General features: G+C 37.2%; 3 protein-coding genes across 3 annotated transcripts; 2 read left to right on the top strand and 1 right to left on the bottom strand.

Annotated features, from left to right (window-relative positions):
• The first annotated feature begins 28,725 nt into the window (after nucleotides 1-28,725).
• Nucleotides 28,726-78,181, top strand: LOC139128751 (tripartite motif-containing protein 2-like). The gene is made up of 3 exons (XM_070694480.1): nucleotides 28,726-28,809; nucleotides 34,139-35,236; nucleotides 78,064-78,181. Exons 2-3 carry the CDS (start codon nucleotides 34,151-34,153, stop codon nucleotides 78,166-78,168), a joined length of 1,191 nt encoding a protein of 396 aa, XP_070550581.1. The 5' UTR covers nucleotides 28,726-28,809; nucleotides 34,139-34,150; the 3' UTR covers nucleotides 78,169-78,181.
• Nucleotides 67,361-70,812, bottom strand: LOC139128762 (uncharacterized). Its single transcript, XM_070694488.1, has 4 exons — nucleotides 70,665-70,812; nucleotides 69,896-70,165; nucleotides 69,400-69,465; nucleotides 67,361-67,816 (listed from the first exon to the last, which is right to left on the bottom strand). Exons 2-4 carry the CDS (start codon nucleotides 70,012-70,014, stop codon nucleotides 67,618-67,620), a joined length of 384 nt encoding a protein of 127 aa, XP_070550589.1. The 5' UTR covers nucleotides 70,015-70,165; nucleotides 70,665-70,812; the 3' UTR covers nucleotides 67,361-67,617.
• A 10,778-nt stretch (nucleotides 78,182-88,959) lies between the features above and the next one.
• LOC139128759 (uncharacterized) lies at nucleotides 88,960-106,502 on the top strand. Its single transcript, XM_070694486.1, has 4 exons — nucleotides 88,960-90,749; nucleotides 96,486-97,192; nucleotides 98,182-98,399; nucleotides 105,756-106,502. The coding sequence occupies exons 1-4, from the start codon at nucleotides 89,600-89,602 to the stop codon at nucleotides 105,823-105,825; spliced, it is 2,145 nt and encodes a 714-aa protein (XP_070550587.1). The 5' UTR covers nucleotides 88,960-89,599; the 3' UTR covers nucleotides 105,826-106,502.
• The last annotated feature ends 16,046 nt before the right edge of the window (nucleotides 106,503-122,548 follow it).

Here is a 122,548-nt window from a genome sequence, read left to right on the forward strand (position 1 = left end):
TACAGTTAAACATTCTCTGTTTCCAGTGTGAATTTGATGCACTTTGTGGTGCCTTCCTTTTAAAATGGCATTTCTTTATAAGTAGCTGCTGAAGCAGTCTCAAGCAATTTTCAGATTGACCACAGCTGGTTGGGAATTAGACCCTGCTGCCTTAACTTAGACCTTGTCAAGTATCAGTATGCTTCCACAACCTAGTACCTTGTGGACTGTACCATTATATTTTAGGATGTGAGGGGTTGAATAAGTGTGCTAATGGGATTCTATTTCAGAGGGAAGGACAAAGGGGCGGTTAATTTCATGACAATACACCGGAGAATAAGAGGGACTTTTTCTGTACCGACAAATGAAATTTAAGAGAGGCTATTGACAACTTTTCCAGTTGCCGACAAATGCCACAAAAAACTTTCCTGTACCTCCTGTCACATGGGAATGAGATATCTATAGCCGTTAGACGACGCATTTGCCAAAGCTACTATATTTGACTTTATTCCCGACTAAGGCATTGCGAGAAGATAAACTTTGCATGGAGTGAATATGTCTTTCACATCTTCAGAAATAAATATGGCAATTTTTTTCAATAGGTAGTTACTAGTCTCTTGCCGTTCAACGATATTGGTATTCCTGCAGTAATTGAAAAGAAGCAAACTGTCCTTTGTGAACACACCACCGCTAGTTGAGGAAAGACAGGAGGGTTTATTGCAAAAGGAGAATGTAAACGCCAACAAAGTATAGAATAAAGCACAAGATGAAACGGCAAATATAAAGCAGTAAAGGGCATAGAACTAGTGCCCTTGCAGATCTCAAACTAAATACTATCAAAACTTACAATACAAAACAGTCAAATAGAAGTAGCAAACTATCCTACAATAAAATATGAGCAAAATATATGGGAGAGGGCCCCTTCAGTCAAGCAACCGAGCAACGGTCATTGGTGACCTTGGGGTCAAGGTCTGAATGACCTTGATGATGAATCCATCCTGAGAGGCCGCAATGTGGGAAAGGAGTGGAATTCCCAAGAAATGGGGGTCAGGATGGAATCCAAAGCCCGGACACTTGAAAGAAAGGGAAAAGAGAGGAGGAGACAGGGGATGGTGGTGGGATAGGCTGAGCTGGTATGGCATGGACCCAGCGGCTGAATGAATGAATGAATGAATGAATGGGAGCAATGAGACAAAGGCTTGATTATGTAGTGTCGTGTGCAAACGTGGCTGATTGGCTTGGAAGGAGGATTGATAACAGTCATGGGTAGAAAGAGCCGATTGGCTAAGGGGATGACAGTGAAGATGTAAGGAAGGCAGATAGCTAGGTGTAATCACAAAACACATCTGTGATAAAACACAGATTCCACTTTGTGAACACACCACCGCTAAGTTGAGGAAAGACAGGAGGGTTTATTGCAAAAAGGAGAATGTAAACGCCAACAAAGTATAGAATAAAGCACAAGATGAAACGGCAAATATAAAGCAGTAAAGGGCATAGAACTAGTGCCCTCGCAGATCTCAAACTAAATACTATCAAAACTTACAATACAAAACAGTCAAAATAGAAGTAGCAAACTATCCTACAATAAAATATGAGCAAAATATATGGGAGAGGGCCCCTTCAGTCAAGCAACCGAGCAACGGTCATTGGTGACCTTGGGGTCAAGGTCTGAATGACCTTGATGATGAATCCATCCTGAGAGGCCGCAATGTGGGAAAGGAGTGGAATTCCTGAGAAATGGGGGTCAGGATGGAATCCAAAGCCCAAACGAAGGAAGTATGACTGAAGTGACCCAAAAGGAGGGAAGAATTGAGAATGATGTTAGTAAAGAGGTTCCGCGCCAAGGGGAACACCGCGGTGGTGATACGGCCTGGGGGGAGGGGGTCCTGGGGGACAGGTAAACTGTACGAGCCCAGGTGGAAACATGATGAAACGGAGACGAGGTTCTCGCACCCAAGGGATCACCGCGGTGGTGATACGGCTTGGGGGGAGGGGGTCCCCTTACGAAAATGTCCTATAGGACCCAAGTGGGATTGACCAAGGTCCAATAGGAGTACCACAGGAACGGTGTAGGACCAGGCTGGTCCTATAGGAATGATGATTTAAAGTCCTATTGGACAATCCCATTGTAAATGAAATTCCAATAGGAACTATGTGGGACCATTCTTGTCCTATGGGAACAATTCCTGAATGTCCTACAGGACAATCCTTTTGTAAATGACATTCAAATAGGATTTATTCAATTCTGTCAGAATCATTAGCTTTTGCTATTGCTCTGACAAAATTATTCTTACCATTCTCAGAGAGCAAAATATTTTGCAAATTAATTTGCAATTAATCTTTGGACTGGTACTGAAGGAAACATGGTTTGTAAAAATATTGCATTTTGCTATTTCTAGAATTAAATGAAAAAAAATATACAAGCAAGCAAAATACATAAATAAATAAAAAAAACACTTAAATCAATAAAATAAATCAATAAATAGGCCCAGCAATCAAGTTTACATGCTGGCTCATGCATACATACGGTATGAGTAACACATTATAGTTACAATATCATTAAGTTTCCACAGACTGAAGACTATTACAACTACCAGCACTTCAAATTCATAAATGAGAATCAATATCACCTCATTATCTTAGCTATAATGTCTGATCAACACATATTTTGTACACCTTTTTAAGTCCTATTAGACTGTCCTATTGGAAAACCTAAGCCCAGAATGCATTTGGGTGGCTGCAGTGCATTATGGGCTAGCATCATCAAAACAAGATGGCCGCCTGCAGAACAGACAAAAGGGTCAGTTGTAGCTCTGAAAAAGGACTGTGTGGCAGCATAACGGGTGTTTTACAGCTTTTATATCACTGTAGTACAGCAAAGTTAGGTAGGAAAGATTATTATATGTCAGTGTTTTCCTTTGAAGACTGAATAGTTACAGAAATAACCAGGTTTACAATAGTCCTTTGTCTACTTGCCCAGCTCATGATCCAGTGTATACCCATTGTGTGACTTATAGCTTGTTGACTAGGCATTTCAGTCCACACAAAGAATATAAACATATAAACAGGAGTGAAGTTTGAAGCCAAGGTAGTAATGTAGTTAGTGATTGGATACATATGGTCAAAATGCATTGATATTTATGTGAGACAAAGGGCAATGGAACAACGGGGTTGGACCCCCTGTTACATAACAAACAGGAAGTTGATATCTCAACGATTTCTACTCATGTATTGCATCATGAAACCTGAATTCTTTCTATGCTAATAGAGCTCATTTGGCTTTTGAATTATTAAAATTATGATACTGAAAATTAAATGTTTTGTGTAACTTTTGGATACATTACATAGCAGCATCAAATTAACTTATCACCTAAAACAAGAGCCAGCCATATAAAGCTGCAACTCAAAAATTTCATGAAGGAAGACCTTAATTTCTATGTGGATATGCTTCTGTAGTCTCAGCTATAATAGTTTAATTAGATAATTGTTACATACAGCTTTGTATAATATTTTATACTTCTCTTCAATTCCTGTCATTCTTTCTGATTATAGAAATAAAGTTTCTTTGTTCAAAAGTATATCCATTGCAAGTTCTTCTTTGCTCCCTAATGAACGTGAAATACCCGCTATATAGTTTGTCTTCTTAGCGTCTGTATGTGTTAAATGCAAATGTTATTGTTTACATTTTAATTCTAGTCCAGACTAGAATTCATTCCTCAACAATAACAATGTCTACACACGTACAGGCTTAGTTCAAGGAAACGTTCTAATGTTCAAATTGGATTACCATAGGACTGTCTAATAGGACATATTATTATTAGACTACCATAGGACTGTCTAATAGGACATGTCTAATGTTCCTATTGGACTACTATGGGACAGTCTCGTAGGACAGGTGTCGCATTCCTATTGGACTACTATGGGACTGTCTCATAGGACAGGTGTCGCATTCCTATTGGACTACTATGGGACTGTCTAATAGGATATTGTCTCAAAATACTATTGGACAATCCTATCAGACTGATTCCTATTGGAGTCCAATAGGACTTTTTTGTAAGGGTCCCGGGGACAGGTAAACTGTGCAAGCCCGGGTGGAAACATGGAACGAAGACGAGGTTCTCGCGCCTAAGGGATCACCGTGGTGATGATACGGCTTGGGGGAGGGGGTCCTGGGGGACAGGTAAACTGTTCGAGCCCAGGTGGAAACGTGGATTGAACAAGACAAGGTTTTCGCACCCAAGGGATCACCGCGGTGGTGATACGGCTTGGGGGGAGGGGGTCCCGGGGGACAGGTAAAATGTGCGAGCCCGGGTGGAAACATGGAACGAAGACGAGGTTCTCGTGCCCAAGGGATCACCGTGGTGATGATACGGCTCGGGGGTCCTGGGGGACAGGTAAACTGTGCGAGCCCAGATGGAAACAACGTACATGTAGGAACGTTAGGTGACAGAACACAGACGTGAGACACGACGAGACATGTAACGTGTGAGTCATAATGCAATGGAATGAGGCTGACTTGCAATGACGAATAGGCAGCCGTTAAAAGTGTTGTAGTGTGCACCCAGTGAGTCCAGATGGCAAAACGCAGACATGAAACACAACAAGACGTGTAAACGTGTGAGTCTGTTGATGCGGTGAAATAAGGCAGACTTGAAGTGACGACATAGACCGCAGTAGATAAGTGTTTGAGTGTTCACACAGTAAGGAGGCTAGCCGTTGAAAAGCGTGACGCAAATTTCTGATGTTCTTATGTACATGTAAAGTCGGTAGCAGTTGCTAGACCGTCTACCTAAAAGGTGGTCTGCTAGCCGTTGAAAAATGTGACGCAGGGAAAATTTCTGATGTTCTTATGTACATGTAAATCGGTGGCAGTTGCTAGACCATCTACCTAAAAGGTGGTCTGGGATTTCCATGTAGAGCAGTGAACGGATCAGGCAAAGCGGAACGTCGCTGTTAACTGGAAAAATGTCCGAGCATGCGAAGCAAAGCCTCTACAATGGCATGTTGCTGGTCGAACGAAGTGTGAAGTCCATGACAGCGTTAGATGTCAATTCTTTCGATATGAGGAAACTGATGTGGGATAAAAGTGGCATTTATGAGACATTACTAAAAACTGTAATACTGCTAAATGGCACAGGATGAAGTATGTAGTTCCTTTGCTTTGAAAGTGAAAGTGTTCTGAAAGAAAGCATGTTACCCCAGTCACACTGATGTGAACTGTACAATCCACAAAGTCAAAGTGCTGATGTGATGCCGTAATGCGGTTTGTGAAGGTATCCATGGGTCTAGCAAATGTTTTTGTTTCGTATGTTGTTTTCGCTGGGATGCTTGTGAGATTGCCGACAAGTGCAGCTGCAGGGTTTAGCTTCCAGGGAGTGACACAGTAGTTTGAAACGGTGCATCTAAAATGAAAGGAAAAAAGAAACGTGAAAGACATCGCTACGCTGTATGAAGAGCAAATTGCGTGGGCCGCATTTAAGGCCAGACTGCAGACTGCGCAAAACATGCAAAGCTGGGAAAACGCTTGTGCAGGATGGCTAAATCAACATGCTGAAAAAGGGGAGCACGATAATGCGTGCAAACCGAAGAGAGCCAGGTAACATGGGCTGCAAACAGGTAAATAAACGAGCGACAATTAGGTTAATGCTAGCAAAACTGAACTACTAATAAGTAGTAATTTCAACGCAAAAGGTAAGTCATGGCCTATCGCAGCATAAGAGAAAAAACGAAGGCGGCAAGATTCATTGCCAAGTCCACCCCAGCAGACAGAACATGCCAACGAGATGGCAAACATCAGTCTGAAAGGCGATATAGAATGACCGGTCGTTCTCGATCTCCAGCTGTAGTTTGTTGGTTCTTTCTTGTGGCACCGCAGCGTAATCCAAGGTAGAAGTAAGGAGAGATCATCGGGTGACATCCAGCAGCTGCGCTTGGTGACACATTAACTGACAGGTGAAACTGGTCTGTAACATCCAATAGGTAGCTGGGAGCAGGTTACGTCCGATTGGTGAGACGACAGTTAAGTAGGCCACCGATACGATGCTTTACAGCGAGTTAGCCTTCAGCTTCCGCATATGTATGCTCTGAATTTATTTGCTAGTCAGACTTGATTGTCCGCAAACGCAGGAGTGTCATGTTGATACGCATCTAACTCTTCGCTTAACAGTCTGAAAGTTCATCAGGTAGGGCTAGCCTTGAGCTGCCGCATATTTACATGCTCGGAGAAAATGCTAGTCATTGTTGGTTGACCGCGTAAACAGAGTCTTGACTCAATTGAGTCTTGAATTGAAACTGTACCTTGTTTGGCTTTCAGTCAAACAGGAATTGCTAGTCAAACAGGAAGTGAGGCCGTGTGTAGATCGCTGTGAACTGCTGGTCGGAAGGACTCGTTAGTATGCTTGAAATCATGCAGATGTTACTTAAATGGTCGCCTGTGATCTTTGTTCGACATAAAGTTGAGTGACGCTGCGGCAACTTGACACTATGGGCGCCGCCATCTTTGGTCTTAAGACTGAGTTTGTTCTGACGTCACAGGGTCAAGGTCCGTTGTTTTCCCTGTGCAGCAAGCTGTCCTATGACGGGCTACGCACGACTAATCTGAAACGGAAACTGATAAGTCGTCGGTCAGTCAACTGATCCTCTTGTCGATTCTTGCTGGACGTGATACGATGTACGTGATAGGAACTGATGACATCAGGTTTGATGAGGTTTCTGGCCCCGCCACCAAAACAGGCAGGTCGACCGAGTCTGGAGTCAATGTGGTATACACTATGGCCGTCGTTACGTTCGCTTCTTGACGGCGTCTGGCTGTTGTGTCCTGTTGATTCGCAGTCATCTGAATAATGCTTATGAAATTCTTGCGGGGCTGGCGCTGGATTGGTACGATGGGTCGGATTGAGCGGTCGGACGTGACAGAAAAACCGGGCTCGACATAGGCCAGGAAAACATCGCCATGGGCGGTATATGGCCAAGCAAAGTCAGTTACTCCATGGAGATAGCTCTATGGTTACTCGTATTCAGCCTGCAACTTGTCCAATGTACAGACGAGCTAGAAATGTCGGAAATAGGCAGAGTAATAAAGAGTCCGATGCCTTATGGTTGAACTCGAAGATGTGCCAAAGTCTCACGTCTTTGGTCAGTAGTCGGCCTGCAGCTTGTTCCGACGTGCGGTAGTACGTTTCAAATTAGTAAAAACGCTAGACGAGCTGGAAGATGCCAGATATTTATAGCAAAGTAATGAGTCCGGTGACTTATGGTTTGAACGAGGCGTGCCATGTTTGAACACGAGGACGTGCCCATGTCGATGGAGCCTTCGTGAGCGTCGTCTTTGCCTGGCATGGCATGTATGTTATTCATTCATGTACGCATGGAAATATGCAGGTCGTCGGCTTGAAAGTGTGGATAAGCAGCAGAAGTCCGTCGCTTGAACCATAGCCGGGAATGAGCAGGAAAGATTCCCATCCTTTCCTGCCAGGATATCGCGACGAATCGCTGGAGACACCATTCCGATATGTGGTAGGCTTTCTGAAGGCGTTCCGCGGGTCCGTAGCAAGGTGTTGGATGACGATGAGGAGGGGATGACATCGACGTTGTTGGAACGTAGGGCGCCGCCATCTTGGATTGTGTTGTTTACGTTCCGGAGTGGAACTTCGGGAAGTGACGTCAGAGAGTTCATAGGTGACTTAGTGGCCGCTTGTCGAAGTTGCTGTTGCAGGATATTGGATATCGTGTTGACCGAGTCTTGCAGCTACGTTTATGGAAGTGTTACATAACTATCTTCTGGTAATGTTGGCTTGGGACGCTGCCCGCCAAAATGCTGGCAGAAGGAACCATTGCAGACAATGGAACTTCGGAGGAGACCTGGTTCTGAACTCGGTTTGAATGCCAGGACTGTCATTCGCCTGAGGCCGATCAGAAGGATTGTGAGTAATAATACGTTAGTACCGCGGGCGTGCTCCGTATTCGCAGCTAGATCCAACGTACACAGGCAGCGGAGCGGGACAAAGGTCAGTGGCCGGTCTTGTGTAGGGCTGAGCACGGGGTCTCGAAGGAGGCTGAGCATTCGGACACTCAGATTTCTTGGCTGTCTTTGGACGTCCTTTGGCCGGCATGGTTGTTCGAAGGAAGGGATCGTAAACGATTCCGGACGTAGTGTAATAGGCTGAGCTGGTATGGCATGGACCCAGCGGCTGAATGAATGAATGAATGAATGAATGGGAGCAATGAGACAAAGGCTTGATTATGTAGTGTCGTGTGCAAACGTGGCTGATTGGCTGGGAAGGAGGATGATAACAGTCATGGGTAGAAAGAGCCGATTGGCTAAGGGGACGACAGTGAAGATGTAAGGAAGGCAGATAGCTAGGTGTAATCACAAAACACATCTGTGATAAAACACAGATTCCACTATGACTTATTTTTCAATCCTCAAAAAGGAGATATACCATTGAAACAACAACAACTACTGCCACTAGCGCGCTATACTGCAAGTCCCATCCTTCCATTAGTGTGCTTATTTCGCCCCTCACACCCGTCGGCCATCTCTAAAGAATAACTTTTCAGTCCGCTAGGTAATTCCATGGTAGCATACTTGACAGCATCCCTGAACTTCCCTGAAGCTTCAGAATGTCACAATATACCAATTGCTTCCATATTTAGTCAAGATCCCTGGGCATGACTTTAGCTGATCTCAAGAAATCAGCTAGCTGATAAAAAACAGTGCTAAGGCAAGTTATGATGGTAGAGACTGACTGTTCCTCCCAGAGCAAACCGGGGTAGAAAGTTTCTTCCAGGTTTTTTGTGCTTTCAGCTATTATTATGCAATATTCATGCAAGGGTATAAATATTTGAGGCAATTAGAGAAGTGAACTGATTAAGCAGTTCACAAAAACGAACAGAGAATCAATGGATTTTTAATGTTTTAGGTCACATGAAGCAGTCTCTCTGTGATTTATCTTGTTCTTTGTTGTTGACAATGTATTACCTGAAATAGCAAAGGTCCTAATAAAATAAACAAGCACAAGAAACTGAGAATTCTGATAATGGTTATGTAAGTTTTTAACGTTTGAAACTGTAAAAACCAGACCATTTTGTCAAAAACCTTCCCCATATGTGCTCCCCATAACCTTAACTTTAAAATGAACACATTGAATTATTAGGTTTAGGTTAAACTTCAATGGAAAAAAATGGAACCATGAAAAATGGAACCATGAGCTGATGAGCATGTTACATAAAATATGCCATATGTTTTTAAAGTGTAGTATGCAAAGACGGAAACAAAAACATGGAAAAATGGCAAAGGGCTACCAGTCTTTACCTCTGAGCTACCAGCTTTAAAACACAGTAGCCCACTTGGACTACCAAGGAAAAAAATGAATTTTGAGCCCTAATATGAAATGCATTGCCAAATAAGATTTTATTACAAAGCTTATACATGAGGTCCAAACTTTCTGTAACAGTGTATGTTCAGCAATGCATGGTGAGAGTTGTAATTGAACTTGATTTTTTGGGGACAGACTGTAAAATGTTTAACTGACTGTTTAATCATGTCTTGCTGCAAGCAGAGTTTAGAATGTATACAGTTGACCAGTATTTCAGCATTTTCAAGAAGTCAAACTGCACACAAAATACTTTTCATATAAAAAACATTCATGAAAAAAGCTAAAAAAGAGCGATGTTGTTCCTTTATTTGGAACCAGGAATAAGAGCTTTTAAAGCTCATTCCAGATTGTGATAAGTTAATCTAATAATAATATAAATATTTGTGTGATAACACAAATCTAGTTTGTAAGTCCACAGAGCTAGACCGCCTTGCAGAACACAGCTGTCCTGAAGGAACTTATGCAATGCTGATGTAGACGTCTTGGTATGCATCATCTAGCTGCCCATCTTTCTTGCACACGGCACTTGACCTCAACAACCCTGTTTCAGGCCCCTTGTCCAGGTTCATATTTTCTAGGCCATTCAGACCATCCGCCATGCAAGCAACTTACGCAGTGCTGATGTAGACGTCTTGGTATGCGTCATCTAGCTGCCCATCTTTCTTGCACATGGCACTTAACCTCACCAGCCCTCTTTCAGGCCCCTTGTCCAGGTTCATTTATTCTAGGCCTTCAGACCGTCTGCCATGCTATCCCTCCACTAACCCCATCTCCTCCTTGGCTCCATCAGTCTGCTTCCCTTCTGTGGGCTGTCCATTACATTCACCCCCACTCAAGAAGGTGGTCACCACCGGCCAGGTGGAACCACTTTCACTTTCGGCTTTCAAAAGGTCTGCAAACCCAAGTTTGCAACCCAAACCTTTGCCCCGGAAGCAGACTGGCGGAGACCCCTCGCCCAATCTTTGAGTTGTTTTTGTTTACTTAGTTTTGATGTAGTACTTTTATTTAGTTTTAACTTTCTTAGTTTTTCGACATTGCGCTTATCTGTTGTCAGCTTATTACTGCTAGTTTAATTCCCTTTATTTGTGCAATTGCTTTGCTTGACTCCATATCATGTGTAGCGGGGTGTGCTTACAAACTGATATCAGTGTACTACTAAAACTCACCCTTCCTGTAAGTCATGAGCAACATGACAATATACCTTGCATTTCCCAAGTAATATTTACACAATTGGTTTCCATTCAAGAGATTTTGCTGTGTTTCTTTAAATGAACTATATATCTTCATGTACTTCAGTTATGTGTTGTAATAAGTTGTTCCTAGGTTCAGCAACTGTAAAGAATGCAGGTATTAATTTTGGTATGTGATAAGTTGGTTAAACTAAGGTCATTTTAGGATATCATACATGTGTGCACTCTTGATAATGTTGTAGGGTATTTTGTCAGACCACATTCAAGTAATGCCATTTAGTTTAAGATTATCTTTAGGTGAATAATCCTTGACTTAAAAGAATATTTTCTATTGCAGTTATGGTTACCAGATCCTAATTACCTAAAGAGAGTCAAAGAAGAATTGGCTGATAAAGGAGTGAAATAATGACTTCTGAAAGAAGAGGACAGAAGTCTGCATTTGAAATGATATTACCAGATGTTTATTATAGGGAAAAAGAAGCTTCCTACTTGTTTCAGTGGTATTGCGATTTGTTGAGAGTCGCTCACATGATCTAAATAAAGTATAACATGGCTGAAAGATATAGCCTGCCACTGCTGGTATATTGCACATATTTCTGCAAATAACAGATTGTAGTTTACTTGTTTCATATTTGCTTTATACTAAGCCCCAATATCAAGTATACACTCTGTTTGTTACTTCTTTTTAGGCAAAGTATTGGACAAAGCAGAGTTTGGTTAATTAATTAAATCAACAAGACATGATAGCAAGGGCATGATTACAATTTGTGGCCTGCCCAAGGGATCATGGTTTATTGTCTGTGTGTGATATGGTGAAGATGAGAATTTGCTCAAATGAATATTTCAGCATCAAAATATGGACATGAACATCTCAGACATATTAGGTTGTTATTTTAATACTTTAAATGAATTTGTTCATTTATGTAGCGACATCCGCAATTTTGCATTTTGGTGAATTGTATTTTCATTTCTATTAGTTGTGTAAAAAATCTCAGAAACCATTGGCTGAAATGCAGTGAGATTCTATTTATCCCGGTCCCTCGTTGGCGTGTATCAGTGTACATGACCAAATTGTAATAGAATGGGTGACCGCCAAAAGAAGAATTATTATCAAGTTAAGTAAAAAAGTACTTTTTTCAATGACCATTTGCCTTTCATTTTTGAAATACTCAATATTACATATTTCATTAGATAATGATCATTTTGGGTAATTTTATTTTGAGCATTTGATGATAATCTTTTAAGCATTTAATGTAATATGTTGTGTGTTTGTGAAAATTCATAAGAAAACTTATTTTCATCTCCCTTCAAATATAGTCCATACCTTAACCAATACATTTAATAATAATAATGGTTTATTTGCCTCAAAAATGGTGACCTAAAGGTCAAATTATAAGAGGTACAATTCTAAGATTTATAAAAATACAGAGTCGTACTCTAGCAAAAAATAAACGCATCATCAACAACGACAAACAACAATTGATAAAACGCATTCAATTACGTAATAAATTAACACTATAAACAACTGGGCTGGAATCTTTACGCTTGGTTTTTGATTGAAAACTTCTAATTAAACACAGTTTTGAATAATTTCAATATTTTGCATGTTCAGCTATCTGAGGAAGGTATATCTCTTGAGGGAAATTTGGCTGCTGGAGTTGTGATGAAATGTTAACCAAGCAGTTATTCTCTTGTCATCATTATATATAAGTTGTACTTTACAAATTCATTGCATAATTAAGGTCAAAAAGAGAACACCTTTGACTGAAAGAAGAAAAGGGAATGGCTTTATGATTCTGCACTATTTGTAAAATTTATCGATTACATCAAACACCCCTCCAACAAAACTGTCATGTGTAAAAAAAAATATTAATCTTGTGCTATAACTTTACAGTGTGTGTTCTGAACATGACTTTGGTGAATTCCAGACAGACTGACATCAAGGTATAATTAGATGTTTGATAGAAATGGCTGTTGAATAGAGCAATAAACATGTAAACTTAAGTATAAGCAAGATATGGAGATGGGTAGTTAGGCACAAATTTATAAAAAAACACTTGAAACTTGATCATTGCCCTATTCCAAGTATTGATGTACGTAAGCTTCACCTTCAGTGAATTAAAATGAATTGGACTAACTACCATAATTTAGCCACATCGAAGGCATTGCCTACATGTATACAATGAAATTAGGCTGGACAGAAGATATTCTACTTCATGAAAGTAACATTAATTTTTGTATGAAGCTTGTTGAATGTTCTCAAAGGCATGTAATATGATCACAACTGGGGAATAATCGTGAACAATATGCTTTGACTATGTTCAAAGTTGAATTCAGCTCTCTTCAAGATTTTCTTCCATTTCAATCCCCGTTCGTTATATTTGTACGGCATATGGAGAAATGTAGGCCTGTATGCCTTCTAAATGCCTATAACAAGTAAGTGTAATAGTGATATGTACATGTACCAGTATACAATTCATGAAAACTATATTGAACAAAAATACATCAAAAGTGTGTAATACTTCTATAAAGTGCACAGTAGTGTGAAATATTTTATCCCCAGATTCACTAATTTGACAGAATAGTACCATAGCTTTTATAGAGCATTTATTGGTATCAGACTTTGCATTATATTATGTGGCAGGGCAAACCAGCTTGAAATACCATCAAGGTATTGAGTACCTTGATGTTGAGAATTTACACAGAGACGTGAAACCTTTTGCTTCCAAAATCAAAAAAAAATGAGCTGTGACCATGTAAATTTTATATACTCCACAAGCTTCAAAATAAGTTTACATGAGCAACATATCAGCAAAGTACGGTAAAAATTGAGGAATCCAAATATTTGTTCTGAAAGGTACATTCTAGTTTTATTTGTATAATGAACATGAATATTTCTTCAACATTGCAAGTTTGTATTTCAAAGAGTGCCTATGGAAACATTGAATGCTTCAGTACACACATGTTAGCTCTATGGGGAAAAGTAAAAATTTTGCTCTTAAAAAAAACTAACATGGTGAAAATTTTCTTTATTCCAAGAGCTTTCAACTGAGCTCCAAGATGTGGTAGACCAAGAAAGAATTGTAAAATATTGAGAGTGTATGCCCAAGACGCATTCTACCTGAAAATTCGATTTGATGTCTCTATACTGTATGAAGTGCTACTTTTATAAATGTGCTGTTGCCTGCAAATGTATTTTTATTCCATAGTGTTGTACAAATCATAATGATTTACACCTATATTTTAACTTCTTATTTTTGGAAATTCATGCGCTATAATGAATGAATCAAGCTATGAGCTAAGATGTTTTGATAGCATGCTGTAAAAATGAGTGGTTATTTATGTGTGTTTTCCATATATTCAGGCTTATGATTTTCATCATATGCAATTGCATTACTCTAGTTTTGAATCATTCAAATGTCACAGTAGAAACAGGTAGTATGGAACTTTGATGAAATCCACCTCTGTTAGTGTTATGTTAATTAGTGCATTCCGTGTGTCAACTGTGTATGTACAATAAACAGTAGTTAGGTATAGAAATGCAAATGGTGTGTCTACTTTTTTGCCATTGAAAACATAAAGGAACCTTTTGATTTGGATTAATAGAAATTCATTAGTCAGCAAAATGCAGTAAAATAGCATAAGTAGGCACTGTAAGGAATCTGTAAGGAATCTACCATATACTGATATTTAAAGATCTTGTTTCTTGTATCAAGATATATGTAAATGGAATATCGCTTCATAGATTTGACATCTCATAGAGGTTAGATTACGAGAGGTTTTTTCTTCAACTTTTTTCAAGCTGTGTCAATGATTTGGTGAATAAATGACTTTAATATTCCACTGGTGTGTGACCTCATTTCATTGTGATGAAATTTCCACCTACCTGAAAATTAAACAGACTTGTCAATAGATTGTAAGCCTATTACAAGATTCGTGTAGAGGACAAATGATGATAAAGTCATCTGAACTTCATTATGGATTTAAGAAATGTTGGACAAGGGAATATAAATTTTACTTTTCTTTATTGAAGCACAACATTGATGCTGTTTCAAAGGACAAATATTAAGCTGTACTTTGAAATGGTGTTTGTGTCTCTTGTTTCATCTGAGCGTCCGATCCCATTACCTTAATCTTGTAAGATGATAGTAAGAATGCCATGCAGTTATCTCAGATTTATGAAATATTTTCTCTGCTACCATGTATATTCAAAGTGATTGACATAAAACTCGTATCTTTTAGTAAGTTCAGCATTCCAGCACTCACTCATAAATACAAATGGGTTACACAATAGGGCTGGGTCTATAAGCTCCCACAGAGTAAGATTGGCAATGCAATTTTGATTGAAAATGACATTTCAATGTTCATAGTATTTTATTTGATAAAAAATATTTGTTTTTAGGATACTCTTCTTCATCATAGGAGGCATTGATGGCCAGGCTTGCTACACGTACAGTAGGGACAACTGTGCAGCAAAGCAAAAAGCCCCATTATTTGGTAAGGAATAAGTTTATGCATGCTCTAGGTTCACATTCAGGCTCATACAGCAGCTTGCTGAGCCTGGAAACCAGCATACATGCTAACCTGGTGACTCTTGACACACAAGTCATGATTGTTGCACCCTATATATCAATTGGATTTTATTTTCAAATTTTAAAGTTGTCTTAGTACCTTAGTAAATTTTTCGATTTCAAATCTTGATCAAAGTAAAAATTATTAATGCTGTGGCTGTGACAAGCAATGACACACCTACAAGCATTGTGGGATTGCAATGTTGGTGACTTTACTGTCAAGAAATGAATTCCTACCATCATGCAGTGTAGTAATTGGATATCAGTGAGCCCCATAGTGGCCGCTGCATGAGCTAGTAAGGTCAACAATTTGCAGGATATTATTCCAAACAAGTGACGTAAGTAGCTGTCATACCCCCTTCTTGTAACTTTCACTGATAAATAGAATTGCTGCAAAGCACCCCAAAAGAATCATATCATGACAAACATTGAGATATCCCAAGGACTCAACAGACAAAACGTAGCCCAAAATACTAATAATTGCTTTATTAAAGGGAAAGGTAAGTCATATAAGCAAAAAAATTACTGATGTTGATTTGTTGCATTTAATATCAAGAGTATTCCTGAGTAGAAATAGCAAATGCAAAATCTATCATAGAAAGAGTTTTCCTGACCGAAATTTACAAAATGTGCATTATTTAAAATTGTCATCATGTGAGCAAAACTGAATGAGATTATTCCTCGAAGGCAGTGCAAACCAAATATGATTGCTATCAGACTAACAGTTCGAGAGAAGATTTTGAAGGAAATTAACCAAATAAATTTTCAAAACTCTGCTTTGTGCAATTATTGTGTGAATTTTAAAGTCATCCCTTAGAAGTTATGTATAGCATTACCAAGATGTAAGACCAATTGGCAGAAACTGTGTTTTGACACATTTGAGCATTGTAGTTCCAAACTTTTCAATGAAAATTGCATAATCATTTGAATTTACTGAATGAGTCAGAGAGCAAAATATGGCCAAGAACTTTAATCAAATTTACTTATACAAATGTTATGCTAATTTCATCAAACCCAAGTATCTGCATATACATTTTGAAAGCTGTAAGACCAGCACTATCAAATCAGAAAGCTAGTTTAAAGAATATGCATAATGTTCAATTTCCTCATTATTTGAACAAAACCAAGTTATGCCTTTCAGAGTGACTTCCAGTAAAATCTGAAAGTTTCTGGGCTGCACTTTTAAGAATGAAATGAGAAGTTGACAGAGGACACAACATGCCAGTCAACCTACATGTTAAGATCTGCTGCACTTACAGCAAAGCTAAAATTCTAATAACAAAACTTTAAAGGTTTCATGAAGCACTGTCAGTAAGAGTTAATAAAATGATCACATCATGTATTTTTGGTTCAAGTGAAGATTGTCCTGTCAAGCTGGGTTCACTTTTAATAAATTGCCTAATGTATGCTGATAATCTTCGATTGATTTCTGAAACAAAAGCTGGATAGCAAAGCTGTCTTGATAAACTGCGTGGGTTTTATTCTGATTGAAAATTATCTGTTAACACAAAGAAAACTAAAGTTATTGTGTTTAATAAAAGTAACCATCTTATGGAAGGAGTTATGCTCAACTAGTACCTAAAATGGAGTGGTTCTTGATTTGATTTGGTGAGAGAGTACAGTTACCTGGGGTTTTTCATCACTCCAAATGATAAAATCAAAGCAATTTTCGTGACCTTAAAGGCAATGAAAGCTCCTTAGTAGCATTAGTCCCTGTTGATAGCTTAATTTCACATATAGATGTGAAATATGGAGAGACAATATGAACAACAAATGTTACCCTCTTAATGATGTTATTATATCCTTTTATATATTTATCTTTGGAGTTTCTAAGTATGTCCCATTATAAAACCCATGCTACAGCATTGGCAAAGACTATGTTTGACTGAAAACAATTTACTAAGGTAATCACAAGGTTGAATTCATATTGGTCTGATTAAATAAATAGCATATTGAGCTAACGCAGCGCTACTTCTGTTCGTGATAATTTACGTAAGAAATATCTTAAATAGTGTATAAACAGTCTTGTGAAATACAGAGGAATAAGCTCAGAACATATGGACTATTTAACACTGATATTGAATTTGAAAATTATCTGCTAGTAACCAAAACTTTTAACTCTTTTTTAACTCCTTTAAAATGGCAGACAAAATTTAGAATTTCTGATCACATCTTAAAAATAGAATTAGGTAGAAGGTCATCAATTCCGAAAAACCTGCAAATGAAACGTTTGGAAGTATTGTAAATTCTCAGTTGAGGATGAATTCCAACATACAGCAATCATTATGAAAATCTTGTTCTTCAGCAGCACATGCAACTTCTGTGTAACTTTGAGCTTTGTAATTTTCATTACGTCACTGCACTCCCTGAGTGTGCTATTGAGCAATAAAGTAGAACAGTACTACATATTATCATAACGGCCGAGACGATTTGGCTCACTTTATCATCATTAATTGATTACTACGTACCGCAACAGTAGTTATGTAAATTATGGAGCATCAATAAATAGAATGCGGAAGGAAATAGTTCGTTTCAAAAAGTGTACTGTTCGAAAGTGATCTCCGCGCTAATCACTATTTGAAAGGTGATGTCTGTTGTTCTATTCATAGTTTCTCAAAGCTGCACGTTAATGAGCTAATAAGTCAAATTTACATTAAAAACTAGCGGTCGAATAGGGTTTGTAATTAACGTAATGATCAGACAATATTATGATTACTTATTCAGACAAGGAGAAATTCTGCTTGCATTTGTGATTGACTGTCTTAACGATTGACTATCACACTATAGCTTTAATATCGTAATTGAGTAAATACGCAACCAAGCGCCTGCTTTAATTTGTAATTTGACTGACAAGTTTGATCCACGTCTGTTATAAAGGCGCGTAGAGGTGTTTAAGATGTGTCTGTCACTTTGTGTTCAATTTGATTTCTAGATATTTAAAGCTTTCGAACGCATGTACAAGCATTCATTTTGCTTAATGTTTAAGCACTTTCAAACTTTAGAACTATAAATTTTGCTCATGAGTTCGATTAATCCGAATTCTGATTCGAAGAATATACCCTTTTTGGGGTCTTAGACTTTCTCGAAGATCCACATTTGAGCCCGCTGCCTGGAAAGAAGCCAGCTCGCGGCCTCAGGACTACAATTATGGCCGCTTACAACAAATGAGACATAGGAGATACGATACAGCAATAATGATAAATTGGCATAGTTGTTATACATATAGTCATAGCTTTTTGAATGAAAAAAGAAAGGCATTAAGTATAGGATAAAGCCCGAGTACGAGTGCTCTTCTGGTATATAAAGTCCAACCCATACAATGTCGAGGCCGCAGGCCGAGACATTTTATCGTAGGGTTGGACTTTATATACCAGAAGAGCCCGAGTACGGGGGTTTTATCCGACTTAAAAACTATCGCCCCTAACTGATACATTTTTGTTTTCAATGTGTTTACGTCACCGTCCCCTTTGTCAATGTAACATGTTAGGATATGAATTAAAACTTTTATTTGTGAAATAGCCTTCCAATGTAATGGAACATCCTATAAATGCCCTAGGACACATTATGTACTAAAATGCCCTAGGGCACAGCAGATTTTGTAACACACCTCATCCGCAGTCTGTATTCTAATTCGCCAATTTATAGTCACGTGGGATGCATTCTTTTTGTGCTGATCCACGTAAACGACGTCATCAGGCATCATTTGTTTGAACTGTTGCCTGCCAGGCATCAGTTCCGAAAAATGATGCCCGCTGACGTCAAACGCGACATTGACGCGAACGCGGACCGGAATGTAAACAAAGATGTCGTCTGCGGCCGATCGAAACGGTAGTCGAGAAATTTCTTGGTTTATCCTACTTTCTGAAGGAGAATTGAATGCTTTGGTTTCCAACATGGACTCGATGCGGACAAAAACTATAATAATCAACGGTGTATTGAACGTTTTGCAGATTCTTTTGGGAAAAACTTTTTCTTAGAACCACTCTAACATATTACATCGTAGGCCTACATGCGACAAGTTTTATGTATAGTACGTTCTTATGCATGGCTATGGAGGAGGTGTGTTACAAAACACATATTGACTGGCCATGGGGGCAACAGCATACGTCTTTAACCCCTCGGGCCTGTGAGTCACCCCCAAAAATAGACTGTTTCCCGAGGCCTACGGCCTCGGCCTACGGCCTCGGGAAACAGTCTATTTTTGGGGGTGACTCACAGTCCCTCGGGGTACAGACGTATGCTGTTTCCCTCATGGCCAGTCAATATGTGTATATTGTGTTGCAGCTGGTTTCCGCTGTGTTACCAAATTTGAATATTAAAACGTACCAGATGTCTACAGAATATGACATGTTCACTTTGATTGGACAGTACTTTACTACGGCGCTGTCATTCGTTTCTGGAATTTGGTGACCAAGGCTTTACGAGTAGATAAAACACCCTGAATTGAGCACTCTGATTGGTCAATCAACAGTAGATAGTTTTTAAAAGAAAAACACAAACCATTGTCACTGATCGAACTCATCTACTTCACTGCAAGGTTACATGTTCCAATAACTTAAGGGAGACGTTATACCGCCAAGACGCTTGGACGGTTCATTTTCGAGCGTTTAAATATTATTGTCTACATATTAAACTCATTTAAATTTCAAATTGTTGTAAATTTTCTCTCGACATTGTGAGAAGATTTTGGTGAATACTTGATGAATCTAAGGGCAAAGTTCTGTACACAGAGATGTACAATGAAGTACTTGAATTGAAAAATTAGCAAAACTAATATTGTAAAACATATTGTGTCCATTAAAAAGAAGTATTCTAGAAGTATTTAGATCGATGATATCCATTTTACGGTGTTCATGGTCGATCGAACTTGCATGACCCATGAGTGTTTCTGGCGCACAATGATGGAACAATCAGAGTCACCGTAATATAAAAGCAGTTAATTAGTAATTTGAAATTTGCAGTCTTCTTGCTCGTAAATTCTATGCACTGATAATAACTTCCAATTATAAATTTACGCATTACTCTTACAATCAATCACGAAGATAAGGCCAAAAAAAATAAATTATGCCCTTCCGATAATATGGTTTTCAAAAATAGGGTGGGTAGGTCGGCAGGAATTTTTTCCAAAATATTTTTATTTTTAAATATGCATTTTTCAGGGGTTCAGGGCGGTCAAACACTGGCCACAACATTTCCAGAAAAATGTATCATACATATAAAAGGCAAAAAACATAAGTCATCCTCGTTCAAGCATAAATCAAATGCCAAGTAACGAACGCGTGATTTTACGTTTTTTTTCTTTCCATTTTTTACTTCCGTGTTTATGTAGCTCTAAACTGTTTACGGTCGGCAGGTAAAAATAGGGTTGGTCGGGTTATCGGAACAGCACAATTTCTTTTGTTCGGCCTAAGCAAATAAGTATCCATCGTCAACCCATTTTTCACGTCCGTCTAACATTATGCGCTATCCGCTTACTTTCAGCCTCCTAATTTCAGCCTCGTCAGATGCCATCTTCATGCTGTAGTCTTCTCAGCCGTGCACCGTTACTGAATAAGTTTTGACACCAGGGAAAGATGTCCAGGAAAAAAGCGTGCAAAAGGAAGCAAACTTTATCCAAACATACAAGATTGCAACTTAGTGTACAGTTGAAGCCGTTAATTGGCATCAAACTTGGAGTGCTCGCAGAGCAGCAAAGGATGATCACTCATTCTAGCTTTTTGCATTTGCTCACGAACGCACATTTTGAGTATACAGGTTTCGTGGTATCCTGTCCTTTGTTCGCTTTACTCAAAATAAATGAATCGGCATTCTGTGTAATCCTACCTACATTATCATTTTCCATTGCACAAGGTACCAACTCGACCTTTGTTGTCGTCCGTTTATTTTTCAGCGAATGCGAAACGAATGGTAAAAATATGCCGGAGAAGAATGTTAGAAGATAGTCGTGTCATTTAGACCCTGATAAAACTGCAGGCGTATGACATGAGTAAATGGAAGATAAAATTCGATTGAAATGTATTCGATTTAAAATAATGATCGTGTTAAAAAGAAAGCTTTGAAAGGTGAACATCATGATTTGAAACTAAACGGATCCGAAGACGTAAATGTTAAGAAATGACAACAAAGGTATATCAGTTTGTATGCGAACCATGTCTGGAAACTCAACATGAAAAGTAATAAACTCTTAAACAAGAAACCCACATTTTTAACACTGGTTATAATAATCGTCCCTACACATATCCAAAACGAAACAAACACTATTGTGACACAAACAATTGGATAATAATGTGGGGGATCCTATTTCACACACATCCGAAAAGAAAAAAAACACCAATGCAACACAAACTTTTGGATACTAAGGTGAGGAGCCCCTTTCATATATTTCGATTTAAAGTAATTGTTAGCTTTCAAAACTACATCCTTCTCGAAACACAACTATTTAAAGAACATTGACGGGTGTGAAAAGAAAGCTTACAGCGCTAGCCTTCATAATAATTGAAGCTCGCCGATGAGTCTCAAATTAGTAAGCTCGTGATATGACTATAAGTAAGCAAAATTAAGGTTTAAGTTTTCAAGTATTTCACAGCCCGTAAAGAAGACAAATATCGTATTTAAGTTGCACATTCATGTAAATTGTTATTAACAAGGTACACATACTCATCATAATTGTATTTTACTTCTTTTTAGAATAACTATACGGAATGTCAGCAATGCTACTCTGACCTTAAAAAGTTACCTACTTTGAAGGGATATGCAATTATCGATGTAATACTCGAAAAAAGTTAAATATAAATAAAGATACAATACAAAGTATCCAACGCTCATACGATGCATGATTTGGGAAAACAGCCGACCAATATCAAAATGTGGCAACTCTATTTTTAACACTGAAGTGACTTTGCCGACACTGCGGCAGCCCGAGAGCCCCAAGAGACGAACAGACAGCCACAGTATCTGATAGAAGGCGCTTATGACTCCTCGTCACACGAAAGGGGTTTTTACTTATTCAATTTGATGATGCTGTTCATAGAATTTTTTTGCACTTGCACCTAGAATTTGAAACTTGCGAAGTACAATATGTTTAGTAAAAATGTATGAGCATAAGAACAAATACAAAAGATGAAAGACGTTCTATCACCTTAGATCTTACATGTAAAGTAGTACTCAATGCACAGCTGGTGACAGGCAAAGCAGAGTATTCCAGAGCTAGTGACTGCCTCTCTGCTGTGATTGAAATTGTTTGATCGCATTCGAAGTAGTATTTCCAAACGATTTCTTGATGATGTCAGCATCAAAAGCTAAAATAAGTTTTCTCATATTCAGTTTTGTGTGACTACAAATCCATATATCCATATATATATATATATATATATATAATATATATATATATATATATATATATATATATATATATATATATATATATATATATATATAAAAGCTGTTTTCAATGAGTAAGATGGAGGGATTGTTTAGCTATCAATACAACCTATATGGGTATACTTAGCATTGTTGTTGTTATCTAATGCTTGAAAATTTAGTTTTAAGTGTAGAAATCCATTTTTAGCTCACGTGTCCGCACCATGGGCTAATGTCGCAGCGATGTCTGTGTGTCTGTCTGTGTGCTCGATGTCTCAAAAACGTCTCATCAGATCAGAGTCAAATCTGATACACAGATTCACTTTGCAAATGGCAAGAATTGGTTAATTTTCTGTGGGTTAGGCTTGCTCACTTTTTGCTCATTTGCATAATTAATGATTTTAGAAAAAAAATGATAAACATTGAGAACGACTGCACACAATTGGATGAGATTTGCTACAAATGTTGATCACACCAAGATATATCAGCCTTGGAAAGATATTAAGGGGTATAATGAAAGATAATTGCTAATTTGCATATTTAATGAATTTTTCTAATCAGGGAGATATATATCTGAATTGACTCGATCAAAATTGACTAAACTTGTATGTATAATGAGGATACTATGATTTAACATTATTGAAAGTCATTAGGCATTTTTATTTCAGCAAATTCCTTATTTGCATATTAGATGAACTTTTCTAATTGGGGATATTATCTGGATTTACAAGACCAAAGTTGACAAAACTTGCCATGTGCATTAAAGATATAATAATACATCATTAGTGAAAGTCATTTAACATTTTTACTTCAACCAATTTCTAATTTGCATATTTAGTGAACTTTCCTAATCAGAGATACATATACTTGGATTTACGTGATCGAAGTTGGCAAAACATACTATGTACATTGATGATTATACCAGGTTATAACAATATTGAAACTCATCGCATTTTCATGTCAGTTAATTTATAATTTGCATATCGAATGAGCTTTTACAGTTTGGCATATATAGCTTGAAGGACTTGACCAAAGGGAATTACACTTGCTATGTAAAGTGGTGATACAATGACAGCAGTAAAAGAAATATTTTATTTCAGCTAATAATGTATTTGAATACTTAATGACCTTTATAATTAATATTTGGTGAATATTGTTCATTATGTTTATCATAACTCTTTCAATCAAGTTGCAAACATGTGGCAAAGGTTCAAATTTACACATAACTGCAATATATAATGAAACACGTGAGCATTTTCATTTCACTTCATATCTGGTAACCAATGGTCATTGCCTCTATATATCCTTATTGATGAACAAAATAAGTAGGTCAAGAAACAATCTGATTAAAATCAGATGTAGGAAATGGTGATGTGTATTTTGACAACACCTCAGAATACACGTCGCCGTTCCCTACATGTGATTTTAATCAGATTGGTCAAGAAGCTGTATTAGATACAAAGAAGCAAGATACTTAAAGGTTATGTTTTGAAAACTTGTCTGATACCCTAGTGTTTATACTTTCTAGTCTTGTTTCAGTATGTACATTTTTCTTTCATTTTTATCACAACAAAACGGTCTAAAAGTACACAGCTTTTTAGATTCCTTGAGTGTACCATGCATGTGAATGCGATTTGGTTTTTATTTTATATGTAAATGATATTCTATAGTCTTTTTTATCTTTGATAAAAGTCACACAGGTCTTAATACAGCTGACAAACTCAAGAAAACCTTTGTAGCCCCATTTACCTGTATGCCACCGTTTGATCTGTCCCATATGAGTACAACTCAAGAAAAATCACCAAAAGGCATGTTTCATTTTCAGGTAAATAGTTATTTGTATTGTTACCATTACTTCAACATTTTACACAGAGTTTTATTTACATATAATTCTATAGTTATACTTTATATTCTAGTTATATAAAAGGATGATAGAGAAACCTTATTATTGTTAAAACATGTATCACGGGCAAGGCCTTATTTATTAATTAATTTATTTATTATTTATTTTATTTCTAATTTTTTTTTGGTGTTTTAAATGCTGTGTAGAAGTTATAACTATGCACACTTCTTTCATATGTACCATAAAATAAAACTTGTATTGAAAGAAATGCTTGATGTTGTTGTGATGTGAAATAAAAAAAACCATCTAAATATATTGATATGGTTGATAGGACAGGTTTACCTTTTACACACTGTCTGTCTGATTTGTTATCTGACGAGTCATAACGTGACTTTGAAATACATCCACATTAAAGCAAGTCTGTCTGTCACTACATTTTAAAGATTCAGATTGCTTTACACATTCAGCACAAACAATTTTGGTGAGTGGTGTGGCCACGTGTCTGATACTGAGACATGGGCTTGCCATGAATCACCTTAGAGAAAACCATTTATGTTCAACTGTTAATTTTTTGAAAAATACAGTGACCCCTCCCCCTAAATGTTTCTAAAAATAAGGCGACCCTCCTTTTTCGATTCCGAAATTTAAGTGACCCCTCTGATTGCCTCTCCCAGACCGTAAAAACTGAACAGTCCCTTAGTTCACTAATCATACAGATATCAATCAGCGCCTTTTGGCCTTTGTAACAGTGTGGGACATTGTCATCGTCCATTGGATTTTCACATGCAAGGGCCATAACTTCCTTCCTGAATAAATGGACTTTCAGATCCTCATAGACGGGGTCAAACAATTTGAAATGCAAGCGAAAACTTGAGTTGGAAATCTAAACAATTGTTTGAGTGACGCTAAATAAAAAAGTCCATAATTAAAGGGTAATAGATTATATTTACACTTGGTAAATATTTGAAATTGAAAATAATTCTAATGGCTGAAAATAATCGTTTTTAGAACAATGATGTAAATATTCTGTAATAGGTGAGCAGTTTGCAGTATTGATAACGTTCCTCAGTTGACATTATTGGACACCAGCCATGGGGCAGTTTACCTGTCCCCACGGTTGAGGACTGGGGAGGGGTGTCTTGATCTGTGCACAGGGATTTTGTTGTATTGACGTAGCCCTGCGTACAGGTCTGTGTGTTCCCGGCGTTATACGGCCTCCACCACAGCCCTGCAAGGGTCCATAGAGATAACTGGCGAGATTCAAAATGGCGATCTCCATGGTAAACAACTTGTCGAGTACGTATATGTTTCAGAAAACGAGCGGTTTTGGACTTTAGGAGAAGTTAATCGCATCTTTTCTGGGGTCGGTTAGGAGGTAATGGTAGTCAGGGAAAGGATTTTGCCCCGATAGAGCAGAATTTCGGCCAAAAAGAGTCTTTTCGTTGCGGTCCAGATCTGGACCGCATTGTCGCCAGTCATCTCCATGAACCGTTGCAGGGCTGTGGTGGAGGCCGTATAACGCCGGGAACACACAGACCTGTACGCAGGGCTAGTATTGAGTCGTTGTTATTTCCTGCCAATAAAGATGTACACGGCCAACCTTTTGGTGTCTCGGTCATATGTTATTTAGCACTAGTTTTGCAAAGATTCATTTTCTCCACAGTTCACTGTGTGTCGTGTATGGTCTGTTGACGAACTTATGCAAAATTTTATCACTGTATTGCGTCTATTATCACAGGGAACTCGATCTGACTGAATAACAGTAAACAAATAAACGAAAAAGAAAAAAAGAAAGAAACAATAAAGTAAACAAAACCAAACAATCAAGCAAACAAACACGAATGACGGAGAAAAATAGTCAGAATAAACAAATACAAATAAGTAAACAAAAACAAATAAGTAAACAGGCGAATAAACAAACGACTGACGGATCAACTGTGAGACTTCCACGGAACAGACTAGATTCACCTTGCTGTTGGCATGTCCTCATCGTTTGTTTCCTTGTTTACTTGTTTGTTTTTGCTCACTTATTTTTTTTTGACTGTTATTTCTATTGTTTCCAATTTTTCATGTCTTGTTTACTGTTATTCAGTCAGAGTTCCCTGTGCTATAATCTCCTGCGTTGATTGCCTAATGCGCCAACGCAAGCAAGGAAGTGTAAGCATAGACTCTCGAGAAAATCGGTTTTTCTCGAGGGTCTATTTTTTAGGTGTAAGTTATTAATCTGAGGACGCTGTCGCCAGATTATCGCCGGATTAACTTTGACAAAGTCAACAACGAACCCACCAGCAAGGGTATAACCGTTATGACAGACAAGTAGTAAGGGGAACACCATTGATTTCTGGGGGGAGGGGTATGGAGGATTTGAGAAAAAAAAATTTGTCGCCAGGTGAGATAGAAGAAAAAAAAATTGATCCTGTCATGGCCTGAGAAAAAAAAAATTGTCACAATGCACCAGAAATTAGCAAAATTTGGAAACCCTATTCTCATATATTCTTTGCCGGCGCGCCGCCATAGGCGGCGCAAATGTTTTTACCACAAGCAATTCTTATGTTTTTTTCCCAGCACTTATGATATAAGCATGCACTACATAGGTCTACTTTACACCTCAGTACACTCAATGTTTTCCTTCCCTTTTCTGACCCAAGAAATCATATTTCAGGATTTCTGTTGCAATATCTCAATGGCATAGGCACTATCTAAAGGGGACTTTTGACTTCTGTAAATTGTGAAAATTTTAAAACACAAGACCGGAGTCAATAAACTAGTGTTAAAATCAATATATTATTCTCTCAATATAAATATATTAGGAAGATGTACAAGTTGACCATGAAAAATTGAGGAACAACAAATATAATGAAATACAAGGGAGGGGGTCACTAAAAAAATTGAAAACTTCAGGGGGCGTTACTCAAAATGTGGAGAGGAAGAAGGGGGCGGGGTTACTCAATTTTTTTTGGCGAAATAAATTGAAACACATCTCAGATTGCACCATTGCACACATCCATTTCTCAAAATTTTCAATGCGAGAGGGGCACCCCCTCTTGTGCTCTCCCCCTTGGCTCTTTTAACAGTGTTACTGGTAAAAGACAAATTTAAAATACCTATCGGATTGCACTACACTGCACCGTGGCGCACATCAATTTCTCAAAATTTTCACAGGATCTAGGACAAAACTGAACTGTTGTGAATTCATCCTTTATTATCACAGAAACATGTTTTCATTTACCTCAGTTCAATGACCATTTTGACAGTTAAACATACCATATTCATGCTTTTCATTAGAAGCTGGCAGCTGGAGAAATGACACAAGAAGGTCACAGATTTTCCATTCCTGTATATTTATTTATCTTCAGTCTCTGGCAAACAGAACTGTTTTTCACAAATTGTATTGTCATTGTTTGTTGTTGAATATTGTGACACAACACTGATCATGCATAAAGTGTAAAAAAATATTGCAGTGTTCAATGTCATTTTCAAACAGTTTTACCGAGTGCAAAATAACCTGAAACTCCTCTCAGATTGCACCATTAAACACATCAATTTCCCAAAATTTCCAATACGAGAGGGGGAAACCCCCTCTCGTGCTCTTCCCCTTGGGATGTTATAACAGTTTCACATAGTAAAAAAATTAAAAAACACCTCTCAGATTGCACCAGACTGCACCATTGCACACATCAATATCTTAAAAAATTTCCATGCAAGATAGGGGAAAGCCCCTGTGACACTTTCCCCCTAAGCCTCTCGCGTGTTCTCCCCCTGTACTTTCAAATTCTGCCCGGTCAGATATCCTAGTGAAAACCCTGTCATAATACCCATCCAAATTAAACAATATATTATATGGTTAGATACCGCGTGAGCTTTTATATCTTTATTTTATTGTGACTTGCAATTTCATTTTGATGGGTTCACCTTTTTTGAACCATCATGAGATAACTGATGATAGTCTAGCAGAGTACATCAGGATTTCAAAGGTCTTTACTGTTGCTGTATTTTGTAAATTTTATAAATACAGGTATTTGTATTTAACTTTTCTAAGTGGGCGGGATCAGTCAAAATTTCAGAGTTAGAGAGGGGAGTTACTCAAATTCATCATGGTTGACGGGGGGTGTCACTCGAAATTTCTGAGTTTCAGGCCGTAAATAATGACAACGCATCACAAACTTGATGACAAAGAAAAAAAATTTGCATTGCTACTCCATTTGAAAAAAAAAATTGACGCAGCTCTGACAGTAGAAAAAAAAATTGCTGTCACTGTGACAGGAAAAAAAATTTGCTCCCATACCCATTTCCTCCATACCCCCCCCCCCCCCCCCCCAAAAAAAATAAAATGGTTCTCCCCTAAACTGCCCTATGCACAAGCCGACATTTCGGATTTACGCGCATGCTCATTACTACTATCTTGTGCACCATCCAAGTTCAGCGCAGCTTCCACGCTGCGGCCATCAGTGCGGTGGTGAACGATTCCAAGCAAAGAGATAGTGAAGGTTAGTTTACTCTGAGAATCAGTTCAATAATCTGATTTATACATTAATCCATGTTTTTATATAAAAAATGCTACAAGGAAAACACGCAGTATTGATGGACGTGCATGGAAACAATATAGCAAAGTGAGATTCAGGGCGGTTTTCGCCTTACCCCACAGCACGTCGAAATATCGGAAATATTGGAAATGTATCTGAAATGCAATTTGTAAGAGTAGTTGACTGCAGTTTCAATATCAAATCGTTAAGTACGTGCCTTGCCCCTTGTAATTTTTGGCAGCTGTATCCGGGTTGACTATAAACTCTGTCCGTCCCGTGTACGCGACCAACATTCCAGGTAACACTAACATACCTATTAGTGACCATTTAGTCCGAAGTCCAGAGCAGCTACGCGTAGATTGTATTCATATTAACTTCGCTGTATATTCGTGGTAGGCCCGGGATCGAAGTGTAAGGGAGTCGTCATAATTTACGGATTGGAGAGGGTGGTGCAGCCATGGTGAAGGAATTTCCTTGAATCCAAAAATTTCGAGTAACGCCCTCAACTGAATTCAAAGTCACAACAAAATATAGATACACTCAGATACAGCAGTATAAAAGCTCACATTATAACTGAATCCAACCATATAAGCTTAGTATTGTTTAATTTGGATGGTATCATATATCATATGATATTGGTAGGGTTTTCGCTCTGATATCTGACAGGAGAGAATTTGAAAGTAGGAGAGAGGTTGAGGGGGAGTGTGTCAGAGGGGTGCCGTGTCTTGTGCTGAAAATTTTGAGAAATTGATGTGTACAATTATGGTGCAGTCTGGTGCAATCTGAGAGGTGAACTTCAATTTGTTTTTACTAGGTATAAAAGCTTGGGAAAATGACATAGGACAATCCTGGTCCAAAGGGGAAGGCATGAGAGGGCTCATATAGAAAGTTTTGAGAAATTGATGTGTGCAATTGTGCAATCTGAGAGGTGTTTGAATTTATTTTGCACAAGGTAAAACTGTTTGAAAATGACATTAAACACTGATATTTTAATAGCACTTTGCATGATCAGTGTTTCAAACAATGAAACAATGACAACTCATTTTGTAGCTGTGTAAAAGCAATCCTCAGTGTGCATGATATAGCAGATCAATGAATAAGCAGGAGATGGCAAATCTACAATTTTATTGTCTTGTGCAAAATTTCACATGTATATACATGATATTAGTTGACCAAAGAGCCAGAGACAATATTTTTCTTAATTAGCTATTTATTTGTTTGCCAGTTTGAGATTTTATATCCGTAAAAATGACTTTACTAGCTGTACAATTTCTCCAGCTGCCGGTTTCTAATGAAATTTCTGTTAATATTAATATGGTATGACTATATCAAAATGGTTATTGAGCTTGAGTCAATAAAAATATTTGTTTCTGTCATAACAAAGGATGAATTCACAAATTCAGTTTTGTGCACTTATAATGGTATCTGCTGAGAGCAGTCCTCTATGACGTCTTTATATTTAACATTTATAAGAGTGAACCATGCTTATCAGGTAATCATTTGTATGCATAGAATGCATGTAATGGATTTTATTAGTCCCCCAGACTTATGGTTTGGGTTCCATCCGTCCGTCCGTCCGTCCACGCAGATATCTCAGATATGTCTGAGCCAATTTCTTTCAAACTTGGCACAAGGATAATACACTATGGCATACATATGCACGCCCATTTTTTTAAGGTGTGGCATACATAATAAGTGCTAATTTGCATAGTTAGTCATTTTTGAAAAAGAGCTCTGTTTCTTAAGGGACTGCACCAAGTTTTATGAAACTTTGTACACATGTTGGTCACACACAGCTCTAATAGCACATAAAGACATTTGTCAGTATTTAGTCAATTAATTGCTAATTTGCATAAATTATGGATTTTCATAATTCTGCTAATATTTCAATATATACTGACTCAAATTTAATGAAACTTCTTGCAGATGTACATACCAGAGCTTAACTTTTGGCAGGCATTTGGCAGGATCATGTCAATTAATAGCTAATTTGCATATTTGATGATGTCAAGAAATACCAACTCAAAGTTGAAACATGGTACAGATGTTGATATAGTACCCAGCTGTAACAGTATGCAAAGACAGTTAGCAGGATCATGTCATTTAATTGCTTATTTGCATATTTAATGAATTTCATAATTCCGATTATATGTCAAGAAGTACTGATTCAGATTTGATGAAACTTAGTATGGATATTCATATACCAAAGGTAACTGTGTGCAAAATCTTTTGCAGGATCATGTCATGAAATTGCTAATTTGCATATTTTATGAATTTCTGTAATTCAGGATTACCCTGGCTCAAGAACTGCATGAGATAAAATCCCACATGAAAAAAAAACAGTGGGAGAATTTCAAAGTCTGTGGAAACCTAACTTTCCCTGATTTTCTGCATATTGGTTAATTTGCATAACAATACACTCACTGTGACAATTTTTGGACGACCTCAGTTTTTTGGACATTTAATGACATGCTCTTTGTTGTACTCACTTCGCTCCGTATTGATAGCGTTTTACAAGCCATGTTACCGCATATTAAGTCAGGTGACGCTGCCCTCCCCTTTTGGATAGTTTTTTTTTTTTTCGGTAGAAGCTATTTCGGGCTACAAACTTGGCGAAGTTATATAGCCACACCGTATGATACAAGGTGTCGAACGCAACACACAGAGACAGCCCGTGTCTGATACTAAGCGCTACGCACGTCGAAATATAGTTGTGTCGTCCATGCCAGCTTTCTGACTTACTCGGGCACCACTGCCTTGGAGCGCGGTGGAGGTTCACCATGCTGAGTGTAGCTCGAGAGTGTCCAAACGTCTGTGATACCCAGTAATATTATAGTTACTGACTGGTTGTCCACCTATGCGTGAAGTCTAGACGGCTGCTGGTACGGGAAAGGTCGGTTCTAAAAGCTTCATTATTTTGTAAATGGCGTGTAGGTCCGTAAATCGCTACCACCACGCCAGTGAGGAGACAACCCCCGTTTAACCATCAGGTCAAGACCACAACCAGACACAGGATGTCGGAGATAAACGTCGAACTTTATTACGACTGGTACAAGACTAACACAACTACAACATGGTGATGCGGAGAGAGAGAGGGAGACGCATGCGCATAACAACTAAGTAAAGAGTAAAGAGCCGACGCGAGAGGGCAACATAACAATGCAACAACACATAGTGGCGCATGGATTAAACACAATTTTTTTCAATTTTTTATTTTTATTTTTGGTGGAATTTGTAGTCTTGGTGCAATTTTTGCCACGAAATATTTCCATGTAGTTTTCTAAACACATCGAAATTGAAAAGCGAGGAGTTTGTAGTCTTGGTGCAATTTTTGCCATTTTGGTCAAAAAATGTGTCTCCCAAAAACTACTCGTCTGATGCCTTTGGTATTTGGTATACAGGTTTCTAGGCGGTTGCCTTAGTGTGGTATATTGAAATTTGATGAAATCTTCAATTTTTGTATTTTTGGGTCAATTTTTGCCATTTTGGTCAAAATATTTGTTTCTCAAAATAACTCATCTGATACATTGTAGCTTTGATATTTGGTATATAGGTTCCTAGGCTTTATCTTAATGTAATATATTGAAATTATGATGAAATCTTCAATTTTGTATTTTTGCAGCTAATTTTGCCATTTTTGGTCAGGCCATCCTGAAATGAGCTATCAAAGATATCCACCTTCTTCATCAATACATGTGTCACAAAAAGTTATTCTCCACATAACACAGCGGAGCTCTGTCGACTGTTGGGTCGCTTGTTTTTTCAAAACCGCTGGTCAGACAGCTTTAATATTTGGTTTACAGGTCCCTAGGATTTTACGATTAGGGATTTTAGGATTAAGAAATAGTACATGCGTTTGTCACATCAAGACTTGATTACTGTAATAGTTTAATGTTTGGCCTTCCGAATTATCAAATCAGGAAGTTACAACTTATACAAAATTCAGCTGCACGTCTTGTATTGAAAATAAAGAAAGCAGATTCTATTCAACCAGTACTACGTAGTTTACACTGGCTACCTATTTATAAGCGAACAGAGTTTAAAATTTATGCTTAACGTTCCGGGTTTTAAACGACACGGCCCCGAGATACATAAAAGAGCTCATACGCGTTCGTAATCTGGGGCGATCTCTTCGGTCGACTGCTGATGGTGCAGCGATCAGTTTACACCAGCCGATCGCTAACACTGTGTTTTACGGAGACCAGTCTTTTTCTGTTTGTGCTCTGCGGCTGTGGAACAGGCTACTATCAAAACTCCGATGTGTTGATAATTTAACGTTTTTAAGTCTCATTTAAAAACTTACCTTTTTAAAGAGAGTTACTTGTGTGATTTTTAACCATTTTCATTGCTCTATTTTTTATAACTGAAATGTAATGCGCCTTGAGATGTCTTTTACATGGAAGGCGTTTTTAAAGCAATAAATATTATTATTATTATTATCATTATTATTTGTAGTGAGATAATTTCATACAGTCAGGAAATACTTAATTTTGTATCCATGTCTATAGTAGCTTCAGGGACATTGGCCCTCTGTTTTTCATAGGGGCAAATGAAAAACAGGGGGGGGGGAAAGAGTTGGCGCGTACACTTTGAAGTGAAACGTGGTGACCAGAAACAAATCAATTTTTTTTGCCTAACATCCAGCAATCTTTTGCGTGTGTGTTCTCAGTTGAGCTGAAAATAGGATATTATGCTGCTGTCAACAAAAGATTCTGGCACTTTAATTAAAATATTGGACGTAGGGTGTTTAAAATAGTTCATCAAGCTGTATCATTATAACTTTCTTGTTCAGCAATAAATTTTTCTTTTTAAATTTCTTGTCCCTTCAGGAAAAACTGCATTTCATATCTTTGCGATGAAATATTAAATCCAAGCAAACATTTCTTATTTTATAATTGCATTCCCATCAAAACACATCCATAGGCGATCATCATCATATGGCAGATGTACAGACTGTATTCTGTTGTGTTTAAATGCATAAAATGTAAAGCTACCATATATGCTGGACATCCACATTTAAGCACGTACATATGATATCCATATGTTTTCAAGCATGGTGCTTTCTCTTTTGATATCTTGAATAGAGAATTCGTTAACCCTTTGAACCCGGCTCGGACAGAAATGTCCAATGACGTCATAGAGTACCAGGGGGTCAGGGTGCAAAGGGTTAACAGCTACAAAAGTGTTGTGCTAAATTTAGTCATGCATTGAAAATGGTCAAGGTTACATCGCAAGATGAAAATCTTTTTATGTTGTAATTTTACTGCTAAATCACAGTGTGTCTCTTTTCCAGGTGACATTCAACATGGCCACGGCATCATCAGTTTCCAGTGAGAAAGTTTTGACCGACATCAATGAGCAGATACTGCTGTGTGCAATTTGCATGGAAAGATTCAAGTCACCAAAGATACTGCCATGTTATCACACGTACTGTGAACCCTGCCTGACAGAATGGGTTAAAACCAACAATGATAAGCTGATCTGTCCAACATGCAAAGAATTGTTCCCTTTGCCCTCTGGAGGAGTATCTGCTATTGATAATAATCGATTTATAAATGATTTGCAGCAGATTTTAAGTGATGTCAATCCTGATTCTGAGAAATCATTGTGTGACGTCTGTGAAAAAGAAGCAAAATTTTGGTGTCAAGACTGCGGTGAATTCTTCTGCGATGATTGCGTAAAACCACACAAAAGAATGAGATTACTCAAGGATCATAAACTGATGACTGTAGATGAATATACAGAGAAAATGTCATCTGAACATTTTAGACTGATTCAGCCTAGATTCTGTGATAAGCATCGCAGCACACAGTTAGAATTCTACTGTGACTCCTGTCAAGTACCGACATGTTATAAATGTACTGTTGTTGAACATGTACCACCTGAACACGTAACAATATCAGTAGAAGCAGCACTGGAGAAGTACATGCCAACCATGAAAGAGTATGAAGAGAAAGCTGCTCAGAAAGTGAATGATTTAAAACAGGCAAGAGATGGAGTTCTTGATGTAGGGAAACGCTTGGAGAAGAACAAAACAACAGCTGAATCACAAGTCAAAGACCTGTCGAAAATTGTGATGGATGTAATACAGAAGCAAGAAAACAGATTGCTTGCTGAAATTGCTGATACATATTCACCAAAGCGCAAACAAATTGATTCCAAGGTGGAACAATTGGAACATAGACTTGTTGGTGCAGAAAGCATGCATTCACATCTGAATCATCTGTTGAGGTATGGTGGTGCAGTGGATATAATGGCAGCAAAGAATGAAATATGTCAAAGACTAGGACAAGATGGACTAACAGAAGAAAACTTTGATAGCATTGATAGCAATCTTGATTTCACTGAAAATCCACAATGCAGACTAGTAGATCTCGGCAATGTTAACCAGGTGAGTAAACATTACCATGGTCTCAGGTGTGTAAGTACAAGGTTTATTTCATGCCCGTAGCAAAACCTCTTACATACAGTAACTGCAGTCCTGTGCATACAGTGCAGTCGAAAAGCATGTCTAAGTGTACAGTATTGGCAAAGCATAATTCCTACCGCACGGCGCTATCAGCCGGTCGCTATATTGACAACGGAGACATTGTGTCAATTTATTTTCGATAGATTATCGATCGAAATCTGCTAGGGTGCCAGTCCTGTATTCAGGTCAAGCCATGAATGTTTCCGTAATAACCCGCATATTTTGACTTTCATACTAATATAACATCAATGTTTCTGTTGGTTTCTTGTACTTTAATTAAATTGACGACACTTTTTTCAGTTTTGGGGTGATACTTTCATTTTTCAGTGTATTTTGGCACGCTTTGGCTAGTTTGGCGCCACTGTGAGCAGGGAACGTCTGGCGAGTATGCAACACAACAATGTATCAATTTCCGACAAAAGAATGTCGATTGATAACGTTCATTATGATTACAGCGGAATACCTGCGTTCATTTGCCTCCGTTCTGTGTTATTTTTTCAGTTTACTGGAATTTTCACCGTTCATATTCGCTAAAATTGTGTGTAAATTACGACAACTTTACAGGTATTTGGTCTGTACAACTTAAGAGACGCTTACTGATTAAAATGCGTCAATTTGAAACCCTTGTTCTGTGTATGTAAATGCTGTCAGATCGCCATTTTATTGCGGGCAAGAGTATATTTCAGTGATCGGAATAAATAAAATGCGAAATAAAACAAGTTTCGTGAAGAAATTCAAAAATCTAAAACCACAGGAATTTTATATATTAATCAAAGTGCCACTTTTCACCATCATTGGTTCAGAATTGAAAAAATTGAACCCAGCGAGAATTGTGCAACCTGTTTGGTACATTAGACGCCATTGTTTTCTATGGGAAATCAAGCTTATTCGCCACACCGTAAAATTGGCACTACATCTTAAAAAACCTGTTGATTTAACTTTTTCATTTCGCTGTTATTTCTTACAATATTTGAGATTACACATCTCATGAAGGTTAACTAAAAGTCTATGATTTTACTTTTTTGAGTTTCTCTCTTATTTTTCTGAAATGACGAGTTAACGATCGTTTGGCTGTTGACTGTGTTTTCACCTATTTTTGCACATGACTATTATCGCTTGGGTATTTTTGGAATTCCTCCTTGAAATTCTTGCCAAAATACTATAATGGAAAGGGCAACATGTAAGGGAAATGGAATCTGCAACTCGTTCATAAATATTTACCTTTGCAGCGAGGAAATTCGGCGAAGTTTTTAACATGACGTGGAAGGTGGATTTGACCCTCTGTACGCGTACTTTGCGTATGTGTGGCGAAAAGTTGGGACGCTCTTATTGGACAACATGAGGGGCTTTTGGGCTGCAGTGTACAGACACCTGAAAGGTTTTGGTTTTTTCAATGCTTTATAATATATGAACTTGTAGCAACATAACACAAATGACTGATTTATTGAAGAAATCTTTAGATCCTGTAACAGCACCTGAAATTAAACTCTAAGGGGAATTCTAATCAGTGGTCCTGGCACACTGACCTTTTGATTTTGAATAATTGAATCATCTGATTACAACATTTTCCTGCCAACTTTGTGTTTTGAGTGGTGGTGACTTCCGTTGACTGTGTTTGGCTTGTGTCATGATAGTTTTTTTAGCTACTGTAGACTGTGGTCTAAAGAAGCTATTGGGATAGGTATCCATCATCCGTCCAGCATCAGTCTGTATGTATGCTGGTCAGTTTGTGAGGATGTCCATCCACTCAAATATATTGAGAACCGCAGTACCTACAGACATGATATTTGATGTGTTGCTATGTAAAATATGATTATGACAAACTTTCTTTATTCGTTTTTCGATATTGATGAAAATATGCAAATTAGCTAAAAAAAGCCATTTTTAGTAAAAATATCTTCTTCTTCATAACCAATGGTCAGATAGCTTTGATATTTAACATACAGGTCCCTTGGGATGACCTTACTTAGATTTGTTCAAATTGTGATAAAATATGCAAATTTGTATTTTTAAGGCATTTGGTTATTTTCTGTCAAAAATTTTTTTTCACAAAAATCATTTGTCTTATAGCTTTGATATTTGGTATGCAGCTTCATAGGGATGATCAAAATGTGATATATTGAAATTTTGGTGCAATCTACAATTTTGTAATTTTGGGGCAGTTTTTGCCATTTTTGGTTAAAAAAAATATTTATCAAAAACTACTTGTCTGATTTGATATTTGGTGTACAAGTTCCTACAGATTAACTTAATGTGACATATCAAAATTTGATGGAATCTGCAATTTTGTATTTTTAGGATAATTTTTGCCATTTTTGGTCAGAAAACTTGTTTCTCAAAAAGTGCTTCTCTTATATCTTTGATACTTGGTATACAGGTTCCTAGGGGTTATCTTGGTGTGATATATCTTTGTATAGTTTTAAAAGGGTTTAAACGGTTTTGCATAGTTTAAAAAGGGTTTATTGCATAACAGAAAGATAAAATTTCCCTACATTTATTCAATGTTTTCATTAAACCTGTTTTTACTGTATGGCTCAGAGATATGGGGACAAGATTTCATGGATTACAAGAAGTGGGATAAATCAGCAATTGAAAACTTACCTCAAATTTTGTAAGAACATTTTACAGTGTAATAGACAAGCTTGTAATGGCGCTGTGATGGGTGAACTAGAACAATTCCAACTTCTACTTGAGATCAAACTTAATATAATTGCAAAAATTTGTTCAAACCAACAAAACTCCAGAGAACTGCATACTACTTTCATGAACAACAATACCGGTACAATCACAGGGCCGAGAAACTGAAACATTCTGTGTATAGACCAAATCACAGTCCCTTGTCTGCATGTACTCACATTACAACTTTTTGACAGTAAATAAAACCATCAATTGTTAGTCCCCATGGACACCATCCGGGGGGACTATAGTTTGGTTAATATGTCTATGCGTGCTTGTGTGCATCCGTGCTTCCATCTGTCTGTTCTCGCAGATAATCTCAGAGATGCCTGGAGTCATTCAAACTTAATTGGTACACGGATTACTTCTTATGTCGTAAATATGCATGTCAACTTGTTGTTTGATATGATCCAATATGGCCGCCGTGTGGCCATTAATTTTGTTATGAGTTTTTCATGTAAGGAACCATAACTAAGGCACATATCAACCAATTTTATTGTAAGCTGGTACAAGGACATCGACCTTTGTCATACATATGCACATCAATTTGTTTTACAATATGATCCAATATGGCCACATGGCGGCCATTTTGTTACTATTTTTTCATGACCTGAGCCGTAACTTAGACACGTCTCAATCGATTTTATTTAAAGTTTGTACAAGGATATTGACCTATGTCATACATATGCATGTTGATTTGTTTTACAATAAAAGATTGAATATGGCTGCGTGCCAGGCCACCATTTTGTTATGATTTTTCATGTCCCAAACCATAACTCAGACATGTATCAACCAATTTTATTCAAAGTTTGTACAAGGACATTGACTTATGTCATACATACCACGTGGCGCGGCCATTTTGTTTTGTTTTTTTTCATGTCCAGAGCCATAACTCAGGCACATCTCAACCACTTTTATTAGCTCCGCTGTCAGCGACGCGGAGCTTATCAAATAGGTTGAATTTCCGTCGTCGTCCGTCTCCGTCGTCGTCCGTCGTCCGTCGTCCGTCGTCGTCCGTCAACAATTGCCTTCTCCTCTGAAACCGCAAGTCCAATTGCTTTGAAATTTTATATGCAGTTCACTTGGGGTGACCTCACGTAAGTTTGTTCAAATCGTGGTGAAATTTGCATATTTGTATTTTTGGGGCATTTTTTGGTGTTTTTGGTAAAAAAATCTTCTTCTCTGAAACCGCTTGTCCGATTGCTTTGAAATTTGATATGCAGTTTACTTAGGGTGACTTTAGTCAGATTTGTTCAAATCGTGGTGAAATTTGCATATTTGTATTTTTAAGGCAATTTTTGTCATTTTTGGTAAAAAAATCTTTAAAAATCTTCTCCTTCAAAACTACCAGTCAGATAGCTTTGGTATTTGGTACATATGTCCCTAGGGATGATCTATTTCAGATTTGTTCAAATTGTGCAGAAATATGCAAATTTACATTTTTAAGGCAATTTTTGCCATTTTTGGTCAAAAAATGTATTTCTCAAAAAGTACTGGTCTGATAGTTTTGAAATTTGGTACACAGGTTTCTATAGATGAACTAAGTAATATATATTGAATTTCTGATGAAATCTGTAATTTTGTATTTTTGGGGCAATTTTTGCCATTTTTGGTGAAAAAATGTGTATTTCCAAAACTACTCATCTGATAGCTTTGAAATTTGGTATACAGGTTCCTACAGATGAACTAAATGATATTTGTTGAAATTATGATGAAATCTGCAATTTTGTATTTTTGGGGCAATTTTTGCCATTTTTGGTCAAAAAATGTGTATTTCCAAAACTACTCATCTGATAGCTTTGAATTTTGGTATACAAGTTTCTATAGATGAACTAAATGATATTTATTGAAATTATGATGAAATCTGCAATTTTGAATTTTTGGGGCAATTTTTGCCATTTTTGCTCAAAAAATGTGTTTCTCAAAAAGTACTGGTCTAACAGCTTTGAAATTTGGTATACAGGTTTCTATAGATAAACTAAGTAATATATTTTTAATTTCTGATGAAATATGTAATTTTGTATTTTTGGGGCAATTTTTGCCATTTTTGGTCAAAAAATGTGTATTTCCAAAACTACTCATCTGATAGCTTTGAAATTTGGTATACAGGTTCCAATAGATGATCTAAATGATATTTATTGAAACAATGAGGAAATCTGCAATTTCGTATTTTTGCAATTGGGGCAATTTTTCCATTTTTGGTCAAAAAATGTGTTTCTAGAAAAGTACTGGTCTGATAGCTTTGAAATTCGATATGCAGGTTCCTACAGATGAACTAAATTTGATCTTTTGAAATTATGGTGAAATCTGCAATTTTTATTTTGGGGGGCAATTGTTGCCATTTTTGCTCAGAAAATTTTATTCTCACAAAACTACTCATCAGATAGCTTTGGTTGACATGTTCTTAGGGATGATCCGATGTGATATATTCAAAGTATGATGAAATCTTCAACAGGTATTTTTGCAGCTTATTTTAGCCACTTTTTTCTGGCCACTGCATTGAGCTATCAAAGATTTTCCACCTTCATCAACATGTGTCAAAAATAGTTATTCTCCACATAAACACAGCGGAGCTATATCGGCCGCTAGGTCGCTTGTTCAAAATGGTACAAGGATATTGACCTAACTGTAAATGTCATACAATATGCCCTTCGATTTTTTAATGGTGAGATCAAATACATTGGCGCCTTTATGTTACGATTTTTTCATGTCGGTCCGATTGTATTCAAAGTTGGTACAAGGACATTGACCTATGTAACAGGGCTCGACATAAGCGCTAGCCCACTAGCCCAAGGCTAGTAAATTTTCGAGAGGACTAGTAAAAATGTCTTCAGAGGTAGTCCTGCGGACTAGTGCAATTTTTCCGTACATAGTAAATGGTTTAATCCTAGATCGATTCAAGAAAGTTTATCGCTACAAAACTAACGGGACGATCGAAATTAAATACACCATCGGAACCATCCGTCGGTAGATCCTTCGGAAACACGATTGGCTACATAAATCAAATGCCGTGCCACACATTTGATAAGAATGAACCAAGCCTCGATCATTTTAAAATAAACTAATTTTTACCCAAACAATATGGACAGTGAAACAGTGAAGCACACTTTATTGATCACCAACTTAAAAATGAAACAGTTTACCTGCTACGGAGAATCAAATTGTACATGCCAGTATCATGATATCATGGCTCAAAGCACACTACGCTGAGTTTCTGACGGGATTGTCTGCACGTGTATTTTGGATAACTTGAAGCTCATCACTTCACTAAAAACATAAGCAACCCCACAAAATTTATTGAAATACTGTATCCTTGCCTTTCAAAGAAGCATTTTTCCCAAGAATTCTTCAGGGGCACTCTCAAAAAACACCACGGATCGTTCGTAGCTAGCTTGACCCTGCCTGAGATTGTCTGCACATGCTGACCTCCATATATAGTCAAGACCCCCTAGCATGACTTTAGCTGATCTTAAAAAGAGCCATCTAGCTTGCCAAAACAGTGCTATATGGCAAGTTGCTAGCCACTACTTGTACAGGTGAGAGAGTTCTTCCCAGATACTAATTTGGTGCTGGCAACTTATTGTTTTGCCATTTTTGTGGAAAGTATAAATTATTGGGGCAATAATAGTGAAGTGAACCTTATAATAGTAGTGAAAAAAAAACAAATTGAAAGGGTGTATCAAACTGTTGTGTCCAATCAGTTCTAGGAGTCATTGGTTATTTTTGTTCTGATCACATTTTCTTACCAATAACTGGTAAAAACTAATAAAAGGCACAAGTTACTAAGTACGTGATATGGTTAAATGAAAATTTTTTACTATAAAAAAACAAAACGTTTTCACAAACCATTATTATAAATGAGAGGTCCTCCCCACAAGCCGGTTAATTTAAAAATGTATTGTGATATATTTGTCAAAAATATGAAGGCACTCCACAGGAACATTTGAGACTGGCTGATGGAATTTCAGTTCTGGAGAAACAAAAGCCAAGACTCGCCAAGAACAAACATGTTCTTTACAAATTAGTGGTGCACTACCTGAGCTATGAAGGATTTCCAACAAATTCATCCCTATTTTATTCTTGACGGCAATAGGCCATTTCATGACCTCTCCTTCCTACACATGACATTTCAATCAGGTTATTTTAGTTCTTTATATATGAATCAAAGTTAAACACTACTTACGCAAATGTGCTAGTCTTGCATGAAAGTTAGTCACTGCATTCAAAAACCTTCATGACAAAAAGTATGAGAATGGTCATATACAACTCTTTACAACGTGAGAGCAACATTTGGCTTTGCTTGAGCAGGACTAGTAGATTTCATTTAGGACTACTGAAAATGAACTGCTACTAGTCCTCCGGGCTAGTGGATGATTTGACCTTGTGTCGAGCCCTGTGTAATAAATATGCATGTCACTTGGTTTCACAATCGATGTAATATGGCTGTCTGGTGGTAATTTAGTTACTAGGCATTTTCATGTACAGAGCCATAACTCAGACATACTTCCACCAATATCATTCAAAGTCGGTACAAGGACATTGACCTACATGTACATCATAAACATGCACATCAATTTGTTTCATGACATGTAGCAGTGTCATGTCAATTATTGAATTTTCGTAATTAGGCTGATATGTCAAGAAATACTACATCAAATTTCATGAAAAATGGTACAGATGTTAAAGGCCAGGGACTTGATACCCGGGATCAAGCTAATTCTGTTCACTTTTGACATTCATAGGCGGGATTGAATGATTATGTCTGTGTAAATTACGGTTGCAATTAGTGTGCACAGGAATTTGTAAACAGGCCAAGCTGTTGACATGCAAACAACAGATTATACGTAACTGAATATAATGGGGAGACCAGTACACTGAGAAACAACGTTTCATGAAGCCTGCGATGCTTGTAGCAATAACAGGTGTACTTCAACAGTAATGACAAAGGTACAGCACAACGCCACTGCAACTGGCGATGGTATTACATTCCGAATTGGGCTTACCCGGGGCAGGGCATGGGCTGCAACTCTACAATCATTGCAGCTAAACAATAGCGTAGACGTCGTGCCATTGCCAAGATACTCTGCTATTTCCTACCATTTCATCTGCAGAACTACTAAAAACCCTTTCAATTCAACCAGACAAAATAATTATGGTTTGAAATCGTTGAATTAATCGGAAATTAACACTCTGGTGCATTAATCTATATTTATAAAAATAATAAAATGTGACATCACCAATCACAAGTAACGTGGTGTCAAAGAACATTATTTTTTTGAACAGAAGACTACGGCGACCATTTTCTGTAAGTATAATCTAACTTAGCAAACTTGCGAATTAAACATCCAAAGAATACATCACTTTTTGTTTTGTTCTACCGTGATCAGTTCGCGACTGCATAAACCACTCCCTCTCTCCCTCTCTCTCTCTAAGTCTAGCCATTTGATGTTTTATTTTGCAGACATTTATTTAACGGTTCAGATCACCGCTCAATGTTGATGTTGATTTCGATTTTCAAAGTTTACCGAGTAAACTTCGTAACTGGAGACATGTCACCGCCTGGAGCTAGTTATCACCATTGAAAGTCTGTAAACGATTTTGCTTCCTAATGGACAGGTGACTTCGTGCATAAAATACTGAATGGCAATATGAATTTCAACGTTAAGAAAGTCTTTCAAATTAGCAGTACAAACAACAATAAACATGCGGAGCAATATGATACCGACGTATTTTTTCCTCACGACCTCAGAAATTTTCCAACCTGGTAAGTATTTGGCTTTGCCCCGTGTGCTGGGTTATGTACATGTAAACTAATAACAAAAGTTTAGTATTCTCTGTAAAACAATAAGCCTAAATTCGAACACAAAAGATTCGGATATCTGAACCTCAACATTAGCTACGCAGCTCGAAAGTTATCCTCCGAAACAGGACAGGAACATTGGTCAAAGCCGGATTTCGCATGGTAGCTATGGAAACACGCGGTTCATTCTCAGAAAGCATGCAATGTACTGCGTACTGCTGATGCTCCCTTGGTCTGTGGACTGTTGCCGTCCGTCTCGCCCCTACACACCGTCAATTGCCTAACAATCACAGGATTCAGTCACGTGTGTCTTCAAATTTTGATACATTAATTCTACCAATCATCAACCACGGAACACATCAAAAAACAATGGTCGCGGCTACGGGTTCAAGGAGACACCATCACCCGTGCAGATCTTCATTTAGCTGCATCAGATCGGTTTCAGAGCTGTGACAGCTCAAACCAGCTTTAGGGAGCGTTCAGTTTTACAGCCTGGGGGGGCCGGCAAAATCTTGTCGCCGGTGTTCAAAAAAATATAGACCCCCCCTGCATTTTTTGTGAAAAAAAGATGACCCCCCCTTTGTCAGATGAAAAAATTGATGACCCCCCCCCTTGAAAAATAAGCAAAACCCATATGTCAAATTTAACCGCATGGTTTGGATTTGAACTCCGGTACGCGGAGCACTTTATTCGTGTAGCAGAGATGCCAGTGCACTAACTTCTCAGCCACATCCATTGAAACGTCTGTTAATTAGGACGACTGTAAGGCAATTTTTAACTTCATTTCCATAGACAACTCATGTCCATGGACATTGTATAAAGTAAACTTTATTGGAGTGGTTCGCCAAAGGCAGCCCTCCGGTTAAGAGGGTCATGGGCCATTACGTAAAGTCAACTTTATTCTAGTGGCCACCAAAGGTGGCCCGCCGGTAAAGAGGGTCGATCATGGCTATTGCATAAAGTAGACTTTACTGGACAGGGCCGCTGAAGGCGCGCGGCCATTACCATTATTCAGTGCGTGATCCCAGGGGTCCCTCAAAAATGTTTCTAATACAAGCCGCGGCTTCAATTGGGAATTTTACAGTAAGATTGCCGTGGGGTATTACCTAAAGTCAATTTAATGTTGTGGGCCGCGGGTAAAGAGGGTCGGATCATGGACATTGCATGACCCTTACAAAATAGTCCTATAGGACCCAAATGGGATTGACCGTGGTCCAATAGGCATACCACAGGAATGGTGTAGGACCAGGCTTGTCCTATAGGAATAATGATTGTAAGTCCTATTGGACAATCCCATTGTAAATGAAATTCCAATAGGAACTTTGTGGGACCATTCTTGTCCTATGGGAACAATTCCTGAATGTCCTACAGGACAATCCTTTTGTAAATGACATTCAAATAGGATTTATTCAATTCTGTCAGAATCATTAGCTTTTGCCGTTGCTCTGACAAAATTATTCTTACCATTCTCTGAGAGCAAAATATTTTGCAAATTAATTTGCAATTAATCTTTGGACTGGTACTGAAGGAAACATGGTTTGTAAAAATGTCACATTTTGCTATTTCTAAAATTAAATGAAAAAAAATATACAAGCAAGCAAAATACATAAACAAATAAACACTTAAATCAATAAAATAAATCACTAATAGGCCTAGCAATTAAGTTTACATGCTGGCTCATACATACATATAAGTAACGCACACTTACAATATCATTGAGTTTCCACAGACTTAGGACTATTACAACTACCAGCACTTCAAATTCATAAATGAGAATCAATAATACCACATTATCTTATCTATTGTCTGATCAACACATATTTTGTACACCTTTCTAAAGTCCTATTAGACTGTCCTATTGGAAAACTTAAGCCCAGAATGCATTTGGGCGGCTGCAGTGCATTATGGGCTAGCATCATCAAAACAAGATGGCCGCTGCAGAACAGACAAAAGGCAGTTGTAGCTCTGAAAAATGACTGTGTGGCAGCATAACAGGGTGTGTACAGCTTTTATATCACTGTAGTACAGCAAAGTTAGGTAGGACAGATTATTATATGTCAGTGTTTTCCTTTTGAAGACTGAATAGTTGCGGAAATAGCCGGGTTTACAATAGTCCTTTTTCTACTTGCCTGCTCATGATCAGTGTATGCCCATTGTGTGACTTCTAGCTTGTTGACTATGGCATTTCAGTCCACACAAAGAATATAAACAGGAGTGAAGTTTAAAGCTAAGGTAGTAATGTAGTTAATGATTGGATACATACCGGTATGGTCCTTAATGCATTGATATTTATGTGAGACAAAGGAGCAATGGAACAATGGGGTTAGCCCCCTGTTACATAACAAACAGGAAGTTGATATCTCAATGATTTCTGCTCATGTATTGCCATCATGAAACCTGAATTGTTTCTATGCTGATAGAGCTCATTTCGCTATTGAATTATTAAAATTATGATACTGAAAATTGAATGTTTTGTGTCATAAATTTTGGATACATTACATAGCAGCATCAAATGAACTTATCACTTAAAACAAGAGCCATATAAAGCTGCTACTCAAAAATTTCATGAAGGCAGAACTTAATTTCTATGTGTAATATGCTTCTGTAGTCTCAGCTATAATAGTTTAATTAGATAATTGTTACATACAGCTTTGTATAATATTTTATACTTCTCTTCAATTTCCTGTCATTCTTCCGATTATAGAAATAAAGTTTCTTTGTTCAAAAGTATATCCATTGCAAGTTCTTCTTTGCTCCCTAATGAACGTTGAAATACCCGCTATATAGCTTGTCTTCTTAGTGTCTTTATGTGTAAAATGCAAATTGTTATTGTTTACATTTTAATTCTAGTCCAGACCAGAATTCATTTCTCAACAATAACATGTCTACACATGTACACACTGAGTTCAATGGAACGTTCTAATGTTCCAATTGGTTTACCATAGGACTGTCTAATAGGACATATTATTATTAGACTACCATGGGACTGTCTAATAGGACATGTCTAATGATCCTATTGGACTACTATGGGACAGTCTCGTAGGACAGGTGTCGCATTCCTATTGGACTACCATGGGACAGTCTCATAGGACAGGTGTCGCATTCCTATTGGACTACTGTGGGACTGTCTCATAGGACAGGTGTCGCATTCCTATTGGACTACTGTGGGACTGTCTCATAGGACAGGTGTCGCATTCCTATTGGACTACCATGGGACTGTCTCATAGGACAGGTGTCGCATTCCTATTGGACTACTGTGGGACTGTCTCATAGGACAGGTGTCGCATTCCTATTGGACTACTATGGGACTGTCTCATAGGATATTGTCTCAAAATACTATTGGACAATCCTATCAGACTGATTCCTATTGGAGTCCAATAGGACTTTTTTGTAAGGGGAAGTAAACCTAATTGGAGTGGGCCGCCAAAGGCGTCTGCCTGTTAAGAGGGTCACGGGTAATACATAATGTATTTTATTGTAGTGGGCCGCCAAAGGCGGCCCGCCAGTAAAGAGGGTCGATCATGGCCATGGCACAAAGTGAACTTTATTGTTGGTATTATGTTTTTGAAAATGTGGTGACCCCCCCCTTTCCTACCAGTGAAAAAGCGATGACCCCCCCCCCCTTTGCGGATTCCAAAATTATGATGACCCCCCCCCGGGATTTTGCCTGGCCCCCCCCCCCCCCCCCCCCCCGGGCCATAAAAACTGAACGGTCCCTTAATGCAGATCTGCAGAGAGCGTTTGGAGCTGTCATTTGTCTGCTGCAGATTCGAGTGTCTCTGGAACACAAAATGCAGACTTGTGCAGCTCTTGGCCGATCAGTCAACAGCCGTTATGCAGCTCAAAATCGTTTGAAGTTAAACTTTGTTGACACTACAATTTTCACAGCTCAATGGCAGCTCGAAACAGCTCACTGGCATCAAAACATGAGCCAGTCAAGGCACCTGGCACCGTAGTTTAGTTTTCGTTTCTCGTAGAGTGAAGTTATAAGGACGGTCAGGTATTTAATGAGTTCAGTCCATTTTCAAATTAAAATTTGCGTGCGTCCGTTTTGCGATCTCGGCTCAGAAAATTGATCGAGTACGCGTGTACGTGTACATGAAGTCTATCAGCGTAATCCTACGGGCATATGTATGCACACATACCGGTATAAAAACGCCAGGTAAGCCCTGTGCATCAATGAGAAGTTGCCCTATAATTATCAACGTATCTTCCTCAGAATCAATGTTCATTCGATGTTAAGCTGTGCTCCGTTTTACCTTTGATATTTGTAGGTCCGAGCACTGCTACTTTTGCTACTCCCCACAGGTCCGAACATCAAATCATAGACCCTTGAGAAAAACGTGTACGTTGCATGTTGTTGCTGGTTAGTCTGCATCACGCATGATGACGTCATTTACAATTATCATGTGAAAAGTTGTCCACGATTGGTCAGATTCGCTAAACGACCCAGGTCACGCAGGTCAAAGTGTTAGCGGCAAGACACATCGACAGTTAATCTACACGTATTGAATTAGCTTCAGGGTTACTCTGTCATGTTTCTTTGCTAAACTTTGGATGAAATTTCGCCGAAAACGGTATCCAAACATTGATAAAATGGTAGCAAATTGAACGAGTATACTTGACGACATATTCAACGTACCAATAGGTCTCGCCGTCAGGAGAAATGACGTCAAACCATGGATATATTGCCTGCAATCGCAAACGGCATTACAAACTGCATACCGATCCCAATGATAGGTAAGTTACTTTGACATATCTCCTTCATATGCGTTTTTTATTTGTACAGACTTTTCTGAAGATTACATTCGGTATATCGAGGATATCTAGTTGCTTCAAAGTTCAAGCCAGGCATCAGTAAAACTGCCGATTTGCGATTGTACGGTTCAAGAAGACAGGGTGCTGAAATAATATACACAGTCAATCCAACACAATTGTCATCAATAAAATTGCCGATTTTCGATCACCATGTAATCAGTGTTTCATCTAGGCTTTTGATCTGCTTCATGAAAATGCTGTTGAAACAATTATACGTGCACGCGTAAATTTCCGTACGCTGATTTTGCGTATGAAAGCCTGCCAGTTGAGAGTTACGTGTACATTCACAAAGTTCATTGCCCTAGCCCGATACGGTTTCTGTGTCACATTATCCCTGTACGATTGAGAAAAGGAGACAAACTGAAGTTTTTTATGCATTGTATGGATGTCCACAACACTCTGAAAATAATTCTGATAGCAAAATCGACATGAACAATCGGACTTTATTGTCACAGAAACGAGTTCAGTGCAGACGGCATGCAATGAAAGTTACAAGCAAACTGTGGTGTCAATGGCCCACACAATGGGTCCTGTTTTTGAATTCAGTGAACAGACAAACTTATTTTTCGGGGCAAATAAACCCTTACAAGTTACATGTAAGTTCCCCAAAATTTTAAAATCCCCTCGAAAATTCCAGTGGAAGGGGACCAATCCCCCCACCCTGGTGTAGTATCCTAGGTGAAACTCTGTGTAATATGGTTCAGTCTTTGCCAGCCTGCAGCCTTGCTTCACTTTCTTTTTCATCGACAGGCCTTAACTGGCTTATTGATAAGTTCGCTAATGTAAATTCTCACTGGATTTTTAAAGCTACGTGAACCTTTTGTCTGCACTTTAGCAGTGTAAATCATATATTTTCACATTTCAGTAACTTGTGTTTCTCATTCTTCTATCATTTCAGAGTTCATCTGTGACTGGTATTAAGGCTTCACGTTGAAGGAAACTTCACAGTTTTACACTATAAAGTATCAAAAAAGCGAGCGATTAAATTTAGAGCGTAGCCCTACATGTAGCATTGTGTCGATCGTTTCAGCATGGAAATCCCTTGGTTTGAGTGAGTAAACAGAATTTGTAAACATGTTTGCTGCGAAGTGATTTTACATAAAGTAACACTTTTATTTCCCATGGTCCATCTTGGTGAATTGTATCTATTTAAATTACACCCTCGCGATTCTTCTTTCTCATTAAATGCCAAAACAAATGTGTATTGCTTGATGTATAGTTTGATGTCCTTTCCATATAGAGGATCTCAATTTCATTACTTCCGGTATTTGTTCAAAGCTTCCTATATTTATTCTATACATCAGAATAACTTTTGTTGGAATTGATAAGTACTGGAAATATTTGAATAAACTACAAGAACTTTGATCTATTTTACAATGCTGAGATTAACTCTTCACAATTTCTCAGAAGAAGTTTGATTCATCAAACAATGCTGAGGTAAACATCTCACAATATCTCCAACGTCAGTTGTTCATGACAGTAAACTTGGACTAGTTTGTACTAGTTTTGATATAACATTATGCTAGCTTCATAAAGGTTTTAGACTTTTTTCCTTTGTTGTATTCAATGCAATTTTTCCCGTAACCTTTAGTAATAAATGAGTGTTTCTTCATCCTACATCAGGTGTTATCTTTTTTTACTCATGTGTGAGCTAGTTCACTGGTATGGTAACTTTGATGAGGTGTGTCACATTTATCTAACAGGGTGACGAGGATCTCCAGCTGCTTGTGTTGTATTGTTGTGAGCCATTGAAGTGAGCATGACATGAGGTAGAAATAAATATATTTTTGTGTGTACAAATAAAATATGACCCATTACATGCAGTATGATAATGGTGAATGAGCAATGTCCATTTTGAGCTGTTATATGTCTTCAAGTGGTCTAATATGAGCTGCTGTATGTCTGCAGGTCAAAAGTCATGGGTGAAAGTTGTCTGCAATGAGCTGTGGCATGTCTGCAGGTCAAAAGTCATGGGCTGAAAGTTGTCTGCTATGAGCTGCTGTATGTCTGCAGGTCAAAAGTCACGGGCTGCATTTGAGCTGTCATGTGTATGTCATTGATCTGCATACCATGCCCCATGAGCTGCAATTTGCAGCTCAAAGCTAATTGTATATGCACTAAATCAGACCATTTGCAGATATCTGCAAGTGATCTGCTACAGCCGAGCTGCGAAGATCTGCAACAGCCATCTGGCAGGTCTGCAGGTTTGGTAAGGGGCATTGTCGCAGAATTGTTTTGACTAGTTTTAAGGACAATATGGGCGATCTGCGCACGGTCACACATCAAACCGACAAGTGTAGGATTAAATAAAATTATGGTACCCGAAAAGTTTTGTTTTATTCAACTAACTGAGTCATCGCCTTTGTTATCCCCTGTTTGTTTGTTTTTTGGGGGAAGACTGCAACAATGCATAGAGTATGGTTGTTTATAAAATATACTTATTCACCATTTCTGGGTTTCCTCTGGGTTTTAAAAAATCTTAGTAAATTTATGAATCACAGTTTTAAATTATTAGTAAATTTGATAAAATATTAGTAAATGCTATTCCGGTGGTTACCAGGCTTTCGGCAGTATCAATGAGCTTCTCCAAGACGGTGCAAAGACAGGATGTGCTACTACTGGATATAGCAATACATTTAGATTTTGCGCCAATAATTCTCCTTTGTTTCAGTGAACACCACACTGCAAATGCCTTCTTGAAGTCAAATTTATCAATATTCCTCAGAGATGGTGCCTCTATTGCAATTATCATAATGGAACTTGTAACCGTAACTGTGCTAACTTTCAGCCTATAGCCCTTGATTTTGTTTTTATTCTGTTGTACCTGGAAAAGCTCCTTTCACAAGCAGCAGTGTTTATTGGCAATATCAGACCAATTTTGACTACTGTACACAGGTTTGGATATATTTCATCAACTTTCTGATCCAAAAGTATGCCCCATGCATCTTGAAATGAAACCCCCCTGTAATTTTCACAAAGAATTTCTTTGACATTACTCGACCACTCATATTTAAGTCTTTTAGAATTCACAATTGGGTCACTATGCTCACCCTTTAGCAGGGTTCTCCCAAGAGTTCCAAGAGTACTAGACGGCTCATTAATATTCATGATCGTTAATATTCATGAAAAACTGTAACATTTTATATGCTTGTATGTTTACTTTCTTAGGGCTTGATGTACAAATAATAACAGCCATTTCCACTGGGCCTTCAAGGTATTTGTTCAGTTTTAACTGAACAATACAGAAAGAAAAAAATCTTTAAGTAGTTATAAAGGAATGTTTTGAAGCTTCTGAAAAATAATGTACCATTTTGTCATCATTTTCCTGTGCTTATATCATCCCTCACTACTTTGAAGTTTGGATTATCATTGCACTATACCAGTATCCTATGTTTTTCAAATTACCTAGGTGGTCTTGTTAATGCACATGCGCAAACTCTGTAGAGTTTAAACCAACAACTTAAGGGGTTGACTAATCGGCTATGGTTTTGTAAGTTTAGTTTCTCGATGTCAAATTCGCTTCAATCGCTTCTTGATAGTCACTGCAGAATGAGAAAATTCACAAACAGAGAGGCTTGTTGCCACGGACAAGCAACTTTTGGCCTATTGACCTGAAAAATAAGTGAGTGTTCATTGATAATTCAAAGACTGAATCCGTTGACACCAAAGTTTGCTCGTGACTTTCATCGCAGGCAATCTTTAGCTTTCCACAATGCCATCCCACCACTCACTGAGTCTGAACTGAACATTGAACATTGAACAGTTGAACAGTACGTTTTAGTAAAAGTCTCATTTTTTGTACTGATTTTCGCCACCATACTTTCTTTTTATAGTGTTATAAACGTTCATGATACGAATAGAAAAACCTTCAGTTTGTCTCCTTCTTTCGATCGTACAGGGATTGTGTGACAGGAAAACCTTGTCTAGCTAAAATAGCTTTATACAACACTTCGAAGGGATTTATTACCTTTTTATTTACATGACAATCCGACTAGAGAAAAAGTCGTATCTTTACTTTCAACGGAGAATCCTAACATATTTAAGAGTACAGGGGAGAAGATAGGCGGCATTTGGGATGGTACAAAGATGTATGCTTGTCCCAGCCAAAAAACGTGGCTGTGCATTGACAGCGGAAGGAGCATGTCTCAGATGATATGATTGGCTGATAATGTGAATAGTCCACATTCACGACCAGTCAAAATATTCGTTATAAAGACTCTTATTTTGAATGACGTCATTCTCATATGTAGGCGGTCTCAATCGCCTCCTTCGAGAACATCGCTGTACGTTTTGACATGTACCTGTACTAATGCCCCGTATGTCCTAACCCTGTATTTTTTTCTCGTAAAAATACAAATGTGGTGTGAAAATATTTCGTAAATGGCAAATTTTTTCTCAAGTTACTAATTTGCGAGCTGCAGCGGAAGCCCAGCGTTTCGCAAAAAAACTCGTTAGATATGTGCTTTTGCGAACGGGCCAAGTTTTTGTACGTTGGTCAGAAAATAATCTATGACAATATTGGTTAGGATATTACATCTGTCAAGTTAGGACAGAGTATTGAAGATGAAAATATACTTTCAAAGAAGAGAAAGAATGAGTCAGTGAATATCGAATCATAGACGGGAGAATCGAGACAGTCTACTGTCTATGGTTTAATCAAATGTTACACAATGTCGTTTAGGTCCTCAAAAATCTTTTAAAATGGCAAGACGATCATAATAATATATTCATTACAGCAAACTTGAATGTGAACTTGAAATGACAGTTCTGTGGAAAACGATCGGAAAAAGCGGCGTGTCTTGGTACAACGTCTACGCGAGAACGCGCTATGGCTCGAGTGACATACAACAGGCTGGCACAGGCGCTCGAGCTGGGTAGTCTGCTAATTAGATCACTTTTCGCTCGATCTGTCGATCCCATTGTCGATATGCCTGCCACTGCTACCTAAATGAGTGTTTAGGTTGCAGTGGTGGGCATATCAACTACGGGATCAATAGATCAAGCCAAAAATTGATCTATCTAGCAGACTACCATTACCAAGCTAAAGAGCACCTGTGCTTGCGGGTCTGTCCTTCCAACAGCACTGCAGGCCGTCGCCCCATCTAATTACAGTGCTTTGTTATATCTAACATGTTGACATCGCAAACGTTTACTGATTCACACCTGTAGCGCGTCCGTTTTTGATTGACAGCTAGCAGACCTTTGTTATGACCGCTTGCCACGCTATTTGAAGACAAAGAGAAATACCTTCATCGATAAAAATCAACTTTATTTATGCTCAAATCATAAAATTATATTGATACAGTCAATCACAAGACATTCATAGTTAGGTATATGTGCATGGACGCCTAAGTTTCTTCCCCTTTGACCATTTTGGCATGGTTTTTACGGAGTGATTGAGCGTGATGCTACCCAAGCCACACTAGTACTTAGCATGAACTAACTCCAACAGGGGCAGCTAGCTATTTATACCCCGCCCTGGCCTTAAAGCTCACATTGTTCATGTTAATTAATTTGTAATTGCATACATGTATGTAATGAACTTTCCTAATTAGAGCGATGATCAAATTTTATGAAACTTTTTGGTACAGATGTTGATCTCATAGTGTTCTAAATACAATTTAATGACATTTAGCAGTACAGTTTAATTAATCGCTAATTTGCATGATGAATTTTCGTTTTTAGGGTGAATGTCCAAAGCACTGCACCAAACTCTATGAAATATGGTACCGGTGATAATCTGTCAGTATTATGATAGGATGCAAAAATGTTTTGCAACATCATGTCGATTAATTACTAATTAACTCATTTATTGACCTTTTGTAATTTGGACGGCAGCCCACGTTGGTTTTATGTTTTCACCACCATGGAACTCAGTCTTGACCATTTAGCCCATCTGTATAGCAGTATTTTAATCACAGACCTAATTAATGAAGGGGACTCTATCCTCACCGAGGACTTGTGATTAAAGTACCCATTAGCAAGTGGGGACTTTGTCATCAACGATTACTCGTTCTCCGAAATACCAATTTTTCATAAGCTCCTCTTGACATGATAAAGTATCATACTTGCAAAAACATCAGCAATATTTGATGAAAGTAAAGTAAAAACTGTCAAAACTTTGCAGCAGAGAGCCGCACCCCCGAAATCTGCCATTGAACTGTTGATCATTTACAATCAGATGCAATGTTTCACATCATGTGATCATGATGGATCGATACACATCTGGGTGGGGAATCAAACATACATAATTCATGCACCCACCTACATTTGTATGACCCATAAATCAACCAAAACTATGTTACTTGATACTCTTCTTTCCGGCTTTGAAGCTTGTATAGCTAGGAATGATTGAAACGTAAATGTGGCAGAGCTAATTTACGGCCAATTTGTCCTGGTTAGTCTGGTATGGTGATGAAGATATTAGGTCCACGCTTTGGAAAAACTCTTGAAAAGTATTGCACTGAAAAATGACAGAAGACCAGATCATAGATTTTGGTTTTGACAAAGTTTATTTTACCACATTACTGTTTTTGTCTATGATTTGAAAATATGAGCTACAATAATATCTGTTGCAGCAAAGCCTCTCCATGAAACACAAGTGTTTTTGAAAATAGATTTTTGAATATTTTTTACCAAACTAAATGACTTTAATTATCAATTTAGTTTGTCTTCTTTTTGTCTTCCTGAGAGCTTTCACGCCTCCATAGTAACTGCTGCAAATTTTTGATCCGCATTTTCCATGTAATTCATTGATAAATTTCAGCCCATACAGTGAATGTGTCAAATTACCAGGTATTCGGGAGTGACCCGATTAGTTGCAAGACAACTATTTTTCACTCTCGTTTTTCCTACACTTATCAACACTTTCTCCATGTAACTGTCTTTGTGAGTGTGCTTTTTCACACATTTTCGAAAAGGAAATAAACCATTATTATTATTAGTAATTTAATTATCAACCATCAAAATGTATACTGAACCTAAAATTTTTGAAATTTTTAAAGTCTACACCAATTTGTATAAATCCAAGTCATTTTATGAGACAGTGAGTTTCCTCTTACACTTTGATTTCTACTGTAATTACTCCATATATTGTACATGAATATTGTTCAGTTTACCAATAAACTTGTATTCCCCTATAATGTGTGTGTATGTATGTATGTTTGACTAAAAACATAAAGCAGGCAGTCTTTAGATAATTATATAATTTATGTTTTATTGCTCCACATTCATGCATCAAAACTGCACAGATTGTTCCATTGTAGTGATTGACCTCTGGCAACTATGTTGCACAATTCTGTCTTTTATGCATCATAGATGAACCTACATGTATCTATTACAGCTGTATAGATTTTTTATGTGCAGCAAAGTAACATTTAGCTGTTACTGCTGTACAGTATGCTAATAGGAATGCTGCACAGACTTTTTTGAAGAATGTCACCATAATGTTACTGCAACATTGCAGCAACTTTGCTGCAATGTAACTGCACAGAGTTCCTTTTTGTAAAGGATATTCAAGACAACTGTATGGAACGCCGTTGCTGCCTTCTGAGGTTTATTTGCTGTATTTGATGAAATGACATCAATATATGATTTAGTAATGCCTTTATATGATTAGGTTGTGTCAATATATGATTAGGTGACGCCTTTATATTATAAGGTGGTATCAATATATCATAAGGTGTTGTTATTATATAATTAGGTGACATCAATATATGATTTAGTAATGCCTTTATATGATAAGGTTGTGTCAATATATGATTAGGTGACGCCTTTATATTATAAGGTGGTATCAATATATCATAAGGTGCTGTTATTATATAATAAGTTGACATCAATATATGATTTAGTAATGCCTTTATATGATAAGGTCGTATCAATATATGCAGGTGACGCCTTTATGTTATAAGGTGGTATCAATATATCGTAATTAAGGTTTTGTTATTATATAATTAGGTGACATCTATATATGATTAGACGTGTCAATACATGATTAGGTGACGCCTTTATATTATGAGTTTGTGTCAATATATCATAAGGTTCCGTAAATATATAATTAGGTGACATCCATATGTGAATAGGCAATGCCGTTATATTTCGAGTCAATAACAGTATATGATTAAGTACTGCTGCATTTATGTAAGAGTACCTCAAAATGCTATCTGCGACTGGAAAGTGCGAGTCGCAATATTGTAGGAAACTACTATCTGCGACCGTCGCATTTACTATCTGCTACCGGTCGCACATGCTATCCGCGATCGTCGCAGATACTATCAAAATACAGTCTGCGACATGTGCACGAAAACGAGCGACCGATCTGAGAGTCGAGGGTTTTACGGGTATAACCATTGCCTAGCTATCCAGCCAGGGCCGCCATGACGTTGGATATCGTTGGATCATCGGCAGAGTTACTTTCCTTTTTATTCAATACGCTCAGTAGTGGAGACTTGGCGGTAATAAAGATTTATCTGACACATAACTATACGTCGGAGTGTTATTTTTTGTTGTAGAAAGTTGCATTTCTATATACTTAAGCTCTCGAGCCCTCGTGCCAATTTGAAAACGATCATAAATTGTCACTTTTGACGAGCCATAGACCATGGGCCCGGGTCGGGCGGCACAGTTGGATCATTACTGTGTACGTATATTCACACTCAGTTGAGACTTCAGCGGTAGTAAATATTTTTCTGACTCATTACTATCAGTTTGGCGTTTTGTTTTCTTGTGGAAGTTAGATTTCCATTCCTCGGCCCTGGCCCTCACGTCAAGTGCAAACGCAAATAAAGTATGGCTTGTCCCCGTTTTAGTTCCAGTGCGTAACCATTACGTATTTTAGCCGGGCCGTCGCGTTGGCCGTCGCGTTGGATCATTTGCCCCACCCGACTCGCATGACAGGGTACTTATCAGTACGCTCAGTCGAGACTTGGCCAATTATAAATATTTATCTGACTTGGTTATATCTGTACGTTTGGTGTCTTTTTTATTGTAGAACATTTCATTTCTGTCTCCTAGAGACAAGTGCGCAAACGAACTTGTATGGCTTCCTTCCACGAACGTTTACGGTCTACGTCTCCTTCATGAATTCATTGACCTGGTTTGTTTTAAGCCAACGTGCCATTTACGGGGTGCGCAAATAGAATTCGAGAGCAGGGCTTATCAAAATTTAGATTAAAACGAATTTCAACAGTACATACTTGGGGGTATCGAAATATTCGATCTTTTTCCCTGAAACTGATGGCCGCCGCGCCGGCCGCTGTTGTGTTGATACTAACTATGGACTATGGTAGTTTCTAACTTCGATTGAATGCATGCATTCCCGCGGCCGCGCGAAAGTTTTTACTTGGCTACGATTGTGGGATTTCTACGGTACAACGCCCAAAGAGTGGAATCATTCACACTTGCAAGAGTCTTTCAAATTACGACGACTTTGCGTTTTTAGACCGTCTTTTTGTTACCGACGGGAGCGGGGCGGGAGCTTTTAGCAGCTGTGTATTTCATTAACACGTCTTCATCAGGTCATACGTCATGGGCATTATCGCGGGCAGAATACTGTCAATCAATACCCGCTCACTTCTGATTGGTTGCCGACATTCATTATTTTATTGTTTTCGGGTTACTATTTACACTTCATGTGGTACTCGTATCGTGTCAAATTTATGATTCTATCACAAATGTTTGTATTTCCATTCATTTTTTATGTTTTCGTAGAGAAATCAGTTTTAGTTACTTGTCTCGTGTGTCCGATTTCCTGACATGACCTTGACGTCGCAAAACGACAAGTCCTGGCGCTTATTTTTTTTTTACGGTGCCGTACTATTTGTTCAAGGAGTGGTCGGCGCGCATCTCGGCCCGTTACATTTGGAAATTAAATAAACCAACTGTAAGAAATGGATATAAGTATTATGACCATATCTACGTGAAAAATGGGTGAAGAATTCATTTTATTTTCTCTTGTGCAACTTTGAAGGCGGCACTCTTCTGCGGAATAGTGCGTATATTAGTAGCGTTGCGCGCGCTGCGGATGACCGAGCATCACATAAAATAAAGTTCGATGAAGTGTTAATTTTAGATTCCGTTGTTGCAATCACGGAGTCGATGGCAAATCGCAAGTCTAAATCAATAGTTTGCTAGTTCTTGGAACATGTTCAGAAACTCTGCTCCCCACTTTTTATCATTTTATTTCAAAGGAAATAAACGCAAATAATTGTGCATGTAGAAACTAAAATTGTTTGTCCTTAATGGTTAGCCGAGTAAAATCCTACTACCACGAAAACGATTACAAACGACCGTCGGGACATATTACTATGAAACTTTAATGATTCTTTTAGTGATATAGTGGTACCACTCTTTGAGATTGGGGTGTTAATTGACTTCGCGTGAGGTGTGAAAAGTATTATTAGCGCACAGTCCCTCCACAAAGAGAAGGACTGTGATTAGCGGTAACCGTCACTACTGAAAGCCGGCATATCTATCACAAACAATTACAGAAGAACCGCCTTTTCTTTGTTTGACAACAGGTTTACAACTTCCCTTCAAGTGCGGCTTGAATCTCGCGAATGTAAACAATGCATTAATTGATTAAGTTGACAACTTTCATCACGGGTGTCAGGGTTCTTTAGCTGTTAACATGTTTCATTGTTTTTCTTGCTGAACGAAGTTTGAAAAAGTGTATAAATACCCATGTCACCCATAAGCTGGATATCATTCTGCTTTAAGATTTGATGTTGTAAACAGCGTTTTGAAGAGTTACCACTAGTATTCCTTTCCAGACCACAAGACTAGTATTCCTTTCCAGACCACAAAGACAAGGTAAGTTTCACTGAACATTATTTAAGGGTACTCGCATTGATCAGGGATGGGGTTGGGGTAGTGGAAAGGAGGTTAACAGTAACTTAATTTCCAGTTAAAGTAAGAATTTTTTAACAAAAATGTTGCTGTAAGCACTTTATTCATCTTTGCTGGGTGGTGTAATTTTGATATGATACATTGATGATAGTTGACATCGTTTGATGAAAAGCTAATATGCTTCGTTTTTGAACTTGACCTTTCACTTAACCTCTTTCGGCTTTGTAATGGACCCATTTTAAAAACTTCAAAAGAATTTAGCTCAAAAACATGCCAGTAGAATTGCATCAAGTTTTCACAAGCAGTTCTCCAGATATCGTACTCTAAAACGGTATTTTGCTTTGTTGTAAACCATTAATATCGGCAACAGGGGTTGAAACAATCATAGTTGGAAATGTTTGCATTTTTGAAAAACGATGTTGTTAGATTGTATTAATCGAAAACGGGAGCAGATAGCGAAAAACAAAAAGACCACTTTTCGTTAGGTTAACTCTTCTTTTTGAGTAAACAGCCTTGGAAGTAAGGAACGGACCATTTGATCTTGGGAGGGGTGGTCACGATCGGATTCTGATTTTTTTTTTACGTCTGAAAATTTCATTTTTTTTTTCAACTGAGGATAGATTTGCAATTATGTTCTGAATAATTTGTTTTCATTTTGGAAAGAAGTCTGAATTTTATTTCCCTCAACTTTTCTGTTTTGAAATATTTTTTCCCATTTCTGACCACCCCCTCCCAAAGTCTAATGGTTCGTCCCTGTCAACACTGAAAATGGCGTTTTTAAAGAAAAATTGGTTTTTATTTGCAGTATACAAGAAAAAATAGTATAAAATAAGAAATTAAGATACTCAGCTTTCTGAAAATATATGGTATGTGGGAGTTTTGCAGGGTCAATTGATACATAATGTACTTTTGAAAAAATAAGCTATAGTCTGGGTTACTTGCTACCTTAGGTATAATTGTTAAACGAAACTGTGTTCTTCTTTCTATTCTGACATTTTCATGTTTATTTTTTCTCTCTCTAGAATTCTCATCATGCCAAGCCTTACCAAAAAGCAGACTGAAAGCTGGCAAACACTAGTGAGACAAACAGATTCATATATATGTGAAGAAGACATGCTTAGAGGTGTGTGTGGTGACAACATATTTTGATAAAATTACAAGAAAAAAGCAGTTGTTGGTGCATGGGACTGATGGTTTCCAGCAAATGGTCAGGGACAACTTGACAGAAGTGTTTGGTTTGCGATCACCTGAACAGCAACCAGTCTCCAGATGTAGCAGCTCTCAACCACCACTTGATCCATCGCCTGTTTCCAAGCCAGACCTTCCTGACATTCGTCATACACAGCATGGTTGTCTCAGCAAGCTGCCATATTCAGCCCTACGACTACTGGTGCCGACGTTGGTGGTGAACACAGTGAACGAATGCAGCCTTTGTGGGGAAAGCCTGACATGTCACCACCGTGGTGGCCTGAAAGTGTTCCCTATTGTAATCCATCGAAACGACCTAGAGAGATTGAGGGGAGCTGGACAGAGATGTTGCGCCTGGTTGCAGAACACTGCTATGATTTCTACAATATGCAAGACTTTACAGGTGAGTAGTTAATTTATAAGTATATCTTAGGAAGAGTTATCATGCTTTTGAGTGTTTATGGCTTCTAAAAAATTATTTTTGAGTTGCCATTTAAATAGACTTAATTTTCCATTTTTAAACTTGCCAGGCTTCCCACAATAGAGTAATAATAAATTCCAAAGAATTATCATATACTGTGAGGGCACACTTGGGCACAAAAAGGTGTCATTAACAGGTCAAATTCTATTGAATATGCAACTCAATCAAATGTGTCCTGATTAGAGAGAAGAAAGGTGTCCATAAAGACATTTTTTTGTATTTTACAAAATAAGATTTGGAGAATGTTATAGCAATAGTTCAAAATATCATTAACATCTATTGCAGGTAATACCAGTTCACCAGTTGCAGCTCAACCAAATTCTGACAACAGTCCTCAGCAGTCTCATCTTTCATCTAGCCCACAGCAAACTGCCTTGCAGTTAATACAGTGCTATGACTCAACATTGAACCAAACAGACCCAGGTAAGCAGATAACTTTCTTTGAAGTTTTTGTTTGTTTGTATGTAGTATGTACGTTGAGGTCTCAGGAATAATACACCCGTGGCCACTTTAGTGTTGATCAAGCCTGTCTGGTACAAGCAGAAATTCTGTCTGCAGAAGGGTGATAAAACGGTTACTTTACCCTGTTTCAGTGGTGATAATGATCCTACTATCGGTACCCCGTGGACACGCCGATTAGCCTGAAATTACGGAGTGATTATAAAATACACTGTATACAAATGATGTTGACCACAGCATTTGCCCTATCAGTACTCAGTATCTGCTGAAATTCATGTGTTTCAAATGTAGACAGTGTTAGAGTATATCACACATTTTGTGCCGATTTCAATATTGCAGTGAATTAATACCAACGATACTACAGCGTGTATCGCAAGTGTCGTTTTCAGACTCTGTTCAGACGCGGGAATAGAGAAAATGCCAATTTGAAAATGTTAGCGATTAAACTATAGACATCGCCCGTCTTGACTGCAAAACTTTCGAAATAAACATTCACTTGCACTAAGCTATGTTTCTTTCCTACAAACCGTGAATAAACGTACTCCAATTTCACTTGGTACGAGAGAAAAAGTAAGAGTAGAGTACAGTCGGGGTAACATTTTACATGTACATATTCACATGAACGACACTTTTCTCATCCCGGTTGAAGGGAACTTGTTCTGATACATGTACATCTCTTCCAAACTTTTCTGGCTCCCTCCACGTTTATCTTAAAACGCTTGCTTGTTTCTTTGTAAGCTCCTCGTGGTACCTCGCCAGATGCCGGATTGCCACCACAATCTCTTATATTTTGAACAATCAAGCTTGCTACGTCCTCACTGAAGGATTTGCCCCTATGATATTCGCGACCGTTGTTATTGATGTTCATTGTCGGAGTGCAGACTTACAGCGTATCTACAGTGCAGTGTTGTGATAGATTTGAATTGGGCAGGCGAGACATTTTAGTAGAACGTTATCTCAATCCTAACAGTAGGGTGCCGATAGTGAACCTTACATTTATTACTCCGATCACCACTTTGTTTCGTTTGTACAAACAGAATTTCTGCTTGCACTAGACAGGCTTTAATCAACACTAAAGTGGCCACGGGTGTAACTTATATTTTTTTGAATATTAAAAACATTTTCTAATTTTTTTTATGGATTTTTTTGCTGAGAAACCCCCTTGTCTGATATTTTACAACAGGGATGTTTTTATCAGTTCTTGTTCAATTTCCATTTTTTTGTAACAAAGCTTATCTCGGGTCAAAGGTGAAGTAACAGTGCTAACTAGTAAAATGCTGTACAATTAAACTTGTCATTTCAAGGGTTAACTTGGTGCAGTTTACTGGTACATAACACCTTACGTTGTACATTCATTCATTCCACTGTTGTTCTTACTTTGTGTCTTACAGATTCACTACCGTTGTACGAGACCACTCTCAACCAGAATGACCTTGGTGAGGAAACTTCTTGTCTTATTAAAAGTTTATTTCAGAGAAGAACAATGACCACCATAAAATACAAAATTTCACATAAAACAATACTGAAAAAAAAACTTAATATTTACATAAACAATAATGAAAGAACATAATATTTACAAAGTATGGGCAAAAGTTTCATCAATGGTATAGTTTCTTTACAAGCAAAAATAGTATACAATGTAAATTCCTTATCCAGTTTTTTTATCATTTCATGCACAGGAAATGATTATTTTAGTTCATTAAACAAAAAATTACAATGTTCTTGCACCTCTCTAATACCACAGCTTTTTGAAAAGAAATGTTACATGGGTTGTTCACAGTCAAGTCTTCATTTGAAAAAAAAATGGTTTCCTATCATGGTTAATTTTGTGTCTTTTAGCTAATGAAATTATATATTACTCACTAAAAACATTTTCTTGCAGATTTACTTGACTTCCACTCAACACCACAAACACCGTCAGATGTACGGAACACCCTGCCAAGTATTGATATCAGCTACAATACCAGTATTGACACCAATGCATCACTTCTTCAAGCATCAAACCAACTACAAGCACTACAAGTACAACCATCAGCACACCTCAACATACAACCACATCACACCGAGAGAGAGCCGACACCAGCTACACTCCCAACAGAACCACCAACGCTGCATACAGAAGAGTCACCATGCAGTAACAACACATGCAGAAACAGATGACACACTACCACACCTAGATGCAGACTCTGTACAGCCAACACCAGAATCATCACAACCACCACCCTCACAGCAACCTCCGCAACAACACACATCAGTTCTTCGGAGAAGTAGACGAGACTGTAGGAAAACTGCAAAGGGTATGGTATGCTGATTGGCTCGGAACCGAAGATGACAACTGTTACACCCTTACCGAACCTGCAGACCTGCCAGATGGCTGTTGCAGATCTTCGCAGCTCGGCTGTAGCAGATCACTTGCAGATATCTGCAAATGGTCTGATTTTGTGCATATATAATTAGCTTTGAGCTGCAAATTGCAGCTCATGGGGTATGGTATGCAGATCAATGACATACACATGACAGCTCAAATGCAGCCCGTGACTTTTGACCTGCAGACATACAGTAGCTCATAGCAGACAACTTTCAGCCCATGCCTTTTGACCTGCAGACATGCCGCAGCTCATTGCAGACAACTTTCAGCCCATGACTTTTGACCTGCAGACATACAGCAGCTCATATTAGACCACTTGCAGACATATAACAGCTCAAAATGGACATTGCTCATTCACCATTATCATACTACATGTAATGGGTCACATTTTATTTGTACACACAAAAATATATTTATTTCTACCTCATGTCATGCTCACTTCAATGGCTCACAACAATACAACACAAGCAGCTTGAGATCCTCGTCACCCTGTTAGATAAATGTGACACACCTCATCAAAGTTACCATACCAGTGAACTAGCTCACATGTGAGTAAAAAAAGATAACACCTGATGTAGGATGAAGAAACACTCATTTATTACTAAAGGTTACGGGAAAAATTACACTGAATACAACAAAGGAAAAAAACGTCTAAAACCTTTATGAAGCTAGCATAATGTTATATCAAAACTAGTACAAACCAAGTTTACTGTCATGAACAACTGATGTTGGAGATATTGTGAGATGTTTACCTCAGCATTGTTTGATGAATCAAACTTCTTCTGAGAAATTGTGAAGAGTTAATCTCAGCATTGTAAAATAGATCAAAGTTCTTGTAGTTTATTCAAATATTTCCAGTACTTATCAATTCCAACAAAAGTTATTCTGATGTATAGAATAAATATAGGAAGCTTTGAACAAATACCGGTAGTAGTAATGAAATTGAGATCCTCTATATGGAAAGGACATCAAACTATATATCAAGCAATACACATTTGTTTTGGCATTTGATGAGAAAGAAGAATTGCGAGGGTGTAATTTAAATAGATACAATTCACCCAGATGGACCATGGGAAATAAAAGTGTTACTTTATGTAAAATCACTTCGCAGCAAAATGTTTACAAATTCTGTTTACTCACTCAAACCAAGGGATTTCCATGCTGAAACGACACAATGCTACATGTAGGGCTACGCTCTAAATTTAATCGCTCGCGTTTTTGATACTTTTATAGTGTAAAACTGTGAAGTTTTCCTTCAACGTGAAGCCTTAATACCAGTCACAGATGAACTCTGAAATGATAGAAGAATGAGAAACACAAGTTACTGAAATGTGAAAATATATGATTTACAGTGCTTAAGTGCAGACAAAAGGTTCACGTAGCTTTTAAAATCCAGTGAGAATTTACATTAGCGAACTTATCAATAAGCCAGTTAAGGCCTGTCGATGAAAAAGAAAGTGAAGCAAGGCTGCAGGCTGGCAAAGACTGAACCATATTACCGGTACACAGTGTTTCATCTAGGATACTACACCAGGGTGGGGGGATTGGTCCCCTTCCACTGGAATTTTCGAGGGGATTTTAAAATTTTGGGGAACTTAACTTGTAACTTGTACGGGTTTATTTGCCCCGAAAAATAAGTTTGTCTGTTCACTGAATTCAAAAACAGGACCCATTGTGTGGGCCATTGACACCACAGTTTGCTTGTGACTTTCATTGCATGCCGTCTGCACTGAACACGTTTCTGTGACAATAAAGTCCGATTGTTCGTGTCGATTTTGCTATCAGAATTATTTTCAGAGTGTTATGGACAACCATACAATGCGTAAAAACTTCAGTTTGTCTCCTTTTCTCAATCGTACAGAGATAATGTGACACAGAAACCGTATCGGGCTAGGGCAATGAACTTTGTGAACGTGCACGTAACTCTCAACTGGCAGGCTTTCATATGCAAAATCAGCGTACGGAAAATTTACGCGTGGTATATTGTTTCAACAGCATTTTCATGAAGCAGATCAAAAGCCTAGATGAAACACTGATTACATGGTGATCGAAAATCGGCAATTTTATTGATGACAATTGTGTTGGATTGACTGTGTATATTATTTCAGCACCCTGTCTTCTTGAACCGTACAATCGCAAATCGGCAGTTTTACTGATGCCTGGCTTGAACTTTGAAGCAACTAGATATATCCTCGATATACCGAATGTAATCTCCAGAAAAGTCTGTACAAATAAAAAACCCATATGAAAGAGATATGTCAAAGTAACTTACCTATAGTATCACTGGGATCGGTATGCGGTTTGCAATGCCGTTTGCAATTGCAGGCAATATATCCATGGTTTGACCTCATTTCTCCTGACGGCGAGACCTATTGGTACGTTGAATATGTCGTCAAGTATACTCGTTCAATTTGCTACCATTTTATCAAAGTTTGGATACCGTTTTCGGCGAAATTTCATCCAAAGTTTAGCAAGAAACATGACAGAGTAACCCTGAAGCTAATTCAATACGTGTAGATTAACGGTCGATGTGTCTTGCCGCTAACACTTTGACCTGCGTGACCTGGGTCATTTGCGAATCTGACCAATCGCGGACAACTTTTCACATGATAAATGACGTCATCATGCGTGATGCAGCCTAACCAACAACAACATGCAACGTACACGTTTTTCTCAAGGGTCTATGATTTGATGTTCGGACCTGTGGGGAGTAGCAAAAGTAGCGGTGCTCGGATCTACAAATATCAAAGGTAAAACGGAGCACAGCTTAACATCGAATGAACAATGATTCTGAGGAAGACACGTTGATAATTATAAGGCAACTTCTCATTGATGCACAGGGCTTTCCCGGCGTTTTTATATGTGTGCCCATAGGATTATACGCTGATACAGTGATAGACTACATGTACACGTACACGCGTACTCGATCAATTTTCTGAGCCGAGATCGCAAAACGGACGCACGCAAATTTTAATTTGAAAATGGACTGAACTCATTAAATACCTGACCGTCCTTATAACTTCACTTTACTAGAAACGAAAACTCAACTACGGTGGTGCTTACCCTGGCCTTATATATACCTTGACTGGCTCATGTTTTGCTGCCAGTGAACTGTTTCGAGCTGCCATAGAGCTGTGACAATTGTAGTGTCAACAAAGTTTTACTTCGAACGATTTTGAGCTGCATAACGGCTGTTGACCGATCGGCCAAGAGCTGCACAAGTCTGCATTTCGTCTTCCAGAGACACTCGAATCTGCAGCAGACAAATGACAGCTCCAAACGCTCTGTGCAGATCTGCATAAAAGCTGGTTTGAGCTGTCACAGCTCTGAAACCGATCTGCTGCAGCTAAATGAAGATCTGCACGTTTCCTACGGGCAACTTTATAGTCAATTTTCATTACGGTATCTACAGTGAATCATACAACATGTGTTTTATTTTATATTTTTGAATGTGAACAATGAGTTGCTCAAAGCTCTACATGATTGTAATTTTGAATTTAGTGCTTCCTTTCATGTTTGAATTACATGTACTAGTCTTTTTAAATGATTAATAAAACAAAAATCTTAACCCTTGCTGTACACTTGCAATTATTTTGATGTGGAAAATTGACAATTGAGATATACATGCTGATTGCATTGGTATGCAAACACACTGAAGAGATTACCAACTATCCACTGAGTTCAACTTTCCTGTTAATAATACTGAGAAAAAGGGCAGCATGAAAAACAAAATTATCAGGCAACATGTATGCAAGCTGTGACTTGATTCTGGATATAGATGCATTCATCTGTTCACATATCTGTGAGTTCAGTTCAACAATCTCCTTGTTATCCCTGTATGTCTTCATGTTGTACCCTGAAGAACATCTGATGGAAAAGAGCAAAGACACAAACATAAAGGACAAGTCACCGTCGGTGACAGTCCCCGCTCGTCTATTTTTTATCTTCATTTGGTGTTCAGTTTGATGTGCAATGTGTTGATGCATCTTGCATGTGGTATATGAATGCGAAAGGAACTACTTTGTGGTGTCATCAATAAATGACCTATGTTTGTTAGTACATGGGGAATGATCACTGTCAATGTATGTCACAGATCTATGCCCTTGTAACCAATTTGAATGAAATCGGTATAGAAATGTCTGAGTTAAAAACATGAAAAAATCATAACGAAACAGCCACCACGTGGCCATATTGGATCGCATCACAACAAAAATCAAGATGCATAATGTATGACATAAGTCAATGCCCTTGTACCAAATTTGAAAGAAATCGGTGGAGACATGCCTCAGTTATGGCTTAAACACACAAAAAAAAGTAACAAAATGGCTGCCTGGCGGCCATCTTAGAGCGTACCACGTAATCAATCGACGTGCATCTCTATGGGGTAGGGTACTATCCTTGTGCAAAGTTTGAAAGAAATTGACCAGGGCATATATGCATAAATGGTCGTACAGACGTACGCATGGATGGATTAATTGACATGACCCAATCAATAAGTCCCCACAGACGAATATAAAACTGTCACTGCATCATGAGAAACTAAATTTTTATTTTTCTTCGCCTTATATCGAGTCCATGGAGAACTTGCTTATGCATCCAAGTCTATGGAGAACTTGCTTAACATGCGAGTCTATGGAGAGTGAAACTAAAAAGTCCTCTAACACGGCCAAATTTAATTGCATTGTGGAACAAATCAACGTATATCTGTACTGGGTAGGGTACTATCCTTGTGCAAAGTTTGAAGGAAATTGACCAGGGCATGTCTGAGATATCTGTGTGAACCTGCTTACGCATGCAAGTCTGGAGCAATTGTTTAACCATTGTAGTCTATGGAGAGTGAAACTAAAAAGTCCTCTAACACGGCCAAATTTGATCGCATCGTGAAAAAAATCAACGTGCATCTGTATGGCGTAGTGCATTGCCTTTGTGCCAAGTTTGAACAAAATCACTTCAGAGGTGTCTGAGAAACGGCTGAGGACGGACGGACGCACGGGACGGACGCACGGACGGGACCCATTCTATAAGTTCCCGCCGGACTTCGTCCGCGGGGACTAAAAAAGGCTTAGATGGTTTCAGAGATACATTTCACATCTGACCACATTTCAAAATCATGTAAAAAATGAATCGTAAAAAAATTGGTTCCACACACATGCCCTTTCCAAATAAACAGTTCCGTGTTCAAACAGATCTATTATTTGAACAATAGATGTGCCCATGTCCAAAATGTTGTCCCTTTAAAGGGGCACTATCTGTAACTTTTGGCAATTTTTCAATATTTTTGTTCTCTGTAGTTGACCACAGAATCCTAAAATACCCAGTATATTGTTTGTAAACATAGCCTGTATATGATTAGTGACCATTTATTTTTGTTGACAAATGAATTCAAGCCCAGACTAGAATTTAAAATACAACTTTGAGAAACAGGGCAAAAGTACAAGTTTATAGCTTACCCAGTATGATTACACCAATGTAGTCTATCTACCAGGAACATGGTATTCTTGAAAAATGCTGGTTCCCTGAGGATGTAAAAAAAGCAAAATTAGATAAAATCTACTGTGATAATGTGTCTTATCTTACGGGTAAAAACACCGAAGGCCTTTTGACATTTAAACAACCAAATGCCAAAAAAACAAACTGAAGACAAGTCGTATTGACCGTAATGTGTATTAAACTGATGCTCAAAGCAAACAAAAGATATAAAATACACAGTTGGTTGTTGAAAAAACTTATTTTGGGTAAGCGACACCCCTAGAGGACATTTAGACAAAAATTTCTTGGACCAAACTCTACCTTTAAAGGACTGGATTTACTTGTCATACCCTAGTGCACTGCAGAATATTTCTTAAACAGGTAAATATTGATTTCTGCCAATCTTTTTCAAACATTGGCCCCCTTATGTAAACATTGAATGAATAGCAATGCCTTTTCTATTGTCAGGAAACATACCTATTTAAACAGTACTGGTGAAGTTTACAAGCATTATCATAAATGACAATCCTTGGTGCCTTGGAAAATCTTCGTTTGAGGATCCTGAATGCTACCGCTGGTGATTCATGAGGTTTCATGACTTCAAAACCCAAACAGATTTTATGTTGACAATAAACTGTAAATATTCCAGGCGACAATGTTGGATGACCCTTGGCAAATTTGTTGCATGTGTCTGTAGATCGACATGGTTGGTAGTTGGTATTTGCATCAGCTGAGTAGTTACCAGGTCTACAATAGGGGATAAAAAAGTACATAATATGATATTGTATCACATTGATTGAAATTATGACAATCAGTTGTTCACATTTTTCTGCAGAATACTAAAATACAGATTGTTGAACTTGTCAACGTAGGCAATGAGTAATGAGATATTTTCAATCTGTGCGATGCCCACCTATCAATTTCTAATTAAATATACAAACAATAATAAACTGAGTTATTTTAGGGTAAAATTAATATTTTTGATGACTTATTATGCTAGCTACCTGTATTTCATTGAACTCTACATGTAAGACAAATACATTAATTAGCAACTTACGTTGAGACTGGGCTAAGACTTCATGCAAATTTGCCCATTTTGTGTGAATATCTACCATTTACTGTTTGTAAGAAAATTTTTATCAACCAGTATTCAGTATTCTTCAAAACTACTTGTCTGAAATCTCATCAAAGTTAAAGGACTGACTTCGGATATGGCGGTTATGATTTTGAATATGTTGACACTTACCCATGCAACTGACGTGCATTCGGGAAAAAGCTCAATCCTTGGAAGAGGTCTGGTTCAGTTACAGGAAGATACGGATTGTCCAGGGGCACAGACTCTGGTACCTTGCACCGTCGCAAGACATCTTGAAGAAGGCGGCGGATGTCATTTGGTATATTTGAATTGAAAAGGCCATTATATTATAAGGTAATGTCAATATATTAGTCCTTGTGCCCTGTGGGCACAAAGTACAATGTACTAATGTGATGACGCGGCCTCTGTTGTCACATACAGTGGACCGTATGCTGTGGACGCAGGTATCTCAGAAACGCTTCAGTAACTTTTTCTGAAATTTGGTCTAGTGGTCACTTGGGCATGTATCTCAAACGGTCTTTTTTGTTTTTTTGATTGAATCATTTTAAAGTCACTTTTTAAGCTTTTTTTGTGAAAACCACTATTTTCAATTTTTCCTCAAAACCAGTGATATGATTATTGTGATATTTGGCATGGGTATTGGTATAGTTGAAATGCCGTCAGAAATGTTCAAAATTCGGTGATACATGCCTTGTATTATTTTTAAACAATATTTTTATCGATTTTTATTTTATTGTACTTGTATTTACTTGATTTTGACTCGCTTTCGCTAAAGCTACCGTCTGCGCATGCGCACAACTGTAGGACAAAATCTGAGTTGAAGAATCGAAACGTACGCCATCTTGTTTCTTGCTCTGTATTTTTAGCTCATATTTGGTTTTATATATAAATACCAAAAAGAGCTTATATGATGAGTCTGAGTGGCGTCTGTGTCTGTATATTTGTGGGTATGTGCGGATGTATGTCCGTCACACGCAAAGGCTCCCATAGCGCCAAAGCTACCGTCTCAGTATTTGGTGTACAGGTAGATGTAGGGGTTGAGATGTGAATTTGTTCAAATGAACACGTCAGTGTCAAAAATGTGCAAATGAGGTAAGAAAAAGCGAAATTCTGAAACAGGCTTACTCCACTGATTTGAGTCATTTCCTGTCATTGTTTATGAACTGTTACATATTAACAGACCTGCTCAAACCATAGACAGTAGAGGGGAGGAAGACCGTCAGTAGAGGGGAGGAAGACCGTCTATGGTCAAACTAAGGGGGGCTAGCTGCCTTTCTGCTATGCATGTTGCTAAAGTTGACCTCCAGTACCTAAAGTTTCGGACCTTAATTACTTTTGTCATTCTTGTTTTTCTGGTTTAAATATTTCTTGTTGTTTTTCTGGTTGTACTGTGCAGAAATCATTGTCATAACATCAACGTAGAATTTTCCTGCACTGAACAGATAGAACAACATTTATTGTTGATCTTTGAGAGCGAGGGAACGCTCTCTCCTTCTTTGTCCGTGTCATAACTAGCGTCGTTTATGTTGATGTACTGTCCTTTCGACACAGCGATAACTTTTAGTTTTCTGTTGCTTATTTTGGGTAATTTCGTCAGTTGTGCGTTGATTTTGACATCATTGTTGACTTCGCTAAAAACAGTGTGCTTATGTGCTGACCGATTTACTAAGGAAGTACGCGTACTTCAGAATCACGGCAAAATCCGACATGGCAATTTGGCGTGATCATCAGATCATACATGATCCGAGATTGCACTTTAGCATGGTCACGATAACTAATGTTGTTTGTTTCACTGTTGTTACATATATTTCCACTAAAAGACCATCAGAATTTCCTCGTGGCTACTTGAAATCGTGCACTGTCAACATCACAATGCTTGAATGTAGTAGACTCTTACTATGAATTACATCGACTGTCTGCATATTGCATATGTGTGCAAGCACTCCGTATCATATCAAAAAATGTAGTTATTGCGACGTTTGAGCTGCCAGAAGCCAGAATTTACAGTTTACGAGAAAGTTATCTTACATGTAAAAACTCAGTTCTACTGTGAACAAAGTGCAAGCTATGTTGTATGGATATTTTGTATCTATCACTGCATCAGAAAATCAAAAGGAAACAACCAGACAGAGAAAAGTGTGGTCAGGATGATACTGTCCAATTTTAATATTTGTCTCTTGGCACACACCAGATACTCATGACTGTAAAACAACATTTCAATATCATTGTATATTCAGTTTTTAGCTACTATAGACTATAGTCTATAGAAGCTATTGGGATGGGTATCCGTCCGCCTCCGTCGTCAGTCTGTATGTATGTATGTATGTATGTATGTATGTATGTATGTATGTATGTTCGTTTGTGAGGCGTCTGTCCACTCAAATATCTTGAGAACCGCAGTACTTACTGATTTGATATTTATTGTGTAGGTGAAAATATGATTTTGAGAAACTACTTTTTTTAATTTTTTGATATTGTTGAAAATAGGCAAATTAATGCCAAAAAAGGTGTTTTTTGTAAAAAATCTTCTTCTTCATAACCGCTGGTCAGACAGCTTTGTTATTTGGTATACACGTCCCTAGGGATAACCCAACTTAGATTGTTCAAATTGTGATGAAATATGCAAATGTGTATTTTTAAGGAATTTTTTTGTCATTTTTGGTCAAAATTTGACTTACATTGTATGTAATTCTTGTACTGTATAAACCCTATCAATTCACCCAGAAAAAAATAATTAATATGACTTTAAATAATTGAATTAACTAGGAAATCATCAAAGCCAAAATAATTTTAGTGTGGAATTATCAGAAAGTTAAACTTTTTTTGACAGTTCATAGTGAAATGCTTACCATCTTGGAGGATTAAAACATGTATAGGCAACTTTCCTGAATCCCAACTTTGATATATTCTGAACCACCATTTATGTTATCTAAAAGAAATTGCTCATAATAGTTTGTCATGATAGGGTGGTCAAATAAATAGAGATAGAGAAAGTTCTAATTTCCATTTATGGTTGACTTGGTAAGGATAAAATAAAATTACTTTTTGAGGAAAAAATAGAGTGGTCAATTAAAAGAGTGGTCAAAGTGATAGGGTTTTTATGGTAAAGCTGGGCTGTAAGATTCCTCATGTGCTAATTATAGCAATTATACAGTCTGTGTAAACAGTGCAATGAAAGTGTAATGTGATTCCTTATAATGCTTTTGATGACCTTGAACTTCTTAAGTTTCAAACATTTGTCTCTTCAGTGTGCTTTCTCTGAGTAAGTACAGTCTCAACTTATTCAACAGAACTTACTTACAATGTTCTCTGAGTAAGTACAGTCTCAACTTATTCAACAGAACTTACTTACAATGTTAATTTGAAAGTTAAAATGTGCTTGGTTAATAAGATGAAAATACTGATATTAAAAGATAACCAGCTCAAGATTCTTTATAACCTGACAGATATGCTGTTTTTTATGACGTAAATCTTGATTTAAGCAAGTCTTGTTTACTTTAATTAGAATGTAATTAACTCTCATTTATTTGCTATTATAGACTAATATAGTCTGATGAAATATGCAAATCTGTATTTTTACGGAATTTTTTTCCATTTTTGGTCAGGCCATCCTGAAATGAGCTATCAAAGATATCCACCTTCTTCATCAATACATGTGTCACAAAAGGTTATTCTCTACATAACACAGCAGAGCTCTGTCAACTGTTGAGTCGCTTGTTTTTTCAAAACCGCTGGTCAGACAGCTTTAATATTTGGTTTTAATACATGTCCCTAGGATGACCTTAGTGAGATAATTTCATACAGTCAGGAAATACTTAATTTTGTATCCATGTCTATAGTAGCTTCAGGGACTTTGGCCCTATGTTTATATTTAGTTTGCTTTTCACCATATTGTATGTCCTTCCCTGCACTACGTAATTCAAAATTAAATATTGTTTTTGCTTGTACATATACTTGAGGGGTAAGCTTATTCAGTCTCATACATTAAAGATGCACTGTTGACCTACAGTGTCCAAACTTTTTTTCATTGTATTGTAGATAGGTGTACATTCCAAACACTTTAAGTACAAGTGTGGTGAGTGTAACTAACAAGCAAATGTTTTTTAGTCAATGGCCCAAATTTATTTTTATTTGATGGACAATAAATACATGTGTAATCAATGCCAACAATCCAGTTTAAGTTATTTGGTTTAGATTAGCCATGGTCCATTATATTACAATAGTTTGTGGCTAAATTTTCTCCCCTTCTGTATAAGGTCACTGTTTCCTGTTATGGATATTGTTGATCCTTATTGCATCCCATCTCTCATTCTTAATTCACTTTCACACATATACTAAGGCTGTTGATACTTAGATTCCACACTTGAACTTATTCTGGAGCAGTAACTAACCAGAACAAATAACTTTCATAATTATGTCCAAACAATTTGACTTTTTGCCAAATTTCACATTTATGGCTAATAATAAACAGTAAGGAGGTACAAAGGACGTCGGTGCCCCTGGGCCCCATGTTATTTAGTAGACGAATGAGTCGATCCTAAAGTAGTGATCTCATTATTACCAGATGGACATTTGGAGCGTCTTTGCTTGAGTACGATTGTGATCGTTCAAGGCTCCAGAGTAAGGGCGAGAGTAGCTCTGTATGGCCGGGGCCGTATAACGCCGGTTAACACACAGCCCTGCCATGCAGAGCAAGGGCGAGAGCACAGTTGCATCAGACGAGAGTGCGGCGCGGCGCAAGTGTAAGTGATCCAATCGCTGTTAGCAGTGCGGGCCTACGGTCAAATTTGCGACGAGATATATCGCGCGCTAAAGGACATTCTTTTCACTCTGAGGGTGGACACGGCGGGAGAGATGTCAAACATGAAGTTCGATCGTGGATTGTAACATTCTTGTGTTTAGCTGATAGAAATACAGCTGTATTTCGATCAGCTAAACACAAGAATATTGCATTCCACGATCTAGCTGTGGAAACGCAGCTATCTGTTGGCGGGGTAGACCAGCGTGCGTTGCTATGCGGGTCATCAAATGCAATGGTCAACCCCATGGCGGTGTTGACCTTTTGATGACCAGCATAATGACACATGCTACACGCCAACATATAGCTGCGTTTATACATGATCAAACTTTATGTTTGACGTCTCTCCGTGTCCACCCTCGTCTGACATTGTTTACTGCGGAAATACGACATATCGACAAATATCTCGTCGCAAATTTGACCGTAGACCTGCACTGCTAGCAGTGATGGGATCACTTACACTTGCGCCGCACTCTCGTCGGGTGCAACTGTGCTCACGCACTTACTCAGGACAGGAGTAAAGAACGATCACCAATCGTACTCACGCAAAGACGCTCCAACTGCCCATCTGATAATGAGATCACTACTTTAGGATCGACTCATTCGTCTATGAATTTCTGCAAGAGATTTCCAAGTCCAAACTCCCATAAAATCCGTTCCATCCATTGAGATTTGAGCGATGTACCCCGCAAGAACTTATGCGTCGGGCAAAGCGAATGAAAGTTTGCACGCTCAAAGAAAGTGTCCGAAGGCGTGCGCCCTCTATATAATCATATAATGACTTTAAACATAATAATAAAGACGTTACACATAATAATAATGGCGTGCGCACATAATATATTGACGCTACTAAATAATATATTGACATTACCTTATAATATAATGGCCTTTTCAATTCATATAATGCTGTGATCTAACAATATATAAGCACTACTTAATCATGTACTGTTATTGACTCGAAATATAACGGCATTGCCTATTCACATGTGGATGTCACCTAATTATATATTTACAGAACCTTATGATATATTGACAAAACTAATAATATAAAGGCGTCACCTATCACACGACCTAATCATATATTGATGTCACCTAATTATATAATAACAACACCTTATGATATATTGATACCACCTTATAATATAAAGGCGTCACCTAATCATATATTGACACGACCTAATCATATAAAGGCATTACTAAATCATATATTGATGTCACCTAATTATAAATAACAGCACCTTATGATATATTGATACCACCTTATAATATAAAGGTGTCACCTAATCATATATTGATACGACCTAATCATATTTAGGTATTACTAAATCATATATAGATGTCAACTTATTATATACTAACAGCACCTTATGATATATTGATACCACCTAATAATCTAAAGGCGTCACCTAATCATATATTGATACGACATATAATCATATAAAGGCATTACTAAATCATATATAGATGTCAACTTATTATATAATAACAGCACCTTATGATATATTGATACCACCTTATAATATAAAGGCGTCACCTAATCATATATTGACACGACCTAATCATATAAAGGCATACTAAATCATATATTGATGTCACCTAATTATAAAATGACAGCACCTTATGATATATTGATACCACCTTATAATATAAAGGCGCCACCTAATCATCTATTGATACGACCTAATCATATAAAGGCATTACTAAATCATATATTGATGTCACCTAATTATATAATAACAGCACCTTATGATATATTGATACCACCTTTAATTATAAAGGCGCCACCTAATCATATATTGATACGACCTAATCATATAAAGGCATTACTAAATCATATATAGATGTCAACTTATTATACAATAACAAAACCTTATGATATATTGATACCACCTTATAATATAAAGGTGCCACCTAATCATATATTGATACGACCTTATCATAGAAAGGCATTACTTAATCATATATAGATGTCAACTTATTATATAATAACAGCACCTTATGATATATTGATACCACCTAATAATCTAAAGGCGTCACCTAATCATATATTGATACGACATATAATCATATAAAGGCATTACTAAATCATATATAGATGTCAACTTATTATATAATAACTGCACCTTATGATATATTGATACCACCTTATAATATAAAGGCGTCACCTAATCATATATTGACATTACCTAATCATATAAAGGCATTACTAAATCATATATTGATGTCACCTAATTATAAAATAACAGCACCTTATGATATATTGATACCACCTTATAATATAAAGGCGCCACCTAACATCTATTGATACGACCTAATCATATTTAGGCATTACTAAATCATATATAGATGTCAACTTATTATATAATAACAAAACCTTATGATATATTGATACCATCTTATAATATAAAGGCGTCACCTAATCATATATTGATATGACCTTATCATATAAAGGCATTACTAAATCATATATTGATGTCAACTTATTATATAATAACAGCACTTTATGAAATATTGATACCACCTTATAATATAAAGGCGTCACCTAATCATAGCGGTATGTTGACATGACCTAATCATATAAAGGCATTACTAAATCATATATTGATGTCACCTAATTATATAATAACAACACCTTATGATATATAGATACCACCTTATAATATAAAGGCGTCACCTAATCATATATTGACACGACCTAATCATATAAAGGCATTACTAAATCATATTTTGATGTCATTTCATCAAATACAGCAAATAAACCTCAGAAGGCAGCAACGGCGTTCCATACAAGTGCATTCAGGACCAGCAACTTGTGGACTGTGTCATTACAAGTATTTTATCCATTTTATCCATTGAACTCGACTGTGTCACGGCATTCTTATTTCACAATAAAATTCAGTAAATAGTGGTCCAAACACAGCACCAATCATATTTTTATCATTAAATTTTCAATGTACAAACTCTTAATATTGTCATCAAATGCATCATCAGGAGAAATACAGGTCAAAACATAGTGCAATGATATTTCAACTCCAAATATCCTATAATGCAATGTACTTAATTGATCCCTAAATTATACTGCACAAAGCATATTAAATGACCTGAAGCCATTTCCTTGACCATCACACACTTCTTTTGTTTTGCAGGCTGAAGCTGTCTATGATAGAATTACATGTACATGTGTATATGAAGAAGTTACAACAGACTCACTACAAATTCCAAAGGAGATGCAGAATTCATTTCAAATGTTGCTCAATGAGACTAATGTTCAATACAATTTCAATGATGATGTGGTGATTATTAAGGGAAACTTGGCAAAATTTGAAGTCATTAACAACAAACTGATGTCAATGATGCAAGACCAAATAGATGCAAATGTGTCTAATGTAAGTCAGAATTTTGTACCTTATGAGAGGTGCATTAATTATGAATTTATAGTCTTATAATAAGTGGAACTGCTTCTCTTGCTCCACACTCAAAAGTGAGAAGCAGATTGGATTCTTTCAGAGTAGATATTACAGGGTTAAATTTAGGGTTAAATTTCTGCTTGTCCAAGTTCACGGTTTAGAGTAAATCCCCATAGGTCTAATGACTAAAATTTATGGCTAGACTGGGTCTAGTTCCACAACAATGAACCAGTGTTGGAAACTGGCCAAAATATTTGCCAGACATCAGGACTGGTAACTTTCAAAACTTGCCTGTCCTGCAAGAAAGTTGTCTGTCCTGAATTTTTGACAAATCCATTCATTTAAAAAACACAAAACCATTATGTACTTCAAACTGTAAACAACTTTATTTTCAACATGAGTATTAACTATGATCTTACAAACAAACTGTTCTGAATTGATTCCACTATTTGAAATGAATTCTAGTCCGGACTTGAATACAAAATTTCTACAATAACAATGCTGATAACACTCTGATTAATTAATTAGTTAATTCAAACACACTTTGCCCATATCGCTCACACAGTTAAAAGGTTTCACGATAGCGGTTTTAACAAACGGGAAACATTTTTTTATTTGTCTCCATTTTATGCCACTTTATCGTATAAAACCAAGATGCAATCTGTCATCGAATTGGTAATACAATCAGCCAAACTGAAAAGATTGCTGAGCAATACAGAAAACATCATCTGGCAAAGAAAATCAAAAACTGAGAGAGCTGCCATATAAGTAATCAAAGTTGGCGGCATGAATTAAATAAACCAATACTCTCCTCAGACCAAACCGATTTCAAAGGCCGTTTACAGCAAATATTGTTAACGAAACCATGAAACCTGGGAATGGCTAAACACAGAGAAACAAGATTTATTTCTCGAAGCAGCCCTTCACAACATGCTTTTCAAACACCGGAAAGCAGGCACCAATATCGACCCGAAATATATTACAAAGTCCACGAAAAACTGACACAAAACTAAAAGTTTGTATAACAGATTAGTACAACATTTACTGTTAACATAACGAGCACTAGCAACGCTCATAATATGCCCTAAAACAAAAATCCTTATAAGCGTCCTGAAACTCCGGTTGATGCTGGGTCATGTTAAATATAATATGACACCACACACCGGATCACTCACTATAGAGTCAGTCAATAGTGGCTAACTCTCTCAATAACGAATCTGGCTTCTTCTCCTGGAGGACGAAGATGACTTCATCACACAACCAAACGGATGGGATACAAAACGAGAGCGACTGATGAAGGAACCCCATTTTTGGTTCCGAAACACCGTTAAGACGAATCACCCAATCAACAAACCGGTTTACCGGGGACCCAAATCACATGACTAGGGTCAAGGCACTATCGATTCACCGGTGTCTCGCCATGTATTCCACACAAAATAAATGCAATGATCCTTTTATTCACCATATCGTAATACTAAACAATCTTGGTAGAGCCGAAGTGTGGAGTTGCCCTCATTTTCCTTTATATCCTTTATATCTTTATATCTTTCCTTTATATCTTTATATTTATAGCACTGGCTGATATCGCGCAAATCTCGCTTAGTGTGAGATTTACTAGTATGAGCGACTTCCTGTTTACCCGTGTTTACATGTCTCGCTTGCATTGCATTTCGGCGTCACACAGTTGCACAGTTTCAGTAGCATAAGCGCGTCGAAGTCCGACATATTGGTATACTACATTTCGTTTAAAACAACATCTAGAAGCAGCTGATCATGATCGATGAGATTACTGGGTATGCCGTATGGGCTACTATCGAGAGCCCGACACACGGACGTGGAAGTACAATTTTCCTCCCGTCCGACTGAAAAGTTACCCGTCTCGGACGGGAGGACGGGCGTAGTTTCCAACGCTGAATGATTGAATAATTTTATAACCTTTTTCGTGCACTCTGTTTCAATCTAAAACTGCAAGCCGGTACAAAATTTATCATAAACTCAGCCATTAACTAAAACTCCTGCATGCTCCATATGTATTATAACACTGATAACCTTATTACCATAACAATCCAGGGGGTAGGGGGCCACTTTTTCAAATAGATTAACCCTTTTCCTGCCAAGTCCATATTTCACCACTAGGTCAAGATGGTTAAAATTAATGAACACAAACATATTCCATATGGTGTATTTTAACATAATACTGTACATTTGAAAGCTGTTGAAAAGATAAATACTGTAACTTGTTTTTTGGTCTAAAGATGCTATAACAGACCAAGCCAAGTGGTGAAAATATGACATGTTTTGGCTCAATACCGCTTTTTACTGACTTGGCTGATGGGGAAGTGATACTGTCTGGCAGAAGGGTTAAAATTACTTGTTTTTAGCTACTATAGACTATAGTCTATAGAAGCTATTGGGATGGGTATCCGTCCGGCGTCCGGCGTCAGTCTGTATGTATGTATGTATTTCCATTTGTGAGGCGTCCGTCCACTCAAATATCTTGAGAACCGCAGTACTTACTGATTTGATATTTGTTTTGTAGATGAGAAATATGGTTTTGAGAAACTTTTTTTTTTTTTTGATATTGTTGAAAATAGGCAAATTAATGCCAAAAAAGGCGTTTTTGGTAAAAATCTTCTTCATAACTGCTGGTCTGACAGCTTTGTTATTTGGTATACAGGTCCCTAGGGATAACCCAACTTAGATTTGTTCAAATTGTGATGAAATATGCAAATCTGTATTTTTAAGGAATTTTTTTGTCTTTTTGGTCAAAATTTGACTTACATTGTATGTAATTCTTGTACTGTATAAACCGTATCAATTCACCCAGAAAAAAATAATAACATTTTAAATGATTGAATTAATTAGGAATCATCAAAGCCAAAATAATTTTAGTGTAGAATTATTAGAAAGTTCAACTTTTTTGACAGTTCATAGTGAAATGCTTACCATCTTGGAGGATTAAAACATGTAAAGGCAACTTTCCTGAATCCCAACTTTGACATATTCTGAACCGTCATATATTTTGCTCTGTATGTTATCTAAAAGAAATAGTTATAGTAATAGTTATAATAATAATAGTTTGTCATGATAGGGTGGTCAAATAAATAGAGATAGAGAAAGTTCTAATTTCCATTTATGGTTGACTTGGTAAGGATAAAATAAAATTACTTTTTGAGGAAAAAAATAGAGTGGTCAATAAAAGAGTGGTAAAAGTGATGGGGTTTTTATGGTAAAGCTGGGCTGTAAGATTCCTCGTGTTATTTATAGCAATTATGCAATCTGTGTAGACGATGCAATGAAAGTGTTACATGATTCCTTATAATGTTTTGATGACCTTGAAACTTCTTAAAGGGGAAATTTACCCAGACTTTCTTAGGTAATCAGGTCGTTATTTAGTGAAAAATAAACAAAATAGCGTTGGTTTCAGTCACTTTCACTTGCGCGTATTAGCGCAGTGGCCACAAACTGAACGCACGGAAACCGGAAGTGACGTATCAAACTTGCTAGTCACAGCGGGTTCAAAGCGAGGTCACTTATAACCAAGCTCTTCTACGCCAAGTGGAGTACGCGTACGCGGTACGCAAACCTCAGCGCTCGACTGAAAATCATAATGGCGAAGATAATCGGTAATAACTTCAAACCTGAACGAGCAATCGATGATCCAAGACTGACATCGTCAGAAAGTTACAGCGACTTGAGTTCGGGGAAGTGAATATTCTAGCTCCGATGACGAAGTTCAAATTACTCTCGGCGATCAATCATGCCTGTCATTGTCAACCCAATCGCTGTGAAATCATGCCGACACCGAAGTAATGCCAATGCTCTAAAGACATCGACATGAATTCTAAAAGTGCAAGCATTTTTAATGTGTTACAGAACACCCTGATGTAGCCATGATTAGTCTAGAACCGGCAGTCCTGTCTACAGCGTTCCGTTTCTAGTGCCTGAGCGTACGTACAGTCCCCCTATGTACAAGCAAAGCACTTGGGCCTGGATATGCCCCGGGCAGTTTTCTTTTAGGCTTGTAGTTCAGTAGTTGGACTTGCAACTTTCGCTAAAAGCAGCCCTTCTCAAAGTGGTATTCGCAGAAAACTTTATTTCTGCTCGACTTAAACATCGACACCGAGTGCTTGGCCCCTATATTCTGTAGCCATTCTATACACTGTAGGCTAAGTGGAAAAGCTTACAGTTGCATACGTCGACTGCTTCATTGACCAAGTTTACGACGTCACTTCCGGTATTTTAGTACACCGCTGTTTGTTAGCCAGTGAGTGAAAGTGAATAAAATCGACTGAAAGCCCCTTTCAATGACCATATAGGTTTATATTCCAAAATTAATTTTCAGGGTAAATTTCCCCTTTAAGTTTCAAACATTTGTCTCTTCTGTGTGCTTTCTTTGATTACCTACAGGCTCAACTTATTCACAGAACTTATTTGCAATATTAATTTGAAAGTTAAAATGTGCTTGGTTAATAGGATGAAAATACTGATAAGATTAAACCGCTGAAGATTCCTTATAACCTAACAGATATGCTGTTTTTTATGATGTAAATCTTGATAAGCAAGTCTTGTTTACTTTAATTAGAATGTAATTAACTCTCATTTATTAGCTACTATTGACTAATATAGTCTATAGAAGCTATTGGGATAGGTATCCGTCCGGCGTCCACCGTCAGTCTGTATGTATGCGTATGTATGTATGTATGTCCGTTTGTGAGGCGTCCGTCCACTCAAATATCTTGAGAACCGCAGTACTTACTGATTTGATATTTGTTGTGTAGATAAAATATATAATTTTGAGAGACTATTTCCATTGATTTTTAGGCTCCCATAGCCATATGTATATATGGCAATGGAAGCTATTCTTATAGGCTAGGGAAATGTCTGTATGTCTGTATGTCTGTATGTCTGTATGTCTGTCCGTCAACATCAAAAACTCCAAAACCGCTGCACATTTCATCTTGATATTTGGTGTGTACATGGATGATGGGCTGTAGATGAGATTTTGTTCAAATGAAGTTGTCATTGCCAAAAATATGCAAATTAGTGCCAAAAAAGGCGTTTTTGGTAAAAAATCTTCTTCTTCATAACCGCTGGTCAGACAGCTTTGATATTTGGTATACAGGTCCCTAGGGATAACCCAAGTTGGATTTGTTCAAATTGTGATGAAATATGCAAATCTGTATTTTTAAGGAATTTTTTTGTCATTTTTGGTCAAAAATTTATTTCATCAAAACCGCTTGTCTGACAGCTTTGATATTTGGTATACAGGTCCCTAGGGATAACCCAAGTTGGATTTGTTCAAATTGTAATGAAATAAGCAAATCTGTATTTTTAAGGAATTTTTTTGTCATTTTTGGTCAAAATTTATTTCATCAAAACCGCTTGTCTGACAGCTTTGATATTTGGTATACAGGTCCCTAGGGATAACCCAAGTTGGATTTGTTTAAATTGTGATGAAATATGCAAATCTGTATTTTTAAGGAATTTTTGTCATTTTTGGTCAAAATTTATTTCATCAAAACCGCTTGTCTGACAGCTTTGATATTTGGTATACAGGTCCCTAGGGATAACCAACTTGGATTTGTTCAAATTGTAATGAAATAAGCAAATCTGTATTTTTAAGGAATTTTTTTGTCATTTTTGGTCAAAAATTTATTTCATCAAAACCGCTTGTCTGACAGCTTTGATATTTGGTATACAGGTCCCTAGGGATAGCCCAATTTGGATTTGTTTCATATTGTGATGAAATAAGCAAATCTGTATTTTTAAGGAATTTTTGTGTCATTTTTGGTCAAAAATTTATTTCATCAAAACGCTCGTCTGACAGCTTTGATATTTGGTATACAGGTTCCTATAGATATAAACTAAATATGATATACAGAATATATGATGAAATCTGCAATTTTGTATTTTTGGTGCAATTTTTGCCATTTTGGTCAAAAAATGTGTTTCTCAAAAACTACTTGTCTGATGCCTTTGATATTTGGTATACAGGTTCCTGGGGGTTCTCTTAGTGTGATATAGTGAAATTTGATGAAATCTTCAATTTTTGTATTTTTGGGTCAGTTTTTGCCGTTTTTGGTCAAAATATTTGTTTCTCAAAAGTTACTCATGTGATAGCTTTGATATTTGGTATACATTTTTATACATAATTATGATGAAATCATCAATTTTGTATTTTTGCAGCTAATTTTGCCATTTTAGGTCAGGCCATCCTGAAATGAGCTATCAAAGATCTCAACCTTCTTCATCAATACATATGTCACAAAACGTTGCTCTCTACATAACACAGCAGAGCTCTGTCGACCATTGGGTCGCTTGTTAGCTCCCATAGCCATATGTATATATGTTCACAAGTTTACATTTTATTGAAAATCTCAATAGCCAATGAGCAGATTAGGTGAAAAATTAGCATGTAAGTACTTTGGGCTGACCTGAAATGATTGTGCACATCTTGGGTCAGTATCTTGGACTTGCTATTTTTCATGAATTTTTTTTGTAATTTTCTCCCATTTTTGGTCAAAAATCTTCTTCTCTGAAACCACAAGTCTGATTGATTTGAAAGTTGGTATGGAAGTGCATAGGAGTGACCTTTCCCAAATCTGGGCAAATCGTGGTGAAATTTGCATATTTGCATTTTTTGGCTATTTTTTTCATTTTTGATCAAAATTTTTTTTAACTCTGAAACCACACGTCCGATTGAGTTGAAACTTAGTGTAGAGGTTTTTACGGGTGACGTCAGTAAGATTTGATCAAATTCTGGTGAAATTTGCATAATTTTATTTTATTGGGGAATTGTTTCTATTTGTGATAAAAAAATCTTTAGCTTGATTTTAGCTTGTTTTGATAACTATATGGGAGCGACCAGTGACATTGTCACTATTTTTTGATATTGTTGAAAATAGGGAAATTAGCACCAAAAAAGGCGTTTTTTGGTAAAAAATCCTCTTCTTCATAACACTGGTCAGACAGCTTTGTTATTTGGTATACAGATCCCTAGGGATAACCCAACTTAGATTTTTAAAATTGTGATGAAATATGCAAATCTATATTTTTAAGGATTTTTTTCCCCATTTTTGGTCAGACCATCCTGAAATGAGCTATCAAAGATATCCACCTTCTTCATCAATACATGTGTCACAAAAGGTTATTCTCTACATAACACAGCAGAGCTCTGTCAACTGTTGGGTCGCTTGTTTTTTCAAAACCGCTGGTCAGACAGCTTTAATATTTGGTTTACAAGTCCCTAGGATTACCTTAGTGAGATAATTTCATACAGTCAGGAAATACTTAATTTTGTATCCATGTCTATAGTAGCTTCAGGGACTTTGGCCCTATGTTTCAATAATATCATAATAATTTGTAATTTAGTATTCCCTGTTGCTGTACAAGTAATGTTCAATACTTTTTATGGGGTATCGCTAGATAAATGAATAAATGCTGAACATGAATTTTTGAAAAAAAAATATTATATCATGTAAAAACTTCAATGATGAAAAGTAATGTTCCATCAAAGCATTTCATGTTAGCTGAACACCGAAGATAATCAAAAGCTCAATCTAGTCATACTTGTATTTTTTCCAAATTGGAAGCTCAATTTATAGCTTGTAAAATGTTGCAAACCTGTAAGCTCCTAAGATATCTCACCTGTACACTGTTTTTAAACACGATAACTTTGTGAGTAAAGGAAACCTATAACCCTGAATATTGAAACTAAAAATTAAAGTCAAATTTACATGACATGAGGATGAAGATATGCAATGGTACATATTAGTTTTGTATCTGAAATCTTTGATTATAATGTGAACTTTGAAATCTGTGCCCTTCTGAGTTCTACCTGTAGCACCTAATGAATATATCCCCCATAGTATAAAAATGGACATTTATACCATTTCAAAGTACACCTTAATATTTGTACTTGGAAACAGCATCGATGTTGTTCTTCCATATTGAAAGGTAAAATTCATATTCTCTTGTCCAACCTTTCTTAAATTGACAAAGTTCAAATGAATTTATTATCATTTGTCCTCTACAGAAATCTTGTATTATAGGTTTAGGATCTACCCAGAGATTTAAACTTGTCCTTTCAAATCTCATCTCAATGTTCTGAAAAATAGTAATTGGCAGATTTACACAAAATTTGGTCAGGTTTACTCCACATAGCACTTACCAATCAGCTATACCAGTACATTATGGATTATACCTCAATCTCTATTACAACAGTCCTGCTTAAAGTTGGGTTTATTGCTGAAATGTCATTGATGTGTATAAAGAACTGTTTATTCTTTATTTTACAGGAATTCATGGAATTGGTAGGCAACATAAGACTTGATCATCTGCCACTACCAATGAGTGCTGTGATAACCAGCCTTAATAGCAGCAGTTGCAAATGGGGAATGAAAAAGCACAAGGACAAAATGCTGTTGATGGTGAAAGGATATTTAAACCAACTTATTCAAGTCAATGATGATTTGGTAGCAATGTTAGCAAGATATCAAGTAGGTAGTGCTATTGCAGCCAATTTAAGTGATCACAGTGGTAATAAAAAAGTTGAATACCAAGGTAAGGCTACTCAGAGCAGCCTTGCAGATAGCGAAAGTAATCTGTCAGATTTACACCAAGGTAGATCTCAGAATGTGTCTAAAAATATTGGCAGTAGAGAGTCACCAAATCATTTACACTCCACAGAGCCTGCAAAAGAGTGTATGGAAAATATTTCCACAGTTGCGAATCTTTCTCAAAATGAGAGTGAAAGAGATTGCATGCACACTTTGGAAACTACCGATAAGAGGTTTCAGAAAACGGAGGTCTTGGGCTCAGGTGAGGCAAAACTTGACATCATGAATGACAGCATCAGTAATATGAGTGGTAATACTAGAAATAATGATGCTTCATCAAAAAATATGAAACCTGTAAATTCAAATGAAGCTACCGGGGGTATGGCTCAATTACCTCAGAATGATGCCACTGAACTAAGACATCAGGACAAACATTTTGACCATGACAAACATGATAATGTACAGCGAAGAACTTTAACAGTGTCTCCCCCTGCTAAGAAAGAAAGGGAAAATGACAGCAACACTGAGAAAACTGAAAGTAATGTTGTCACTGTAGTAACCGAGTCAAAATCCACATCTGAACTACCGGTACCTAGGGCTAATCATGACATTGACCCTGCCGAGGAAGCCAAAGGTTCAGATAATAAGTCCAACAGAAATCATGAACTTAAAGTAAGAAACAGTGAGATGACAGGCCAAGATGCAACAGGAAAAAGGAAAAATGTTATCAATATTAACAAGCATTCATTAAGTACTGCTCAATTGGAAAAGAAAAAAGAAGATAAGCCTAAAGCCAGTTCAACAGCTGTATGTGATCACCCTTTAGTCAACACTGATAGTAACGTTGATAGCTCATTTGATTGGATGCCTGAATTATCACAAAATAATGTTGAGGAAAGGAAAGACTTTGATACAGCTGTGGAAGGTGTTTCGGCAGAAGGATTTACTGAGCCAAAAGTTGTGACTTTAGGTGCGGCTAACAAAAATATACCTAGCCATCATGGAAGTGCAGAAATAAGAGCAACTCATGAACAAGAAAAGAAAAGGGCCAACCAATTCAATGATTCCAAACAGGTTAATGATAGGATGGCAGAAAATTCACAATCGCAAGCATGCGACACTTCCCTTTACCAGGATAAAATAAATGTTAGCCCTGACCCACTTGAAGCAGGCTTAAGTTCTGAAGAAAACAAGAAAGAAAATGATGCTAAAACTGAACATGCTGTACAAGGTGCTGAGAAAAAAGATGGTGGTAATGTAGGCTCTGAGACAGACAAACATCCAGGTGGAGAATCAATGATTGATAGGCCTACTGAAACGACTAAATACCCAGTTCACTTAACATCCACTGATGGAAAATTAAGCTGTGGAAGCAAATCTATTACATTTGAGGGCAGTCAATCATTATTGCATTATGTATTTCTTGTGTATTCACAAAAAATAAGTGACTTGAAAAAGAAACATAGAGTTTCTATAGATTATAAAGATAAAAATGGAACAAAATTTATTGTTGTGCCCCAAAGTTCTTGCACTAATGAAGATGCAAAACAAGTCAGTGAAGATTTGAAGGAATTGTTCAAATGCGTTGAGAAAAATCTTAAATATGGTATCGTAGATTTTAGAAGGCTGGGCATTGATTCCACCAAAAAGGCTAAAGTGATGGACATTATTGCACAATGTGAAAGGGAGAATATGATTGTTCGTGTCCCAGTTGCTGAAAAAAATGTTGTCAAATTATGCAGTGAAAATCAGGAGATGTTGGATGATACTGTGCGAAAGATTAATAAAACCTTAGGGATTGTGCCTCCAAAAAAAGATAGCAACGTTGGAAATGCAGATTTTAAAGATAATAAGACAGCTCAACCCTTGAAAATATCAAAGAGCCAGACTTAAATTCTAAACATATATCAGGCAGAACTGAAAAAGCTGAGGAAAGTTCCAATCAGTCAGGTACCAGTAGTAAGGAGGGATCAGTTACATCAATGAACATGGGTAGTAAGAAGGGTGAGTCACTGATAAATGTGAGACTCATGCAGTTAAAGAAAATCAGTATATATTACAATTCTTCTATGACACCTACAAATATGAGATCACAGAGCTTTCAAAACGCTATAATGTTAGAATCAAATGGGACCCATCAATTGATGCAGGTACTATAAACATCATTCGGAAGATGATTGTCTTGCTGAGTCTGTAGAATTGGCAAAAGGAAAATTGAAATCTTATTTTCAAACAATACGTGGATTACTTGAGAAGGAGGTAGTTGATTTCAGCCACAACCCTGACATAACAGAAAAAACTATACAAGAGGCACAAGGGATGTTGGAAATTTACAAAAATGATGTCTCCTTTCTTTTAACACCAAAGGGGAAATTTGTCTTGTTCAGTGATAATAAACGATTGCTGCAGAAGGCTAAAAATGTGGTGGTGTCATCCTTGGGATTACTGTCTCAGAAATCTCACTCAGTAGGGAGCAGTGTGGACAAAGAACACTCACAAACTCCGCTAAAAGAGACAGTATCTGATAGTCCAAAATGTGAAACAGATAAAGCAACCAAAAAAGCTACAGTAGGGGAAGATATGTTAGCTTTTATGTTCCACGTCCACAGAGAAAGTTTGAGTAGTATTGCAAAGAACCATCGTGTAAAATTGGAATGGAATGAGGGTCATGATGTTGTCATAAAACCAGCAAAGGACAATGGCCAATGCACTGAGCAAAACCTAGAAGATGCGTATGAAGTGTTTGTTTCATTTGTGCAAAGCCTTCATACCAAGATGATATCCAAGGAGATAGACTTAAAGAGAAAAGATCTACCTACTAGCAGAATCAGTCAAGCTATCAAAGCAACCCAAGCCACCAATGACAAAATCCATATAATTGATAGCAATGAGCAAGTCAGAATATTAGGTGAGGCAAGTGAGGTGAAGTTTGCCACAGAGACATTCTGCAGTCACCTTGGTGTAAACATTCCCCAATCTCGTCATGGGGGACGGAAAAAAGGGGGATCTTTAGGCATTCAAAGAAGTAACAGTTCAGATGACAAAACAGACCAAAGAAGGAAGGTTTTATTAGAGTTTGAGGTGGGAAAAGTAAGGAAAACAAAAGTGTTAGTTTGTCAGGGAGATATAACAAAGGAAAGAGTGGATGCCATTTCAAATCCTGCCAATGAGAGACTTGACCATGGTGCAGGTATTGCTGGTGCTATTATTAAAGCTGGAGGATATGGCATTCAAAGAGAGAGTAATAACATCATTCAAAGAATGAGAAGACACCTCGACATAGCTGAAGTGGTTTACACTGGGGCTGGAACTTTACAATGTAAATGGGTTCTTCATGTGGTCGGTCCAAGATGGGATGAGAGAAATTTAGGGAGAGTGACAGAAGCCTTACATAATTGTTGTATAAATCTTCTATCATGGGCTGAAAGTTTAGGAGCAAAGTCTGTGGCCATACCAGCTATTGGTACAGGTACATGTATAGCGTTTTTATATCTTATATTTCATTTATGATATTAAAACCAATTGTACCCAACATATGCTGGCCTTGTAAGAAATATGTCATCCAAGCATTCAATTAACAGTTACAGTAGCTGTGTTTGGCACAGATTTGTTTTGTGAACTGTCCAGGACATTGTTAGATCTAACATTATCCCTCATCAGAGGTACTTAAGAAAGTGTAGCTTTTGGATGAAAATGACAGCCTTGACACCGTGCAGGATAGCTTGGAATGGAATCCGTAAGCTTGGTCATCCAAAAATAGCTTTGAACATATTTTGCTATTTAGGGCATAAAACAAGATGGCTGACAGCAAAAGCAGTGGTAGTAGCGGAAAATAATATACCCGTTTTCGACAAAAAATCAACAAGTTGTGTTGTGTAAGATGCTGTGTTCAGTGAGGTTCAGGTTCAATTACACATCTGTAAAGTCTCTGCCCCCATTTTACAAAACTTGCTGAGAAATCTCTGTTCATATGAAGAGAGTGTATGTTGACAGGGAGGTCAAATAATGATAGTGTCCAATGTAGTATTTCAGAGCAGCACAACAGTTATGTTTGTTTAATTTTATTAGTCAATAACAACAACATGACTAATAAACATAAACAACAATACAAACAACAACAACATTGGCAGAGAGTTGCATTGGGTCAAATAATGATAGTGTCCTTGTAGCGTTCCTTATGACCAGGGGTTTCAGTAAGTTTTGAGTAGGGGGCTAAAATAAAAAAGTAGGTAACCTGCAGCTGCATAGCAGCTGCCACAACCGCGAAGTGGTCATCGGGGAAGGATGTGGGAGGGGCGTCCCCCTCCGAGCCTAAGGCCCGAAGCCCTGGAAAATCAGCAAAAAAATTCATTTTTAAAGCTCACAATCACTTGAAATTATAGTATTTTCAGAAGTATTGTCAGCCATGTGCCAGGACAATTTGTGTTCATATCATAAAAGCCATTTTTCTGGGAGACTATATATGATAATCATAATTTAAAATGATAAAATTTGGGTATTGTTGAATATATTTTGAACAAAGAAAACTAATATCTAGAAAAAATTTGACAGTATTGCTTTGTAAAGTAAGAACCTTGATATACGGTATGATAAGGCAAGTCACACCTTAGAGTTACAAGTAGAACTCATGAACTGGTGAAATCCCTCTAAATTTTCTGGTAAAGAGGAAATCCCCCAGTTGATGCCATCCTGGAAGAAACGCTGTGATATTTTAAACACAGAAAACGATAATCTTTTCATTATTGTACCATGTTGTGCTTTAAATTAGGAACCCTGATGTTAGGTATGAAAGTGGGTAAATGAAGAACCTTAATACCATTTAAGGGAAGTAAAAATGATAATTTTTTTATCCATAATGATTAAAAATGATTATGTTGACCATATTTCACAAATAGAAACAAAGAAAGAACCTTGATATGGGATATAAAAATTTCAGAAGCTCGTATATTTGATTTAACCTGATGATAATTTTTAGCTCATATTTGGTATTTATATAAATACCAAAAAGAGCTTATATGATGAGTCGGTGCAGGCGTCTGTATGTCTGTATGTATGAGGGTATGTATGTGCGGATGTATGTCCGTCACACACAAAGGCTCCCATACCGCCAAAGCTACCATCTCAGCATTTGGTGTACAGGTAGATGCAAGGGTTGAGATGTGACGTTGTTCAAATGAACACGTCAGTGTCAAAAATGTGCAAATGAGGTAAGAAAAAGGGAAATCCTACAAATGTGCAGGAGTGGTGGCAGTAACTGAATCAGCCCACACATCTGAATAAGAGGATTTTGACCTTTAAAGCCGCACTTTTCAATCCCAGGTTCTCGCATTAGTGGAGTTCTCCTCCCAGTCAAACACCTGGCCAGTACGATGTTTGATTTCTATATTCATTACACAAACTGATCTAAACCTTTTGTCACATTTTGCTAATCCTGCAAACAGAGTTTATGCAAGCTTTTGATTGACGGTCGGTTCAAATCGCCAACGGTCATTGATTCCCCACCACAAACGCTCGAATTTCCTAAAAAATTGTCTTCCAGGCGCGTTAGACTTTGAATATAACCACAGAGTTCGATCGGCAGCAACTTCACGCTGACCGCTTGGCAGTCTGTCTGTGTTTTTGCGGCCGGGGAAAACTAAAAAGTGGCATTTTCTGGAGCGTGTGCCCGCGTGTTGCCTGTTTGGTGTCCACTTACACAATGAACGCCGCCATAGCTTGGCTTCCTTTTAAAGGGAGGCTCCGCCTTTAATTATTTGTGTATGCAGGGTACCTATTATGTTTGGGAGTGGTAGCAGTAACTGAAACAGCTGATTGGTCATTTCTTATCATTGTTTATGAACTGTGACATATTAACAGACCTGCTGAAACCATGGATGTCTATTTTTGTACATCCATGGTTGAAAGATTCTCTGCTATGCATGTTGCTAAAATTGACCTTACCTAAAGTTTCAGACCTTATTAACTTTTGTCATTCTTGGTTTTCTGTTTAACTATTTCTTGTTGTTTTTCTGGTTGTACTGTGCAGAAATTGTCATAACATCAATGTATAATTTTCCTGCACTGAACAGATAGAAACAACACTTATTGTTGATCTTTGGTATGTACTAATTCTGATCAAAATTGAGCGACACCGTATAATTGCGGTATTTTTGAAGTGAGTTCAAAGGTCTGCTTGTATTTTAAAACAATCAGGACGAAGTTCTTATTGATGTGGATAGTTTGAAAATCAGTACATATCATACCTCCAGCTGTACATACACATTGACGCCTATATGGCAGTGCAACACACGTCGGCCTACTAAAATTCAAACTGTTATAAATCAAGAAGTTTTTTCGTAAGAAACAGGTCATTGCCTTCAAAACATTTTAAACCTAGGTAATTATCCTTCTCTTGTTCCTTGGTGCGCTTTAAAAACCCAAGATTGTACAGCAAAGTTTGACCTCACGATCGGTTCTCCCTTTGTTTCAGCCATCTTGAATAGAGCTTTTGAGGGCCGACAGCAATAGTACCCATGTTTTCATTGGTGGATATAAAAGTCACCACATAGGGGTCACCAATTGCAGTAGCCAATAGAATCGTCAATTGCAATTCCGAATTTTATTCAGGCAATGCATGCTAGATGTGTTACACAGCGATCACAGTTGCTCGTCTACAAAACTGTGTTTCGTATAAAACCCGTAGCATAATTTGATAACACAGCTTGTCTGAACCATTTCAGAAGGTAAAAAATATTTTAGTGATGAAAGAGTCCCAATTTTCCAAAAAAGTAGCTGGTAAAATCGTGAGAGTAACCGGTCAATTTTGTCGGCTGCCGGTGCTTAATGAAACCCCTGATAACATCCACATTACATTGACTGAACGAACAACAACACAACAGCTATGTTCCTTGAATTTTATTGGTCAACAAAAACACAACTAATAAGCATAAATAACAATACAAACAACTGCAACCAGATGTCTGGGTACCCTGTGATCATGTAGTCATGTGGTTTGGCGGCCATATTGGATTTTCAAAGAAATCCAATTTAATCTTTAAAAATCTTCTTCTCCAGAACCAACCCACCATTTCATTTGAAATTTCACTTTTACCATCCTCAGTGTGAGTACTTTCAAGTTTGCGAAAATCATAAACAAAAGATCTCAAACACAATATTACAACATACCAAACATAAACAAAACACAATGACAAACAAAAAACATGGATTTACTAAGAATCTTTCTTCACACAAATCTAACAAATTAGAAATGAACACTCTTTGCAAAGGCTTTAAATTAATTCCCACACCAATAATAAATAAATTCATACTGAGAAAGAGACTCTGATACACAATAAAAAAAAAACTCAGAAAAATAAATTAAAACACACGTCCACACGGACTCCACAAACAACACAGGAAGCACAAGACACAAAAATTACCTAGAAGCTATGGTTAACTCTAGTTAGCATTTTCTTCCTCAACGCAAGGCAAACCATAAGTCTATTACAGAGAGGTATGTGACATACTACATATTAAGAAAACATGCTCATGCAGCTTCTAAATCCCAAGATATACACTTTAAACATTGTTTTTCTTCTTTATTGCATTAAGTTCTTTAAAACAATATATAAATACCATGTAAAATTGTTTGGAGGAACAGGAACTTAATTATTGGGTTTGAAATTAAGCAAATTTTACAATTTACATTTAATGGCCGATATAAAATCTAATCAATGTTTGAATATTGATTTATCCCCATTAAGTTATATACCAATGGTAAGGGCATTATCTGGGCTTTCTAAGAATGTATTGTTTATGGTACTTTGTTGTTTTTGTTTCCGACTAGCGGTAAATATGTTACCCCTAACCCATTCCTATTTTACTAGTGAGGGCGTGACAGCCCCCTACAAAACAAGTCATTACACTCTTACCCACCATCAGTTAAATGGCAAATAAGCAGATTATGACAGCTGAGAATACTAGCTAACAGAAAATCATAGTGGGTAAAATGCCTTAGAGGGGATGATTTCCATACCTGGCCAACGGACTGTTTTGTGCATATTGTTTAAAAAAAATCACTTAAAATTGACACAAACTGAAAGGCTTAAGCTTTGTAACTTTAAAATATGCGACTTTTCCCCATAAAACTATACATGTTTAGAAAGGCCCTTTTCAGAGCTTTCAATCAGTATAACATTTATATGGTTTCATAATTCATGGTTCGAGGCAGAAAGGGAAACATTACCCCTACCCCATATATTATAATTTTGTTTTTAAAAAATCACTTAAAATCGACACAAACTGAAAGGTTTAAGCTTTGTAACTTTGAAATATGCGACTTTTCCCCATAAAACTATATATGTTTAGAAAGGCCTGATTCAGCACTTTCAAAAAATGTAACATTTTTATGGTTTCATCATTCATAATTCGAAACAGAAAGGGAAACATTACCCCTACCCTTTATATTACACACGGATATGTGGCATACCACGTACTAAGAAAACAAACTCATGCATCCAGTAAATTTCAAGACACATACATTTAATGTTGTTTTTCTTGTTTATTGCACTAAGTTCTTCCAAAAAATAAATAAATACCTTATGAAAAATTGTTGGGAAGAACGCGAACTTAATTATTGGGTTTGAAATTTAGCAAATTTATAATTTACGGTCAATGGCCAATATAAAGTCTAATCAACATTAGTATATCCATTTATCCCCATTAAGTTATATATGAATAAAAAGGCCATAATCTGGGCTTTCTAAAAATGTAAAGTTTATAAAATTCTACTGTTTTTGTTGCCGTTGAGCGGTAAATATGTGACCCCTACCCCATTGTTGAAATCCAAGATGGCGGCAAAGACGGCTGCCAAGATGGCGCCAAATGAACCCGATGGGACAATATTTAATTTTGGGAACATCAAATTCATGAACTATAGACCCTAAGGATTACAAAAATGTAGGTTAAAAAAATATATCCATGGGGTGCATGGAAACCCAACCTTCTGACTAGAGTACTTTCAATCATGGCAATTGCTTTGGCACCACCAACACTGCTTGCAGCTTTAATTCTGAAATTATGTTTCTATAATCTTTATATACTGTTTGCTTTTGTGTAACGCAGTTTGTTGAAGATGGCAGAAATATCTCTGTTCATTTACTTGTGAATTAAGCAATGTAAAGTGTATGCAAAAGAGTAAAGAGTAACCTTTTGGGTTTTTTCGTAGGTATTTACGGTGTACCAAATCATATCTGTGCCAAAATGATGTATCGTGCTGTAATGACATATCTTGGAAGTCAACTTAACAAAGGTAAACTAGATGAAATACACTTCATTGATATCGACAAGAACACTGTTAAAGCTTTCACAAAAGTTTTTCAAGAAGAGCTTGAAAGGGATGGCTCTTCATACTCTAAACCAGAAGATTTTGGTGGGGATACTGAAATTTGGGGTTGTGGAAGCCCTGTTGATGGACCTCTGTATGGTAGGAAAGGCACAGGTTTGAATCAGCCTGACATAAAACAGTTAACTGAAGGACAAGTTATGCACAGAGGAAAATCTGATTCATCTTCCAAAGGCAGTTCAAACAGCCATGGAGCCATCCCCAAGTCAAGTTCAAGGGCATCTGGCACTGATGATAAAACTGACAGAAGTGAGGATCTAATGGAAAACACATGTTCTATCTGCCTTGATGATATTGAAGACCCTAAGGAATTAGCATGCAAGCATACATTCTGTAAAGCTTGCATTGATCAATCAGAAAAGGTCAGAGGTCCAACCTGTCCAGTCTGCAAACAGATATTTGGTTTGCTAAAAGGAGACATGCCTGAAGGACAAATGACTCACAGATTGGACAAATTACAAAGTCTTCCAGGGTTTTCAAAATGTGGTAGCATCGTCATCACATACTACTTTCCATCAGGCTATCAAAAGGTAAGTTCTTACTTTTGTTGAGATGTTCCCACAATAACTGAAGAAATACTGATATCACAACAACAGTGTTTTCTAATGAATTGGTAACTTGCAATGACTGATATTGGTAACATAGAGGAAAATGTTGTCATGGACAATCGATCCACTATGACTTGTTTGCACGATATAATACGTGTGTGTGTGTGTGTGTGTGTGTTGTGTGTGTGGGTATATATATATATATATATATATATATATATATATATATATAAATATATAGATACATGTATAGGTGTGTGTGTTTGTGTGTGTGTGTGTGATATGAGTTAAGCCGTCTTACTCACCATCCACACATAATAGAATGAAGAGTTGCCCCATCTATGGGACAGGACCGCCCACATAAATCATAAATCAAACTGATCCGTAATTAGCTCAGTTGGTAGAACATCCAAAATGGATTCAGGGGTGTGGGTTCAAGTCCCACATGGGTCACTTTACTTTTCATTCGTCACTGAATTTACAAAATTTCATATGGTGCATCATTTCAAATTTATAATATATATATATATATATATATATATATATATATATATATATATATATATATATATATATATATATATTATATATATATATATATATAGTCACTTTCATTAGTCACTGAATTTGCAAAATATATGGTGCATATATATATATATATATATATATATATATATATAATATATATATATATATATATATATATATATATCTGTCTTTGTATGCAGCAAAGCACAATCATCCAGCCCATGTGGATTTTTGTTTGTGTGTGTGTGTGTTGGGGGGGGCTATTGGTTTAAACTACACATAATGGTAGCAATATATTCCCCAATTTAGGATATTCCTGTCGAGACAATTGTTGGTGTTATCAAAAATGAATCACTCCTCTATGCAAAAAATTCAGAAAATTATCGAATGAGAAACAAAACAGCAGGTTACTACAAATCAAACATTTTCACACACTATTTCAGGAAGAGCATCCAAACCCTGGAAAGTGGTACACTGGTACAACTCGAACTGCATATCTACCTAACAATGCTGAAGGTCAGGAAGTCTTGAAACTGTTGAAGATTGCCTTTGACCGCCGACTCACTTTCACAATCGGTAGATCAGTTACAAGTGGTTTAACAGATATGGTGACTTGGAATGATATCCATCACAAGACAAACATGTATGGTGGACCTACAGGGTAAGGTCAACCGATTGTCAGACCTACATCACACAGTTAATCGACTCCCAAACTTGGCATTGAAAACTAAAGTCAAATTAAATGCATGTAAGCATCTTGAATATGTGTCATTGTCATTAGACTCGTGTCCATCTGGTTTGATCAGAATTGTCCCCAGCATTTCAGGTTAGTTTAAGCTGCAACAATTAACTTTTAACTTCAATAAAGTGCAGACAAGGTAAACAATGCAGCATGAGGCCTCTTAGGCTCCAGGTATGTGGGGGATCAGAAATCGACAGTCTGCGCCCCCAATCTGCGCTAGCGCATTTCAATCTGCGCTATCAATCTGCGCTCCCATTCTGCGCTATCAATCTGCGCTCCCATTCTGCGCTCTCGATCCATGAATGTTTTGATTTTAGTCATTACGGTGGCATTTGTGACACTGCCGCGATATAGCTGCCCGCTAGATAATAAAACATGGCATGGTTTAGTGTTGAAATAGATTTGTTTTTGTACACCATACCGACTGTCAGGAAGACTGGTTGTAAGATCGAATGCAATTCCGAATCAAGTGCGACATACACAGTTATAGTCTCATGGATCCTTAGGGCTATGAAGAAGACATTCGATGAATTTTCTTTCTCATATAAAAAGGTTGAGAAATGATCAAGTACATGTAGTAAAAGGGAGTGGCAGGGCTTGCTACCTGCCACTGCAGCAACCTTGCGACATTGATTGAAGATGTTTGTAGGATGTCCTACGGAAGCGCAAGTGGATACAAACTTTTGGTTTGGGTTACCGTCACTATTTAAACCTTTTTACGATTTCTCTGTCGATATTGAGCATTTCTGTTCATGTTCAGAGAAACGTTTGAGCCTGACAATTCTGACGTAATCTGTTCGCAATGTCCGTGATGATGATTGACAAGTCTACGTCAATTTACGTCAAGCTAGCTGAATACACGCGTGTGCGGCCGGTGGCCTGTAGATGACGTGACACAATGGCTATCTGGCTATGTACTGATCAAGAAGGTAGGTTTGGAGTAAACTTGCCAAAGTAATTCACAGTAATTGTGCACAAAATAGCGAAAATCGTAAAGGGAAATGTAAGTCATGTCTTTCTGTTTCACATAACGCAATACAATGCCTGGCCTGTCACTATAAATATTGTTTCTCTGACTGAGTGCTGACGTTGTGAGTTTGACTCCGATTGAGGATTTAATGAATTTCTCAAATAAAGATGACATCACTGATCTGAGAGAGTGATGTCGAAGAAACTGATACTATGACGGTGACGATTAGGTAAGTTGATGCCATAACACATAGCAGAAGACAAGTAAATACAATGATATATTTTCTCAAGATGTTTTCGATTTTTCAAGATTTGCACTTGATAACAGGAAGGCGATTTACATGTAGTCCTATCATGCAAAAGTGAATGTCTGTGAACTTGGAACGCTCTGATTTCTACCAGTCCATTTCATCTTCAGTGGTTGGTTCGAACTGTAAATTGTTTTTTCAATCGTCCACAAGGACGACCCACGAATAAAACTGCATAACTTTTGTGGCACTTTCAATGCTGCTCCTTCATGTATATGATCGTATAGCTGGCATTGATCAACAAATTATGACATCCGTTCTAGCTTTTATATCATGCGAGGCGTTGTGGCTATCGACACGATGATCGTGTCGGTAAGCAGGAATAAAAAGCAACTTAGCGACACGATCATGATAATTTGCGATCAAATGCAAATTGTACACTTAGGCCTATGTCACCATTTTGCGTTATCAAGTGGTCTCAAATGTACGGCTTTCGAGCTGAAATAAAATTTCCTCATGTGACAAAAAGTGTGTTCTCCATAATTTAGCCTTAGGCCCATGTGTTCAATTGACAATTGAATTGCTGGCATCGCTTGCTAAAATCCACTGCCGTTTTATAATAAACCACCTTTGAAATCTTGTTCGCGATCTCAATATTTCACGTTTTCGAGGCTCAAACTGCCAAAAAATTGAATTTGAGAGCATAACAAACAAAATCGCAGCTTGAAAGAGACAACAATACTTCTTCTATTTATATTGCTAATTTTCTCCCCCGTTGGCATCGATAACCCGATGGCACACCGGGAACACAGAGTGATCACATGTGAACGATGGAAGCCGAGCCTCAGGAGACGCACGTTCGAATCCCGATCGCCGCCACGTGTTTTTTTTTCCCTCTTTATTTTCTGTCAGTTACTTTGTAATTTTTCCCTTCTCGCTCTTTTACTCTCCTTTCCTATTTTTGCTATTTTCTCGCTAAATTCATTGCATTTGACAATCTCCGCCGATCCACTGCCAGTAATTTGAGTCAAACTAACAAACCCCTCATCTCAAGCAAAGCGCCATACTAGTAGCCTACACACAGTACGTACACAGCCGATGTATGGAACTCACCATCACTCGTTTGCGACATTTCCAGGATAAAAGATGGCCGTCAAGTTTGAAACGTCGTGCATACTTTTTTTTGCATTTTAGCTTATTTATATGTAATTTAGGGGGTTGCACGCTGTAGGGTTAGAGTCGCCATTGAGTAGCGGATATAGTCACCAAAACATGCAAACCTTCCTAACTCCATGACCAGACCGAGTACGCCCATATTTTTTTTAAGAAACATATTTTCTCTATATTCAATATTCAAATTTTCTAATTGAGATGATAATTAAAGTCTTGAGATGTAAAAAACTATAAAAAGGACGTTTCAGGAAAAGCAAAATGATCGTGCAAATAAGTAAGAAAAACCGCTTATTTGCACGATGATCGTGTCTATAAGAAGCATTTTCTGCTTATTTGCACGATGATCGTGCAATAAGCGGAAAATACTTCTTATAGACACGATCATCGTGTGGATTATCCGTTTGTTTTTCTTATCTACACGATGATCGTGTCGGTATGTGTTGTTCTTTATCAAAACGATGATCGTGTCTTTAAGAAGCATTTTCCGCTTATTTGCACGATGATCGTGTAAATAAGCGTAAAATGCGTCTTATAGACACGATCATCGTGCAAATAAGTTAGAAAAACTGCGTATTCGCACGATCATCGTGCAAATAAGCGGGAAATGCGTCTTATAGACACGATCATCGTGCAAATAAGTAATTAAACTGAGTATTTGCACGATCATCGTGCAAATAAGCGGAAAATTAGTCTTATTGACACGACCATCGTGTGGATAGGTAAGAAAAACCACGTTATCCACACGATCATCGTGTCGGTAAGCATTTTTTTTTGTGCATTCACACGATGATCGTGTCGGTAAGCATTTTTTTGGTCTATTCACACGATGATCGTGTCGATAGGCGCCACCCATGCGAGGAGGTCAGAAACGACAATGTACTCCCTTGTCACCGCATCAACCTGTCCCGATATAATCAAGGCAAGGTGGTGTCACGTCTGCAAAGATAATAAATTACGTACCATTATTCCATAGACGCACACTCACCCATAAATGTATGTGTGTGCTCCTTCTCTTCCGATTGTTGAGACCATGTTCATAGGGAACGATTGAACTAACAAGCACAAAAATTGCGATTGAAGTTCCGCTCTTGTAAACAATGGTCAGTCCGTAAATCTTTCTCTGGTCACAATCCCTCACGAGCATGTCCCTGTAATTTCTCAATAATTTCACAAGCTGAGCATCTCTATCAGCTCATTTTCAACCCAACTATCACTATTACAGTAGCTAAACCAATAAAATAGTTAATTTGAGTGGTGAAAACTAAATAGATTCGTTCGAGATTACTGCAAACTTTTCCACAGATGTGAAGACAAAATATCCAACTCTAGCCAAAACATGACTCTGCGTTTTGGGCGGTTGCACTCGAAGTCTTTATACCAATATTAGCTACAACTTTATATCAAGGAAAACGGTTGTGCGACAGGCACGTTCAATTCGAAAATAGAGAGCAACTTGAAGGCAAACTTGATCGAAACATGGAGGTTTAAAAAGACCTCCTTTGACTAAGTTATGATTAAGTTATGATTGGAAAAATCTCGCTGTAGTGTAGCGAAGCCCCTTCAGACAGGTTCCTGCGTGAAATATTACATATAAATGGACAATATGTGGAACTCGCGGTAGAGAAAGTCATGACCACTGTACTGTCAACAGTGCGCACGACGTAACGAGTCATTCTTACAAGGACGCTGTGTAATTTGTCTTCGCTACCGCTGGTAGAGGCCCAGTAAAATGTTTTACAACCTTGGTGTTTAGCTTTTAATTAACAGCTGGTATAGTCTTTGTCAAGAAGGATTTTATAAAAGAGAGATTCGTACATTCGTACATCTGATCCCCTTTTTCAACAATACTAGCAATGGAGCAAGAGAGTCAGTTACTACATGTATTAGAAACCCAATGGGAAAATCGGTCAACAGCCCAGACGTCGCATGGTCACCATGGAAACCGGCGGTTCTATTCAGAACAGAACGTACAGCAGGCGATGTTTCACCATCTCCACAAAATGGAATCATTTACGTAATGCTTATCTTTGACCCCCAAAACCTCGAATAGCTAAATTGTACCAACCACGAAACTAGTTCAGTCACGTGAATATGTATATTTCGATACATATATGAATCCTTTCACAACGCAACGCATCAAAAATAAAGGTCGCGGTTCTGGTTCAAGGACGTTCACGAGAAGACTACGTCAACTAACGTCTATCCCAACAATTTTTGACGTTCTTTATTTGGCTACGAACGCTTGTTGCTCTGAAGATCAGTAACCTAAAACTGATAGAGATAGTCCCGAATTTAGTTCTTTAGCTTGCTGGGTCTGTAAAAGCATCTGGTCATCATTGCACATCGCATCGACATGAGTTTCTAAGAACTTTTACGCTTTGTATCACGGTCCCTCTGTCATAACTTTTGACACTGTCCCTCCCCTAACTGTGGAAAGACGATGATTCGTAATACCATGGAGCTAAAAACAGAAGAGGTATCCCTCATGGTAATTTAGAACTGTCGTATATCGTCATGTTCCCTGGTCAAACAAAGCCGCATATGCAACAGTATATGCTTTAATCCATCGAAACCTGGAATCATATCTCACAAGACACGACGTCATGATCAATGGTATAGACAGTAGACACTAGGATACAGCGACATTGCACTTTTATGTGATATCGGATATTTTCAGGAAATTAGGATTGTTAAGTCAGATATGAGGAGAGGGGAAATCTCCAATATATCGGATATTTACCCGTGATTTGACAAGTCTTTAGTATTGTCTAGTATTGTAAATAAAATCAGACTGACGACGTCGGGCTGAACCAGATCAATGAGGTGGTGAAATCTTCGGTAGCACCTACATTGGATATACTTACCTGCGTTTTGACAAGTCTCGTATCACCAGGTAAAGCATATGACAAATGTGACTTTTCGTACAGTGCTTGTATCAAAGTTAGAGTTAGACTGACAACGCCGGGTTGAGCCAGATCTATTCATGGGTGAAATCTCTGATATTTATCGGATAGAATTACCAGCGATTTGACAAGTGTAGTCTCGGTATTAGAGTCCCAACATCGCCGATAAAAATCGGATAATCGACGATTACGCAGACCCAGCGTGCCCACATACAAGGTACCTCGTTGTGGTGACGTCTAGTATTGACATGGGACTCAACATATATTCCAAGTCTGTTATCTATAACAGAAATATATATCTATCTATAACAGAAATATATGGGACGTCAAACTTCGATAGTGGACAGTAAATAACCAATATTTAAAAATTGTGCAAAGTCGCTCCTTCATGTGGAAATACCCGATCGGTTAGGTTGTGCAGTTGACTTTCCCGATACTTTGGTGACTTATTAGTCATTTTTGGAACTAGATTTTCAACATAATGACACGTCAACGATGACATTTAATTTAGTTTTTTGTTCCACAATGACAATTCTAGCTTTTCAGTGACCACAGTTTAGTCCCGCAGTGTTCTACCTTTCTGAACACAGTTCATGCGTACGTGCGAAGATATTTTTGAAAACAGACACGACAGTCATGACAGTCAAATTCGGTCTTCGCGTAACTCAGCAAGATGTTGTGCCGATTCGGCAAACTCGGAAACTGTTCAGCCCGATCTTTTTTGAATGAGGTAAAGCAGATTTTAGTGAGAAAAAGAAGTTAGCCAGTGAAAACACTTGCATTCACCAATGCACTTTTATTTGGGGACATTAGGTTGACCTACTGTGCGGACACATAAGCTTAGGCCTATAGGCCTAAGGCAACAAACCATCTACCACTAAGTTATTCTATAGACAGTTTGAGCAAAGTCGTTCGCCGGGGAAAAAGTAATGGACAAAAATACAAGTTTCCAAAACAATAATGTAATATGTTGTCCCTTTTACCTTGGATATTCTTTGAATTATAATCACTACATGATCTGTACCCTGAGAGTTCGAGAGCGCGGAATGGGAGCGCAGATTGATAGCGCAGAATGGGAGCGCAGATCAATCAGATTGAAATGCGCTAGCGCAGATTTGGGGCGCAGACTATCGATTTCTGACCTCTCACATATGCCTCTTATCAATGTTTCAGACATCATGTAATGCAACACATTCATGCATTGCATTGCATTATTTTGTGTATATCTACGGTATATAGATTTTTGGACAAATTTCATTGCTAGAGTGCTACTTGTGGGCAATTAATATTTTTCTAAGGTCAGAGGATACTCTTTATGTTACAAAATACGTGCACTTTAGCTGTTTCTCCATTCTTTATTTCTCTCTTTTTAAGGCACCTCAAGTCAGGGCCTTCTTCATAGTAATTATTGGTATTTTCATATCTACTTGTATGCAGCCAAACCGTATTCAAAGTTCAATTTTTCTTAGCTAATGTATGTTGGTAAGTGACAGAACAATATATGTCACAGAAGTTTAGGATGACCTTTACCCATCATTGCTTATTACACTGCATCTAGAAAAAGTGTCAACTTACCATTTAGCAGGATATGACATTCTTTTGTACCCTTTAATCTCAGGCTTCTTCCATGCTTTGGAGCCATTTTAATTTTATGAAAATCTAATTTTAGACTTAATGCACTTGACGACCGGTCTGCTTCTGTATATGAGATTCGTTAGTAGGAAACTCAGATATGTTCCTCAATGTTGAGCTTTGCTTTCAGTGAAGGGGAGCTTATCACATTGGTAGTTGTCTGTCAACTTTTTGCATTACAAGTCTCTTGTTGAAAACCACCAGTTCAACTGCTTTTTGGCGCCATTTACTGGAGAGACAGAATTATTGGGCACAAGTAGAACTTTATTTCTACCAATTAAATTGTTTTTTTGAACAATTGTAGAATTTAAGACGTTTAACATTTTATAAATTTTTGATCTTAATGACAGGTTTGGTTATCCTGACCCTGATTATCTCAAAAGTGTCAAAGAAGAGCTTGCTGCTAAAGGTGTCAAATGATAGAGACATTTAAAGTGAATCTGTTGCCTTTATCCAGTTTTATACCCAGTCTTCTTGGACGAAGGCAAAGAGTGTGATTTGAAGTGTAAAATAACTTTCATAATGACTTACAGCCAACTTGCCTGTGGTATGTTTGACTATACAATTTAACATCCTATGCTTGTAAGAACAAATGGCTTATGTTGTTTGTGATCAAATGTTTGTGAACAAATTGAATTACTGAATTGTTCGAGAGTTATTTAGCTATACTTTAATACTAGAAAATACTCTTTTTAGGAATCCAATGATTTTCTATGCAGACTTTTAATGTCTCCTTGAGACAAATTAAGTCAGAGCACATGAATAAATTTGAAACTAATCATCTCGAGATTTTTCTTTAAACATGATCATTTTGACGCCAAGATAGCCATTGCCAATGATTATTTTCCAGAGCCATTCAGACTGTAGAACCTCAATCTTTAAATTCAAGTACTCAGATACAAAAATACTTATGTGAGCATGACTGTTTCTTTTCAAAACAATTTAACATAACAGTTTCGTCAGGAAATATTTTCGTATCTTGAGTCATTACTTGTATGGTAGTCCAAACAAGAGACTAAAACCCTCAGAGCCGGTGACCATTTGTCCAACGTGAGAAGGGCAATGGTCTCCTACCTCAAGGGTACATATAGTCCCTTGTTTGGGATATGTTTTTATTACTTGCGTCTCCTATGTAATTTTCACTCAAAATGTTTGTGTTTACATGCAAATGGCAATCATATACTTTATTCCCAGATAAATGAAAATCACCAGAAAATAGAATGATTTTCTTCATTGAATGGGGATGAATACATTGAAATAGCTGTGATGTAATGTATTTTTTGTGCATGATTTAAAAAAACTGGGTGGTCCTATGTAAAACGTGTTATTTTATCATTTTGAAATCCCAATGTTGTCAAATTGAACATGGTTATTGGTCACTTTCAATCAGATAATGACTGAGCAGCACGCTTCATCATCAACAAGGTAGCATTGAATTCTTTTGGGTGCGCAGTGATCAATATGAGGCATGTAGTAAGATCAGATGTGATCAAACATTGTTAGCTTGAGCTCCTATATTCAGAGTTCTTTCAATCAGTGTTTGTACAAGGACAACACACAATTGTACCCATTGAACATACATGTATCAATATACACATATTGACTGGCTACAGCAACAGCATACGTCTGTACCCCGAGGGACTGTGAGTCACCCCCAAAAACAGTTTTTGGGGGTGACTCACAGGCCCGAGGGTTAAAGACGTATGCTGTTGCCCTCATGCCAGTCAATATTTTTTTTGTAACACACCTCATACGTAGCCATGCATAAGAACGTACTATACACAAAACTTGTCGCATGTAGGTCTATGAAGTAATATGTTGGAGTGGTTCAGTTGTTATGTAGGTCATTTCCCCCACACTCATCATGACCTGAGTTCAATTAGTCTAGAACATTCTCAAGGTCACTGCCCTTAATGACCTCACAACCTTGAATTCAATTAGTCATGTTTGGAATGTTCTGGAAAGTTGATTAGTTGTGTAAGAGAGATAATTTTAGAACAGTAATTAGCATGTCAATAAAAGTTCTAGATTGTTCTTATATGCCTTTATGTAAGCACATGGGTATAAAAAGGGACGTGCACAGCTTCCAGTCAGACTTTTGGGATCGTGTCTCTTGTGTGTTACTAAACCCAGCAGTAGTCATTCTCAAAACTCTTCAAGACCTTCACAGCCAACGCTGGATTTATACTGTGGACTTTGTGCAACTTCAAGCCTGCAAGCCAAAGGACTGTTCATTCATCCGACAGACTGTTACAACTCTGAGACTGGAGCTTTGCCGTCCCAGCTGAGATAAGTAGTCTGTACACTTTTAAAGCTTGTACTCTATCCCTGACTTAGCAATTAGTTTTATTTTCATAATAAATTTTGTTTAAACGCTAACTGCTGAGTTCACCCTTTTGTTCGTTTTCTCTGCACGTAACAAAATTGGGGGCTCGTCCGGGAGACGAATATTTTGAGCCGTTTTGACAACATTTTGCCTGCCTTTTCAAAACTACTGTATACTGTGAACTCAGCGAAATTCAATCATGGCGGAATTCAAGCCAGACGAATTTATGGATGACCTTGATCAGGACGCATTTGATTCCCTCAAAAAAGACAACCTCATCGCACTGGCCGATTTCCTTAAAGTAGAAGTTAAAAGATCTATGCGCAAGCGAGAGATACAGTTCAAGATTGCAAAACATTTAGTTAATTCAGGCCATTTTGAGGAGTCTGCCCTAAAAGATTATGAACCTGAGTCTTCCTTTGAACTCAGAAAATTAGAGTTAGAAATACAGGCAGATTTGGCACATGAAATATTACAAATGGAAGAAAGAGTGAAAGAGAAAGCATTAAAATGAGAGAAAAAGAATTAGAAATGGACGAAAGAGAGAGAATGATAGGCAGGAATGATTACAAATGGAAGAAGGACAGAGAGAAAAAGAATTGCAATTAGAAGAACATCAATTACAGGTAGAAATAAAACGTTTAGAGCTTGGACAGTCAGGAAAATTCTTCCCTTCAGACAAGTTTGACATCACTAAGCATTTCAGGTTAGTTCCCCCTTTCCAAGAAAAGGATGTTGATAAATATTTCCTTCATTTTGAGAAAATTGCTCAGAGTCTGAATTGGCCTAAGGAGTCCTGGTCCATACTTTTGCAGAGTGCTTTGGTGGGTAAAGCCAGAAAAATTTACCTTCAGCTGTCAGAGAGCAGGCTTCAAATTATGATTCTGTGAAGGAATTAATTCTCAAGGGCTATGAGTTGGTGCCTGAAGCTTACCGTCAGAAATTTAGGGATTGTGAGAAGGCGAAAGATCAAACTTATGTCGAATTTGCTCGAACAAAAGAACAACTGTTTGATCGTTGGTGTTCTTCGGAAAAGATCAGTCAGAATTTTGACAAATTACGACAGCTTGTTTTGATTGAGGAATTTAAAAGGTGCATCCGGAGTGACATCAAGACGTTTATCAATGAACAAAAGGCAGATACATTGGAGGTTGCTGCACGTTTGGCCGATGATTATTCATTGACCCACAAATCTTCATTTCTCAGCAAACCATCCCAGTCCTTTTCATACAGAAACAATGCAGGTAAATTTAACTCCTCCTTTTCATCCAAGAATTTTTCAAAGGACAGTAGGAAATCAAACAACAACAGCTCACAGAGTTCAAGTAACCACTCCCACATCATCAGATCCCAAGTCTCAATCTCCTTCTGACAAACAGTTCGGTACACTTTCTTGTAATTATTGTAAGAAAGACTGCCATTAATGTCAGATTGTTTCAAATTGAAAAGAAAACGTGAAGGTCAAAGTGGATCTAAGCCCACCGGCTTTATTTCTTCATCAACTCAATTAGAGTCTAATAATGTGTGCAACACATTTTCTGAGGTTAAACCCTCTCATCCCCAATTAATGAGGTCAAGGTCAATTCTTCTCAAGATAGCATTATGGGTATTTTCGAACCATTTATTCATGATGGTTTTATATCACTTTCTAGTGATTTTTCTTCCGCTACCCCTGTCAATATTCTAAGAGATACCAGGGCTTCCCAGTCTCTTTTCTTGGCAGATACCCTGCCGTTTTCTGAAAAGTCATTTTCAGGTTCTAAAGTTTAAGGGGGTAGATTGCAATGACTACATTCCTGTTCCTCTCCATAATGTCTATTTGTCTTCGGACTTTGTTTCTGGACCTGTGACTTTAGGTATTAGGCCTTTTTTGCCTTTTGAAGGGATTCACCTTCTTCTTGGAAACGACCTTGCTGGGGACAAGGTCATTACTAATCCACTTGTGACTGATAATCCTAGTTTAGATCAAAATCCAGAGCCAGTAGAGAATTCCCGGCCTTTTCCTTCATGTGCTATTACTCGAGCCATGTCAAAGAAAACTTCTGAGGATCAAAATACTCTCAAAAATAATCACAGATGTTGACTTAAATGACATCTTTCTCAGTCAGGTGTTTGACACGGATCATTCTGTTATCCCTCGTGGATTTGAAACTTCCAGTAAAACTTCTGCTGACCAATGTCAGACATTTTCTAGATCAAATCTCATTGCAGAACAACACAAAGACCCAGATATTTTGTCTTTGTTTGACAGGGTAGATGATGAAGGTAAAACTTCAGATAGCTCTGTTTCCTATTATACAAAATCTGGTATTCTCATGCGTAAATGGAGACCTCCAGACGTTTTGGTCGATGACGATTGGGCTATAAAACATCAAATTGTGGTTCCAAAGTCCTATTGTGCTGAAATATTGCGCCTGGCCCATGAAACCCCCTGGGCTGGTCATTTGGGAGTCAGGAAAACTTATCATAAAATTCTCAGTCATTTTTATTGGCCTTATCTCAGGCAGGATGTAGCACATTTCTGTAAAACTTGTCACACATGTCAAATGGTAGGAAAGCCAAATCAGACCATTCCAAAGGCCCCTTTACAGCCAATTCCTGCATTTCAAGAACCATTTAGTAGGATTCTAATAGACTGTGTTGGGCCCCTACCAAAAACAAGATCAGGAAATGAGTACATGCTGACAATAATGTGTACATCAACTCGGTTCCCAGAAGCCATACCACTGAGAAACATAAAGACAAAGACTATAGTGAGAGGTTTAGTCAAATTTTTCACTTTATTTGGCCTCCCTAAAATTGTGTCCAGTCCGATCAAGGCTCCAACTTTATGTCTGGTATTTTTCAACAAGTAATGGATCAGCTAGGCATTAAACAGTATAGGTCATCCGCCTATCATCCAGAAAGTCAGGGTGCTCTTGAGCAATTTCATCAAACTTTGAAAAACATGATTAGGACCTACTGTTTTGACACAGAGAAGCAGTGGGATGAAGGAATTCATTTTCTGCTCTTTGCTGTTAGAGAGTCAATTAAAGAGTCTCTTGGTTTTAGCCCATTTGAGCTTGTATTTGGACATACAGTCCGTGGCCCACTTAAGCTCGTTAAAGAGACATTCCTATCAGACAATGATGATTGTCTGAATATTTTGCAATATGTGTCAGATTTTCGGACAAAACTCTCTAAAGCATGTGAATTAGCCAGAGAAAATCTTGAGTCATCTCAGCAGTCAATGAAAATCAAATATGATAAAAGCACCTCAAAACGGAAGTTTGAACCAGGTCAAAAAGTTCTTGTTCTACTTCCGGTTCCTGGCAAACCACTCCATGCTCGTTACTTTGGGCCATACATGTACCTAATTGATAAGAAATTGAGTGATTTGAATTACATCATAATAACACCTGACAGGCGAAAACAAAAACAGCAATGTCACATAAATATGCTTAAGCCATATTTGGATAGGGATAATCCTACTAAAACAAAGCCTGTCAGTGCAGTCAGTTCAAACCATTATGAAGATAGTGATACTGAAACTGACTTGAGTGAAAATACTCTAAATTCAAAGCTGGGCTCGGTCAAGCTTCAGAACTCAGAAATCCTGGAGAAGCTGGAGTCTACAAAGTTGGCACACCTCCAGCCAGAACAACAACAACAGGTGAAAGAACTGCTCCACGAATATAAACACCTGTTTCAAGATGTTCCAACGAGGACAAACATCATCTATCAAAAGGAAGATGTTTGCAACAGTAATCCAGTGGAACAACATCCAGACAGACTGAATCCTGCGAAAGCGGAATATCTCCAAGAGGAAGCCAAGTATTTGCTGAACAATGACTTTATCGAACTCAATAAAAATAACTGGACTTTGCAATGCATACTTTATGCCAAATTCAGTGCCATTTCAAGTTTTCCAATACCAAATTGCAAGAGGATAGTCATGGGATAGATCATCCTGTTTGCTATTTTTCACGCAAATTTAACAAATCCCAGAGAAACTACTCTACAATTGAAAAAGAGTGTTTATCTTTGATATTAGCTTTACAGCATTTTGAAGTTTATGTTACTTCTTCAAATCAGCCAATAGTGGTTTATATTGATCACAACCCTCTTGTTTTTCTGCAGAAATTTAAAGGCAAAAATCAGAGATTGCTAAGATGGAGTTTAATGTTACAGAAGTTTAATCTTGACATTAGACATATCAAAGGCAGAGACAATTTAATTGCAGACTGTCTCTCTCGTATTTAGAGCTTATTGTTGTTCACACTTTTAAGATTACATTTGTAAAAGAAAGATTTTTCTTTGAAAAATTTTCTTTTTTGAAGAGGGGGTGTGTTATGTAGGTCATTTCCCCACACTCATCATGACCTGAGTTCAATTAGTCTAGAACATTCTCAAGGTCACTGCCCTTAATGACCTCACAACCTTGAATTCAATTAGTCATGTTTGGAATGTTCTGGAAAGTTAATTAGTTGTGTAAGAGAGATAATTTTAGAACAGTAATTAGCATGTCAATAAAAGTTCTAGATTGTTCTTATATGCCTTTATGTAAGCACATGGGTATAAAAAGGGACGTGCACAGCTTCCAGTCAGACTTTTGGGATCGTGTCTCTTGTGTGTTACTAAACTCCAGCAGTAGTCATTCTCAAGACTTTTCAAGACCTTCACTGCCAACGCTGGATTTATACTGTGGACTTTGTGCAACTTCAAGCCTGCAAGCCAAAGGACTATTCATTCATCCGACAGACTGTTACAACTCTGAGACTGGAGCTTTGCCGTCCCAGCTGAGATAAGTAGTCTGTACACTTTTAAAGCTTGTACTCTATCCCTGACTTAGCAATTAGTTTTATTTTCATAATAAATTTTGTTTAAAACGCTAACTGCTGAGTTCACCCTTTTGTTCGTTTTCTCTGCACGTAACACAGTAAGAAAAAGTTTTTCCTAAAAAGACGCAATGCTTCTGCAAAACATTCAATTCACCTTTGATTATAGTTTTTGTCCGTATCGAGTCCTTGTTTGAACCCAAAGCATTCAATTCTTCTTCAGAAAGTAGGATAAACCAAAAAATGTCTTGATTATCGTTTCGATCGGCCGCAGACGACATCTTTGTTTACATTCCGGTCCGCGTTCGCGTCAAATATCGTTTTTGACGTCAGCGGGCATCATTTTTCAGAACTGATACCTGGCAGGCAACAGTTCAAACGAATGATGCCTGATGACGTCGTTTACGTGGATCAACACAAAAAGAACGCATCCCACGTGACTATCAATTGGCGAATTAGAATACAGACTGCGGATGAGGTGTGTTACAATTTGTTTTGTATAGCCATCACTATGGTTGCAATGCTGTGCTTTCTTCACAATATCTCAGTGTTTCCAGCACTAAACGTAAAGGTATTTGTAATTAGTTTCACATCAACTGACATAAGGGCCAGAAAAAGAAAGAATTACCACAGCAATGTGATGTGATACTTAAATGCATTCATTCTTTTGATTTGCATGTTATCAAGTTATATCATTTGAAAAGGCATGGATTTGTTTCCAAAGTTATGATGCTTGGTGGCCCTGAGTTTTAATTAAATTACAAATACTAGTAAAAGTATCAAAGGTCACTGAGGAAAAGTAATGCCATAGATCTTGTTACAAAATCACTAGCACCTCTACAGGAAAAATAGTAACTCCTCTTTACATCCACTGTAAAGTGGAAACAAAAAGCTCTCCCTTGTGACAATGGTTTTATAGTAACTAAGATTGAAATTTGTTTATACATTTCTTATCACATTTATCTGTGTATATATGCACCCATGCTATATAGATGGAGCATGTACTTTCCTTTAGAAATTTGGGAACCATGCACTCATCTGTCCCTACATGTATAGAATTGACTTCAGCCAACGTGTTGGCCATTGTATGTAAATGACTGAGGTATTAACCCAATTGACACTGACAAGTACCTTTTTATCCAATACATTTCTTGCCTTGCGGTCAAATGTGGGAAATCAAGTCAAAAACAAGCAATCTTAGTGTATAAATGTGACTTATTTCTACTGTAAATGTAATGCTGTGACTGATGTGAGGTTACAAAAGCACAGCCTTTGTGCTAATACTGTAATGCAGCACTGTGTTGGCTATAGAAATGCGTACTTAGAGTCTTTATTGATAGAAAGGGCCACCAAATACGCCAAAGGCAAAATCAGGGTGAGAGCTTGCCGGAATATTACCTTACTTTTGAAACTGTAAAGTGAACACATAAATTTCATGATAATACATCTTAGAAATGTCATTTTGGGGGGATCTTTGCTTCTACAATTGTATTTTCCTTTTTTAGTTCAGAAAAGTAGATAATGTGACTTTTATGAAGTTTGAAAAGTATGTTTTCAGAAGTAGAGGAATTTAGACAAATTATTTTGCTTTGATGAAGGATTTTTAGTATTTTATCAATATCTTTTATTTTTGGCACCCAGGTACTTCATGAATCTCTGTAAGGAGCAATGTAATTGTCAGATCTGTATATCTGTCTTTTATTTGAAACTTTCAGTTGTGTATAAAAAATTTTGCTGTTAGAAGTCTAATTCAAAAGTTCCTTTACGATTAGATAAGATTGGGTCTTTTACCGATGTAAGACACTTTAAATATGATTATGTAAATAATACTTAAGTTACGCTATATGCATGCACAAAACAACCAATTGTTATGATTTAAGATTGCCCTAATTAGCGTGCATTGGAACAATAAATGGAACTTTTGGTAATATTTTCATTTTTTTGTCCTAGAAAATATATTTTTCTGGTGAATTGTATTAAAATACAAAGTATTAGCTTTGCAAATTTGATGTGTCGTGTATGACAATCTACAATGTTATTGTTGACAAGTGAATTGTTGTACAAATAAACATTTGCCAATGATAATGTAAGACCTATACATATATGCTGTACTGATAATTTCACAGTGAGCATCTTGATGAGAACAGTAGAGCAAGAAACTCTTTTTGAGGTGAAACATGATACAGGCAAATGCTCTGAAAGTATACAATCAACAGCAAACTGAAAAATAATAAGTGTATTTGAGGAGAAGTGTGTAAGTACAGATGTAAATGAGTGAAATTGTCAGAAATTTCAACAGGTCATACATACACTATTTGTGGTTGTTTTAATACAATATTGTGATCTGATTTCTTTTCCTCGTGATAACAAAACTAGTATTTTCTCTTGCAATGTAACTAGAATCAGATGATTAAAATAGAGTTTTTCTGACCAGTTTTAAGTAAGCTTGAAAACTTTGTCATAAATTCTTTAGCTTTGCTTTTCATTTGAGAGTGTATACATCTCATGGAGCAAATTACACCAGAAAGCTACATGGCATACTTTGATTTAATCATTAAGTATATTATATGAATGGTTTCATGAAATTTGAAGATTATCAGTAATATGTAACCTAGTGTATGAGTCTATACTTCCTGTTTTCAACATGTAAGATTTTAGTTACAGTTCAATTACAATTGTCCATAAGCAATCAAATATCTGTTTGTGTCTCTTATTTCATCTGAGTGTCCTATCCCATGACCTTAATCTTGTAGATGATGTGATGTAAGAATGCCATGTAATTTATCTCAGATTTATGAAATATTGCCTCTGCTACCATGTATATTTAAAGTGATGGACATAAAACTCACATTGTTTATTAAGTTCAACCTTCCATCACCAAACACAAATAGGTTACAATAATATCAGATTAGGGCAGGGTCCATAAGCTTCCACAGAGTAAGATTGGCGACGCAATTTTGAATGAAAATGACAGTTCAATGTTTAGTATTTTGATTTGACAAAAAAAATTAGTTTCTTTTCCTCTTCTACTTCTGTGATAATCTTTAAGACAATCAATCTGCAAGGCTGTTTATGTATTGACAAATATGTTATCTTTTACAAGCACACAGCACACTTCTTGATTTTTTCATTTAGAATATTTGACATAGACTGAAATACATAACATGCAACCAATGTTTACACTTTGCCCATACACCAGATACATTGAGAAATTTCAACATCAACAATTTCAACAATCATCAAGTCTGAAACCCTACATGGAAAAGTAAACATTGTTTTCTTCCAGAACAGCAAGATAAACTGTGGTGAACTCTGTCCACATCAAAAACTCCTAAACCGTAGCACCTACTGTCTTAGTATTTGGTGTACAGGTGCACCTAGGGGTGGAGATGTGAATTTGTTCAAATGAACATGTCAGTGCCAAAAATATGCAAATGAGGGGGAAAAAAAGGAAAAATCCTGCAAATGGCTAAAACTCAGTAAGCATTGGTCAGATTTGGTTGAAACTTTGTATGCAGATTTCTTTAGGTATTCTAAATTATGTGTGCAAAAATTGGGATGAAATTTGCATGTTTGTATTTTAGGGTATTTTTTCCTTTTTAGTCAAAAAAATCTTGTTCTCCGAAATCGCTTGTCTGATTGCTATGAAACTTAATGTTCATGTTCCTCAGGATGACCTCAGTCTTGCTTGTACAAATTGTATTGATATTGTCATATTTGTAATTTTGGGGCAATTTTCCCAATTTTTGATAAAAATATGTTTTATCCAAAAACTACTGATTTGATAGCTTTGATATTTAGTATACAGGTATCTAAGATTAATCTCGATATAGTGTATTGAAGGTATGTTGAAACTGGCAATTTTTATTTATTTTTGGGGCAATTTTTGCCTTTTTTGGTCGAAAAAAATTTCCCCTAAAACTTCTGATCTGGTAGCTTTGATATCTAGTGTACAGGTTCCTAGGGTTTATGTTAATTAGATATATTTAAAATTAGGATGAAATCTGCAATTTTGTATTTTGGGGGGCAATGTTTTTCATTTTTGGTAAAAAATTTGTTTCTCAAAATTTATCAGTCTGATTGCTTTGATATTTAATAAACCAGTTTTTAGGGTTTTTGTTAATAAGATATATTGAAATTAAGTTGAAATCCGGAATTTTGAATTTTTGGGGCAACTTTGCGAAACTGTCAGTGTTACTGGGATATCTTTCATTTTTTATTTTAAGATTTTTTTTGGTAATTTTATACCCACTGGAACTAAGAGTATATAATGTGGTGATTTAGTAAACATTTGATATGGTAAACTGTATTTGGTGTTGAAATGCAGTAAAAAAATCCTGGCAGATTTTGAAAAAATTCCAAACAAATGCCAATAAAAAATTCAGCCAGAGAAGGTTTGACAAAAAGAAAAGATGGGAGAGTGGGGAAAAAAGAATGTACAATGGATTGGATAAAAAAGATAATGTACCTCATCGATCTTCCAGACACCGTCCCTTATCAAATGGTCCACCCCGATGTATTTTTGTGCGCAATTAACCATGCAGTGTATTTTAGTTTAAGATGTCAAGTTAGGTAAGGATTCGAAAGGAATAGTCAAGTTCACCACAGTTTAACTTTATCTCTTGTGCCATTATTCTTGTGTAATTGGTTAAGTTTGTAAGTTGTTCCAGATGTGGATGCTCCAGCTGTTCTGGAAGAAAACAATGTTTACTTTTCCATGTAGGGTTTCTGAGTTGATGATTGTACAATGCATGTTGAAATTTCTCCATGTATCTGGTGTATGGGCAAAGTGTAAACATTGGTTGCATGTTATGTATTTCAGTCTATGTCAAATATTGTAAATGAAAAATCAAGACCAGTTTGCTGTGTGCTTGTAAAAGACAACATATTTGTCAATACATAAACTGCCTTGCAGATTGATTGTCTTAAAGATTATCACAGAAGTAGAAAAAGGAAAGAAACTAATCAAATTGCTGTAACATATTCACTCTCAGTGCCTGTATAGGCCTATACTTGACTATTTTATCATTACTTTCAGCTGTTTGTTATATCTTTGCTACTCTCCATGGGCCAAGGCACACTTGGGTCAATGTCATCACTCTGTGCCAGTCTGTGTATGTCAGTCTGTCTGTATATGTATGTCCATGTTTCATACGATTGTTGACTTGTTGTGATAAATATATGGGAGCGAACAGTGATGTTGTCACTAATTTTCTCAAAAGTGTTAGGTGCCCTATGGCTGAATGGTATAATACTACATATTACTCATAAGGCCAAAGTAATTAATTTCTTTGTTTTGCGTCCACTCTAAATGGGAAAAGGTACGCGTCTAAGCGGCTGAAAAACACACAAGAAAATTAACACAATGTAATTTGATTGCAGCAAATAAAAATTGTAACAAAATTTTAGTTCAGAAAATCTAAGCGGTTATGTCCTAAAATTTCCTATTCAAATACACTGTGTGTGTTTTTCATGAAAACCTTAAAAACCTAGGCGGGTGGGGACGCAAAACAAAGAATTTAATTACTTTGGCCTTACCGATGAAAACAAGTGAGTAACTTAAAAAGAAAAGCAGATGAGCTTACATTTGCAGATTAAACAGACACTACTTCTTCATCCAATTATCCAAAATTAGTTCCAATCGTGTTTAAGTAATCATACATGTCATCAAGGTTTAATTCATATTGGTCTGATTAAATAAATAGCATGTTGAACTAATGCAGTGCTACTTCTGTTCGTGATAATCTATGTAAGAAAATAAACAAGTGTATAAACAGTCTTGTGAAATACAGAAGAATAAGCTGAGAACATATTGACTATTTAACACTGATTTTGAATTTGAAAATTATCTGTTAGATATTACAACTTTTAACTCTTTTAACTCCTTTTAAATGGCTGACAAAACTTTGAATTTCTGATCATATCTTAAAAATAGAATTAGGTAGAAGGTCATCAATTCCAAACCACCTGCAAATGAAAAGTTTTGGAAGTATTATAAATTCTCAGTTGAGGATGAATTCCAACACACAGCACTCATTATGAGATTCTTGTTTCTTCCATAAGTTTGTGTGACTCTGATAGTGGTGATTTTAATGAAAAAGGGAAGTTCATTCATATCTTTACTCCGAAAGATACACTACCATTTAAGATATATTTCTGATACTTTACTTTCTCCGTGTAACAGCAGCACATACAACTTCTATGTAACTTTGAGCTTTGTAATTTTCATTACGTCACTGCACCCCCCGAGTGTGCTATTGAGCAATAAGTATAACAGTACTACATTATTGTCATACCGGTTCCCGGGGTGGCCTAGACGATTTGGCTCACATTATTATCTTAAGTGATTACTACCGCAACAGTAGTTATATACATTGAGGAGCACAGTAAATAGAATGCGGAAGGAAATAGTTCGTTTCAAAAAGAGTACTGTTCGAAAGTGATCTCCGTGCTAATCACTATTTGAAATGTGATGTCTGTTGTTATATTCATAGTTTCTCAAGTCGGCACGTTACTGAGCTAATAAATCAAATTTTACATTAAAAACTTGCGGTCCAATAGAGTTTGTAATTAACGTAATGATCCGACAATATTATGATTACTTATTCAGACAAGGAGAAATTCTGCTTGCATTTGTGATTGACTGTCATAACGACTGACTATCACACATAGCTTTGATATCGTAATTGTGTAAATACGCAACCAAGTGCCTGCTTTCTAATTTGACTGACAAGTTTGATCCACGTCTGTTTTAAAGGTGCGTAGAGGTGTTTAAGATGTGTCTGTCACTTTGTGTTCAATTTGATTTCCAGGTATATAAAGCTTTCGAACGCATGTTTAAGCACTTTCAAAACTGTAGAACTATTAATTTTGCCCAGGAATTCGATTCATCTGAATTCTGAATAAAGGAATATTCCCATTTGGGTCTTAGACTTTCTCGAAGATCCACATTTGAGCCCGCTGCCTGGAAAGAAGCCAGCTCGCGGCCCAAGGGCTACAATTATGGCCGCTTACAACAAATGTGACCATAGGAGATACGATACAGCAATAATGATAAAGTAGCACAGCTTTTATACATATATTATACATATTATACATACATTTCTAGCTATAGTTTTTTTAATCAAAAAAAGAAAGGCATTAAAAACATTGTCACTGATCGAACTCATCTACTTCACTGCAAGGTTTACATGTTCCCATAACTTAAAGGAGATCGTTATACCGCCAAGACGTGGACGGTTCATTTTTGAGCGTTTATCTTTCGACAACTGTCTACATATTAAACTCATTTAAATTTTGTGTAAATTTTTCTCTCGACATTGTAATAAGATTTTGGTGAATACTTGATGAATATACGTTCTGTACACAGAGATGTACAATGAAGTACTTAATTGAAAAATTAGCCAAACTAATATTGTAAAACATAGTGTGTCTATTAAATGAAGTGTTCTAGAAATATTTAGATCCATGATATCCATTTTACAGTGTTCATGGTCGATCGAACTTGCATGACCTAAGAGTGCCTTTGTACCTGTATGTGATGGGTATGTCGAATAAAGTGTTTTGTTTCTGGTGCACCACGATGGAACAACCAGAGTCACCGTAAATACTATGCACTGATAATTAACTTCCAATTCAAATCTACGCATTACTCTGGTCATCAATCACGAAGATAAGCAAATAAGTATCCATCGTCAATCCTGTTTATAGGATAGGAAACCCATTGTTCACGGCCGTCTAACATATATTATGCGCATATCCGCTTATTTTCAGCCTCCTAATTTCCGCCTCGTCTGATGCCATCTTTCAGTCTTCTCACCTTACACCGTTACTGAATGAGTTTTGATGGCAGGGAAGAGATGATGTCGAGGAAAAAAGCGTGCAAACGGAAGCAAACTTTATCCAAACATACAAGATTGTCATCTTAATGTAGAGTTGAGGCCTTGGTATGATAGTGATCATGCGAGCAGGCAAACTTGGAGTGCTCGCAGAGCAGCAAAAGATGATCACTCATGCAAGCTTTTTGCATTTGCTCAGGATGTAATTGCTGCACCAATTTGCTCACGAACGCACATTTTGAGTAAACAGGTTGTGTGGTATCCTGTCCTTTGTCGACATGTTTTATTTTTTATTAAATAATATGGTTTTTGAGGGTACGCCCTGAAACTTGCATCCTCAGATACATATACGTGGCACTATTCACAACCGATTTCAGGATGAGTAAATATAAGTCAGCAAAACTTTTTCTGAGGTCTTTGTTCGCTTTATTCGAATAGGAATCAACATTTGAAACTGCATTTGTGTAATTCTACCTACGTTATTATTTTCCACTGCACAAGCTACCAACTCGACCTTTGTTGTTTTCCGTTATTTTTAAGTGACTGCGAAAGGAATGGTAAAAATCGACCGCAGAAGAATGTTAGAAGATAGTCGTGTCATTTATAGACCCTGATAAAACTGCAGTCGTATGACATGAGTAAATGGAAGATAAAATTCGATTGAAATGTATTCGATTTAAATAGTGATCGTGTTAAAAAGAAAGCTTTGAAAGGTGAACATGATATGATTTGAAACTAATCGGAAGGCGTAATGTTAAGAAATGACAAAAAAGGTATGTATGCGAACAATGTCTGGAAACTCAACATGAAACTCTCAAACAAGAAACCCACATTTTTAACATTGGTTTATATAATAATCGTCCCGACACATATCCGAAACGAAACAAACACTATTGTGACACAAACAATTGGATAATAGTGTGGGGATCCTATGTCACACACATCCGAAACGAAACAAACACCAATGCAACACAAACTTTTGGATACTAAGGTGAGGAGCCCCTTTCATATATTTCAATATAAAGTAATTGTTAGCTTTCAAAACTACACCCTTCTCGAAACACAAGTATTTAAAGAACAATGACAGGTGTGAAAGAAAGCTTACAGCGCTTGCCTGAATAATTGAAGCTCGCCGATGAATCTAAAATTAATAAGCTCGTATTATGACTATAAGAAAGCGCAATTTAGGTTTTAAGTTTCCAAGTATTTCACAGCCCGTAAGACAAATATCGTATTTAAGTTTCACATTCATGTAAATTGTAATTAACAAGGTACACATACTCATCATAATTGTATTTTACTTCTTTCGTGAATAACTTCACGGAATGTCAGCAATGCTACTCTGACCTTCAAAAGTTACCTACTTTGAAGGGATATGCAATTATCGATGTAATGCTCGAAAAAGTTACATATAAGGGACGATTCAGAATTTACTTCCAGGGGGGGGGGGTGGAGGATTTTCTATTTTCTGGGTGATTTTTTTCCACGCCCCCCCTAGTAAATTATAGAAAAAATCTATGGCCCCCCTCATCTTTCCTGTTTTTTTTCCATGGCCCCCCCTAATATATATATGCATGCTTATACATTATAGACATATCCAGTCTAACAAGTTGCAGGAACTGTAGTGGACATTTAATCGATGATATAACAAATCATTTCAGGGTTATGTGACTATAAAAAGAATGATTTGCAGGGACTGCAAGTGGCACACTTTTGGAAAGGGTAGCAATAAACATATCTGGTTGTAAATTTCTGAAGAAAAGTTAATTACTAAATATGAATACTTTTTTCATTATGTCTCACTGATAAATATGATGCACACAAAGACAAGCAATAATGTCAGTTAGAGATAGTGAACAGAAAATCAGAGGAGCAGATAATTGGCAAAGTGATATATATCTTGAAGTTTAATGGTACATCATTTGCAGATATCCAGATATTTCTGGAAAGTGAGATGTACATGTACATGCACACGTTCAGCATACATTTTCATTTGATGATGCTGAATATTTGCAGACTCACGGTGAAAGTTTTAAACATTAGGAATTAAAATTGGTGAAAGCCAACTTATTTTTAATTTTCTCTTTTTTTCTAATTTGGTTGTCATAAGACCAAGTAGCTGCCACTGAAAGTAACAATTGCTGAGGAATATTTTAGAACAT

This window comes from Ptychodera flava, unplaced genomic scaffold (genome assembly GCF_041260155.1).
Source record: "Ptychodera flava strain L36383 unplaced genomic scaffold, AS_Pfla_20210202 Scaffold_67__1_contigs__length_642179_pilon, whole genome shotgun sequence".
Taxonomy (NCBI): Eukaryota; Metazoa; Hemichordata; class Enteropneusta; family Ptychoderidae; genus Ptychodera; species Ptychodera flava.

Bases quoted from the DNA above. Each gene is read 5' to 3' on its own strand.
- LOC139128751 (XM_070694480.1), top strand. From the start codon at position 34,151: ATGGCCACGGCATCATCAGTTTCCAGTGAGAAAGTTTTGACCGACATC. The intron at 35,237-78,063 runs GTGAGTAAACAT...CATCAAATACAG, and splicing joins ATCTCGGCAATGTTAACCAG to CAAATAAACCTCAGAAGGCA.
- LOC139128762 (XM_070694488.1), bottom strand. From the start codon at position 70,014: ATGAAACCTCATGAATCACCAGCGGTAGCATTCAGGATCCTCAAACGA. The intron at 69,466-69,895 runs GTATGTTTCCTG...TTACATCCTCAG, and splicing joins CACCAGTACTGTTTAAATAG to GGAACCAGCATTTTTCAAGA. The intron at 67,817-69,399 runs GTAAGCTATAAA...CTTTTCCATCAG, and splicing joins CATTGGTGTAATCATACTGG to ATGTTCTTCAGGGTACAACA.
- LOC139128759 (XM_070694486.1), top strand. From the start codon at position 89,600: ATGTTGGAAATTTACAAAAATGATGTCTCCTTTCTTTTAACACCAAAG. The intron at 90,750-96,485 runs GTACATGTATAG...GTTTTTTCGTAG, and splicing joins CATACCAGCTATTGGTACAG to GTATTTACGGTGTACCAAAT. The intron at 97,193-98,181 runs GTAAGTTCTTAC...ACACTATTTCAG, and splicing joins TTCCATCAGGCTATCAAAAG to GAAGAGCATCCAAACCCTGG.